This window comes from Physella acuta, unplaced genomic scaffold (assembly GCF_028476545.2).
Source record: "Physella acuta isolate Inbredline_101_S28 unplaced genomic scaffold, ASM2847654v3 ptg000062l, whole genome shotgun sequence".
NCBI lineage: Eukaryota > Metazoa > Mollusca > Gastropoda > Physidae > Physella > Physella acuta.
The window spans coordinates 131,452-249,879 of record NW_026731582.1 but is presented as its reverse complement, the minus strand read 5'-3'; the positions used below and the strand labels follow the sequence as shown (position 1 = coordinate 249,879).

General features: G+C 36.0%; 4 protein-coding genes, 4 long non-coding RNA genes and 3 pseudogenes across 8 annotated transcripts; 3 read left to right on the top strand and 8 right to left on the bottom strand.

Moving 5' to 3' along the window:
* Nucleotides 1-2,320: 2,320 nt before the first annotated feature.
* On the bottom strand, nucleotides 2,321-3,121 carry LOC131949632 (26S proteasome non-ATPase regulatory subunit 8-like; annotated as a pseudogene).
* A 5,625-nt stretch (nucleotides 3,122-8,746) lies between these two features.
* LOC131949703 (uncharacterized) lies at nucleotides 8,747-17,847 on the bottom strand. The gene is made up of 6 exons (XM_059311567.1): nucleotides 17,773-17,847; nucleotides 17,522-17,616; nucleotides 17,304-17,352; nucleotides 9,968-10,077; nucleotides 9,752-9,845; nucleotides 8,747-8,901 (listed from the first exon to the last, which is right to left on the bottom strand). Exons 3-6 carry the CDS (start codon nucleotides 17,318-17,320, stop codon nucleotides 8,793-8,795), a joined length of 330 nt encoding a protein of 109 aa, XP_059167550.1. The 5' UTR covers nucleotides 17,321-17,352; nucleotides 17,522-17,616; nucleotides 17,773-17,847; the 3' UTR covers nucleotides 8,747-8,792.
* Nucleotides 17,848-32,819: 14,972 nt separating this feature from the next.
* On the bottom strand, nucleotides 32,820-36,819 carry LOC131949594 (uncharacterized). The gene is made up of 3 exons (XR_009388179.1): nucleotides 36,716-36,819; nucleotides 33,694-33,787; nucleotides 32,820-32,944 (listed from the first exon to the last, which is right to left on the bottom strand). It is a non-coding gene; the product is annotated as an uncharacterized LOC131949594 (long non-coding RNA).
* Nucleotides 36,820-38,158: 1,339 nt separating this feature from the next.
* On the top strand, nucleotides 38,159-40,095 carry LOC131949679 (uncharacterized). The gene is made up of 3 exons (XR_009388188.1): nucleotides 38,159-38,240; nucleotides 38,340-38,564; nucleotides 38,656-40,095. It is a non-coding gene; the product is annotated as an uncharacterized LOC131949679 (long non-coding RNA).
* Nucleotides 40,096-41,589: 1,494 nt separating this feature from the next.
* LOC131949521 (uncharacterized) lies at nucleotides 41,590-44,449 on the bottom strand. The gene is made up of 3 exons (XR_009388174.1): nucleotides 44,336-44,449; nucleotides 42,174-42,264; nucleotides 41,590-41,753 (listed from the first exon to the last, which is right to left on the bottom strand). It is a non-coding gene; the product is annotated as an uncharacterized LOC131949521 (long non-coding RNA).
* A 1,537-nt stretch (nucleotides 44,450-45,986) lies between these two features.
* LOC131949580 (uncharacterized) lies at nucleotides 45,987-48,130 on the bottom strand. The gene is made up of 3 exons (XR_009388176.1): nucleotides 48,022-48,130; nucleotides 46,515-46,608; nucleotides 45,987-46,124 (listed from the first exon to the last, which is right to left on the bottom strand). It is a non-coding gene; the product is annotated as an uncharacterized LOC131949580 (long non-coding RNA).
* A 2,625-nt stretch (nucleotides 48,131-50,755) lies between these two features.
* LOC131949626 (ATP-dependent DNA helicase PIF1-like) lies at nucleotides 50,756-52,397 on the bottom strand. Its single transcript, XM_059311477.1, has 3 exons — nucleotides 52,039-52,397; nucleotides 51,277-51,860; nucleotides 50,756-51,204 (listed from the first exon to the last, which is right to left on the bottom strand). Exons 1-3 carry the CDS (start codon nucleotides 52,395-52,397, stop codon nucleotides 50,756-50,758), a joined length of 1,392 nt encoding a protein of 463 aa, XP_059167460.1.
* A 9,020-nt stretch (nucleotides 52,398-61,417) lies between these two features.
* On the bottom strand, nucleotides 61,418-66,160 carry LOC131949618 (uncharacterized). Its single transcript, XM_059311465.1, has 3 exons — nucleotides 65,871-66,160; nucleotides 62,673-62,835; nucleotides 61,418-61,801 (listed from the first exon to the last, which is right to left on the bottom strand). The coding sequence occupies exons 1-3, from the start codon at nucleotides 66,158-66,160 to the stop codon at nucleotides 61,418-61,420; spliced, it is 837 nt and encodes a 278-aa protein (XP_059167448.1).
* Nucleotides 66,161-77,784: 11,624 nt separating this feature from the next.
* Nucleotides 77,785-95,440, bottom strand: LOC131949608 (uncharacterized). Its single transcript, XM_059311456.1, has 3 exons — nucleotides 95,430-95,440; nucleotides 79,024-79,186; nucleotides 77,785-78,173 (listed from the first exon to the last, which is right to left on the bottom strand). The coding sequence occupies exons 1-3, from the start codon at nucleotides 95,438-95,440 to the stop codon at nucleotides 77,790-77,792; spliced, it is 558 nt and encodes a 185-aa protein (XP_059167439.1). The 3' UTR covers nucleotides 77,785-77,789.
* Nucleotides 95,441-95,993: 553 nt separating this feature from the next.
* Nucleotides 95,994-98,085, top strand: LOC131949600 (methionine aminopeptidase 2-like; annotated as a pseudogene).
* Nucleotides 98,086-103,904: 5,819 nt separating this feature from the next.
* LOC131949711 (uncharacterized) lies at nucleotides 103,905-104,031 on the top strand (annotated as a pseudogene).
* Nucleotides 104,032-118,428: the final 14,397 nt, after the last annotated feature.

Genomic DNA, 118,428 nt, shown 5'->3' with positions numbered 1-118,428 from the left:
CTTGATGACTCTCACTGTACAGCACAAGATACTCATATGTGTGGGTCTCATGTTCCCTGTGCAATGGCATGCGGCTGCTATCTGACTGCTCATCTGCAATTTCCATTTCAACAAGTGTTTCCATGTTTTGTTTACAAGGATCAGATGCTGAGTATTTAGTCAGTCTTTCTAAAGGAACATTTGTTTGGAGATTTGATATATCATATGATCCAGAAGCGTGTAGTGCCTATACATTTTTTCAAAAGCTTATAAAATAAAAGAATAAATGTTAGCGTTAAGTTTGTTAGTTTATTTTTCTCAAAAACAGTTAGGTTCTATTCTAATTTAATACGACAAAATTGGATCAAAATTTTAGTAGACCTCGTATGTCTTAATTATATAAATTATAGCATTATCTTGATTATTATAATTTATAGTTAACCAAAAGGTAAGTATTGAAAATTATCAAAAAGATAATTACCTAGAGAGTAGCGCAACTTGTATTAAATAAATGACACTGATCTCCCTTTATACCCTATTCACAGTCATAAATCGCCTTCGTTTTATTTTTTTACTTTCTCGTATATACGAAGTATAGAGAAAGTACTGTAATCGTGCAAAAAAATAATATGCAATTTTGACCGTTTTCACCGTTTTACTTCTCAGTCCTTCATCACATCCGGAGTATGTTTTGAAAATTGTAAACATATTGAGGAAAATGAATGAAAATATCAAAAGATTTGTTTTGTAAAGTGTAATCGTTTTATAAAGAATGAATGAGAATTATATGAGATTTGGCTTGAGAATCTCATATAGAAGTTTGTTTTGTGAGTGTATCGTGATTTAAATGTATTGTGAGTTCAATGTGTGTAGTTTGGTCGAGTTAAAATGTGCTTTCCCTGATTGTAAAACCGAGTACATTGTTGAGAAGTTTATAGGAAGTTCAGTGAGGTCTTGACGGGATATCCTACCTAAGATTTCTCCAAGGTATGCGTTTTCTATCTGAAAGATCGAGCGTCAGCTTTACGTGTAAAGGAGAACACCAAGGAAAAAATACCTGGTGAATCTTATCAAGAGTCTAGGGAGTCGATGCATTCATGGCCTCAGTCCCATGACAATCGTATTTTATGGTTGCATTTCTGTTGGGGGCACTCTAGGGTTTCACAGCTGGAGTGGATATAATGGGATTTCCAGGCAATCAACATTACAATCAACATTACAATCAATATTACAATCAATATTACAATTTTTCGCCTCAGACAAGATGCGTGGAACTTGGTATTTAATTTTAGCCAAATAAAGCTTTACGAAATTGTTAGTAAAAATGCACATAATAACAACTTAACGTCTGTTTGCCAATATTTATATTAACAGTTCTTTAATAATTCAACGCTTTTAATTCCTCTTCTGTGAACATCAGAGGCAATTTTTAATTAAATCAAAATTTGTCATGTATAAAAGTTGTTTAATTAAAAAAAAAAACTCAGCATATCCTAAGAAAAATGATCTACTCTATCTAAATCTGTTTTTATTCCTTCAGATGAAACAAATTAATCAAAGTCAAAATAATATTTTCTTTTCTTCTTATTTAGCTCATGTTACTGTAAAGACCTTGCCTTGTCTTTGGTAGAAGATGTGGGATATGTTTCTGTTTTAATAGAATGGAGGGCTCAGGAGATGGAAATGTCTTGGATTCACGCGACAAATGGTTCGGATTTGTTGGATTCACATGACAAATGGTTCTGATTTATTTTATTCACATGACAAATGGTTCTGATTTTTTGGATTCACATGACAAATGGTTCTGATTTGTTGGATTCACATGACAAATGGTTCTGATTTATTTTATTCACATGACAAATGGTTCTGATTTGCTGGTGCATTTACTCTTTTTTTTCAATATGATAAACTTTTGTAGGCCTACAGTCGAACAGCTATAAAAAGTAAACTTATAACAATCTCAGATTTTTATCCACAAGACGCGCTCCTTTTTTTTTTCTGTTAAACATTTTTTTATTGTTTGAAGTTTAATAAAATTGAGTTCAAAATCCGCACGTTGTACAAAATTTCACTCACACAAAAACCACTAAACAACTTTTTTTTTCAGACTGACCAACCAAACTAATTTTCTTTTAAAAATGTTTATGTCCCTATTTTTGTTTCTAATGCTATTCAGATATACTTTTTAAAAATAATTCATTGTTTGAAATTTAACACAATCCGTCACATTTTAGAATCCCCAGCTTTTAAAATTTTTTTTATTAAAATGTAAGTTCCTTTCAAATCAAATATGTCAAATTGTGTTAAATAAAACAGATGAAAAAGGCTTTAACATCAAAGTTTATACTATCATTTCAAGTTCTCTGGCATATTAAATGGTTTGTGTAGCTAATATTTTGGCAGGGATAGTGTGATCAGCATCCTTAGCTTCATGGATAAAGTGAAAAAAGTTTTTCTCTGATCGTCATTTTCTCTGTGTAGCATATTCCTTCATTGGTTTTTGAGCTTCAAAGAAAAGCATTCTGGCAGCTTCATTAAGACCAATACGGTTGTATGCTTTTTCTATACAGCCTGCTATTTCATCTCTGATTGTGTTCAGTAAAATATCAATGAAGAAGTTATAGTAGTCTGCTGGAACATTTCCTCTGGCTAGAAAAACCTTATTGTAACTTCCCTCAATTAAATACTGTTCCAAGCTTACTGGATGTTTGATATAAATGTTATTCTGAAACTCCTTTACAGGTAACCGTTCCAGTTCAGTGTGAAATTCTGCCAATCTATTTTGAGAAAGTAGACACAAATGCTTCGGTCCTAAGGGCAGGTATTTGAATGCAGACTCTGGAAGGTCATCCTTGTGATCCATATACAATCATTTTAATTGGGCCATGTATCTTTCAAATGCTGGAATATCCTTTTTGGCAATGGCCCATTGTGCTCCAATTTCAGGTATATCTCGGGCAATTAACAATTCTTGCTCGGTCACTGACGCCTCTGTTGTTGGTAGCAATGCAGCTTGGGCGAGTGACAGCTTGATTCTAGAAAGACGTTCTCCGGACTTTTCTAAATTTTGTGGCTTACTATCCCATACACGTTTTGAATTTTGATACAACGCAACAATTTCTTTCATCGTGGCGTTAATCATTTTATGTTTTTATACATGGCGCGCCCTTTTTTTTACAAGCTTTTATTTAACTCACTTCCTCGTCAGTCTGTCTGTCGTCAGTCGTCAGTCTAGACGGAAACGCAGGAGTGAAAATTCGGACAGTTCTACTTGACCGACACGATTCACAGTTGGCACGTGGGTCAAGACATGAAGACAATGCAATCTGAAACTAAATTTGACTTAATTGGATGCCTAATTGATTTTTTATGAATTAATTAAAATTTGGACCGAATTAGTAGGCATGTCTAGCCAACCACACCACACGCGTCATCACCTTCAATAGCTGCGCCATCACGTAATGGCTGCGTTCAAAAACCAGTAGGCGCGCAATGGTTTTTAGTCATGTAACTCTATTGTAAATAAAACATGTAAAGTACTGAAAAAAAAATTCATAAAAAACGTTTTAATAACAAGCTTTTATGTAATGATGCACTAAAAAGTAGAAAATAAATTATAGACTACTATTTAAATAACTATAAAGAAAAGCGTGGGTATCTTCCTTAACATTAGTAAAGGTATCCAATAGATACTAAAGAGACCCACGCTTTTCTTTATAGTTATTTAAATAGTAGTCTATAATTTATTTTCTACTTTTTAGTGCATCATTACATAAAAGCTTGTTATTAAAACGTTTTTTATGAATTTTTTTTTCTTTTCTCTTTTCTTTTTTTTTTTTGGCCCAATTTTCCTTTTGTTTTTTTTGGCCTTTTTTTTTTTTTCTTTTTTTTTGCCTCAGACACGTAAATTATAGCGTACTTGTGTGTTCGTTTTAGTAGTACAGTTTTCATCATCGGCTTGTGAGGACTGATACAGATTTACAATAGTAATATTTCTTTCTTACTTGTAGCCTGCTTTCATTCATTTAAGATGGTTTACTTATACATAGGTCTAATACAAAACGTCTAAATATAAAGAAAAAATAAAAATTAAAAACCAACCTGAAACTGAAAATGCAAATGTGTAATTAAATGATGATTCAAGGGATTTTTTTTTCTCGTCGTGGTGGGCTGAGGGGAAGAGGGGGGGGGGGGGGGAGAGGGGGAATTTTTTTTTTAAAAGTAGAGCTGAAATGAACTTGGGATTACTGAGAATTAAAATGATACAAATTTTAAGCAATCGGAAAAGCAATGTTATTACAATGAGACACGTAAAAGCAAACACTCTTCCCTTTCAAACATCTATATCTATACAATCCTCAATAAGTTTTTTTTTTCCTTTTTATTTTTTTTTTTAATTTTTTTTTTTAATTCAATTGTTTTAAACATTTAAATCAGTAATAATTATTTATTTGATAGATTTTACACAGCATCAAAGACATGAACATCAATTTTTGGCCCAAAGGTAATAATGTTCTCCCAAATTCGCAAGAATCAAACACTACATCGTGAATTTTCAGAAGCTTATAAAATAAAAGAATAAATGTTAGCGTTAAGTTAGTTAGCTTATTTTTCTCAAAAACATTTATGGTCAATTTTTATTTAATACGAAAAAAATGGATCAAAATTTTAGTAGACCTTGTATGGCTTTATTATATTAATTATAGTGCTTTCTTGTTTATTATAATATATAAGCAAACAAAAGGTATATATTGATAATTATCAAAAAGGTAATTATCTGGAGAATAGCAAAACTTGTATTAAATAAATTACACTGACCTCCCTTTATACCCTATTCACAGTCATAAATCGCCTTCGTTTTTTTTTACTTTCTCGTATATACGAAGTATAGAGAAAGTATTGTAATCGTGCACAAAAATAACATGCAATTTTGACAGTTTTCACCGTATTACTCCTCAGTCCTTCATCACATCCGGAGTATAGAGGACTTATTTTAATCAGGCAAAAATTATAAATACAAATATTTTTCTATGCGTTTTATGCGTTATCGAGTCGTAAAAACTGGACTTTGCAATTCTGTCCGTATGTCTGTGTGTCTGTGTGTAAACACGATAACTTGAGTACCCTTACAGCTAGTTTGATGAAATTTCAAATATAAGTAGTTTATCGAAATCGTAGATCCTGATCAACTTTTGAGCGATTTCCGATACTTTTTCTACTTTGAATTTTTAAAAAGCCTATAACTTGAGTACTATTTCAGATAGATAAATGAAATTTCAAATGTAAGTAAAAAGTCTAATTCTCTACCCTCTGTCATATTTTGAGTATTTTCCGTTGACCGGAAGTAATAATTTACGCTATTTCCGATTTCTCAAAAAACGCACGTAAATTTTTAAAGTACTAATATTATCTCGCGCTCAGAGGCGTAGCAAGGGGGGGGGGGACATATGCCCCGGTGCGTTGACCTTAGGGGGGGGGAGGGCGACAAATTGAAAGTTTGAGGGGGGGGGGGTGCGAATGAAAAGTTCGAGGGTGAGTGCAAATCGATGTATTGAGGGGGGGGGGGGTGCAAATGAAAAGTTCGAGGGGGGGAGGGTGCAAATTGAGGGTGCATATGTCCCTTGGCGCCGATCTTAAGGGGTGCAAAAGTGGGTTGGAAAAACAGTTTGAGGGGGGGGGGGGGTGCAAATCGAAAGTCTGTCCCCGGGCGCCGGGAAGGGTCGCTACGCCTCTGCCCGCACTATTATGCACATTTTATTAGGCGTTCACTTGGTGTGCAATTCTTTTTTTTTACGAGATTCTATTCTATTATAAAAAGTTTGAGTAATTAAAAATGGATTACAAATATTGTCTATGTCTTGAGTTGCCATCCCTCGTAGTTTTATATTAGAATATTCGAGAAAGTTTAGGGGAGATCACTCCCGGTTTATTTGTACAATAAGACAACATAATTTTCATATGTAGAAAGAAACAATTAATTACACAATAAACATAATACATGCATTTACATCGATTGTTAAGTATATAAAGAGAATATAAAATACGTTGTAATACAATCCTTTATTATTTTTAATGACATGTAACAACCAAACACAGTCTAAAAAAAAAAACTGAAGTCCGTTCTGTGTATCTAAAATGTTCTGTTTTTATTTATTGTTCACTAATTACGTGTAGAGATCGATGGTTTTAGTATCTCAGTTTTAAATTAAAAATAGTTTCAACCTGTTATGTATAATATAGGTCTACTTTGTTGATAAACACATTTCTATCCAATTCACAAATTTTGATGTGGCCATTGTAGGCTTCAACATACACAGTGTACTGTGGATATTTTGTATGTAAACATGTTCCGGCATAAGCCTATTGAAATATGTGGTTTATATCATTGTTAACAAGACTTGTACTCTCATATATATATATATATATATATATATATATAAGCGACAGAGGCGTATCCAGGTTTTCGTTGTAGGTGGAGTGAAAAGAGCAAACAAAAGGCGCCGAATTTTTAACACGTTCTATATACGTGTATTATATATATATATATATATATATATATATATATATATATATATATATATATATATATATATATATATATATATATATATATATATATATATATATATATATATATATATATATAATTACTAGCTGTATGTCATTACTTCGCTATGATGTAAAATAAATTGAAAGTAGCACTCTGAAGAAATAAGAAAAAACACACAATGTAGGCCGACAAAACAAAAATTGTATCAATCTAAACAAAAAAATGTACACACACTACAACTAAAAACAATGAACGTAACACAATCTGTTTTGTAATTCTTGTAAAAAAAATTTCTTACATAATAATTCCTGGGAAATTATTTAAGACAAGCGAAATAGGGGAAATAATCACTCTCTTAAAATAAAAATATGTATATATTCGATATAATCGAAAAACATTCAGAATAACAGCCTACAATTAACTAAATATCGGTCTTTTAGATCAGATCATATATTTTTAATTAACTACTGCTTCTTTGTGCTCTTTAAAGATCATTTTTTTAAATAGTGATAGGTATGGGTTAGATCAATGTATTGATCACACACCTTTTTACTGGGAATTGCAAAAACAATATTCACAGAGTTTTACGTTTAAAAAGCTAATTTTCTGGCGGCATGGTACTTTGGTACATTATTGAAAACTCACTTCTAGCATATAGTTGTTTAAATACACCATGTTCCGTTCTAGCTTGTAGAAAGCGCCCTCGACACTCATGACAATTGCAATGACGCTTCGGGGATCACCGCGACTTCTGTCAACATTTGGAATACGGATGTGACCAGTATCTCCCACTTCAGCATGTTTATATATATATATATATATATATATATATATATATATATATATATATATATATATATATATATATATATATATATATATATATATATATATATATATATATATATATATATATATATATATATATATAGTGACGACAGCCTAGCATTTGATATGTGTAACCTGTGTAGGGATGGTGGCATAGATGAGATGTGTAATGTTGACTGGCACGTACCCAATGTGTTTATGCGGCGAGGCAGTCGACCGAAGTCCTAGTCCAGCTTGCAACAGGGTGGGGTTAATGACATGGCCAGTCGCGCGTGAGTTGCGCGTGAGTCCCGCGTGGACATGGAACCTAGGCATGGTCAAGGTTACCAAAGAGAGTGAATGATCTGCCCAGTCGCGCGTTATTGCATATTATAATATATATACATAAATAAATACTTACATACCTACATATATACATACGTACATACGTAATACTTACATACGTACATACGTACAAACGTACATACGTTCATACATACATACGTACATACATACATACGTACATACATACATACGTACATACGTACATACATACATCCGTACATACGTACATACGTACGTGCGTACATAAGCTTTGTTGTTGAATAACTATTGATTATAATTTCAAACGAAGTATTTGTATTTACATTATAAACTTAATAAACCCGGTTAAGTAGTATTGTGTTGCTTCTACATATCATAGATAGCAGAATAAAATAAAAGAGAATCCAAAAATCTATGTAAATATCTGTATAATATAAACCTTTATATATATATATATATATATATATATATATATATATATATATATATATATATATATATATATATATATATATATATATATATATATTTAGATGTAGATGTATATATATAAATATAACGCCGGTTGTAGTGTGTCTCCAAAGATTTACCGACTCCCGCGCGCAGCGCAGTGAGCTGATGGAATAATCGCCGCAATGCGGTGACCCTCATCCACGCGCAGCGCAGTAAACTGTGAGGATACCTACACCCGCGCGCAGGGCTGTTCGCTGAAGTAATATTCGCCCCAAAGTGGGGACCCGCACCCACAAGGGTATAAGCGTTTGTGTTTAGTTTAGTTCTGTTCCACAATTGGTACGGTTATGCAGCTTTTGGTTTTTTTATTTTCTAGTGTTTGCATTATTTTAAAAATTTGGTTCCTTTTTATTGTTTAATAAATTTGTATAACTCGTTAGTTTTTGTTTTGTTTTATTTTTGTTTACTTCAGACTAAGGTTAGGGTTTTACCAATCTGGAACATACCAGACCTGCACTGACCCTATAGTATAATATAAGCCTAGGGATTAGAATAGACACCTCCTGTCAGGGTTTACATTAAAAATACGGTTATATAAAAGTAATAAGAACAATTGTATCAGTTCTTCCAATTTTATTTTATCGTACTTTCTACAAGACATGAATTTTTATCATTTGATTCAAGACATTGCACTATAAGGACAGTCAACTAAAGCCTTACAGCAGATTGGGTAGTTTCCCTTTTCATACATGACATTACAGACTGCTGGATAAGGCCTGTAGTTGCACCTGTAAAATAAAGGGTGTGTTTTAAATAAGTAATAGTTATATCTACGTACTTGACAAAACCTTTCAATTTACATTTATTGTTAATTTTTTTTACGAAGAGGTTTTAGAATACATATTTTTATCAAAGCCTAATTACATTGTGCTTGGTGGATATAGATTTAGTGACGACCGCATGACATTCGACCCATGCGTGACCTGGGGTAGATGAGATGGGTAGGGGTGATTGGCCTGGCCCGTTGCCCAACGTGGTAATGAGTCAATGCAGTGGACCCTAGCCCTAGCACAGCTTGCAGCAGAAAGGGGCGAATGACCTAGTCAGTCCGCGTTAGTACCACATGAGAATGGGCATGGATATCGAACATAGACACGGTCAAGGTTACCACAAGAGGGTTGAATGACCCGGCTAGAGGCCCGTGAATGAACAACAGGCCGTTCAGAGTTAGATACGGACCGAACGGGACGCATCTGGTGAGCTGGTGGCGAATACATGATGTCTGTAGACTTATACTAGAATCATGACAGCGACAAGCCGCTGATGAAATAGGACATGTAAGGTGTATCTAGTCTAGAGTTCTGTATTAGAAAGTTAGGATAGGTGTTAGGAATTCTTTCATGTGCATCTTTGTGGCGATTTATATCAGAGATTGTAACGTTGTTGTGAAATTAAAATTTCAACATACCAACATTTGTTCGGGAATATTCGTAACTCTCTCTCTCTCTCTCTCTCTCTCTCTCTCTCTCTCTCTCTCTATATATATATATATATATATATATATATATATATATATATATATAAGAGATAAGAGGCCACATCTGTTTTGTAGAGATTCTAGCCTAGTTTACAACTTACGTGTAGCAGTTGTAGCCTCCCTGTACACATTCACATTTCTCACAGGGTGCTTTGTACCACACAGCCCCAACTTTGGCTCCGTTAGGACACGTTCCTGTAACATATCAGCACAAAGTCAAAACATCTGACTCAAATATCTACAAAAATAAAACAGCCCAATACGGTAGCATGGAATTAATGATGCTAAAAGTAAAATCTATCAATTTTTTTGCGCACCTTTGGTAAATATGACCCCGGCAGTTGTGAAACTGACACAAGCTAAAGAGACCAAAATGACGAGTTGGATTCCGTTCATCTTGATGTAAAAGTTTTGACAGCGTCTAGACCTTTAAAATGATGTACAGATTAGGCCTGGGTGGGTTGTGGTTATATAACTTTATATAACTACCAACGCGGCTGGAGATTTCAGAAGAGTGTTTTGTTTTTCTGAATTTTTGACTCATAATTATTCAACAATCGCTGAAGGATGCTTGGTCAAAGTTATTCATTAGAAACAGTGTCTTTTGTTAACTTAGTTGGCGTAGAAGAATGCGGGCTGGATGATTGTATAATTTCAAACACCAAATGTTAATTGTGGCTCTAAAGGTGGTATGTATACATATGTATGTTCCGCCTACCTATCATGTGTGCTATACATTAGACAGACAAAAGCCTAGATCATTTGAGCTAAACATCAGTCAAACAGAAGTCTGGATATTTGAGCTCGGCGTGGTCGAGTCGGTAAAGCTCATGGTTGCTAAACCGAAAAGCCTCGAGTTCGAACCCTCGGGCAGATGAGGCTCGTTAGCTGGGGACAGCCACTCTTCTAGTAGAGACAACTCCAAAATTAAACAACTGCTGCCTTGTAGTTTGTTCTTGGTTGGACAAAGGCTATGGAAGCAAATCCAAAAAGAAAAGCAGGCTGAAATCGGAGTCAATGGCCTCCATGGCGCAAAACCAGTTGACACGTAACGCTTAATTGTGTTGGAGGCGTGGTCGAGTCGGCAAAAAGCTCATGGTTGATAAATTCCCACAAAGTCTCGAGTTGAAACGCACTGGCAGATAAATCTCGATCCAACACTAATAATTAAGAACGAAGAAGAAGAAGAAGACTACACCTTTATACCGATCGCAAAGAAACTTTGGGAAATTGTTGAGAACACTTCTGAGGAGGTTTCTGCGGAAAATAATTAAAATTCGCAGGAGTGGCTTCCGACAGGGCGCAGTTCGGTTTTTCTTTACATACGTATATAAAAATTGAAGTCGATTGAGGCTTGGCACGGTTCATCCGATCGCCATGAATCTTTGGGGAGTTGATGAGAACACTCCAGGTGAGGTTTCTGCAAAAACAATCTCTTCTAATTTCGCAAGGGCATCGCCCCAGGAGGGTGCGATTTGTCCCTATATACGGTATATATATATATATATATATATATATATATATATATATATATATATATATATATATATATATATATATATATATATATATATATATATATTTGAGTGTGATGTGTGTGTGTGTGTGTCTTTTATGCATTACTACACCTCTCATCACATCGCCATGAAACTGTGGGAAGTTGTTGAGAATATTCCTGGGGAGGTTTCTGCGAAAAAAAAAAATTTCAAATTCGCAGGGGTGGCGCCCCGGCAGGGCGCGATTTGTTTTTTTCTATATACGGTATATAAAAAAAAAAGTCAATTTTGGGTTGGCATCGTTCATACGATAGCCATGAGACTTTGGGGAGTTCATTATACCACTCTAGGGAAGGGTTCTGTAAAAAAAAATAATTTTTAATTTCGCAAGGGCGGCGCCACGGGAGGGTCCGATTTTTCTCTATATACAGTATATAAAAATAATAAAAGTGAATTGCAGTGACACCGTTCATCCGATAGGCATGAAACTTTGGGGAGTTCATTATACCACTCTAGGGAAAGGTTCTGTAAAAAAATAATTTTTAATTTCGCAAGGGCGGCGCCACGGGGGGGGGGGGTCCGATTTTCCTCTATATACGGTATATAAAATATAAAATAATAAAAGTGAATTGCAGTGACACCGTTCATCCGATAGGCATGAAACTTTGGGGAGTTCATCATAAAACTCTAGGGAAGGATTCTGTAAAAAATCATTTTTTAATTTCGCAAGGGCGGCGCCACGGGAGGGTGCGATTTTTCTCTATACGGTATATTTTAAAAATAGTCGATTTTGGTGTGACACCGTTATCCGAAAGCCATGAGACTTTGGGGAGTTGATAAGGACAATTCAGGGAAGGGTTCTGTAAAAAAAATCCTTTTTTAAATTTGCAAGGGCGGCACCACGGGAGGCTCCATTTTTTCTCTATATACGGTTTATAAAAATAAAAGTCTTTTTCGGTTTCACATCGTTCATCCGTGTACCATGAAACCTTGGGGAGATGATTAAATCATTCAATGGTAGGGTTCTGCAACAAAATATTGTTTAATATTGCAAGGGCGGCGCCCCCAGGGGGGAGCGATTTTTTTTCTCTATACACGGTATATAACAAATAAAACTCGGATGCGGTTCATCCGAGTGCCATGAAACTTTAGGAAGTAGATGAGAATACTCCCGAGAATATTTCTGCGAAAAAGAAAACTAAAGTTTCTTATGGGCGGCGCCACATAGGGTACAACTTTCGTCAATACACGGTTTAGCGCCCAGAGTTTTAGAGCGACTATGTTGGCACTTGGCACCCGTTAATCGAGCGTCCTGCATAGCGAGTAAAGGGTACTACTATATTCAGCGGTAAAACTACAACAGTCTTCTAAAAATAACTTTGTAACGCGAGGAAATCCTTCTGTACAGTGTCGTCACCTTGCCAAAGATGAAAAAATAACTTTTTGAATATGAGGAGCCTACTGTAGAGTTTCGTCACTTTGCGAATGATGCAACAAGCATCTAGTATTAGACAATCCAGTCAGAAATTGAGATCGAGCATCTAATAATAGACCATTAGTAACGCTAGCATATTGCATCAGTCACACTGATGTTTAAAACATGTCAAATAATTTTTTACGTGTTAAAGAAAAAAAGCCTGTTCATTTGTGGCACTGCAGCGAATGATGAAATCTGCATCATTATTAACAGGATGCTATTTGGCACGATGGCGCCTATCACTTTTAAGGAGCCAGGGGTCGTACGCCGCGCCTATGCGGTAGTGTAATCGGGGGGGGGGGGGGGCTGAGAACGCCCCTGTACGTCTCTGACACATGGGCGGCCACTGAAGTGTGTTCTAACATATTATTTCGGTGAGTGATTAATGTACATTCAATGTTTTCATGCGGTAGTGTAGGTAAACCCGTGTCCCGATATTTATGATCCAAGCGCAGGCATTGTTTACATTTAAATAACTCACTTTTAGAAAAGACGGTCACGCGTCTTAGAACATATGATTGGTAACGCGTTGCTGAAATCCTTCTAATACATTTCGTCAAACTTACTTCTATCCCCGCGGCAACGCGCGGGGGACGGTTACGCTATACGGTATATAAAAATAATAAAAGTGAATTGCGGTGACACCGTTCACACGATCGCCATGAAACTTTGGGAAGATGTTGAGAATACTCCTGGGGAGGTTTCTGCGCTAAAAATATGTTCAAATTCGCAGGGGTGGCGCACCGGCAGTGCGCGATTTGCTTTTTCTCTATATTCGGTTTATAAAAATAAAAGTCTATTTCGGTTTCACACTGTTCATCCGTGTATTATGAAACTTTGGGGAGAAGATTAGATCACTCAATGGTAGGGTTTCTGCAAAATAATTTTTTTAATATTACAAGGGCGGTGCCCCCGGGGGAGCGATTTTTTTCTCTATACAAGGTATATAAAAAAAAAACTCGGATGCGGTTCATCGGAGTGCCTTAAAACTTCAAGGAGTTGATGAGAATACTCCCGAGAATATTTCTGCGAAAAAGAAAACTAAAGTTTCTTATGGGCGGCGCCATGTAGGGTACAATTTTCGTCAATACACGGTTTGGCGCCCAGAGTTTTAGAGCGACTATGTTGGCACTTGGCATCCGTTAATCGAGCGTCCTGCATAGCGAGTAAGGGGTACTACTATATTCAGCGGTAAAACTACAACAGTCTTCTAAAAATAACTTTGTAACGCAAGGAAATCCTTCTGTACAGTGTCGTCACCTTGCCAAAGATGAAAAAATAACTTTTTGAATATGAGGAGCCTACTGTAGAGTTTCGTCACTTTGCGAATGATGCAATAAGCATCTAGTATTAGACAATCCAGTCAGAAATTGAGATCGAGCATCTAATAATAGACCATTAGTAACGCTAGCATATTGCATCAGTCACACTGATGTTTAAAACATGTCAAATAATTTTTTACGTGTTAAAGAAAAAAAGCCTGTTCATTTGTGGCACTGTAGCGAATGATGAAATCTGCATCATTATTAACAGGATGCTATTTGGCACGATGGCGCCTATCACTTTTAAGGAGCCAGGGGTCGTACGCCGCGCCTATGCGGTAGTGTAATCGGGGGGGGGGGGGGGCTGAGAACGCCCCTGTACGTCTCTGACACATGGGCGGCCACTGAAGTGTGTTCTAACATATTATTTCGGTGAGTGATTAATGTACATTCAATGTTTTCATGCGGTAGTGTAGGTAAACCCGTGTCCCGATATTTATGATCCAAGCGCAGGCATTGTTTACATTTAAATAACTCACTTTTAGAAAAGACGGTCACGCGTCTTAGAACATATGATTGGTAACGCGTTGCTGAAATCCTTCTAATACATTTCGTCAAACTTACTTCTATCCCCGCGGCAACGCGCGGGGGACGGTTACGCTATACGGTATATAAAAATAATAAAAGTGAATTGCGGTGACACCGTTCACACGATCGCCATGAAACTTTGGGAAGATGTTGAGAATACTCCTGGGGAGGTTTCTGCGCTAAAAATATTTTCAAATTCGCAGGGGTGGCGCACCGGCAGTGCGCGATTTGCTTTTTCTCTATATACGGTTTATAAAAATAAAAGTCTATTTCGGTTTCACACTGTTCATCCGTGTATTATGAAACTTTGGGGAGAAGATTAGATCACTCAATGGTAGGGTTTCTGCAAAATAATTTTTTTTAATATTACAAGGGCGGTGCCCCCGGGGGAGCGATTTTTTTCTCTATACAAGGTATATAAAAAAAAAACTCGGATGCGGTTCATCGGAGTGCCTTAAAACTTCAAGGAGTTGATGAGAATACTCCCGAGAATATTTCTGCGAAAAAGAAAACTAAAGTTTCTTATGGGCGGCGCCATGTAGGGTACAATTTTCGTCAATACACGGTTTGGCGCACAGAGTTTTAGAGCGACTATGTTGGCACTTGGCATCCGTTAATCGAGCGTCCTGCATAGCGAGTAAGGGGTACTACTATATTCAGCGGTAAAACTACAACAGGCTTCTGAAAAATAACTTTGTAACGCGAGGAAATCCTGTAAAGTTTCGTCATCTTGCGAAAGATGAAAAAATAACATTTTGAATATGATGAGCCTACTGTAGAGTTTCGTCACCTTGCGATGATGCAATAAGCATCTATTATTAGACGATCCAGTAAGAAATTGAGATCGAGCATCTAATAATAGACCATTAGTAACGCTAGCATATTGCATCAGTCACACTGATGTTTAAAACACGTCTAATAATTTTTTACGTGTTAAAGAAAAAAATTCTGGTCATTTGGGTCACTTTGGCGAATGACGAAAACTGCATCATTATTAACAGGATGCTATTGGCACGCTGGGTTATCCTATGAGCACGATGGCGCCTGTTAGTTTTAAGGAGCTAGGAGCCGTACGCTGCGCCTATGCGGTAGTGTAATCGGGGGGTGGGGGGCTCCTGAGAGCGCCCCTCTACGTCCCTGACACATGGGTGGTCACCGAAGTGTGTTCTACCTCATTATTTCGGTGAGTGATTAATGTACACTCAAGGTTTTCATGCGGTAGTGTAGGAAAACCCCTGTCCCGATAATTATTATCCAAGCGCCAGCATTGTTTACATTTAAATAACACAGTTTTAGAAAAGAAGGACACGCGTTTAAGAACATATGATTGGTAATTCATTGGTGATATCCTTCTAATATATTTCGTCAGACTTTCTTCTATCCCCGCGGCAACGCGCGGGGGTCGGGTACGCTAGTATATATATATATATATATATATATATATATATATATATATATATATATATATATATATATATATATATATATATATATATATATATATATATATATTAAAGTCGGATGCGCTTCGAAACCGTTCAAAACTTTGGGGAGTAGTTAACAATACTCCTGAGAGAGCTTCTGCGAAAATAAATTAAAATTTCTCATGAGCGGCGCCCGGGAGGGTTTGGCGCTCAGAGTTCCAAAGCGGCTATCTTAGCACTTGATATTAATTAATCGGGCGTCCTGCATAGCGGGTAAAGGGTACTAATATATTGAGTTAAAACTTCAACAGTCGCAGCCGCCTGTTTTTTTACAGTGCGATAGACTATGCATAAGATGGGATTTTAGAATCGTTCACTAAACATAATTATTCCCGTCTATCGGCATACCGACAGGCGCGATTTGGCGACCTGTGCTATCCGGTGAGCACTATGGCGTCTCCGTTAGTGATAAGGAGCACCCTACAATATTGGCACGGTGGCACACGACATTCGACGATTAAACCAGGGGCCGTAAGAGGTGCCGCAACGGTAGTGTAATCGGGGGCTCACAAGAGAGCTTGAGTGGGGGATAATCGTCCTTCACGAGCTACTGATAGTGTTTTAAAGCAAATATTTTCAGCCGAAGCATTAGTAGTGTCGAATTCACAAATTATGAATTACTGGATTGTTGAAAATAAAAAACTACTAAATAGCGGCGTAAGCTACGTCGCGGGTCGGCTCGTATGTGAAATTTCGTTTATCTCTCTGAAACAGTACTCAAGTTATAGGCTTTTGAAAAACTAAAAGTAGAATAAGTTCCACTTCCGGCTATCGGAAATCGCTGAAAAGTTGATACAGAACTACACAATTGATATAATACTTACATATTAAATGTGATCTTACCTATCTGTAACTGTACTCAAGTTATCGATACACACACAGACATACGGGCGAAATTGCAAAGCCCGGTTTTTCCGACTTGATTACGCATAAAAAGCCGAAATTTCGATAAAACTGGATTGTAATGTTTATCGAATTACAGTAAGTCCCCAAAACTCCGCATATTATAAGGTACTGAGGTGTAAAACGGTGAAAACTTTCAGAATTTCATGTGATTTTTTTTGCAAGATTACAATACTCCCTGTATACAGTGTATACGAGAAATTAACGCAAAAGTTTTGGGAAGCTCACTCCCTCTTTATTTGCTAGCCATATCGAAAACTTTGCACACATATTCCATCCTATATAATAAATTTGAATAAAAATATAAAAGTAATAAAAACAATAGTAAGAGTTCTTCCAATTTGCTATATTTTCCTTTCTACAAGACAAGCATCTTAATTGATTTAAGGCTTTGCACTCATGGGACAGTCGACTAAAGCCTTACAACAGCTTGGGTAGCTTACCTTTTCATACTCGACATTACAAGCAGCTGGATATTTCCTGTAGGTGCAGCTGTAAAATATTGAACAGATTATAGTCGCTTTATTGTTTTCTTGGAAACTGTATATATATATATATATATATATATATATATATATATATATATATATATATATCAAATAGGTACAAAGGATATATAAATATAGAGGCTTTGCGAACAGTTACCAAGTTTGCAACTTACGTGGAGCAGTTGTATCCTCCCTGGACACATTCACATTTCTCACAGTTCGGACGGTTCCAGGTAAAGCCCACTTTGGCCCCCACTAGGACACGCCCCTGTCATTATATCACAAAGTTATAGCATCGGGGTCAATATCTACACTTAAAATACTTTTTTAAATGTACAATTATTATCCTTCGACTGCTATGCAGTTACTGGTATTAATGAGGCTAAAACCATAGTTGATAAATGTGATCAAACGTTTAGCGTACCTTAAGTAAATATGACGCCGGCAGCTGTGAAACTGACACAAGCTAAAGAGACGAGAACGACGAGTTGGATCGTGTTCATGTTGATGTAAGTTTAGGAAAGCAACTTGTTGGCATACGGTAAGTTATAGCCCCGGGATATAAAAATAACTTTTTCTTTTGTTCAATTTTTGACCCATCGATAAAATGAACATGGTAAAATTTATTCATTAGAACCAGTATGTCTTTTGTTAACTTAATTTCTGTGGACATGTGCGGGCTAGACGATTGTGTAATTTCAAACACCAAGTGTTAATTGAGGTGCTAAATATGTTGCATATACACATGTATGTTCCGCCTACATAATATTTGTGATAAACATTATTCAGACACAATCCTAGATCATGTGAGCTATACATTAGTCAAACAAGAGGCTAGGACATGAGAGCTATACATTAAACAGACTACAGACAAGATAATTTTGGTTTTACATTAGTTAGACAAAAGCTTAGAACGTTTGAGCAATAAATAAGATATATATATATATATATATATATATATATATATATATATATATATATATATATATATATATATATATATATATATATATATATGTACACAGTTTAAGTTAAGCGTATGGACATATAAAAATAAAAACATATGCTCACACATCTCTCACACCTGGTAATACAAAATCGATTCTGCTACCAAACAAAGGTAAAAGAAAGATATTAATTACAAATGGTTATTCATTAGGACCACTATGTCGTTGGTAGATAATAATCTTCTCACACTGTTGTGGCGGTTGACTGAGTAATACATTTTTTAAACTTATAGTTGCTTTTTTTGGACTTACATATGCCAGACTGGTAGAAATATATGGCAATTCCTCCCTCACCATTACTAAGTTATTTACAAAGCTAGAAACACGTTATAATATACATCACAGAGTTTTCAGAGAGCCCATGGGCTGTACATTTATATTTTGGGACCTGGTTGCGATGGTTATATAGTTTTAGTATATCTTTGGCGGAGGGGTTGACACCATGGGTTACAGCACAGTGATTGTCCGAGCTAGTGACGCAACAAAGTTGTGTGCTAGACCATTTCACAAGTTCGACTCGTCCAATCCACGTTAGCCATACTAAGCTTAGTTACCCCCCCTTTCCGTGCGGGAGTATACGATGAAGAACAAAACAAGTAGATTAGTGGAGACTTGTGTTAGGATTGTACATTTCGTGCTATAGGATAATAGGTTGTTCGAACCAAGTGAGAGAAAGAGATGGATAGATAAATAGATAGTGACAGAGAGAGAAATTAAGGGAAAAATGTAAACAATTATTTATCCTTACCAAAGATTTATAGAAGAATACGAGTGACAAGGTGTATTCAGTGTAAAAGTCGTCGCAAGGCAAATGCCACACATTCAATATTTAACACTAAGCTTAACTCCACTGTAACAACGCCACTGTTTCGCTATGAGTTCTCTACAATTGTCATCTTTCCATATTTAATAAAAAAAAAAAAAAACAACAACAAATCTCTGCCTGAGCTGTTCAACACCAGTATACACACATGTGGGTAAATTAAAATATAATAAACAGATGATCGGATTAACCAACCGATTTTAAGCAACTCGATCATACAGGTTGATAAAAAAAACCATACGGGCTTTTGTTTTGTTTCAACGATTTTGTTAAAGACTAAAATATATTGTTTTTTTTTATACATATTTTTTTTACCTATTTTGTTTATAGCTTAACTTAACCGATAGACCGATAAGTCATTATCAACAATGGGACTAGTGATATAAACAGAACTCACAGCGTGAAACTGACGTGTAAAACAGATAGAAAAAAAGGAATAAATATTCAAGCGATTATTAAACAGTACTGCACAATTTATCAGTACAGCTTGCGACATAATTGTTTAATGTTTACCTACACTGTCTATTTCAAACACTAATTGATGCGTGTAGTTAAAGTTTATTTTTTTGGTGATAAATACCAGTACGATAAAAACATGACTAAAATAGCTACAATTTAAAATTAAATAATCAAATCGATAGTGATTTTACAAGCGAATGAAATTTAAATGAGATATAACAATTGAAAATGAACAATATGAATAAAACATGTGATTTGTGTACAAATTTATTTTTTTGTGCTACAAGCCATATAGATTTAAATATTTATGCTTTTCTAGGACAGTCGACTACTGTCATACTGCAGGTTGGGTAGTTTCCCTTTTGGTAGTTGACTGTAAAGTTTCTTGGAAATTTGCTGTAGTTGCAGCTGTAAATATACACAAGGGTAAAATTAGTTTCTTAAATAATTTTTTAAAATCTTCGGGTTAACGTAATATGCACACACCAAAATACATACATTTTAATAAATAAAACCTCACGATAAGAAATCAAAGAATTAAGCAGTATAAACCATTGCTTTTATGTCTGTAATAAAAAAAAATGTTGGGTAGGTTTTTCATCTCTTTAAAAATAATGTTGACAGGGTATATTATACAGTGGACTACCATGCCGCCAGGGCAACTCGTTTAAAGAGCCTAACATACGAAAACAAGGTAATTAAAAAGTCTAGTGACAATTTTAGCGCAATGTCCTTATGTTATCTAAAAATAGCTCTGTCGTAGCGTAAATCAAGAGCAGGGTTAGTAAAACCATTGGTTAGTTATTAAAACGTTTTTTCTTAATTTTTTTTTTCAGTATTTTACATGTTTTATTTACAATAGAGTTACATGACTAAAAACCATTGCGCGCCTGGCTACCGAACTTGATGTCGCTGCCATTGAACGTGATGGCGCAGCTATTGAACGTGATGACGCGTGTGATGTGGTTGGATAAAAATGCCTACTAATTCGGTCCAAATTTTAATTAATTAAAAAAAAATTTGTGACCGAACGAAAGAATATTTTTGAAAATTTTCTTCGGCAATATTGTTCTAAATTATAGCAGGAATCGATTGGTACATGTTTCAAGTCGCTAAGTGGTCTGGTTGCCGAGATATGGGCCAAAAACTGCATTTTTCGAGTTTTTGGCTTTTCCGGGAAATCCGTGAAAGAAACTCGGAATTTTTTTGGCCTATGTTCATCCTCGTAACTTGCTTAACATAATTGCTTTTGGAACTAGTCATCGATATTGCTTCGTTGAGGAGGTGATACGACTTAAAATGCGGACACACATCCATTCATTCATACATTCAGAAATGACGGGTTAATAAACGCAATTCTCCAGAATAGAAATTGCGCTAAAAAAAGATTATTTTCTTGCATCGTGATGGACAAGTGCTCTTGTAAAAACTGTAACTAACTCACTGTTGCGAAAAAAAGCAAGTAGAAACTAAATGAGTTGTATTGTAAAGATAGGCAGTAGCGTAGCGAGGGGGGGGGGGGGGCGGGGACATTTGGGGCGCCAAAATGGGTTGGAAAAACAAATTGAAAGTTTAAGGGGGAGGGGTTCAAATCGAAAATTTGAGGGGGGTGGGGTGCAAATCGAAAGCTTGAGGGGGGATGCAAATCGAAATCTTGAGGGGGGGGGGTGCAAATCGAAAAGTTTGTCCCCGGGCGCCGGGAAGGGTCGCTACGCCTCTGAAGATAGGTAAACATTCAAACCATTTCTGTTACTTATTGCACTTCTTTAAAACAAGTAATTAAAAAAAGTCTAGTGACAATTATAGCGCAATTTCCTTATGTTATCTAAAAATAGCTCTGTCGTAGCGTAAATCAAGAGCAGGGTTAGTAAAACCATTGGTTAGTTATTAAAACGTTTTTTATTAAAAGAAAATTTCAGTATTTTACATGTTTTATTTACAATAGAGTTACATGACTAAAAACCATTGCGCGCCTAGCTACTGAACGTGATGACGAAGCCATAGAACGTGATGGTGCAGCTATTGAACGTGATGACGCGTGTGGTGTGGTTGGAAAAAATGCCTACTAATTCGGTCCAAATTTTAATTAATTCAAAAAAAATTTTGTGACCGAATGAAAGGATATTTTTGAAAACTTTCTTCGACAATATTGTTCTAAATTATAGACGGAATCGATTGGTACATGTTTCAAGTCGCTAAGTGGTCTGGTTGCCGAGATATGGGCCAAAAACTGCTTTTTTTCGAGGTTTTTTGGCTTTTCCAGGAAATCCATGAAAGAAACCCGGAATTTTTATAGCCTATGTTCATCCTCGTAACTTGCTTAACATAATTGCTTTTGGAACTAGTCATCGGTATTGCTTCGTTGAGGAGGAGATACGACTTAAAGCTGCGGACACACATCCATCCATCCATCCATCCATTCATACATTCATACATTCATACATCCAGAAATGACGGGTTAATAAACGCAATTCACCAGAATGGAAATTGCGCTAAAAATTATAAAGGAATAAATCTATCTATCTATCTATCTATCTATCTATATATATAAAAAGCAATGTATGTCTGTGTGTCTGTCTGTGTGTGTGTTTGTCCTTTATGCATTACTACACCTCTCATCACATCGCCGTGAAACTTTGGGAAGTTGTTGAGAATATTCCTGGGGAGGTTTCTGCGAAAAAAAAATTTTCAAATTCGCAGGGGTGGCGCCCCGGTAGGGCGCGATTTCTTTTTCTCTATATACGGTATATAAAATAAAAAGTTGATTTTGGTTTGACATCATTCATCTGCTAGCCATGAGACTTTGGGGAGTTCATAATAACACTCTAAGGAAGGGTTCTGTAAAAAAAATAATTTTTAATTTCGCAAGGGCGGCGCCACGGGAGGGTGCGATTTTCCTCTATATATGGTATATAAAAATAATAAAAGTTAATTGCAGTGACACCGTTCATCCGATAGGCATGAAACTTTGGGAAGTTGTTGAGAATATTCCTGAGGAGGTTTCTGCGAAAAGAAAATTTCAAATTCGCCAGGGTGGCGCCCCGGCAGGGTGCAATTTGTTTTTTCTCTATATACGGTATATAAAAATAAAAGTTGATTTTGGTTTGACATCGTTCATCCAATAGTCATGAGACTTTGGGGAGTTCATTATAAAACTCTAGGGAAGGGTTCTGTAAAAAAAACATTTTTAATTTCGCAAGGGCGGCGCCACGGGAGGGTGCGATTTTTCTTTATATACGGTATATAAAAATAAAAGTCGATTTTGAATGAGACACCGTTATCCGATAGCCATGAGACTTTGGGGGAGTTGATTAGAACAATTCAGGGAAGGGTTCTGTAAAAAAAACCTTTATTAATTTCGCAAGGGCGGCGCCACGGGCGGCTGCGATTTTTCTCTATATACGGTTTATAAAATTTAGTTTTCACACCGTTCATCCGTGTACCATGAAACTTTGGGGAGATGATTAGATCACTCAATGGTAGGGCTCTGCAAAAAATACTGTTTAATATTGCAAGGGCGGCGCACCACCGGGGGGGGGGGCAATTTTTTCTCTATACATGGTATATAAAAAATAAAACTCGGATGCGGTTCATCCGAGTGCCATGAAACTTTAGGGAGTAGATGAGAATACTCCCGAGAATATTTCTGCGAAAAAAACTGTTTGAATATGAGGAACCTACTGTAGAGTTTCGTCACTTTGCGAATGATGCAATAAGCATCTATTATTAGACGATCCAGGCCGAAAATGAGACAGAGCATCTAATAATAGACCATTAGTAACGCTAGCATATTGCATCAGTCACACTGAAGTTGAAAACACGTCAAATAATTTGTGTATGTATTAAAGAAAAAAATCCTGTTCATTTGTGTCACTATAGCGAATGACGAAATCTGCATCATTGTTTACACACTGGGTTATCCTATGAGCACAATGGCGCATGTTAGTTTTAAGGAGCCAGGGGCCTTACGCTGCGCCTCTGCGGTAGTGTAATCGGGGTGGGGGGGGGGGGGTGGGGGGGCTCCTGAGAGCGCCCATCTACGTCCCTGACATATGGGTGGTCACCGAAGTGTGTTCTAACTAATTATTTCGGTGAGTGATTAATATACACTCAAGGTTTTCATGCGGTAGTGTAGGAAAACCCGTGTCCCGATAATTATTATCCAAGCGCAGACATTGTTAACATTTAAATAACACAGTTTTAGAAAACAAGGTGACGCGTCTAAGAACATATGATTGGTAATGCATTGGTGATATCCTTCTAATATATTTCGTCAGACTTTCTTCTATCCCCGCGGCAACGCGCGGGGGTCGGGTACGCTAGTATATATATAAAAAGCAATGTATGTGTGTGTGTTTGTTTGTCCTTTATGCATTACTACACCTCTCATCACATCGCCGTGAAACTTTGGAAAGTTGTTGAGAATATTCCTGGGGAGGTTTCTGCGAAAAAAAATATTTCAAATTCGCAAGGGCGGCGCCACGGGAGGGTGCGATTTTTCTCTATATACGGTATATAAAAATAGTAAACGTGAATTGCAGTGACACCATTCATCCAATAGGCATGAAACTTTGGGAAGTTGTTGAGAATATTCCTGGGTAGGTTTCTGCAAAAAAACAAATATTTCAAATTCGCAGGGGTGGCGCCCCGAAAGAGCGCGATTTGTTTTTTCTATATACAGTATATAAAAATAAAAGTCGATTTTGGTTTGGCATCGTTCATCCGATAGCCATGAGACTTTGGGGAGCTCATTATAAAACTCTAGGGAATGGTTCTGTAAAAAAAACATTTTTAATTTCGCAAGGGCGGCGCCACGGGAGGGTGCGAATTTTCTCAATATACGGTTTCTAAAAATAAGTCGATTTTGGTGTGACACCGTTATCCGATAGTCATGAGACTTTGAGGGAGTTGATTAGAACAATTCAGGGAAGGGTTCCATAAAAAAAATCTTTTTTTTTTAATTTCGCAAGGGCGGCGCCACGGGCGGCTGCGATTTTTCACTATATACGGTTTATAAAAAAATATTGTTTAATATTGCAAAGGCGGCGCCCCCCGGTGGGGGGGGGGAGAGCGATTTTTTTTCTCTATACACGGAATATAAAAAATAAAACTCGGATGCGGTTCATCCGAGTGCCATGAATTTTTAGGGAGTAGATGAGAATACTCCCGAGGGTACAACTTTCGTCAATACACGGTTTGGCGCCCAGAGTTTTAGAGCGACTAAGTTGGCACTTGGCATACGTTAATCGAGCTTCCTGCATAGCGAGTAAGGGGTACTATATTCAGCGGTAAAACTACAACAGGCTTCTAAAAATAACTTTTTAACGCGAGGAAATCCTTCTGTACAGTTTCGTCACCTTGCGAAAGATGAAAAAATAACTTTTTGAATCTGAGGAGCCTATTGTAGAGTTTCGTCACTTTGCGAATGATGCAATAAGCATCTATTATTAGACACTCCAGTCAGAAATTGAGATCGAGCATCTTATAATAGACCATTAGTAACGCTAGCATATTGCATCAGTCACACTGATATTTAAAAACACGTCAAATAATTTTTTTACGTGTAAAAGAAAAAAAAATCTGCATCATTATTAACAGGATGCTATTTGGCCGATGGCGCCTGTTAGTTTTAAGGAGCCAGGGGTCGTATGCCGCGCCTATGCGGTAGTGTAATCGGGGGGTGGGGCCCTGAGAGCGCCCCTCTACGTCTCTGACACAGAGGCGGTCACCGAAGTGTGTTCTACCATATATTTCGGTGAGTGATTAATGTACACTCAAGATCTTCATGCGGTAGTGTAGGTAAACCCGTGTCCTGATATTTATGATCCAAGAACAGGCATTGTTTACATTTAAAAAACTCATTTTTTTAGAAAAGAAGGTCACGCGTCTAAGAACATATAATTATAATTGATCACGCGTTGGTGAAATCCTAATATATTTCGTCAAACTTTCATCTATCCCCGCGGCAACGCGCGGGGGTCGGGTACGCTAGTAAATAAATAAAAAAGAAGCTTTTATGTAATAATGGACAAAAAAGTAGAAAATAAATTATAGACTACTATTTAAATAACTATAAAGAAAAGCGTGGGTCTCTTCCTAAACATTAGTAAAGGTATCCAATAGATACTAAAGTGACCCAAACTTTTCTTTATAGTTATAAATAGTAGTCTATAATTTATTTTCTTCTTTTTAGTGCATTATTACATAAACGCTTGTTATTATAACGTTTTTATGAATTTTTTTTCAGTACTTTACATGTTTTATTTACAATAGAGTTACTTGAGTAAAACCATTGCGCGCATATTGAACGTGATGGCGTAGCTATTGAACGTGATGACGCGTGTGGTGTGGTTGGATAGATATGCCTTTTAATTCGGTCCAAATTTTAATTAATTCATAAAAAAATTAATTAGGCATCCAATTAAGTCAAATTTAATTTCAGATTGCATTGTCTTCATGTCTTGACCCACATGTCAAATGTGAATCGTATCGGTCAAGTAGAAGTGTCCGAATTTTCACTCCCCCGTTTCGATCTAGACAGACTGTCGACTGACGACAAGGGAAGTGACTTAAATGAAAGCTTGTAAAAAAAAAAAGATCTGTATGATAATAGCCGTTACGGTCAGGCCCTGCATTGTCCTCTCTGAAAAACCTATCTGTAAGGGACCGTGACTTGTGTGTTTATTAAACAGTATATATCCTCTATTACCCGGGTTTAGGAAATATGTTACTTTTCCAAGTAATTGTCCATATGCAAATATGGACACATAATAATAAACCGAATTCTAATTCTAAACTTAACCCTAACCACAACCAACCACAGCCAAAACTATAACAAAAACGCAAACGTAACGCAAAATAAACGCAAACGCAATTATAACATTAACGCAAATGCAATCGCAAATACAAACGCAAAAACAAACGCGAAAATTCAGTGCAAATAAAAAAAAAACTAAAAAAAATTAGTTTTTTTCCCTGCTGTATTATTTTTGTAACTAGTATATCGAGAGAAGAACTTGTACAAAGGGACGTAAATTGTATACTTTTTCAAACAAAATTGGAATTTTTGTATAGAATAATACATCAATTTTAGTTTTGTTCTTTGCACATTATGTTAATCAAAAGTATACGTTATAAAATGACTATTTTGTTTAGAAAGGATCAATATTGAGTTTTTTAATCATCAGTTTTGCTTTTATTACAAAAATGAACAATTAGGAAATATTACAAAATGGTGATCTACTCGAGTTTTTCTTTTTACTTTAACCATGTCATCCATAAACATACAGTGACACAGAGTCCATTTGAACTCTCTCTCTCTCTCTCCCTCTCTCTCTCTCTCTCTCTTTATATATATATATATATATATATATATATATATATATATATATATATATATATTGTCCATATATGTGTTATATATATATATATATAAATTATATATAAATTATCTTTAAATTACATAAAAAATTAAATAAAACGTGGATGTCATTAGACACAAAATATAAAACACATTATCTCATACAGTTACTTTAAACATTCCTACATTGCTTGGCACTTACGCGAAGCACTTGTATCCGCCATGGATTAGGATATAGTAGAATTCTGTTCATCTTGGTGCGTTTTTTGTTAGTTCTTCTCGCTCAGAACCCTGAAAGTTTGATAAAGACAAGTCATTTAGGAGTTTTTATACATTCACGGCTTATATTATACCACATCTGGTGTTAATTAAATCATGAATAATTAAGTTTCGTTATTTTTGGAAATGACCAACGATGTGTGTACTGAAATAACCTACGGAAATCGAACGGAGGATAAGAATGCGAGTAACTGGTGGGGCCTTAAGCAAGGCAAGATGGCAGGATAACCATTTTACCACCACGGTGCTCTGTTTTTATTGTGCACAAAAGAAGGCCTTAGGCCTACAAGAAAATATTTGTTATGTGTATGAAGTATGTACGTGTGCTAGCCTTTTTCACTAACTCGTCCCTATTGATGCTAGCATAAGGATAATGAAGGCGAACTGTGTAGAGGCAACTCTTTTTACAAGCTTTTATTTAACTCACTTCCTCTTTTTTACAAGCTTTTATTTAACTCACTTCCTCGTCAGTCTGTCGTCAGTCTGTCGTCAGTCTGTCTAGACGGAAACGCAGGAGTGAAAATTCGGACAGTTCTACTTGACCGACACGATTCACAGTTGGCACGTGGGTCAAGACATGAAGACAATGCAATCTGAAACTAAATTTGACTTAATTGGATGCCTAATTGATTTTTTATGAATTAATTAAAATTTGGACCGAATTAGTAGGCATGTCTAGCCAACCACACCACACGCGTCATCAATAGCTGCGCCATCACCACCACGTAATGGCTGCGTTCAAAAACCATTGCGCGCCTACTGAACGTGATATTCAGTAGGCGCGCAATGGTTTTTAGTCATGTAACTCTATTGTAGATAAAACATGTAAAGTACTGAAAAAAAAATCATAAAAAACTTTTAATAACAAGCTTTTATGTAATGATGCACTAAAAAGTAGAAAATAAATTATAGACTACTATTTAAATAACTATAAAGAAAAGCGTGGGTGTCTTCCTTAACATTAGTAAAGGTATCCAATAGATACTAAAGTGACCCACGCTTTTCTTTATAGTTATTTAAATAGTAGTCTATAATTTATTTTCTACTTTTTAGTGCATCATTACATAAAAGCTTGTTATTAAAACGTTTTTTATGAATTTTTTTTAAAGGTTTTAATTTGACTTCCTTTGTATGTGAGTGTGTATACATGTGGCTCCGCAAATCTTGGAATATTAATTTAAATCATTTTACGTTGTTAGATTGTACTGAAATTTGGCGCAGTGCTAGACCTAGGGAGACATTTTGTTGTGTTTGATAGGTTTTTTTTAAATGAGAAAAGTGTATTTCTTCATGACAAATGATAATGCAATGAAATAAAGTGTGTTTATAATGTATAATTACCTCGAGAATAAGCCAACTAATTTTGCGGAAGATGCCGGAGAAGGTATAGGCCCAGTGTAGGTTGGAGGAGATAGGCTAGAAGCTTTACCTCGATCAATTACCCACTGTTAACGCTAAAGATAGACTAGAAGCTTTACCTCGATCAATTACCCACTGTTAACGCTAAAGATAGACTAGAAGCTTTACATCGATCAATTACCCACTGTTAACGCTAAAACTAGGCTAGAAGCTTTACCTCGATCAATTACCCACTGTTAACGCTAAAACTAGGCTAGAAGCTTTACCTCGATCAATTACCCACTTTTAACGCTAAAACTAGGCTAGAAGCTTTACCTCGATCACTTACCCACTGTTAACGCTAAGCTCTTTGGACACTTACTCATTATCCCTAAACTTAATGGAACTTCAAGAACATAATTGAACCTAAATGTTACTGTACATACTTTGTTACATTCGTTTAATTTTCGTCACTGCTTTTCTCTTCACTGGTCCTTTCAATTTTTTTGCCAAGTTTTTAAAATTTTTCCACGTAGGTCATTAAAATAAACCTTTCCAAGGTTTGTTTTTCCCACTCTTTAAGAATGTTGAGGAAATGAGTTAAGTAAGTGTCATTAAATAACTTTCATGCACAATCAGTTGAAACCTTTTCAAAATATTTTTTTTCCCACGAACCGTTAAACCCGCTAATTCGGTTACTCGTATCTCAAATTTTGTACATGTGTCGAAACCAATTTTAGCTTGCTTGACAGCTCTTAAAAACAAAAAATTTCGCATGTCGAGGCATTCGTATCTTAAAACTTTTTATAAGCATTGAAGCATATAAGTCAGGGGTCTCCAAACTACGGCCCGCGATGTCCTCTCATCCGGCCCGCGGAGATCTTTTTGTTCAAAGAAAAAAATGTTGGTTAGAGTTGGCTGAGGAACTTTGCCCAGATAATTCAAAACAATATGAAAATGTAGCTTTGGGTGCAAATACCATTGCCCGCCGTGTTGCAGACATTGATGAAAACATTGTGATTCAAATAGTGAAAACTGCTAACAAGTTTCGCAATTTTTCAATAGCAATAGATGAGTCGCTGGACAGCTGTTCCATATTTTCGGCACAAGTACAGGGCAACAACTTGACGCACTTTCAGCAGTGCAAGGTCTTTATGGCTGAAGCAACAGCTTCAGTAGCGTTTTCTGACTAGGATTCAAAGGCCGAAGAAGTGAGCCCCCACTTTGGCTCCGTTAGGACTCATTCCTGTAATATTTCTTCAGAACTTAATGACACAATTATTGTCTCCAATAAAAAATTATCAATAATTTTACATCTTATACCATTAATATCAATGATTGCTATGATTTATGAGGTGTTAATAAAGTTAACTTCTTATGTGTTGAAATTGAATAAACGGTTTGCGACTTTGGTAAATAGGAACCCGGCATTTGCGATACTGACACAAGCTACAGAGACGAACAATGCAAGTAGAAGTTTGTTCATCTTGAGACAAGGTTTTGTTTTGACTGCGTCTAGATCAGATTACATGAAGTGATTCGCAGGTAAGAACAGGTGGAAGGCAGGTTTTATATCTTCAATGTTACACCACCTTTTCTGCACGCAGTGAGTAGCAGTTGTTTAAAGAATATTTTAAAAATTTTCCTGCAATTTTTATTCATAAGAAGCATGATTAACTTGTTAAAAACTTACCAGGATGCCTTTTGTTCAAATTGATTTGCATAAATTATGCAGATGTGTGTTGGCCGATTAAATAAAACGTAGAACAACAACAGTCTATACCTACATCTGTGATTCATCAACAAACACCGTGACTTACTTTAAATTTCTTAACCGCTGAGTTAAAACAGCTACACAATGCTCAGATGTGACCTGCATAATTTGCAACATGTGTCACTTTGTCACGTTGTCGCGTTGTCACGTTGTCACGTTGTCACACTAAACACAGCAACAGCAACAAGTGTTGACAAAATATCAGAATAATTTAAACGTCGCTGAATCAGCCAGATTCACTTGACCGAAAACGTGTAAGCTAGCCCGCTTCACAATCTTAGTTATTAATGTAGGCCTCCCTTCTTACGATGGCATATTAACTAGGGACAAACGTGTTCTACTGGTAAACAACGCATTTGCTAACCACCAGTCACGAGTTCGAAACCCGGGTTTAAGAGAGTCAAGAACTGCCCCCTTATGTCCTATCCCAGGCCCCAGGTAATGCGATACACTGGGGGGGGGGAGCAAAACTCTGAAGGGAAGACACGTATCCAGCGACTGGTAGCATGGGTGAGAGAAATTCTCAATCTCTAGCCCTGTTCCAATCTGCCTGGCTAGATAGTAATATCTTGAGATGGTAAAGATTCTAAAGGATTGTGTGTGTGTGAGAGAGAGTATGTGTGTGAGAGAGAGAGAGAGACAGAGAGAGAGTGAAAGAGTGAGAGAGTGAGAGGAAGAGACAGAAAGAGAGGCAGAGAGAGAGAGACCGAGAGATAAAGAGAGTGAAAGAGTGAGAGAAAGTGAGAGGAAGAGACAGAAAGAGAGGCAGAGAGAGAGAGAGAGAGAGACCGAGAGATAAAGAGAGTCAGAGAGAGAGAGAGAGAGAGATAAAAATTGAGACAGAGAGAGCGAGAAAGAGAGAGAAAGAGCAAATTAGTTTTCATTTCACCCAGGTTCTTTCAATGCATTTAAGTGTAAATAGTACATTTCGTGGTCGAATGGTAGAGTGTTTGACTGCTCACCCGAACGTCTCGAGTTGGGATCCTATGCTCGAGTCCGTAGGAATTCCTTAAGTCCACCCAGCTCTGACGGATACTTAACCCCCGTTAGGTTAGGGAAAGGAAAGACGGCTGGGCATGGTGCTGACAGGGAGCCGGACGTTTTCCCGAAAGACACTTGCCCGAATGCGACAAATGCCCGAATGGACACTTGCCCGAATGCGACAAATGCCCGAATGGACACTTGCCCGAATGCGACAAATGCCCGAATGGACACTTGCCCGAATGCGACAAATGCCCGAATGGACACTTGCCCGAATGCGACAAATGCCCGAATGGACACTTGCCCGAATGCGACAAATGCCCGAATGGACACTTGCCCGAATGCGACAAATGCCCGAATGGACACTTGCCCGAATGCGACAAATGCCCGAATGGACACTTGCCCGAATGCGACAAATGCCCGAATGGACACTTGCCCGAATGCGACAAATGCCCGAATGGACACTTGCCCGAATGCAGACAAATGCCCGAATGGACACTTGCCCGAATGCGACAAATGCCCGAATGGACACTTGCCCGAATGCGACAAATGCCCGAATGGACACTTGCCCGAATGCGACAAATGCCCGAATGGACACTTGCCCGAATGCGACAAATGCCCGAATGGACACTTGCCCGAATGCGACAAATGCCCGAATGGACACTTGCCCGAATGCGACAAATGCCCGAATGGACACTTGCCCGAATGCGACAAATGCCCGAATGGACACTTGCCCGAATGCGACAAATGCCCGAATGGACACTTGCCCGAATCCGACAAATGCCCGAATGGACACTTGCCCGAATGCGACAAACGCCTGAATGGACACTTGCCCGAAAGCGACAAATGCCCGAATGGATGTTAAGGAAAAGTCAATGCGGCTCTTTATACAAATGACCACATTACCTATTTATAATTCATCGTCACAAAAAAATGTTGACTATTCCTCATCTTCCCCAATGACTATCAGTTCAAATTGAAAAGTTTTATGTTTTTTTTTATAAAATCACTATTAATGCAAAATACGGCATTATTAAAATGGCTTTTTGCACGATCAACTGTCTCATACTAATTCGCTTCTAAATATTTTTTTATTCATTTATTAAAACAAATTATTACCTCTTTTTGAAAAATAAGTTTGGGATACATATTTCGAAATACATTAAGATTGTTACAAAGAAGTGAAGTTTTATTTTTAATCATCTTCTTTTTCAGGGTGAGATTAATAAGTTGTACATAAATATTATATACCGATCTACTAGCGGGACGCATTCAGGAAAGTGTCCATTTGTTCCACTCGGGCCAGTGTCCATTCGGGTGTTTGTCCCATCCGGGCAAGTGTCTTTCGGGAATTAGCAATAGACCCTTGTCACAGTTATGTACAATCTGTTTCCATCACTAAAAACTCATAAACGAAACAAAAGCTAATCAGGTTTCAATGCTTTATTTTGTTTTGGTCACACCCCAGGTCACGTTCATCAAGTTGCGGAACATTTTACACAGCAGTCAGGGTACAGTCCAGGATTTTGTATTACTATTTTACATGTTGAACTGTATATGTTCACTTTGGGACACCTTTTAGGGGAGACATTTGATTTATATATATATATATATATATATATATATATATATATATATATATATATATATATATATATATATATATATATATATATATATATATATATATATATATATATATATATTTGTACAAAGACACACACACACACACACACACACACACACATATATATATATATATATATATATATATATATATATATATATATATATATATATATATATATATATATATCTGTTTATATGTATATATACATGCATATATTTACAGTCACATTCCCTTGTATGTATATACATATTCTCCGCAACGGAGTAGAATACGAAAGATATAATTTTTTTAAAGGGTACAGAATAGCATGCAAGGTTATCGATTCGTTCTTATCCTTTCTACTCTTGTATAAGGAATTGGATGAAATTTGGTACTGAAGTTTTCAGCTTTTGAGAAATCTGATGTACAGTAAGTACCACTACCGGTTACCGGAAATTGCTCAAAAGTTGTTCCAGAACAAGACATTTGATAGAAAAGTTACATATAAAATTTTTGTCAACCTAACTGGAACGGTATTCATGTAAAAAAAAACACACACACAGACATAAATAAGAGCTTTTTGACTCAGGGAGGTAAAAAACGTTGAGATTTTGCAGGATCACAATACTTTCTCTATATTTCCTATACGAGACATTAAAAAATAAAAGATATTCTGTCATTTTTCGTCTATATACTGGAGCCTGGTGTAACTTACATAAAGCAGGTGTAGAAGCCATCATAACATAGGCACAGTTGGCAGTCGGGCCGGAAGTAATGTTCTCCTACCAGGTATGGCGTTGGACACGGCCCTGTTATAAAAAAACATAACACAATCTAACTTTAATATCACACGCCCCTGTTATAGAACGCCATAACACAATCTAACTTTAATATCACACGCCCCTGTTATAAAACGACATAACACAATCTAACTTTAATATCACACGCCCCTGTTATAAAACGACATAACACAATCTAACTTTAATATCACACGCCCCTGTTATAAAACGACATAACACAACCTAACTTTAATAACACACGCCCCTGTTATAAAACGACATAACACAATCTAACTTTAATATCACACGCCCCTGTTATAAAACGACATAACACAATCTAACTTTAATATCACACGCCCCTGTTATAAAACGACATAACACAATCTAACTTTAATAACACACGCCCCTGTTATAAAACGACATAACACAATCTAACTTTAATATCACACGCCCCTGTTATAAAACGACATAACACAATCTAACTTTAATATCACACGCCCCTGTTATAAAACGACATAACACAATCTAACTTTAATATCACACGCCCTTGTTATAAAACGACATAACACAATCTAACTTTAATAACACACGCCCCTGTTATAAAACGACATAACACAATCTAACTTTAATAACACACGCCCCTGTTATAAAACGCCATAACACAATCTAACTTTAATATCACACGCCCCTGTTATAAAACGACATAACACAATCTAACTTTAATATCACACGCCCCTGTTATAAAACGACATAACACAATCTAACTTTAATATCATACACCTATCTCATAGAACAATAGAACACACCCCTGTTATAGAACAATAGAACACACCCCTGTTATAGAACAATAGAACACACCCCTGTTATAAAACAATAGAACACACCCCTGTTATAGAACAATAGAACACACCCCTGTTATAAAACAATAGAACACACTCCTGTTATAGAACAATAGAACACACCCCTCCTATATAACAATAGAACACACCCCTCCTATATAACAATAGAACACACCCCTGTTATAGAACAATAGAACACACCCCTGTTATAGAAAAACAGAATACACCCCTGTTATAGAACAATAGAACACACCCCTGTTATAGAACAACAGATTACACCCCTGTTATAGAACAATAGAATACACCCCTGTTATAGAACAACATAATACACCCCTGTTATAGAACAATAGAACCACCCCTGTTATAGAACAACAGAATACACCCCTGTTATAGAACAACAGAATACACCCCTGTTATAGAACAATAGAACACACCCCTGTTATAGAACAATAGAACACACCCCTCCTATATAACAATAGAACACACCCCTGTTATAGAACAATAGAACACACCCCTGTTATAGAACAAAAGAATACACCCCTCCTATAGAACAATAGAACACAATCTAACTTTACTATCAGCCAACTTGGGAATCGAAGCAGAATAAACAAGTTAATTAAAAAGTCTAGTGACAATTTTAGCGCAATTTACTTATGTTATCTAAAAATAGCTCTGTCGTAGCGTAAATCAAGAGCAAGGTTAAAATACATGTTTTATTTACAATAGAGTTACATGACTAAAAACTATTGCGCGCGCCTAGCTACCGAACGTGATGTCGCAGCCATTGAACTTGATGACGCGTGTGGTGTGGTTGGATAAACATGCCTACTAATTCGGTCTAAATTTTAATTAATTCAAATTTTTTTTTTGTGACCGAACGAAAGGATATTTTTGAAAACTTTCTTCGGCAATATTGTTCTACATTATGGCAGGAATCGATTGGTACGTGTTTCAAGTCGCTTAGTGGTCTGGTTGCCGAGATAAGGGCCAAAAACTGCATTTTTCGAGGTTTTTTGGCTTTTCCGGGATATCCATGAAAGAAACCCGGAATGTTTTTGGCCCACTATCATCCTGGTAACTTGCTTAACATTATTGCTTTTGGAACTAGTCCTCGATATTGCTTCGTTAGGAGGAGATACGACTTAAACCTGCGGAAACACATTCATACATTCATACATTCATACATCCAGAAATGACGGGTTAATAAACGCAATTCTCCAGAATGGAAATTGCGCTAAAAATTTCTGGAGATTTTTCGGGGAATCACGAAATTTAACTTTTTCGGCCGAGTCTGAACAGGAGGGTAAAGATTAACTGCGAGTGAACGGACTAAGTAAGTTTTACGTCTGGTGACTAAAACAAAGCTACGGTACAGGACATTAGACCCAAAGGTCTAACCTTTTTTAACCAAGATTTTAAGACGACAGCATTTTTGTCAGTAACTTCATTCAATGACTCATGAAATCCGGTTTGATTTAATTTAAGTTGTCAGCTTGTATGCCACGTATATGTAGATATATCAGTTCTATAACGTATGATATCAGATATGATTCTCTTATCTTTTTGCATCCAACATCACTAAAGAGTTTTTTTTTTATATTTTTGTATTAATAAAAAAAAAGGCCTGTCCACCTTTAATATAATTACTTTTCCCCTTTAAAATATGCAAAAATGTTTGAGTTTACTGTAGACAAAAAAAAAACTGTAATGAAATGCCAGTTATAAAAATATTTTGCAAGATATGTTTTTTTTGTAGGAACAATTAATATAAGACTTAACTGTAGACATTAAGTCTGCCATTACAATGTAATAAAATGTCAGTCTCCTAAGTAGACCAAAAATCTGTCTCTAATTTAGAACAAGTCTGTTCTCAAGAATTGTCAATTTATAAGAAAACGGCATTCTTTTTAAAAATTCTTTTTAAGAATTTTAAAAAAGTCCTCTGCAGAACGCCGCCAAAACTGTAAAGGCAAAAAAAAAAAAAACCAACAAGTAATATTGAAAGCAAACAAGCAGCTACATTGGGTAGCAAAACAGTAACAAATAAAAAACAAAAAAAAAAAAAAAAACGTATTTTGAAAACAGACTAGTCGCTACATTGGGCAGCACCAAAACGTACCCGTCGTATTGTAATGACTAGTGGTGTCCTCGAAAGTTAGCGTGAAGCAGGTCCTGATCAGCAGGCTGACGAGAACGGGTGCTTTCATGTTGGTTAAATGCCAGTAGCAGGCAGCTGATACAAGCTAAACTGTCAGATCGCCGGGTTTAAATACCCACAGTGACAGTCCGCAGTAGATCTAGATTAGGGGTCTCCAAACTACGGCCCGCGGGCCGGATGCGGCCCGCGAGGTCCTCTCATCCGGCCCGCGGAGATCTTTTTGTCCAAGGAAAAAACGTTTGTGGGTGATAGCCGAGGAATTTTGCCCAGAAAAATCAAAGACATGCCTGGAAGAAACTGGCCCCCGAACTGAAATTTGATAGTTAATGCGGCCCTCGGACTGAAAAGTTTGGAGACCCCTGATCTAGATGAAGCTCCATGCGGGCGAGTGGGATTTAAAAAAAATGTAAACAGTAAATTATAAATATGTGTTCATTATACGTGGTGACAGCCTGCATACATAGTAACTGTGGAAGGGACATTGAGACAATCGGTGCTATAGATGTGTGTGTATGTGGGGGTGGGGTGGGGCTTGGGTGTGGGAAGCAATGACAATGTGATGATACTAACACCACCATAGCTTTAGGGGAGAGGGTGTGGGGGGTGAGGGGGAAAGTTGGGAAGAGATGACAATGTGACAATACTAACAGCACCTTAGCTTTACGTGAGAGGGTGTGGGCGGTGGGGGTGGGAAGAGATGACAATGTGACAATACTAACACCACCATAGCTTTAGGGGAGAGGGTGTGGGGGGTGAGGGGGAAAGTTGGGAAGAGATGACAATGTGACAATACTAACAGCACCATAGCTTTACGGGAGAGGGGGAGAAGAGATGACAATGTGACAATACTAACAGCACCTTAGCTTTACGTGAGAGGGTGTGGGGGTGGGGGTGGGAAGAGATGACAATGTGACAGTACTAACAGCACCATAGCTTTATAGGAGGGGGTATGGGGGCGGGGGGGAGGGTTGGGAAGAGATGACAATGTGACAATACTAACAGCACCTTAGCTTTACGGGGCTACAACACCGTACTCAGCTTGATTTTTTATTTTATTTTTATTTTTTTTTCGATTTTTTTTTATTTTTTATTTCTATACATTAACATCTTATTTACCTAATGCCGTTATCGTTTTAACTGTAAATTGACATTTTCATACATATTTGTGCATTTGAAGAAGGTGTGTGTGCCTGGAAAAATATAAATTTACGAAAAAATGGCCTCCATAAACATGCCTGTCGATTAAGATTTGATTTAATTACTATTTTACTGAAATTATTTTCTAAAATATAGTTATTAATTGTATTTTCATCAATAAACTTGGACTATTATTCCTTATCGATAATGAGTCGTTCTAGATCTAGATCTCGAATCTAGATCTATTCTAGATCTAGATTTAGATCTAGATCTACATTGGAGATTCTAAATCTAAAACCTAGATCAAGATCTAGAAGTAGAATTTAGATTCTAGTCCAGATCTATATAGGTAAATATGAGTCTATAAATACAAACAATAGTTTATAATAGAATAATAGATAGATCTAGAAATAACAATATGCCTTATTATTTTTAAATATTTTTACAGTCAATGCCTGAAGTCTCAAAGCTAGTGCTGCCAAGCTTGCTAGGGTTGATGCACATCACTTGGGACTGCACAGATGCACTAGATGCACCTACAGTACCTGCATCTCAGTGCACATGCATCGGTTGCAGCTACACTACTTCCACCAACCATCGCAAAGAAAATTTAGTGCTTCTGCAGTCTAATCGCCGTAATGCACTGAGTGGATAGATTGGAAGTCTTACGCAGGTATTAGGATTTGTCAAACTTGTTTGAATTCTTGAAATCACTCTGATAGCTAGAATGTATAGATCAGTATATTGTCTCAATCTCATTTCAGCAGCTGAAAAAATCTCCAGACCTACTTCAAGAAGGCAGTTTCAAGTAAGACTGGCAGTACAGGGAACTGAGGTGGAAAGTTGGAGCTCCTTCTAATCATGTCCCTTTGACAGATGAAAGGACACACACCAGGATTGACAGACAGGGAAAACCTCCTGGTGCTTCTGGCAAATGTGTCATGGTACATAATTCAACACCGCTATCTCACAAAGGTTCATCATTCATCTTAGAACATGTTGCCAAAGCTGTCCAAAATGTTTATTAGCAACTGACGACAAATGCCATATTGAGCAGTTGCATGATAGATTCAACCCAAATGAAAGTCTTTCTGCATGCATCTAGGCATATGGCCCCAATCATGGGATTACATGACAGTTAGTAATACTGAAAGATGGCTGTTATTTCACCCATAGCCCAACAGAAACTAGTTCAGGCTGAAGGCAGATCATCATATTTTTCTTCGGCTTTCTAAATAGAGAATGATTAGGCCTACTGTAACTATTTTGTTTTTGTAATGTTAGTAATATGCAAATGTTTTCAGAGTTGTATACTGTACCTCTATGTAGCTATTTTGTAAGCTAATTCAATTTTTTTGTAAATTTTACTTGACCTGTTTTGAAGTTTTTTGTTCAGGGGTACATTTATAAAACCTGATTTACAAGAATAATTACTCCTTAATTTCAGAAACCAAATGATAATAGTAACTTCTGTACATACTAAAACTATTTAATAAGCTTTTACTAGGATATTATTTGATTTAAAAGCTTTTATTAATTTTTAAAATATTTTTGATAACTCTTATTTACAATTTATTTTTAGGGGGTGCACCTCATTAAACCTAATTACCAAGACTAATTATTGCTTGATTTGATTGAAACTTTGATTATAGTATCTTGTATACATTGCTTAAACTATATGATAAGCTTTTGATAAGATATAAAGAGTGTTTAACAGTTTTTTTTCATTTTCAAACACGTTTTCCCCTTTTTCTCACAATTTTGTTTTTTTACCAGTTTTAAAACTTCAAAATTATGATCTCAAATACTGTCTATTAGATTTCAATGAAATTTGTACAGTAGAAACACAACATAATTACTGTTAGAGTAATAGAGACTTTTTTAGGTTATCTTGAGTAGTTTTGTTTTTAGAGAATTTCAAAGTTGATTTCATGGTTAATATTTTAATCTAAAAACAAAAAATTTGTAACTTCAACATTTTGTCATATATTCAAAAAGTCTCTCTATTCTCCTGTTAGGAATCCTCTCCTTTATTTAAATTAGAAGTTTTAAGTCAATACATTAAATGGTTATTGAGTTAAACAGATTGAAGCATGATATGTCTAAATCATTTATTTCTGTATTTTTTAATCGGCTAACGCTGAAGACACATTCACATTGGTCTAAAAGTATATAAAATATCTTTATAATTGCAATACATGTGTTTGTTTTCTTAAAAAAAAATTATTTTGTAAATTTTTGTATGTACGGTGTAGTGCCCCCTTACGTGCGTGAGAGGGTGTGGGGGTGGGGGTGGGAAGAGATGACAATGTGACAATACTAACACCACCATGGGTTGGAGGCAGGGGCGGAACTACAGTGCCGCCAGACCCTGCAAATGCGGGGGGGGGGGGGGGGGCTCACGCCATTTAGGGGCCCACAGCCGACCATAATCATTTTTTTAATAGTAAAAAAAAATAATTTTCTTGCATTTTTTACTTGATGTTTGTTTTGTAAAAAAAGATTACCATAGCTGCGGCTATGGTTTATCTTTATTCTATAGACACCACCCCACCCTCTTGTATATTCTTTTTCCTTTGATTTTAAAAAACTGTGAAAGCCGAGTCCTCTTTCTCCTATAATCAAACTTATTGAAGATAAGCAAACGTTCAAACCACTTCCCTTTTTTAAATAGTCAGATAGGGGTGCCCATAAGCTCCTTTTAATAGATTTCTACAAAACAAATTAAAAAGCAATTACTTCTCTTAACTATTATTTTTGTATAAAGTACTTACTAAAGAATGACACTGTATAAAAAGGAAATATATTTAAAATTAATAATATAAATACAAAATAACATAAAAATAAACATACCACGAGACACCATTACTTATACAAAGCTTTCAGGTTTTATATTCTTTTAACCGATTAGATTTTAAGTGACCTTATAGCAGAGATAAAATAAGACTGATTTTCACAAAACAGACTAATGCACTACACACATGACATGATGTTGTTACTGTTTTAATTGAAATTTTTTTCTTTCAAAACCCGAACAGGCCAGAAATGTGTATCCCATGTTCGTATTTTGAGTTTGAATATATGTATATGTATATATATATATATATATATATATATATATATATATATATATATATATATATATATATATAAATAAATATATATATATATATATATATATATATATATATATATATATATATATAGGGGGGGGGGCTTAAAATTTTTTTTGCGGGGTGGCCATTTTTTTTTCTAGTTCCGCCACTGGTTGGAGGGGTGGGAAAAGATAACAATGTGACACTACCAACAGCACTATAGCTTTATAGGGGGGGGGTTGAGACCTTAAAACTTTAGCTTTGGAGGGGGGGGGGGAGTTGGAACTGAGACAGTATGAAGCTGTAAGGTAAGGAGGGGATGGGGGCGAGTGGGCGACGAGACAACAGTATGGCGGTGGGTGGAGGGGGGTGAGTTTGCATTAAAAGCTTTGCGTATGTGTGTGTGGGGGAGGGTCTGAAAAACAGCTTTAAGCCGACTGTGCGGGTTTCAGTGAGGGGGGGGGGGGGGGGCTGAGGTGGGGTGAGACAGAAAGCTACTTTTATTCTTTAAAAATGAACCTATTTTTCGCGACTCCAATAATGTGGTGTCTAAAGTTTCTCAAGAGACTAATTTACAATGGAAGTAAGTAAAAACAAATCATGTACTGTTTGCAGTATATCTTTATTTCAGATGAGTCCGTGTTCTACATTACACTGTTTATTTCTTCTCGTCATTACAGACTACCCTTGGTGTACAACAATCGGGATAGTCTCCCTCTGTGTCGTAGAAGACCTCACAGTTATCTTCCACGGCCATCGTAGGGCAGCTAAGGTATAATCAAGGAATATATATATATATCTATATATATCTATATCTATATCTATATATATATATATATATATATATATATATATATATATATATATATATATATATATATATATATATATATATATATATATATATATATGCATATATATATATATATATATATATATATATATATATATATATATATATATATATATATATATATATATATATATATAAATATATATATATATATATATATATATATATATATATATACATATATATATATATATATATAATATGCACATGTTGATGAATAAAGATAATGTACAATTATTGATATATCAATTTATACAATATAAATGCATAATAGCATCTCTTAATGTTGTATGTTGTAATTCTAGCAGTTAACATATTTCCGAGATTTCCTTACTTGACGCATCCCGACCAATCTTCGTAACAGTCGCACTTGATACAACCCTCTTCAAACCAGGACTCACCAGGGTTGACGCCGGCCGGACAACCTGGTGGGTTGCAATAAAACAAGGGAACTTAAGGCAAAAAGGTTTCTATGTGTATAGCAATAAACTATGGGAACTTAAGGCAAATGGGTTTAAAACAAAGGAACTTAAGGCAAATGGGTTTTATGTGGGTAGCAATAAAACAGGTGAACTTAACGCAATATGGTTTTTACGTTGGTTGCAATAAAACTGGAGAACTTAAGGCAAATGGGTTTTATGTGGGTAGCAATAAAACAGGTGAACTTAACGCAATATGGTTTTTACGTGGGTTGCAATAAAACTTGAGAACTTAAGGCAAATGGGCCACTACGACAAGAAAAATGGTTCAGGTGAAATATTAATAAACTGGCTCTTATTCTGAATTATAACAAAACCGAGTTTTATACGCTGACTACTTCAAATTAGCCCCCCCCCTCCTTACGAACATCTACACTACACAATGTAGGCCTACCTCTTCCCCCAGTTACGTTTAATTCTTAAAACTCAGTTCCAAATGTCAGAGCTCTTTCGTTTAATGTATGACGTTATATATCGACTACTTTTAAAAGTTACGTAAAAAAAATAAACAATATAAAAACGTCACTTGTTTGTAAAAATGTCTGCAAGACATACAGTGATATTGTATAAACAAATAATACATTATCAAAGCTCTAACATTCCTAGCTTCATTAAAGTGGTTAGCTTTCCATAGCTGCATTAAGTGGTTAGCTATTCCTAGCTTCATTAAGTGGTTATCTATTCCTAGCTTCATTAAGTGGTTAGCTATTCCTAGCTTCATTATGTGATTAGCTATTCCTAGCTTCATTAAGTCGTTAGCTTTCCCATAGCTTCATTAGGTGTTTCAGATAGATAAAAGAAATTTCACACATAAGTAAAAAATCTAATTTCCTGTCTTCTGTCAAAGTTTGAGTAATTTGCGGAATATAGACATGAATTTTAATCTATTTTAAATACTTAAACTTTTAAAAATAGAATAAAATCTCCTAGAAAAAAGAATTGCACACCATTAAACGCCAAATAAAATGTGCATAATAGTGCGGAATATTATTAGTACTTATTAGTACTTAATAAATTTACATTAGTTTTTTAAGAAATCGAAATTGTGTAAATTAGTACTTCCGGTAAACGAAAATTACTCAAAATTTGACTTTTACTTACACGTAAAATTTCATTTATCTATCTGAAATAGTACTCAAGTTATAGGCTTTTGAAAAATTCAAAGTAAAAAGTACCACTTCCGGTTATCGGAAATCGCTCAAAAGTTGATACGGATCTACAATTTTGATAAAATACTTATATATGAAATTTCATCAACCTAGCTGTAACGGTACTCAAGTTATCGTGTTTACAGATACACAGACACACAGACACACACATACACAGACATACGAACAAGATTGCAAAATTATGTTTTTCCGTATCAGTGAGGTGTAAAACGTTAGATTTGTAAAAATCTCGATTTTTTTTTGCACGATTACAAGACTTTCTCTATAATTCGTATATACGAGAAAGTAAAAAAATTAAGTAATTAAAAATAGATTTAAATCATGTCTATTTCCCGAGTTGCCATCCCCCGTAGTGTTATATAAGAATATTCGAGAGATTTTATGGGAGATCACTCCCGCTTTGTTATTGCAGTTCAATTTATTTTGTTTGATCAAAGCAAAGCACGCGTATAATAAAATGGTAGGTGAAGAGCTTCACAAGATAAAAACACAGTCTACCGTCCCCCCCCCCCCCCCTAACGAAATGGAATTCATATAGAAAATATATACATTTAATTAACAGTGTCACCCCCCCCCCCCGAAGAAAGTCAACCGCTTCCGACCCCCCCCCCCCCTCCCGAAAATTTCAAGTGCCCCCCCCCCCCCCCCCCGAGAAAAAAGTCTGGAAGAAACACTGCTTGACAGTAATAGAACCAGTATCACGAGCTTAAACGGTTTTCATAGCTTATCACTTAACAAAAATAATATCACTACAGGTTAAATTAATCTAACCCAAACACTACAAACCGACAAATTTAAACACATAAACATCATTACACATCTTAATTTTGAATTAAACATTTCCGTACCATTATCCTCTGCGCTACACTGCACAATCGTCAGTGTGAAGCAAACGACGAAAAAGATTTCTATGCAGTTCATTTTCCCAGAAAAACGATGAGGGATGTTTCATTAGTTGATGAAGTGCCTGACCAATGTTGGTCTCCAGTTATATAACGTTAGGACAATCAATCAGTCGTTAAAACATAGTTAAGTCAAATTCTTTTTTCAAACACCCGGCCTGTTCCGTGTTTGTGTTTCAATTAAGCAGTTTTTTTTAGGGTTTCAATTACATTTTAACACATGATTATTTTAAATTAACTCTTTTTTGTCGAAATTTCATTACTCTCTTTAGATGTTTAGATGTTTTGGATTTTGAGGCGCTTAGGATGTTGACAAGGACGAATATTTTTATAATTACTTATACCATTAACCATCCACAAACACTTCCTCATCTTCGTCTTCACCCTCATCCTCTTCATGCTCATCCAGATCCACATTTCCATCCACATCCAAATTCACATCCACAATTACATACAAATCCACTTCCACATAATACATCCATATCCACATCCACAATTACATTCACATCTACATCCAAAATTACATCCACAATTACATCCACAATTACATCCTCATCCTCATCCTCATCCACATCCAGGTCCACATCCGCATTCACATTCACATTCACATTCACATTCACATTCACATTCACATTCACATTCACATTCGCATTCGCATTCGCATTCGCATTCGCATTCGCATTCACATTCACATTTACATTCACATTCACATTCACATTCACATTCACATTCACATTCGCATTCGCATCTGCATCCGCATCCGCATCCGCATCCGCATCCGCATCCGCATTCACATTCACATTCACATTCACATTCGCATTCGCATTCACATCACATTCACATTCCTATTCCATTCCCATTCCCATTCACATTCAAATTCACATTCACATTCACATTCACATTCACATTCACATTCACATTCACATTCACATTCACATTCACATTCACATTCACATCCACATCCTTATCCACATACTTATCTACATCCACATCTGTAACCACATCCACATCTTCGTATGCAAATAGCCTACACCTGCAACTACATCACTGAAGCCATCAGTAACAATGGCCAAGTGACATGTCCAATCAGTAATTGACATTTAATTAGTTAACTTACCCCTCACAAAGACTCACGTAGAACTACGCCCTTACGTAAATTATGCAGATGTAACCAGTATAGGCTGTGCACGGTAACACGTGTGGTGTTGTTGACTCAATAGTCGTTACCCAGCATGTAGACACAACACCGCCTTTGTGTGAGTTTTATTGTTGCTGAAACTCTCTAGCCCACGCCCTTGTAATTTATTGACTAATGTGTGTATAGGTGAACATGTGTGCGTTTGTGTCGGTGAGTGTGTGTGTGTGTGTTTATGGTAGAGCGTGTGTGTGTGTTTGTATTTTGGATGGGTGAGTGTGTGCATGTTTTTTTTTTAAATGTATGCCTGCTTGTGCGCTGGTTTTGTTTCTTTCCGTATTTTCTCAGTTGCACGCAAAGGTATTTTACTAAACCGTTCTATCTATAACAGTCATCTGCTACATGCAGACAGAACATATGACAAATAAAGGAAACAAAAACTCATATCAACTGGACTTCTTTATTTTCTCCGTGATAACTTTTCCGTTTTCTCAACCTTTGTAACTTGTGCAGTTAAAGGTTGGCTTGCAGCAGTCAGGGTTGTTGCCCTTGTTCTCGAATGTGACAATACAATTTGCAGGAAAGGCCATATTCGGACAACTGTAAGGATATATATATATATATATATATATATATATATATATATATATATATATATATATATATATATATATATATATATATATATATATATTCACTGTATTATTTTTAATGTAATTATTACCGTAATTATATTGTAAATATACCGTAACATACATACACACACACACACACACACACATATATATATATATATATATATATATATATATATATATATATATATATATATATATATATATATATATATATATATATAATTTATTTGTGTGTGTATATACATAAATACATATTTTTATATATGTAAAAGTAAACTATACCTAACTGAGTAACAAAACAGCCCATTGACTACGTTAGAATGTACATCGACTAGACAATGACGTAACTTACCCTGCACATGAGTACGCGTCTTTGAGACACTGGCATTTCTTGCAGCCTGCCTCATACCACACGCCTCCCACTTTCACCCCATTAGGACACGGCCCTGTCATGGAGAAACAACAGACGGAATTCAGTTTTCTTTTAAGCGATATGGGGAATGCCAAAAAAATGAAATATTAAAGGAGCCATTGATTTCGGTGTGCTAAATATTTTTTTAGAAATGACACATTTGGGGAGTAAAGATAAATCTTATGTCTTTTTCCACCGCGGTATGAAAGAGGAGAGTATTTGGATCACGGGCTAGAGAACGTTGAACGTCCTGAATCCACTCATGTCTGATGGGTACCTGACTCTTACGAAAACTAAAGTGGGCTTGGCATAGTGCTGACCACCCTATCCCACTGTTTGACAACGTCACTGAACAGGTAACATTACATTACCTGCTCTACATGTCTTGGGTAGAAACGGAATTAGGCAATACTTTGTGTAGTGACTTTTATTTTCAAATTTGTAAACGAAACTCGCGTCGATACCAGATCTAACAATAACACTACCGTTTTTTTGTTTAGAAAAAAATGTAGGACTACATAACTTACTAAGTGTGTGAAACGCTGGACATGTAGAATCTAGTTCGTTTATAAATCAATTCAATCAACATTTGGATACCATTAGATTCTTAAGAAGTTAAACACTTAAATCCAAAAATACTAAAACATTCGTTTTTTTTCGCAATTCTCTTTTAGAATTAAATGTAACTGTCTCTAGAGTATGAAACACATTTTGTTTTAAAAATTGTGTCGAATGTAAACTAAAAGTACCATCTTTTAAATTTAATGTAAACCAAAAGCACCATTTTTTAATTTTAACAATATGTCCACCGTTAAATCTTCTTTCTTCTTCTTCTTTCTTAATTATTAGTGTTGAAGGGGATCGTGATTTATCTGCCAGTGCGTTTGAACTCGAGACTTTGTTCGAATTTATCAACCATGAGCTTTTTGCCGACTCGACCACGCCTCCAACACAATTAAGCGTTACGTGTCAACTGGTTATGCGCCATTGAGGCCATTGACTCCGATTTCAGCCTGCTTTTCTTTTTGGATTTGCTTCCATAGCCTTTTGGAGTTGTCTCTCCTAGAAGAGTGGCTGTCCCCAGCTAACGAGCCTCATCTGCCCGGGGGTTCGAACTCGAGACTTTTCGGTTTAGCAACCATGAGCTTTACCGACTCGACCACGCCGACCCCTCACCGTAAAATAAGTTTTTCTACAAAGTGTCATAAAATTCAGGTATTTAATTTATAACAAAATATCTGTCTAAATAATATTGAATAGTATTCGTCTATTATTTAAAAGCAAACATCTATTACTTTAAGAAACGAAACAATGTCGGTGGTGAATATTTATATTATGTATTAAAGTCTGTAATTTTCAACATTAGAACTATGACCGTAAAAGAGACATAAAATATTCAAGATTGAAAGCAAGTTAGAAACCCCATTTGATAAGAAGAAAAACGTACCCTTGACTATCGTAATTTGGGCCACGGTCAGTGTGACGCCGACAACGGACAGAAGACCGACAAGAACAAGAGTTTTCATGTTGATACAACACTTGAATCTGGTAGCTGGCACAAAATAAAGTGTCCAGTCCAAGTAAACACCAGTTATATACTTAAAACAGCGTTCTGCAACATCTGGTAGTATCGAGTTTCGTTATTCAAATTATGAGGTATGTTATCGTTTCAAGTGAAAAACAACATGTGCAAAAATAATTTCCAGACAAAAAGAAAATTTAAATATTTTTTTTCTTTTAAAACTGCATATAGACTTGGGTAATTTGAATACAACTGTAATTTATAGACGTCATCTCATTGTTGATGTTACAAAGAACGGGTCTCCTTGAAGTGTCTATCTGCTGTTATCGAGTTTTTGATTGGGTGTTTCTCTATCTGCCATGTAGTGTGGAGGGGGGAATAGAGAAGGGTCGGTTGTGGGGGACAGTTAACAAAGTAGCTGTAGGACGGGTCAGTATCAATATTGTAGCTGTGAGGGGAAAGTCGGCACAGCTATACAGGCAGCACTATAGCTATTTTAGAGACAATACCATTGCTATTTTAGAGACAGCAATATAATCGTGATAAAGACAGAAATATATCCGTGATAGAGACAGCAATATATCCGTGATAGAGACAGCAATATAGCTGTGATAGAGACAGCAATATAGGTGTGATAGAGACAGCAATATAGCTGTGATAGAGACAGCAATATAGGTGTGATAGAGACAGCAATATAGCTGTGAAAAAGACAACACTATAGCTGTGTAAGGAACAGCCAGCAATATAGCTAGAAAGACAGTAAGACAGTCTGCAACATAATTAAATGAAGGACAATAAGACAGTCAGAATTATAGCTAGAAGAAGGACAGTAAGACAGTCAAAACTATAGCTAGAAGAAGGACAATAAGGCAGTCAGAACTATAGCTAGAAAGGGACAGTAAAACTGTCAGAACTATAGTAAAAAGAAGGACAGTCAGACAAACAGCAATATAGCTAGAGAAAGGACAGTAAGACAGTAATATAGCTAGAGGAAGGACGGTAAGACAGTCAGCAATATAGCTAGAGGAAGGACAGTAAGACAGTCAGAATTATAGCTAGAAGAAGGACAGTAAGACAGTCAAAACTATAGCTAGAAGAAGGACAGTAAGACAGTCAAAACTATAGCTAGAAGAAGGACAGTAAGAGAGTCAGAACTATAGCTAGAAGAAGGACAGTAAGAGAGTCAGAACTATAGCTAGAAGAAGGACAGTAAGACAGTCAGAACTATAGCTAGACAGGGACAGTAAAACTGTCAAAATTATAGCTAGAAGAAGGACAGTAAGAGAGTCAGAACTATAGCTAGAAGAAGGACAGTAAGACAGTCAGAACTATACCTAGAAAGGGACAGTAAAACTGTCAGAACTATAGTAAGAAGAAGTACAGTAAGACAGACAGCACTATATCTAGAGAAAGGACAGTAAGACAGTAATATAGCTAGAGGAAGGACAGTAAGACAGTCAGCAATATAGCTAGAGGAAGGAAAGTAAGACAGTCAGCAATATAGCTAGAGGAAGGACAGTAAGACAGTCAGCAATATAGCTAGAGGAAGGACAGTAAGACAGTCAGCAATATAGCTAGAGGAAGGACAGTAAGACAGTCAACAATATAGCTAGAGGAAGGACAGTAAGACTGTAAGCAATATAGCTGTCAGCTGAGACTGAGCCACGAGTCACCATAACCTTGGAGAAACATTCATAAATTATTTTGTATATTTATTTATTTAAGATTGAGCTTTTTAAAATAAGATCTGCCTACATTTCAAATTTTACTTTCAAATTATCATCGACATTGTTCTATATGCAACAGGTTTCCTTATTATTAGACATATTAGCTCATTAAAATATTCACCCTATAATTAGGTATCAACATCAAAGTATTTTAATACTTGATTATTGTGAGTCAGACTCTCAAAACTGTAGGAGGCTCAATGTTAAAACAATCACCCGTCTCAATAGGCTTGAAAAGCTGGTTCCAAATGTTTCCAAATTTTTTCTTGCCAGAAAAATTATTTTTCAACAAAAACTGAATATTTTATAGCATTTCTGTGATAAGTATAAAATTAGTGCCTGGTTCATAAAGCTAAAAATAATCCAAAAAATAATTACTAGTAATCTATATATGTAATTCCCTTTTCTTATTCTTACTAGCCATCGGTACCCGTTACACGGGCAATTCTGGTGAATTTTAGCTCTATTCTCTTCACATACATATATGCTACTCAGTTTTTCTTTTACATACTTATCTCCGGGTAGCAGCTCTTAAAACTTTCCGTGGAAGGGTGGGGGGGGGGGGGGGGGGGGGGGGTAGCGGATAATGATTTTTCTATATTTTTTATGAAATACTTTTTTTTTTTCAATTTTGTTCCGAGGTGAAAAGAGAAGAAACAGTAGAGATGCCTGAAAAAGCTGCATATATCTACAGAAAGTGATTAATGAAATGAATTGTAATTCAGCTTTTTAAAAAAAAGTCATTATCGGAAAATTAGAAAAAGAAACATTTTATTGATCTGGAGAATTGAAGTGAAACATTGTTAAGATTATGAAAACACCAAAAAGAAAGGGTTTTTGTTTTATATGTTGTCTTGTTTGGCTTATACCTCTGATTGTATGGGCAAAGTCTCAAAATCGGGAACATCTGTAGTGTACCTAGTTTGGCGAATTTATACAACATTTCTGGTGAAAACTTTCTCACTTCCAGTAACTAACTTCCCTTGTTCATCCGAGTCCTTGACAAAAACCTTTACATCTGCACTCCTCCGGGCTCTTGAGAATGCAACGTAAAGTTGACCATGGCCAAAAACTGGGGTCGACAAATATAGCCCGACCTTGTCAAGGGTTTGGCCTTGCGACTTGTTGATAGTCATTGCGAAGGCTAGCTTCAGTGGAAATGGTCGTCTCTTCAGTTCAAAAGGCAGTCCAGAGTCAGTCTTTAGATCACTTCTTGGAATAAGAACAATGTTACCTTTCACTTTGCCAGTGATAACCTTGGCTTCCACGACATTTCTCATCATCTTAGTTACGACCAATCTAGAGCCATTGCACAATCCTTGGTTCGTGTTCAAATTTCTTAAAAGCATAATAATTGCTCCGACTTTTAGCTTCAATTCATGAGGTGCTGTACCTGATGGGTTTAAAGTGTTCAACAGTTCTGTTGGATAGTCGCTAGTGTCTTCATTGTCTTCAGATACTAATGAGTCAAAACTCAAATAAGCCTTCTCCTCCCCTTCCAGAAGGTCCAAGACCTTTTGATTTATTGAGTCAACGTCTTCATTTTTGGGACATAGAATTCCAATGCCATAAAACAGTTCCATGTGTTCATGCTTCAAGCATGTCCCGTAAATTGTCTTGACGATGTCCTCTGACTCAATCATTTGTTCCGGGATCTCTATAATGTCTCTTCCTAGATCAAAGTCATTGCCCAATTCACCATTCCCCAGTTTCAAAAGCCAATTGTTGTACTCGGGGTCAACTGATCTAACATTGAGATCTAATTTTAAAATTTTAAACTCGTCCCAGAGTTTCGAATGCTTTAAACTTGCTAGAACAACTTCAGCTGGTTCTGCACCAGGAACTACAGGTAAACATTGGCGAAAATCTCCCCCTGCCAAGAAAACTTTTCCTCCAAAAGCAATATTTGATATCGTAATGTCTTCATAAAGCTTATTGATGCATTCAGCAGCAAGTGATGGACACATTGATGCTTCATTCATAAGAGTTCCGACGGCTTTTCGAATTTTTCCAGCTTCTGTAGAAGTCGCTGTAAATCTAGAGACAGAAGTTTCATTTAGTTTTAAAAGTAACCCAAACTGAGAATGGTAGGTTTTACCATTGTTCAAAAGATTGGCGGCAATGCATTGATTGAACTTTACCTCTGATTGTATGAAGCAAAGTATCATACAGATAAGTCTTTCCGGTACCACCTGGACCATCAAGAAAAAAGCACTTGCTTCTTATAGTGTGATCGTTCACGGCTTCCATGACCGCATCAAAGGCAGCTCGTTGCTTTTCATTAAGGTTTGCCTCCATCTCCTGCCCTAACATGCTCTCTTGTTCTCTGTCAATGTATTCATTCATTTGCCCAACATGGTTAGGGTTCGGTGTCGGTAGATGGTAATTTTTACATCTTTTTTCTTGACCTATCAAAATCTCTTCAATTTTGTTCAAACCAAAAGAATCACACATGTCGCAGTCAGCTTCAGCAGGGTGACCGTGTCTCAATACAAAATCTTTTAATCTGGCTCTGTGCTGGTTCCATAAGTTGGAGGCATCCGTATTTTCACAATTTTCACAGTACAAACACATGTACGCAAAAAGTGCTCGAGCTTCTTATGGCATAGCAACAATGCATGCCTCTGCCAATGTCTCATTCCAAACATTTTCATCAATGACTAAACCTCTCTCCTTAGCAGCTTTATAGTAGCTATCATAGCTAATTCCATCAACTTTTCTCAAATATTCAAAGGAACATTGAGAAGTTATAGTCTCATAAAGTACCTTTCGGTGTCATTAATATTAACGGGGAGGATTCTTCCAATAACTCTTCCCTGCAATCTCTTTCGAAGAGTCCAAACTCCTTCCTTTTCATGAAACACATAATGTTCAGGTATCTCGTGGTACTTGAATCGTTTTGCATTTCCATCTCTTCTGTTCAACTTGAACCACGCAGTCAGCCTTGTTTCCTTTCCCGGGACCGATTCAACCACCTGGCGAATATTGTCGGGGTCAAATGTCACATATGGATCTCCTTCCAAATGGAAGGGTAACCGAATTATTGCATGAGTCTGGTCATGCATCTTAAAACGGAATATCCGCCACATGGCTTCTGGGGGGCTTACATATCGTGAGTCTAGATGAGTCTTGATCTCATCAGCTGTTACCTGAACATTAGCGCTATCAGTGCCTTTGTAAGCATACTTGAACAGATACTTTATGCTTGAAAAAGATTCGCAAATTTCCACAAAAAATTGGCATTCATATTTTAAACTTAGATAAGCATTGTAAGGCACTATCCAAGAGTTATCTATTGAATGCTTCCCAATCGTAACTGGTTCGTTTTTTCTTCTCATGTATATAGGATATCCATCCTGTACTATCTTTGTTTCCTCTAAGAACTTCTTAGGAAACTTTTTTGAGCATTTTCCATTAGCCATGCAGGTAGATTGGGAGTTTAAGACGCCACACGGACCATGTATCATATATGAGCTAATAACATGAAAAAGTCTTGGAAACTTTTCCTTATCAGGTAGTTCTGCAACAACAGCTTTGTTAACAATGGTCGACGTTCTGGGCTTAAATTCACCTTCCACAGTTATTACTATGTGGCAGGCAACGCTTCTGGAACTCAATCACGTGAACTAATGCGACGACTCGACCAAAGATTTTTTTCTCTGAAATGTCTTTCAACAACTGTTGCAATTTGAGCTTAAAAACTCGATCTACAATGTCTGGCCTGTTCTCGGGCCTCTGTCCTGGTAAAAGGCTTTCTTCAATCTCTGGCCACTTAGGGTTGCATGTCATTGTAACAAAAAAATCTGGTTTCCCAAACTTTCTAACAATGGCCACTTAGGGTTGCATGTCATTGTAACAAAAAAATCTGGTTTCCCAAACTTTCTAACAATGGCCACTTAGGGTTGCATGTCATTGTAACAAAAAAATCTGGTTTCCCAAACTTTCTAACAATGGCCACTTAGGGTTACATGTCATTGTAACAAAAAAATCTGGTTTCCCAAACTTTCTAACAATGGCCACTTAGGGTTGCATGTCATTGTAACAAAAAAAATCTGGTTTCCCAAACTTTCTAACAATGGCCACTTAGGGTTGCATGTCATTGTAACAAAAAAATCTGGTTTCCCAAACTTTCTAACAATGGCCACTTAGGGTTGCATGTCATTGTAACAAAAAAATCTGGTTTCCCAAACTTTCTAACAATGGCCACTTAGGGTTGCATGTCATTGTAACAAAAAAATCTGGTTTCCCAAACTTTCTAACAATGGCCATTGCATCTTGGTACAACTGTTGCATGTTTCGCGGACTTCCACTGAATGTGGATGGAAGTATCACTCTACGACCAGGTACTGCCGAGTCAATATCATCGTTTTGAATATAAGGAATAAGATTTCTGTAGGTATTACATCTCAACTGTTTTTGATGTGTTCGAATAAAGTTCAAGTCATTTGACTCGGCTTTAACGTAAGCATCGACAAATGTATTGTTGTGTAAGTCTCCCAGCGCTTAACAGAGGGTTAAAATAATCTCGAACTTGCAAGTAGTATGAATAATACATCTTTAAGCTGACTCTAGTCCTCGTATTCTCACTATTCCTGCGCGACCCTGTTAGTCGTAATTCCTCCCCCCATCTTTGTTCGCCTTTAGGAAACAAAAGCGGATAGCATAATGCATCCAAATTCCTATGCAAAATAGAAACTTGTTGCATTCTCTGAAAATTTTCTCCGTCTGCTCTCAAATATACCATTAGGTCTCTCTGCAGTGGTGGTTCTCCGTCTGAGCTTTTAAAAACTACGGCAACCTCATTACAATGCTGCGCGTTGTATCGTCGTTGGTCCTGGTCTCGATCCTGAATTAAACGCATGGTTATTTTAGGAATCTCTTCACCGTTTGCAATAGCTCTCTCGGTTTCTTCACGCTCAACTTCATACATCATCCGGTATGCCAAGGAGAATGGGTTTTCCTTCATCACCTCATACAATTTTTCCATTATATTCCTTCGGCAATTCGCATTAGCAGCGTTATCCAGTCTTTCCGATATAGCTACTTGCTTATCCAAAACATAGAGTTGAGCGAAAACTGGCTTCACTCCTTCTGTGGGGTGTAATGTCCCGCTTCTGTGATAAACCTGCCCGTGAATTCTAAACGTGAATGGTCCACGACCTCTAGGAAAATCAATTTTTGCTTCTACCGAAACGAACGCAAAAGCACTGTTGTAAAATCGTATATGTTCCATAAAAATTTTGGAATCTCTGTCATGTCCAAGCATAAGGTTCTTTAAATACTCATGACTTTCAAATTGTGGTAACTCTATTGTTCCCTTATTACAACAAACTATAAACATTTTGTCAGTAGGTCGCTCTTTTGGGAAAAATCTTGTTCTGCATTTTTCACAGACCTGGTCCATGTGTCCACAATTATGTATTTGAACGTCACTTTCATCGAAATCATCGAAATCAGTCCAAGAACGGAATATCAGTCATTCTATTTCTATTTTGTCTCATTCTATTTTTATTTTGTGCTCTTTGTTCTTGTGTGACATTTGCACGTCTTTCTCTAAAGCGGGAAGCATCTAGGATTTGTCTAGTTTGGCGTTCTTCTAATGTTTCTCTAGCAATTGCTTGTTTATGTCTTTCATTGTCTTGTTGTTTGCGTCGAAAAGTTTCATCCGAAGACTCATTTTCAACAGCGATTGCATGTCGCTCAGCATCCCTTTGCCTTCTGACTTGTGTTTCTTTAACTTTTTCATTAGCTACAGAAATAGCATGACGCTTAGCGTCTGTTTGCCTTCTGGCTTCTGTTTCTTTAGCTGTTTCATTAGCTACAGAAATAGCATGACGCTTAGCATCTGTTTGCCTTCTGGCTTCTGTTTCTTTAGCTGTTTCATTAGCTATAGAAATAGCATGACGCTTAGCATCTGTTTGCCTTCTGGCTTCTGTTTCTTTAGCTGTTTCATTAGCTATAGAAATAGCATGACGCTTAGCATCTGTTTGCCTTCTTGCTTCTGTTTCGTCCTTGGTTTCATTTTTACGTTTTTGCCTTTTTATAGCAGCGTCCCTTTCCCTCCGTCTCTGTGCATACTCCTCTGCTTTAGTCGCCCTTGAACTACGCTTTGCTTGATGAAATCTTTCTTCATCCGTTTCATTATTGAGTTTCTTTTGTTTTCCTTCTCCCCTGTCAGTTTAAAGGCGAGCTGTTATATTTTCATGGCTTTCGTTCTCTGTTCTGATCCTCGCTCCCTTCGCCTTATCTAATGGCCTACTCCAACCTGCACCCCGCTTTCTTTTAACTCCCAGCATAATTATCTTTTTCCAAAACTTTTTTCCCAAATAGAGTCGGAAAAATGTTTATTTTAGATTCATTTATTATATTTTGATTACTTCATCAGATGTTAATCAAACAATCAACTATTTGTTAGTTTTCCCATGCATACGCTGTAACAATAACACGATCTTCTTCTATAAATAGGGATACCATCATCATAATGATATCTCACTGAAAAACTTTAGTTAATTTTGTCAATCAACTTTTCTAGCTTTTACATCCGAATAATATTATGAACATAATCTTACATGTTTTATAGATTGAAATACCAACAAAATCTGGAATGTAAAAAACAATTTGTTGTCAATTTGTCGTCTTCGATTGTACACAATAAAAGCTTAGTCGCAACTACAAATGATGTGCTTACGTCATAATTTCTCGTTGCAAGAGCGTCTTCACTACTCTCTCTAAAAATGTGCTATTACGTCATCAGTATCTGCGTGGCATTTGTTATTGTTTTTTATTGCGTCATTAACACTCGTGTATAATTTTAACTAACTTCTAATGGTGCTATACATTACATATGTAGACGGACCTTTTCTAAGGTATCTTAACAGTAGGGCAGTAGCAAAACTACATTATATTTTACAATTCTTTGTGGCTAAGAAAACAATTTTATCATATTAATTTAAATGCCAAAACTGATTAAGTGACTTTAAAAACCCGGCTTTTCAATGGTATTCTTTTTGTTTTAAAACTGATATTTTTATTATGTTTCTATAATAAAGACCTATATACCTATAAATATTTTAAATATTTTAAATTTCATACTTGTTTGAGAAATACATTTCATACCGATAATATTGTATATATTTCATAGCGTATGTCTTTATGAGTAGATCTATAGTTCTACATCTAAATCAAATTTTAATAAAGTAGTTCCTTTCTTTAAAGTCTAAAATAAGAAGCTTCACATATTAAAAAAAAAAATTAGGTATGACTTGGTGTGTCTCGATCCAGCACCACCTATATGGTATCAAGTACACCATCATCTCAGCTAATTAGGTACCTTATAAAATCTGGAGAATAAAAAAAGTGTTTAAAAAATGTCTTTTTTTTTTCAAATTAATTTTTTTACCCAAAATTAGCCAGTTTCATTGCTAAACAAACAAAGATTTCTATAAAATATTTAAGTCCTGAAAAAGTTTATTATAGAAATTTATTTTTGGAATAGATTCTACAGTAGATAGAGTCTAAATCTAGATCTAGAATAGATCTTAGCGACGTAGCGTAGATTTCGATCTAGTCTAGATCTAGAATCTCTGAGCGAGGTGTTTTACTTTGTTTACCGTTATAATTTCATGAGCATATTAAAGTCACCTGCTAAAAATATCGTCTTGTTTTTGTATTCGGTATTTATAAGTTCATTAAGCGTGTGATAGAAATGTTTTTGTTCTTGTCTTTGTGTTGGGGTGTATACATTGATGATTGTTATTTCTGTATTATCAATATTCAATGCGATACAAGCTATCCTGCCTTGTTTATCCGTGTATGTACTTTTAATTTTGTGTTTGTCTGATGTACAAAGTATACTGGTTCCTCTGCAGTTGAAACCAGTACTGTGCAGTGAGTTTTTGATGCCGATGTATGCATCTAGTTTAATTGCTTCTTCTGTAGCTCCAATGTTAGTTTCCTGTAAAAGTAGGATGTCAATATTGTGTTTATTTATTATGTTGTTTATATAATGTGTTTTGTCCCTAGCCCCCTGATGTTCAATGTTGCCAGAGTTAACATGAATTATTTGGGGTTTTCTTTCGAACATCTGTTTCTGGAGGGCTGGATGGTGGTGGTCTTTAACGCCAAACTTTCCAACCGCTGGTTTGTTATCCCGTTGGGCCCTGGTCACGGCCCTTTGAGGTGGCTTTACTGTAGGTAAATGATTTTTACTTGAACTGATTGCTTGACTATATGACAGTTGACCTGATACCTTTGTTGCTGATATACTTTGTGAGCTTTTAATTTTCTTTAGCGGTTTCGTTATGTTTTCTGACCATTAAAGTAAATCAGTTTAAGGGTATAAAAAGGAAAATGCACCATCTATAAAATATTTCAAAAGCATATAAAGTAAAAGAATAAATGTTAGCATTAAGTTTGTAAATTTATTTTTCTCAAAAACAATTAGGTTCTATTCTAATTTAATACGAAAAAATTGGATCAAAATTTTAGTAGACCTCGTATGGTTTTGTTATATTAATTATAGCTTTATCTTGATTATTATCATTTATAATTAAACAAAAGGTAAGTATTGATAATTATCTAAAGGATAATTATCTGGAGAGTAGCGCAACTTGTATTAAATAAATGACACTGATCTCCCTTTATACCCTATTCACAGTCATAAATCGCCTTCTTTTTTTGGTATTAAAACAATAAGACAACATAATTTTCACATGTAGAAACAATTAATTACACAATAAACATTATACATGCATTTACATCGATTGTTAAGTATATAAAGACAATACAAAATACTTTGTAATACAATCCTTTATTATTTTTAATGACATGTTACAACCAAACACAGACTAAAAAAAAACTTAATAGCGTTCTGTGTATCAAAAATGTTCTGTTTTTATTTATTGTTCACTAATTACGTGTAAAAATTGACGGTTTTGAGATCTCAATTTTGAATTAAAAATAAATTTCAACCTGTTATGTAGGCCTATAATATAGGTCTACTTTGTTGATAAACACATTTCTATCCAATTCCAATATTTTGTTGTGGATATTGTAGGCTTCAACATACACAGTGTACTGTTGATATTTTGTATGTAAAAATGTTGCGGCATAAGCCTATTGAATTATGTGGTTTATATCATTGTAAACAAGACTTGTAATCTCATATATATATATATATATATATATATATATATATATATATATATATATATATATATATATGCATATATATATATATATATATATATATATATATATATATATATATATATATATATATATATATATATATATATATATATATATATATATATATATATATATATATATATATATATATATATATATATATATATGCAAGAGAGACAGAGGAACTGTATGTTTGGTTGGTAGAGCATACGAATGCTAACTCGTAAGACATTAGTTCAAGGCGCACGTCAAGTCCATAGAACGTCCCTGAGTCTAGCGAGGTGTGATGGGTACCTGACTCACGTTAGGTAACCTAGAGACGCCTAAACATAGTGCTGACTAGGCTATCCCTTCATATCCCGAGGTCGTTGAAACAGGTGAACTCCACTTTCACCACGACCGTCATATTTGAATGGGTACTTTACTTATACATGAACTAATTTAATGGAAGAAATGTAATATATATATATATATATATATATATATATATATATATATATATATATATATATATATATATACATATATATAAGTGTTGATTGGTGTTTTGGCTGTAAGTATAATGTTCTAAGAACAGTATCAGGACACAGAATACCCGCTTCTGTTGCTTACGTTTTCCAACATAATTATGTTATGTATCCAACACCTGTCATTCGTAACACATGCATCTGACATATGTAATCCATCCGAATGTCAACTACATGCGTCATTCATTCAATGCTCAGTAAATATTAGCCTTCCATCACCAATTCAACTACTTCTATTACACAACACACCTTCGTAAAGTACTGTTCTATCAAAGTAAAGTTGAATATAAAACAGTTTTACATCATAAAATCACACTTAAACATTAAAATATGGATGAATGGACTAAAATACACACAAAAAGTGACTTAGATATAATTTAGTTACATTATAAAAATAAACAGCACCAAAGTTCAAAACCATATTAAATCGGTTAGTTATTAGCTATAAATCAGAATATATTCCTGCAATTAAATTTAGCAAAAAAAAAAAAAAAAAAACAATTTTTCATCATATTCGTACGAACTGAAAATATTTCTACACAAGGACATTCTTTTAATAGAATCGCTGCTAAGAATTCAGTTTGCTCCTGTGATAAGGTATGTTTCAAATGTGATATTACCAGAATCAGTGTTTCTTCCAGTTTTTTTTTCCGGGAAAGGGGGGGGGGGCACTGGTAAAAGTATATATTTCCTACATAAATTATATTTTGTTCAAGGCGTTTTTTTCGGCTGGCCCATTCCCCCCCCCCCCCCCCCCCCCCCCCTCCCCCGAGATGCCTGGAAGAAACTCTGGATATTACATAGTACATATTGTTAATTCCAGAAATCGTTTTTCAAACAATGCTGTCTTTGTATATAGATCTATAACGTCTACACCAAAAATTAAACAATTCAGCAGTATAGTGGGGTACATACTACATCAGAAAATAACGTAGTGTGAACTTTGGCCTCCAATTCTTTATGTAAAGTTTGTCTATTTTTAGTCGAGGATAGTAGTGAAGCGCCGGAGTTGACTTGATAAATATGTAGATCATGTACAATCGAATACGTAGGCCAGTAGCGTCACATGACACTAGGGGTGGAAGGGGTGGGGTGGTCAACGCACCAGGTGACATCATTTAACCATCCCAGAGTGCTACACATTACCATGGTTGTGGGGGCACACCTAAGCAAATAACTGCTAAATTTAAGAAGAATGTACTTAATATAGTTGATTGTATACATTTTGAAAGTTATGTAGATCGTTGGGCACAGCCCGACATTATTTGGAACGTGGAATCACACTAAGTTTCTCGAGATTTAGTACGTGATACATGTAGTCTTTAGATAGGGGTGCGTCATGCCCCATTCTGTTTTAACTCTCGACATAGCGACGCCGTAGACGAGATCACGTATCATCAATTTACACCTCATTCTAAGCATTCATCATGTCTGTTAGTTGAGGGGTGTCCGCCTCAGTCTGCCTTACATGAAATCTTTAGTTGAGGGTGTATCACGCCCCAGGCTGCTTCATCGAATATCTCCCGACCTAGCGACGCCGTAGTCGAAATCACGTATTACCAATTTACACCTCATTCTAAGCATTCAGCGTTTCTGTTAGTTGAGGGGTGTCTACCTCAGTCTGCCCTAAATGAAGTCTTTTAACAGAGGGGTGCGTCACGCCCCAGTCTGCTTTATCACCCGAATTAGCGACGCCATTGACGAGATCATGTATCATCAATTTACACCTCATTCTAAGCATTCAGCGTTTCTGTTAGTTGAGGGGTGTCTACCTCAGTCTGCCCTACAAGATGTCTTTTAATAGAGAGGTGCGTCACGCCTCACTCTGTTTTATCACCCGACCCAGCGACGCCACTGTCTAGATCACGTGACCACCACCTACGCCTCACAATCCGCATTCAGCGTATCAGCCAGCTCATCAGGGGGACGCAACTCTATCTGGAAGTTATGCGGCTTCCCGTCCACTCTCAGCTGCTTGGAGTACAAGTTAAACGCCGCACCCAGGGACAGCGCCATCTTGCGGCCGTTGTGGGAGGAGTCACAGAGGAAGGCGTGGCAGGTGGCAGAGCGTGACCGTGACGACAGCTCGCGGACGACGATGCAGGTGAAGACACGCCAGTACTTGATGTCCTGCACGCCGTAGGAGATGAAGTCGATCGGCATCAGCCCCAGGGGAGCTGCGCCCTGGACCTTGTTGCTCTTGTGCTCGCGAAGGTCAAGGCCTTTGGGGCTGACCACGACGTAGAGAAGCGGGAGCTCCACCTGAAAGGTATTGGTTTTGTATTATATTCACCATTAAATGAATTCGTGGCTTATTCAACTGTGATAAATTTGAAGAAAAAGAAAAACTGTTGTTGTCTCCCTTTTTTATGGTAAGTTTTATTAAAACGTGATTTAAGCATAGATAATGTGCGTTAAGTAAGTAAAGTTTTATTCTGAACCTTATGGTCCATGAAGTAGATTGCAACTGTTTCATTGACTTCGGCATATGGAGGGATGGTGTATTCATCACTATGTCAAGAAAACTTTACTCTCCATATCGTGAGTCAGGTACCTATCAAAACTGAGAAGACAGTAATGTCATACGGATTCGAGCCAAGAATCTGAACTCGAGACTTTCAGTTTAGCAGTCGAACACTCTACCATTCGACCACACCGTCTCTTGCAATTTTTTAAATGTTTTATTTACAAGTGGTCTACTGTTATACCTTTTGAACTAACCAACTAAATAAGCTACATGACCGCTGAATCTAATCCTTATATCATATTTTGTGTTTGTGTTCTTCTAACGTCTATGTTGAAACACCGAACCACCAGTTTCTTCCAGATATCACTTCGGGGGGGGGGGAGGTGGCGTGCGGGGCGGAGCTCTGTCCGAAATATGTCTACCCCCCCCTCCCCTCAACGAAAAACAATTTCTATAGAGAATATATACTTATACCAGTGTCCACCCACTACCCAAAATTTTTAGTTCCCACCAACCCAAAAAATATTTCAAGTGCCTCCCCCCCCCCCCCCGGAGCAAAAAGCCTGGAAGAAACACTGATAACCACTTATGTCCACAGTGCCCCCCCCCCACCCCGGAAGAAACTCTGCCAACCCTTTCAGTCCAGTCCACTCAACATGATCTCACCTTGGCCTTGTCGTCAACCTTTGACCTCACCGCCGCCACCATCTCGTCCACCGGTTTCCTCACGTGGTGCAGGCCACACACACCAGTCACCACACGGTGACCCAGGTACTTGACCACAAACACCTGAGGTAGCTTGTCCACCACGACGGCAGAGAACTCGGACCTAAACGACAGCAACCACAGATTCAGGGATATGTTAAACTTGGACCTAAACGACAACAACCACAGATTCAGGGATATGTTAAACTCGAACCTAAACGACAACAACCACAGATTCAGGGATATGTTAAACTTGGACCTAAACGACAACAACCACAGATTCAGGGATATGTTACACTCGGACCAAGACGCCAACAACCACAGATTCAGGGATATCTTACACTCGGACCTAAACAACACCCACAGATTCAGGGATATGTTAAAATCGAACCTAAACGACAACAACCACAGATTCAGGGATATGTTACACTTGGACCTAAACGACAACAACCAAAGATTCAGGGATATGTTAAACTCGAACCTAAACGACAACAACCACAGATTCAGGGATATGTTACACTTGAACCTAAACGACAACAACCACAGATTCAGGGATATCTTATACTCGGACCTAAACGACAACAACCACAGATTCAGGGATATGCTACACTTGGACCTAAACGACAACAACCAAAGATTCAGGATATGTTACGTTTGGACCTAAACGATAACAACCACAGATTCAGGGATATGTTGCACCCGGACCTAAACGACAACAACCACAGTGGTATGTTACACTCGGACCTAAACGACAACAACCACAGATTCAGGGATATCTTACACTCGAACCTAAACGACAACAACCACAGATTCAGGGATATCTTACACTCGGACCTAAACAACAACCACAGATTCAGTGATATGTTACACTTGAACCTAAACGACAACAACCACAGATTCAGGGATATGTTACTCTTGGACCTAAACGACAACAACCAAAGATTCAGGGATATGCTAAACTCGAACCTAAACGACAACAACCACAGATTCAGGGATATGTTACACTCGGACCTAAACGACAACAACCACAGATTCAGAGTTATGCTACACTTGGACCTAAACGACAACAACCAAAGATTCAGGATATGTTACGCTTGGACCTAAACGACAACAACCACAGATTCAGGGATATGTTACACCCGGACCTAAACGACAACAACCACAGTGATATGTTACGCTTGGACCTAAACGACAACAACCACAGATTCAAGGATATGTTACACTTGGACCTACACGACAACAACCACAGATTCAGGGATATGCTAAACTCGAACCTAAACGACAACAACCACAGATTCAGGGATATCTTACACTCGAACCTAAACGACAACAACCACAGATTCAGGGATATGTTACACTTGGACCTAAACGACAACAACCAAAGATTCAGGATATGTTACGCTTGGACCTAAACGACAACAACCACAGATTCAGGGATATGTTACACTTGGACCTAAACAACAACAACCACGGATTCAGTGCTATGTTACACTTGGACCTAAACGACAACAACCACAGATTCAGGGATATGTTAAACTCGAACCTAAACGACAACAACCACAGATTCAGGGATATGTTACACTCGAACCTAAACGACAACAACCACTGATTCAGGGATATGTTACATTTGGACCTAAACGACAACAACCACAGATTCAGGGATATGTTACACTCGGACCTAAACGACAACAACCACAGATTCAGGGATATGTTACACTTGGACCTAAACGACAATAACCAAAGATGTAGGGATATGTTAAACAGTACTGTAGCATTTCTTGTTTCAAGTTATAAACTGGTTCTATTTTACACATATCGTAAGAAAATTATATAACAATATCAAACTTTATTTCTAGAAGCGAGTTATAAAACTGATACATTTAAACACTACACACTACACGCAATCGTAAGAAAATTATATAACAATATAAAACTTCATTTTTTGCTTCGAGTTATGAAAATATATAACTTAAACACCAAACATATTGTAAGAATACTAAATGAGAAAATAAAACTTAATTATTAGCTACGAGTTTTAAAAATGTTTAATTAAAACACTACTCATATCGTAATGAAATTATATAACTACATAAAACTGTATTTCTAGAAGCGAGTTATGAAAATGTTTAACATAAAGACTACACATATTGTAAAAATATTAGATAACAAAAAAAAAACTTTTATTTCTTGCTACGAGTTATGAAAATGTTTAGCTTCAACTCTACAAGTATTGTAAGGACTAATGGCTATTTAATTTTCTCAAATTAACTTTAAAACATTCTGCTTTAACAACATATTTTAAGGATCCATGGCTATTTAATCTTTTTGGATTAAACTTCAATTAAAGTGATATGTTTTTACTATATATTAATATTATTCAAGACTATGTGTATCAATGGCTTTCAAATATGTTTTCGATGAAACTGAAAGCAAATCATTTAGCTAAATAGTTAGAAAAGGTTAGGAAACAATGTTATAATAATATTTCACAGTATAAATTAGGCGAAATATGAGTTAATTCATCAAATGTAAAATTCCCTCAATCCCCATCTCTTTGGCCACCTGCCTACATAGACCCCGCCAGTTCTAATGACGCAACATTTGACACTTACTCTCTACACAAAACTCTAACAATCGACACAGATAAATACAGAGCTAAAGGTTAAAATCCGAGCTTGAAAGATCGAAACAGTGAGTAGAAAATAATGTAAAGTAACCTTCAGCAGGTGAAGTAGAGTTCACCTATTTCAGTGACCTTGGCATATTAATGGATGGTATGGTCCGCACTATGCCCAGCTACCTTTACTTTCCCTAACGTGAGTCAGTATCTATTAGAGCTGGGTGGACTCAGGGACGACATACGGACGTGCCCGGGATCCGAACGCGAGACTTTCAGGTAAGCAGAAGTAAGCTCTAGCATCCGACCAGGCAGTTCCAGTAACCGCGAATGGTTATGTTTTCATGTTCTTCCATGTACAATTATTATAGTATTATAGCTATTACTTTATTTAGAACTACACCAAATCTAATTAAACGATGCCAATTATACAACCCCCCCCCCTACAAACCTGACTAGTAACAGCACAGATAATGCTGTAAATGTATCATATGTTATCAGTATCTTAGCAACCAGCAATAATTTATTTTACACCAACCTACCTGTAGTCTGGTTTTTGTTTCGGTTTATCAAACTTGGTCAACTTTTTCAACAGCTGCAGCGGATTTTTCCGTACGGATTTTTTACTCTTCAAGCTCTCCTTATCCGTTGTCTTCGCGCTTTTACCGTCTTTAACACTTCCGTTAGAAGAGACCGGATGTGACGTGTCACTTTTAAAACTCCCGTTCGAGTCCCTGATCGAACCATTGGGTATCGATTTCTTAAATTTAGGGCTGTGGTTGGGACTAGCGTCGTCAAGGTAAACACACCTTGGGTTGGACACATTACACATTACACAACACGGATTCCTTTTGTTTGAACCTCATTTCCTCCTGTTTAACATGCGTGCTGTGAATGATGTCAACATGTATGCTACATCTGTTGCGTGTAGCCTAATCTGGTGATATTTACTTATATAGTCGAATCGGGGGGGGGGGGCGAAGGAGTTTAGAGAAAAAAGATGCACAAGCTATTTTCATTTTTAGTAAAATCTGATAAAAACAATCGTAAATGACGAGATTGTGACTACTATTTAACAATTCATATTTTTATAATGGTCTAGTACAGGGGTCTCCAAACTACGGCCCGCGGGCCAGATGCGGCCCGCGAAGTCCTCTCATCCGGCCCGCGGAGATCTTTTTGTCAAAGGAAAAATCGTTTGTTGGTGATGGCTGAGGAACTTTGCCCAGAAAAATCAAAGACATGCCTGGAAGAAACTGGCCCCCGAACTGAAATTTGATAGTTAATGCGGCCCTCGGACTGAAAAGTTTGGAGACCCCTGGTCTAGTATGAAAGCAAGTGTTAAATGTCAACGTTACAGTGAATTATATTGCCATTAACAAAACACCTTATATCACTTAAACAGTTTTAAAAATCGCACATGAGTAACAGATAAAATTAAAATAAAAATTAAGTCTCGGTTTAATATTCTCTTAAAGTTAAAGGAAAACATAACGAAGCATATAATTTATCGTGTGTCTCTTGTTACATGACCTCTGTATCGTTTGACCTTTTAAATTGTAATGACTGCATATTGATCGGGTTAGGCGGGTCAATGAATAAAGTGCATCTACGACAAGTACAGAAGTTGGCTGAGGATCAAGAGAGAAAAGACACTTAATTAGATGAGTAATTTGCGACTGCTACGATTTTAGACGCATTTGTTGCACTATCTCATAATGTATGTATATTAACATTAAGTATTGCTTTCTACAACAGCTACTGATGTTTTTGTTTTTCAACTTGATAATGCTAAAAAAAAAACATACCAAACTATTTTGTTTAGAACTTCTGCTCTATATAATTTTTACAATAGCAAATAATAACTTGTAAACGGTCAACCTAGGTGTAGGAATTTGAATTGAATGTAAAGTTAAGCAATGAATTATCTCCCATTTGGAAATCCAAAACCAAAATTTTATTCAAGGGAACTAACTTTCACAAGAATAGCTAAATTAACCAAGTGTAACTAATACATGCTTGAAAAACATCATAAAACGCTCTAAATTTCATGAGGTAATAATTATAAGAGATCTTTTATATGAACTATGACACTGTGTCAAAAGAACATATTTTACTATTTGAATACTTAACCGTAGGTTTTGTTTGAAAGTCTAAATACGGTAGCTTTATTTGAACACACTTCTAACCAAATTTGATGACATTCCATCAAACGTTGTTGTGTCTCTTATTTAATAATGAAAATTTTTTTGTCACCTAGATAAAGGGAAGACTATCGAAAAAAATCAAATACGGGTAGCTGTCTAAGACATTGCTATAATTATTGATTAAGTATAACAAATTATAATTTGGAAAAAAAACTTTACGGTTAGTTATAAATTCCCGCCTATATAATATTATATATTAATACTTTAAAGAGTGGTAATATAGATTCCTGAAAAACACAACATTTTTCAGTTAGAGACCGTCTACCTTTCTTTGTAGTGTGTTCCGTCCTGAATTGAAATCATCCAACTTACGATAAACTCGACTATTAGATATACTCTACTACATTCACAAGACATCAAACTTCGATACCTTAGCATAACTAGACTCGAAGCTTCAGAAGTACGACACGAACTCACTAATCTTCACCAAGCTCTACAAACGATACTCCCAATCAACAACGATTTAACAGTCAACACAATTCAATACCTTATTACCACAATATTCGATACTCTCGAACTCCAGAACTACGATACCTCATCACCTACATTCTCATTTCTCTACTACCAATCAGATTCCACTAGACCAGGGGTCGGCAACCTTTTGAAGCGGAAGAGCCAAAAGTTACAATTTTCAAAATTTCCCTGTTTTTAAAGAGCCACTAACATGTTTTTTATTTTAAATATTTTATTTTTTTATTAAGATTATTAGTATTTGTTCAAAGAGCTGGAGAGCCGCATCTTGATATCAAAAGAGCCGCATGCGGCTCGCGAGCCGCAGGTTGCCGACCCCTGCACTAGACCTTTAACTACGCAACAGTCGTTACTCCCAAATCTAAACGATTCAACAAAACTTACCAAACAAGTACAATACTTTGAATACCCCGTCATTACAAAACTCAATACACCAGAGCAGATTTTTAATGCAAAGTCAGAGAAAACGAGACTTACAAGCCCTATTAAAAACCAAAATTGCACGTGTTTTGGAACGTCCTGTCATGCGCTGGAGCGATCACTAAATCAACATTAAAATTAGATAACTGTTTGAAATGTTCGAAATTTAAATTACGAACTTATTTAATCGTTTTCTACATCAATTATGTGAAACCAAAATAAAAAGGCAAAGTGACTGGTAAAATGCGCCTCGAAGCTTTCCAAATTAGGGAGGTGGGATTGTATTTTCACGATCGCGAATAAATATACGCCTATATAGGTCTAATTTTGGGGCGGAAGTGCAAAATTGATAGTTCGTCCTGGGCGCCAAAATAGACCACTATTCTTTTGTATATTACCATCTATAGTTTATAAAAGATAATCAAAGTTTTTAATTATTAGGTGTTTTTGATGATAGCGATTTAACATTTTGCGCCCCAGTAGGGATGGCATCCTAGGCGACCGCCTAGTTCGCCTTATAGGTAGCGCTGACCCTGCCTCCAACACAGTAAGTATTACGTGTCAGCATGTTATGCGCTATGTAGGCCGTCGACTCCAATTTCAGTGGAGAGGGGGGGGGGGTTTGACACCATGATGTAAACCTGCTAATGATAAAGAAAAGATGCAACATCCAGATGAATTTTTACCGCAAATAGACACAAATCGTTAGTATTATCTGAGCACAGTTTAAAGCAATCTCCGTGGGGGTGACCAGGGGGGTTGAGAGTTACATCAACTCAACGTTGTAATGTATATGTCTGAGGATAACTGTTTGGTTAAGAATCGTAATAAGCTATATGTTAATCCATGTATAGGGTGCTGGGGGGGGAGGGGTAAAAAAAAATTAAATACATAGGCGTATACACATGCGTCAAACATACTTACAAGTGTATATAGAATATATATATATATATATATATATATATATATATATATATATATATATATATATATATACATATATATAATTTTTTTTTCTTACGGGATGGGGGTGACACCATTAGGTTCCGCACCGGGTGACACCCAACCTCGATTCTAATGGGTGGAGTGTTGAGAATTTTGTCTTAAGTAACCGTGGCGATGTTCATGTTTTGGTAAAGTATTAACATTTAGGGGAGAAAGAATGAGAATATCAAAAGATTTGTTTTGTAATGTGTAAACGTTTTAGGGAGAATGGATGATAATTTCATGAGAATTAGGTGTATTTTGAGTTCAGTGTGTGTAGTGTGGTCAAGTTAAAATGTGCTTTACCTTGATCGTAAAACCGAGTACAGTGTTGAGGCGTTTATAGGAAGTTCAGTGAGGTCCTGACGGGATATCCTACCTAAGATTTCTCCAAGGTATGCGTTGTCTGTCTGAAAAATCGAGCTTCAGCTCATCGTGTTAAGGAAACCACCAAGTAACAAGTACCTGGTGACTATTCTCAAGAGTCTCGGGAGTCGATATATTCATGGACAGCCCCATAACAATCGTATTTTATGGTTGCATTTCTGATGGGGGCAATCACGGATTTCACAGCTAGAGTGGATTTAATGGGATTTTAGGGCAATCAACATTAAAATCAACATTACAATCATCATTACAATCATCATTACAATCAACATTACAATCATCATTACAATCAACATTACAATCAACATTACAATCAACATTACAATCAACATTACAATCAATATTATGCCAAACATTTGAAACAACACTAACCATAGGACAGGGAAAGGGGGGTGGGGTGTGAAGATTTTTTCACCTCACAGACAAGTCGAGTGGAACTTTGTATTTAACAATAAAGCTTTATCAAATTGTTAGTAAAAATGCACATTATGCCCATTGCTTCTTAACGTTCTTTAATAATTCAACGCTTTTAATTTCTCTTCTGTGAATATCTGAGCAAAAAGATGCGAATGTTTTTTTTTTAAATTATCCACTTCTTCAAGTAAGGCATAGGCTTGGTTATGAACCATGAAGTTGATTGTTTCAATTCGGGATGGACAATGTAATAGTACATTGAAATAGGGAGTAACTAAAAATTCTAATTCAATAGATAGTGTATATCTTTAATTACCGACTGTTATAGAAAACGTTTTCATGAGTATATAAAAATAAAAGTAATTAAAATAAAAATATTTATCAATAGTGGTGCATGGAGTTGAAGAGCCGTATCTTTACTTTAAAGGCCGCATGCTGCTCGCGAGCCACAGGTTGACGACCCCTTACTTATGACTATCTCAAATTTTATCCACATGACGGGGCCTTTAAGGTAAAAATGTGCAAGCATAAATGCAGCCGTAACAGCAACTACTATTAGCAATATATCCTATTTCAAAAGCTTATAAGATAAAAGAATAAATGTTAGCGTTAAGTTGGTTGGTTTATTTTTCTCAAAAATATTTAGGTTCTATTTAAATTTAATACGAAAAAATTGGATCAAAATTTTAGTAGACCTCGTATGTTTTTATTATATTAATTATAGCATTATCTTGATTACTATTATTTATAATTAACCAAAAGGTAAGTATAGATAATTATCAAAAAGATAATTATCTAGAGAGTAGCGCAATGTGTATTAAATAAATGACACTGATCTCCCTTTATACCCTATTCACAGTCATAAATCGCCTTCGTTTTTTTTGTGTGTATTAAAACAATAAGACAACATAATTTTCACATGTAGAAACAATTAATTATACAATAAACATTATATATGCGTGTTATAACTGAGTCCACCCCCCCTCGTCCCACCGCTAGTGGGTATCTACCCCACCCCCCTCCTGCCCTACACCTGAACTGTGACAGCGTGTACTGCCCCTCCGCAGCTTCCCTCCCACCCCCTGAACTGGGACACAATGCATCAGTCCCACCTAGCATTTGCTGGCGCCCGTCCCTCCCCCTCGCTGGAATGCTGGGGTCATGCTGGGGTTAAGGAACCAAAAGGGTCAAGCTTGAGCCAGAAAGAGAGGACAGTGGAACTTTAGCTTTGTTAGGATGTAGTCGTGTTTTTGTGTGTTGCAGTGTTCAGGGCTGGCCCTAAGGCTGGCCACTATCTATGTTCAAGATTATGATGTTATCCAAGACTAAAGTATCAATCATTAAAATTAAGAAGCTGAAATAGTAGAAATTGTGTTTGCGTTTTTTTAACCTCTCACTGCAGTCATCACCACCATCAATACTAACCATACTGATGACTTCGTTTCATAACAATGCGTTTACATCAATTGTTACATCGATTTTTCCGTTCGGATTTTTTACCTTTCAAACTCTCTTCCTGCAAGGCCCGGGCGATGACCTCCTCTGTGGAGGAATTCGTGTCGTCACCTAGTGACGCCATTTTTTCAACAACGTATCTGTGTCATGTTACTGTGAAGACCTTGCCTTGTCTTTGGTAGAGGATGTGGGATATGTTTCTGTTTTAATAGAATGGAGGGCTCAGGTTATGGAGATGCTTTGGATTCACATAAAAAATGGTTCTGATTTGTTTTATTCACATGACAAATGGTTCTGATTTGTTTTATTCACATGACAAATGGTTCTGATTTGTTTTATTCACATGACAAATGGTTCTGATTTGTTTTATTCACATGACAAATGGTTCTGATTTGTTGGTGCATTTACTCTTTGTTTTCAATATGATAAACTTTTGTACACTCGAACAGTTTAAAAATATACTTATAACAGGGAAGGTAGAGCCAAAAGTTACAATTTACAAAATTTCCCCTTCTTTAAAAGATATATATATATATATATATATATATATATATATATATATATATATATATATATATATATATATATATATATATATATGTATTTATATATATACATATATATATATATATATATATATATATATATAATTTAAAATAAATAGCTTTTAAATATGAAATAATATTTATTCATATAAAAACATACACATGTTTCACAGAAAACATACCAAAGTATTTTAGCTAACCCTACTAGAATAATAAAATTAGTAATCAAGTTATATAACTATAATTATTGAATACTATTTACAATAGTTTGGCCTTGCATGCCTTTTGAAGGTTTGGTTAAATCTGGATCATATCTTGTTGTTTTCAATTTAAAGCAAGCCTCTGTTTGTTAGTTGGTTTCTTACTGTACTTTTCATTATATTCATGCAAGTGAACGCTCGCACGAATATGTTGACCCGAAGATCTTCAGCACTCGAAATGCCAACTTCTTCACCTCACTGTAGCATTCTAGAAGACTATTCAATGCGTCCCATAATAGTGCCTCATTTGTGTAGCGTAACGTGCATGTTTTACTGAACCACTAACTCTTTTACCTTGCTCTAGAGTTCTGTGAACTTATTCCATAAGTGTGTTGCTTTTAAATCCAGATATTGCATTTGAAGCGAACTAACATCAATTTAAAATGGCTCAATGTTGATCTCATTTGTTTTTGTGTTGAGAGGATCTACTATGAAAGAATACGTGTATTTGTTTAAATATATCAGTGAATTTATTTTTCATTTTGTTCATTTTGTTTATAGTAATTCTTAAGTGATTCGTATTAATAGTAGCATTGGTTTTATCACGATATTTTTTCAGATCTTTCGAAATAAAGTAATTTATTGCTCTCCATATCTTCAACAAAAAGATGCGAATATTTTTTTTCGAAAATATCCACTTCTTCAAGCAAGGAATAGGCTTGGTTATCAACTATGAAGTTGATTGTTTCAATTCAGGATGGACAATGTAATGGTACATTGATATAGTAACTTAAAGTTCTACTTAAATAGCCAGTGTATATCGTAAATTACCGACAGTTATATAAAGCATTTTCATGAGTTCATAAAAAATAAAAATGATTATCAATAGATGTGCATAGAGCTGAAGAGCCGCATCTTGACTTTAAAATAGCCGCATGCGACTCGCGAGCCACAGGTTGACGACCCCTGACTTACGACAATCTCAGATTTTATCCACATGACGTGGCCCTAAAGGTAAAATTGTTTATGGATGAATTACAATGGACAACAAAGCCTCGTTAATAGTTTTCAAAAGCTTATAAAATAAAAGAATAAATGTTAGCGTTAAGTTGGTTGGTTTATTTTTCTCAAAAATATTTAGGTTCTATTTTAATTTAATACGAGAAAACTGGATACAAATTTTTAGTAGAGCTTGTATAGCTTTATTATATTAATTATAGAATTTTCTTGTTTATTATAATTTATAAGCAAAAAAAAAGGTAAGTATTGATAATTGTCAAAAAGATAACTATCAAAAGAGTAGCAAAACTTGTATTAAATAAATAACACTGACCTCCCTTTATGCCCTGTTCACAGTCATATTTCTTATTTTTTTGTATTAAAACAATAAAATAACATAATTTTCACATGAAGCAACAATTAATTACACAATAACCATTATACATTTACATCGATTGTTAAGAATATAAAGACAATATAAAATACGTTGTAATACAATCCTTTATTATTTTTAATGACATGTTACAACCAAACACAGACTAACAAAAACATAGGAACGTTCTGTGTATCTAACATGTTCTGTTTTTATTTATTGTTCACTAATCACGTGTAAAGATCGATGGTTTCAAGATCTCAGTTTTAAATAAAAAATAGTTTCAACCTGTTATGTATAATATAGGTCTAATTTGTTGATAAACACATTTCTATCCAATTCACATATTTTGTTGTGGGCATTGTAGGCCTCAACATACACAGTGTACTGTTGATATTTTGTTTGTAAAAATGTTCCGGCATAAGCCTATTGAAATAAGTGGTTTATATCATTGTAAACAAGACTTGTACTCTCATACACACACATATATATATATATATATATATATATATATATATATATATATATATATATATATATATATGGTGACAGGACAAATGATCTCAGGACAAATGATCTCAGACAAAATATCTCAGACAAAATATCTCACGGACAAATGATCTCTGAGATCATTTGTCCTGATATCATTTGTCATGGAACCATATATATATATATGTATATATATATATATATATATATATATGTATATGTATATATATATATATATATATATATATATATATATATATATATATATATATATATATGAGAGAGAAACAGAGGAACTGCATGTTTAGTTGGTAGAGCATACGAATGCTAACTCGTAAGACTTAAGTTCAAGGCGCACGTTCAAGTCCATAGAACGTCACTGAGTCTAGCCAGGTCTGATGGGTACCTGACTCACGTTAGGGAACCTAGAGACACCTGGGCATAGTGCTGACTAGGCTATCCCTTCATATCCCGAGGTTGCTGTAACAGGTAAACTCTACGTCACTTGCACCACGACCGTCATATTCAAATGGGTACTTAACTTATACATGAACTAGTTTAAAGGAAGAAATGTAATATATATATATATATATATATATATTATCATTATATATAATTATATATATATATATATATATATATATATATATATATATATATATATATATATATATATATATATATATATATATATATATATATGTATATATATACATATATATATAATATAGTGTTGTGTGGTGTTTTGGCTGTAAGTATAATGTTATAAGAACAGTATCAGAACACAGAATACCCGCTTCTGTTGCTTACGTTGTACAACATCATTATGTTATATATCCAACATCTGCCATTCGTAACACATGCAACTGACATATGTCATCCATCCGAATGTCAACTACATGCGTCATTCATTCAATGCTCAGTAAACATTAGCCTTCGATCATCAATTCAACTACTTCTATTACACAACACACCTTCGTAAAGTACTGTTCTATCAAAGTAAAGTTGAATATAAAACAATTTTACATCATAAATTCCCACTTTACCATTAAAATATGGATGAATGGACTAAAATACACACACAAAGTGACTTAGATATAATTTAGTTACATTATAAAAATAAACAGCACCAAAGTTCAAAACCAAATTATATTGGTTAGTTATTAGCTATAAATTAGAATATATTCCTCCAATTAAATTTTGCAAAAAAAAAAAGAAAAAAAACAACAACAATTTTTCAACATATTCGTACGAACTGAAAATATTCCTATGCAAAGACATTCTTTTAATAGAATCGTTGCTAAGAATTCAGTTTGCTACTGTGATAAGTTATGTTTCAAATGTGATATTACCAGAATCAGTGTTTCTTCCAGTTTTTTTTTATCTTGGGGGGGGGGGTGGTACTGGTAAAAGTATATATTCTCTACATAAAGCCCCCCCCCCCACCCCACCCCCAAGAGATGCCCGGAAGAAACTCTGGATATTACATATTGTTAATTCTAGAAATCGTTTTTGAAGCAAAGCTCTCTTTTTACTTTCTCGTATATAGGGCCTACGTAGTATAGAGAAAGTATTGTAATCGTGCAAAAAAAAAAAATCGAGATTTTTACAAATCTCGACGTTTTACACCTCACTGATACGGAAAAACATAATTTTGCAATCTTGTCCGTATGTCTGTGTGTGTGTGTCTGTGTGTGTGTCTGTCCGTGTGTAAACACGATAACTTGAGTACCGTTACAGCTAGGTTGATGAAATTTTATATATAAGTATTTTATCAAAATCGTAGATCCGTATCAACTTTTGAGCGATTTCCGATAACCGGAAGTGGTACTTTTCTTACTTTGAATTTTTTAAAAGCCTATAACTTGAGTACTATTTCAGATAGATAAATGAAATTTCACATGTAAGTAAAAGATCTAATTCTCTACCTTCTGTAAAATTTTGAGTAATTTCCGTTGACTGGAAGTAGTAATTTACGCTACTTCCGATTTCTCAAAAAACTAATGTAAATTTTAAAAGTACTAATAATATTGCGCACTATTATGCGCTTTTTTTATTTGCGTTCACTTGGTGTGCAATTAATTTGTCTACGAGAGTTTATTCTATTTTTAAAACTTTAAGTATTTAAAATGGATTAAAAATCATGTCTATAGCCCGAGTTTCCATCCCCTGTTATTTTATTTAAGAATATTCGAGAAAGTTTAGGGGAGATCACTCCCGGTTTATTATAAATAATGTCTAAACCTTAAATTAACATTTCAGCAGTATAGTGGGGTACATACTACATTAGAAAAAAATGTAGTTTGAACTTTGGCCTCCAATTTTTTATTTAACGTCTGTCTATTTATAGTCGACGGTAGTAGTGAAGCGCTGAAGTTGACTTGATAAATATGTAGATCATGTACACTCGAATACGTAGGTCAGTAGCGTCACATGACATTAGGGGTGGGAGGGGTGGGGTGGTCAACGCACCAGGTGACACAATTTAACCATCCCAGAGTGCTACACATTACCATGGTTGTGGGGGCACACCTAAGCAAATAACTGCTACATTTAAGAAGAATGTACTATATATAGTTGATTGTATACATTTTGAAAGTTATGTAGATCGTTGGGCATAGCCCGACATTATTTGGAACGTGGGATCACACCAAGTTTCTCGAGATTTAGATAGGGGTGCGTCATACCCCAGTCTGTTTTATCACCCGACCTAGCGACGCCATAGACGAGATGAGGTATCATCAATTTACACTTCATTCCAAGCATTAGATGGGGGGTGTCCACCTCAGTCTGCCTAACATGAAATCTTTAGTTGAGGGTGTATCACGCCCCAGGCTGCTTCATCGAATATCACCCGACCTAGCGACGCCATTGACGAAATCACGTATCACCAATTTATACCTCATTCTAAGCATTCAGCGTGTCTGTTAGTTGAAGGGTGTCCACCTCAGTCTGCCTTACATGAAGTCTGATCATAGGGGGCTGCGTCACGCCCCAGTCTGCTCTATCACCCGACCTAGCGACGCCATTGACGAAATCACGTATCACGAATTTACACCTAATTCTAAGTATGTTAGTTGTTGGGAGGGGGGGGGGTGTCCACCTTACATAAAATCTTTTAATAGAGGGGTGCGTCACGCCCCAGTCTGTTTTATCACCCGACCAAGCGACGCCATTGTCTAGATCACGTGACCACCACCTACGCCTAATTCTAAGCATTCAGCGTATCTGTTCGTTGGGGGGGGTGTCCACCCCAGTCTGCCCTACATGAAGTCTTTAGTAGAGGGGTGCGTCAAGCCCCAGCCTGCTCTATCACCCGACCTAGCAACGCCATAGACGAGATAACGTATCACCAATTTACACCTCATTCTAAGCATTCAGCCTGTATGTTAGGTTTTGGGGGGGGGGGGGAGGTGTCCACCTTACATGAAGTCTTTTAATAGAGGGGTGCGTCACGCCCCAGCCTGCTTTATCATCCGACCTAGCGACGCCATTGTCGAGATCACGTGACCACCACCTACGCCTCACACTCCGCATTCAGCGTATCAGCCAGCTCATCAGGGGGACGCAACTCTATCTGGAAGTTATGCGGCTTCCCGTCCACCCTCAGCTGCTTGGAGTACATGTTAAACGCCGCACCCAGGGACAGCGCCATCTTGCGGCCGTTGTGGGAGGAGTCACAGAGGAAGGCGTGGCAGGTGGCCGAGCGTGACCGTGACGACAGCTCGCGCACGACGATGCAGGTGAAGACACGCCAGTACTTGATGTCCTGCACGCCGTAGGAGATGAAGTCGATCGGCATCAGCCCCAGGGGAGCCGAGCCCTGGACCTTGTTGCTCTTGTGCTCGCGAAGGTCAAGGCCTTTAGGGCTGACCACGACGTAGAGTAGCGGGAGCTCCGCCTGAAAGGTATAGGTTTTGTATTATATTCATCATTAAACGAATTCGTGGCTTATTCAACTGTTAATATCTTAAATAAAAAAAAAATGGTTGTCTCCCTTTATTTAGGGTAAGTTCGTGTTTTATTAAAACGTAATTTAATCATAAATAATTTGCGTTAAGTAAGTAAAGTATTCTTTTGAACCTTTTGGTTCATAAAACAGATTGCAACTGTTTCAGACTTTGGCATTTGGAGGGATTGTATAGTCAGCAATATGCCAAGACAACTTTACTCTCCATATCGTGAGTCAGGATTCAACTATATCTCGGTGGACTCGCTGACGTCTTACTGATTGGAGCACAGAATCCAAACTCGAGACATTCAGTTTAGCAGTCGAATACTCTACGTTTGGACCATATCGTCCCTTGCAAATTTTATCATGTTTTTTTAAAGGAGGTCTATTGTTATACATTTTGAACTCACAAACTACACGAGCCACATGACCGCTAAATCTCATCCTTAAATCATGTTTGGTGTTTGTATTCCTCTAACGCCAATGTTGGAACACCGAACCACCAGAGTTTCTTCCAGGCGTCTCTTCGGAGGGGGGGGGGGGGGGGGGGGGGAGGGGGGGGGGGCGGAGCTCCTCCCGAAAAATGTCTATCGCCCCCCCCCCCCCCCCCCCAGCCCCAAACAATGTAAAATTTCTATAGAAAATATATACTTTTACCAGTGTCCATTCCGTCACCCTAGGAAATTATGGTCCGCCCCACCCACGAAAATTTCAGGTTCCCTCACCCCTTCCTAGGAGAAAAAACTCTGGAAGAAACTCTGTCAACCCTTTCACTCCAGTCCATACAACATGATCTCACCTTCGCCTTGTCGTCAACCTTTGACCTAACCGCCGCCACCATCTCGTCCACCGGTTTCCTCACGTGGTGCAGGCCACACACACCAGACACCACACGGTGACCCAGGTACTTGACCACAAACACCTGAGGTAGCTTGTCCACAACGACGGCAGAGAACTCGGACCTAAACAACCACAGATTCAGGGATATGTTACACTTAGATCTAAACGACAACAACCACAGATTCAGGGATATGTTACACTCGAACCGAAACGACAACAACCACAGATTCAGGGATATGTTACACTCGGACCTAAACGACAACAACCACAGATTCAGGGATATGTTACACTCGAACCTAAACGACAACAACCACAGATTCAGGGATATGTTACACTTGGACCTAAACGACAACAACCACAGATTCAGGGATATGTTACACTTGGACCTAAACGACAACAACCACAGATTCAGGGATATGTTACACTTGGACCTAAACGACAACAACCACAGATTCAGGGATATGTTACACTTGGACCTAAACGACAATAAGCACAGATTCAGGGATATGTTACACTCGGACCTAAACGACAACAACCACAGATTCAGGGATATGTTACACTTGGACCTAAACAAAAACAACCACAGATTCAGGGATATGTTACACTTGGACCTAAACTACAACAACCACAGATTCAGGGATATGTTACACTTGGACCTAAACGACAACAACCACAGATTCAGGGATACATTACACTCGAACCTAAACGACAACAATCACAGATTCAGCGATATGTTACACTTACACCTAAACGACAACAACCACAGATTCAGGGATATGTTAAACAGCACTGTAGCATTTCTTGTTTCAAGTTATAAACAGTTTCATTTTTACACATATCGTAAGAAAATTATATAACAATATAAAACTTCATTTTTTTGCTACGAGTAATGAAAATGTTTAACTTAAACATCACATATATTGTAAGAATATTAGATGAGAAAATAAAACTTGATTTCTAGCTGCGAGTTATGAAATTGTTTAACTAAAACACGGATATTTAATCTTTTTTTTAAAAATAAAACTTAAAGCACAATGTTTTAACCACATTAACGATCTATGGCTATTTAATCTTTTTGGATTAAACTTAAAGCAATATGTTTTACCATATATTAATATTATTCATGGCTATATAATCTTTTTAAAATTTAAATTAAAGTAATATGTCTTAACCACAAACATCAAGCATTAATGGCTTTCAATTAAGTTTTCAATAAACTGAAAGCAAATTATTTAGCTAAAACATTAAACATGGTAAAGCAACAATGTTATAATATTACTTCACAGCATATAATATGGCCTGATATGAGTAAATTCAGCAAATTTAATAATGTAATATCCCCCAGACATTGGGATATAAGCCCGAACAAAGCTAGCGAAACTTTTGTTTTTGTTGATTGATAGGCACATTAGAGTTTGAACTTTGTTTTAGATATTTTATGTACAGACTTGATTTTCTATACATTATAATATTAATTATAGATTAATACCTTTATTAGACTTCGTTCTTAAACTTACTTAAAAAGTAGATTGTAGATTAATGATATGAATAAATAAAAATTACTGCATTCTAAAATACACTCAAACGCAATGAGTAGGATTTAAAATTTTAAAATATCGAAAAACGTGCATTAAAAATATCGGCTGTTGTGTAGTTTAAAGAAGATCTTCTTTAGGCTTAAATAAACACATCGACCTCTCTGATCCTTATCTTTTCAACTCCACGGTTACAACATGTGCCCAATAGACCAATTATTCTTACACAATTTAGCCCTCATCCTTTTTTAACTAGCACTTTTGGTTTATTACTAACTTCAAAATATTTGAATTAATAATATTTAGTGTGAAAAGCTCTAGGAAAGTAGAACTATATTATACATAACAGGTTGAAGCTATTTTTAATTTAAAACTGAGATCCTAAAACCATCGATCTTTTCACGTGATTAGTGAACAATAAATAAAAACAGAACATTTTAAATACACAGAACGCTCTTAAGTTTTTTTTATTCTGTGTTTGGTTGTAACTAGAGTTTCTTTCAGGCGTCTCTTCCGAAAAAATGTTACCGCCCCACCCCCCCCCCCCCCCCCCCCCCGATCGAAATAAAATTTATGTAATTTATATAGAAAATATAAACTTTTAACAGTGTGCGCCCCCCCCCCCCCCTGAAGAAAGTCTACCGCCCGCCCCCCAGAAAATTTCAAGTGCCCCCCCCCCCCGGAGAAAAAAGTCTGGAAGAAACACTGGTTGTAACATGTCATTAAAAATAATAAAGGATTGTATTACAACGTATTTTGTAATGTCTTTATATACTTAACAATCGATGTAAATGCATGTATAATGTTTATTGTGTAATTAATTGTTTCTACATGTGAAAATGTCTTATTGTTTTAATAAAAAAACGAAGGCGATTTATGACTGTGAATAGGGTATAAAGGGAGATTAGTGTCATTTATTTAATACAAGTTGCGCTACTCTTCAGATAATTATTTTTTTGCTAATGAACAATACGTACCTTTTGTTTAATTATAAATGATAATAATCAAGATAATGCTATAATTAATATAATAAAATGATACGAGGTCTACTAAAATTTCGATCCAATGTTTTCGTATTAAATTAAAATAGAACCTAATTGTTTTTTAGAAAAATAAACTAACAAACTTAACGCTGATATTTATTCTTTTATTTTATAAACTTTTGAAATTTGTGTTAATGTACTTTCTTTTCCTAGACGCCCCTGAACATATTTACCTTATTGGCCATGATAGATCAGTACGTGATTACAGAGACCCTTCTCCCACAGTCGTTTCTATTTCTGTCCATGGGTGGCTACAGTGTGAACTTTTGACTCCGCAGCACACTAAACTAAGCAGTGAAGAGAAACCTAGTTTGCACACCATATTTTAATCTAGTTCTTATGCCATTTTTTTTTCCCTTTGATTATTATATATGCAATTGATGTTCGTTGATCATGTCTTTGATGCTATGTAAAATCTATCAAATATATTTCTATTACTGATTTAAATGTTTAAAACAATTGAATTAATAAAAACAAAAAAAAATCTACCCCTCCTCTCTCCCCCTCTATCCACTTTACCCCCAGACATGATAACCCCACAATCCCTTTAACTGTTCCAACGACCCCACCACCCACCGCAACATCAATATCCAGAACTTATTTAAAGTTCTAAATCTTGTCTCTTTCCCCTCATCTTTCACACTGCAACCTTTTGAAAACTCAATGCGACCACTACAACACCCTTTCAACTAGTCAACTTTAGTTGTTTCCCTACATAGAAAATGCTTCACTGTCCCATTGACCCTCTCTGAAAAATTTCCTTTCCTCTCCCCACCCAGACTTCTGACACTTTCATTTGACCTTCACCCCTTTTACTGTCATCCTTTGCAATTTTTTTTTATAATCAAATACATTACATCATGTAAATATTCATTATGTACATTTGCAAAACCTTTCGTTTTCATTTGGTATTCAAAATGATGTTTAAAAATTTGATGTTGATGTACTTGTTTTAATTGCAAATAAAAGTATTTAAAAAAAATGGCCGCTTTCATGTGTAACAATTCACGTTTCTCAGTAAGGGGGCTTATAATATTCAAACACTGTTAGTTAAACTGAACCAATAGCATTTGCTTTTTTTCACTTGACATATTGCAATGTTCGCAGGTGGTTTTGTAGTCAAATTAAACCAAATTTTAACCCACTTCTGATATTGAAAGACATTAAACTTTCAATCTTGTTAGTCCAGAATTAAACTACCTAGTCAAAATCATGACTTGGACGAACCATGTTCTTATGACTTGATGTCAGTTTTGCAAGAAAATGATTAAGCTTTAGATCATGTTATTCATGTATGGTGTTAACTTATTAAAAAATGCAAAAAAAAAAATAAAAAAATGGCCGCGTCATGTGGATAAAATGTAAGATTGTTGTAACATTTAGCGTGAACAACAGCGCCACCCCTGCGAATTTGAGTTTTTACTCAAGGCCTTCATACAACAAGCCCCATGGCGTGCTGGGCGGTAGTGTAGGCCATGGGTCGGCAACCTGCGGCTCTTTTGATGCCAAGATGCGGCTCTTCAGCTCCATTCGCACATATTAATAATTATTCTAGTTTCGAAATTCTTAAAAATATTGTCCTGCAACATTCAGTGATGAACGATATAATGATAATATATAAACAATAAACACTCGCTATTCTATTAGAATATTTATTTACTCCATAATTCAATGTACTTTCTATTAAATTGGCCATCCCGAATCGAAACATTCAACTTCATATTAGATACTAAATACTGGATGTTACAAAGAAACTAAAAGAGCTAAATGTAAAACTGCAAGGAAAAGAAAACCAAGCCTATGCCTTGCTTGAAAAAGTTGATTGTTTCGAAAAAAAAAATTTTTGTTGTTGAGGACACAGAGAGTGATAAATTACTTAATGCTAATTTTAACATGAATTACTTCAGCATTACAATAAATAAAATGAAGGATGGGTTCACTGAGAGATTTGAGCAATTCAAAAGAAATGCGAGTACACTTTGACGTTCATAGTAGACCCTTTTAACACAAAAACAAATGAGATCAACATTGAACCATTTGGAATTGATACTGGTTCGTTTCATATGAAATGGCTGGATTTGAAAAATTCACGGAACTCAGGAAAAAGTTAGGAGATTTTGTGGTCTAGAAAAACATGCACGTTTCGCTGAACAACTGGACAGCTCTAAAATAAATGCACCGAGTTGAGGCACTATTATGTGACGCATGGACTATTCTCCCAGGATACTACAATGAAGTAAATAAGTTAGCATTTTGATTGCTGACGATCTTCGGGTCAACATATTCATACGAGCAAGCGTTTTCTTGCAAGAATATAATAAAACGTAAAGAAGCCAACCAGTGTTTCTTCCGGGCATTTCTTGAGAGGGGCTGCCCCCCCCCCCCCCCCACCAAAGAGAGCCTACCCCCTCCCCCGGGACGAAGTGGAATTTATAAGGAAAATATATACTTTTAACAGTTTCCGCCCCCTCGGAAATTTTAGTCCGTCCCCCGCAAAAATTTCAAGTGCCCCCCCAGGAGAAAAAAAATCTGAAAGAAACACTGAAGATAACTAACAAATAAAAAATCTTGAGGCGAGAAGTTATGAGCCAGGTTTAAACAAACTTTCGAAAGGCTTGCAAGGTCAAACTATTGTAAATATTTTCAATAATTATTGTTATATAATTTGATTACTGATTTTATTATTCTTGCAGAGCTGGTTAAAATACCATAATATGTTTGATAAATTTTGTACACTCGAACAGCTTTAAAAATAAACTTATAACAGGAGTCGACAACCTTTTGAGATGGTAGAGCCAAATGTTACAATTTACAAAATTTCCCCTTCTTTAAAAGAGACACTAACTTTGTTATTTCAATATTATGGTATTTTATTAGGATTAGGTATATATATATATATATATATATATATATATATATATATATATATATATATATATATATATATATATGTAACTAGGGTAGTTACCATACTATGGTTAACAACGTATTACAGTCTGATGCAATAGTGCAGATGGTAGACTGATAACGAACACAAAGCCAAGGCGTATTTTGGGAAGCGATACGATAGAGCTGCGCAGTTCAACAGGCTGATGTAACGTGTGGAAACTATTACATGTACGTGGGAGATATATAAGACGACGTATTGGAGTTGAGGACAGTTGAGAACCCAGTTGGTTATTGAACGGTGTAGACGTGTGTGTTATGTGAGGATAGGAATTATGGACACGTGCATTCTGTTATGTGAGGACTAGTGAGGACAGTGGGGGTCAGTTGGTTCATTGTATTCTTGTGGAACATTGATGCATTGTTATGTGGAGCATTTCTATTGATTCATGTAATAAAGAGATCAATGTAAACCTGCATTTCCGAGTATCTATATTGTGATCGATGTTGTGTGCTGGTCAAAGGTAGCACGAGTAAATACACTCGGTAACATTTGGCGCTGTCAGCAGTGAAATCGGTAACATTTGGCACTACAAGCAAATAGACTCGGTAACATATATATATATATATATATATATATATATATATATATATATATATATATATATATATATATATATATATACATATATATATATATATAATTTACAATAAATAGCTTTTAAATATGAAATAATATTTATTCATATAAAAACATAAACATGTTTCACAGAAAATATGCTAAAGTATTTTAGAATAATAACCCTACTAGAATAATAAAATTAATAATCAAATTATATAACTATAATTATTGAATACTATTTACAATAGTTTGGCCTTGCATGCCTTTTGAAGCTTTGGTTAAATCTGGATCGTGTCTTGTTGTTTTCAATTTCAAGCACGCCTTTGTTTGTTAGTTGGTTTCTTACTGTACTTTTCATTATATTCATGCAAGTGAACGCTCGCACGTATATGTTGACCCGAAGATCTTCAGCACTTCAAATGTCAACTTCTTCACCTCACTGTAGCATTCTGGAAGACTATTCCATTCGTCCCATAATAGTGCCTCATTTGTGGAGCGTAACGTGCATGTTTACTGAACCTTTAAATCTTTTAATTTTCTCTCGAGTTCTGTGAACTTATCATTCCATAAGTGTTTTGTTTTTAAATCCAGCAATTGCATTTAAAGCGAATTAACATCAATTCCAAATGGATCAATGTGGATCTCATTTGTTTTTGTTTAGAGAGGATCTACTATGAACTTCAGAATACTTGTATTTGTTTACATCTCTCAGTGACTTTATTTTTAATTTTGTTCATTTTGTTTATAGTAATGCTGAAGTGATTCGTATTAATAGTAGCATTAGTTTTATCACGATATTTTTTTCAGATCTTTCGAAATAAAGTAATTTATTGCTCTCCATATCTTCAACAAAAAGATGCGAATGTTTTTTTTCGAAACTATCCACTTCTTCAAGCAAGGCATAGGCTTGGTTATCAACTATGAAGTTAATTGTTTCAATTCGGGATGGACAATGTAATAGTACATTGAAATGGGGAGTAACTGAAAATTCTAATTGAATAGCCAGTGTATATCGTTCATTACCGACAGTTATAGAAAACATTTTCATGAGTGTAAGTTAATCACTCACCGTAATATCACCGTTAATCACTACCGACGGCAAGTGGCGCTCTCGTGAACCCGATAACACTATCGACGGGGCGCCGCGTACGGCCCCTAGCTCGGTTTAATTATCGAATGTCGAAATGTCGTTTTGTAGTGTGCTCCTTAAAACTAAGGTAGGCGCTTAGTGCTCACGGGATAGCCCTGGGCGCCAAGTCGCACAGTGCAGTGACTCAATTTAGTGAGCGACTATAGCAATCCATTGTATCTATAGCCTATCGCGTTGTTTGAAATGAACGTATTGTTGCTCATCGTGTCTATAGTGTACAGACTAAAAAAAAAAAAACGAATGTAGGCGCTATAGTGCTCGCAGGTGAGCCCGGGGCTCTTCGGGTCGCACAATGGACAAGGTGCCGGCGGTTGCGTCTGTTGCAGTTTTGCTGCTGAATATAGTAGTACCCCTTACGACTTGGCAATACAACACCCGATTAACGGATGCCAAGTACTAACATAGCCGCTCTGGAACTCTGGGCGCCAAAACGTGTATTGACAAAAAAAATGCACTAACTCGGGCGCCGCCCATAAGAAATTTTAATTTTTTTTTCCGCAGAAGTTCCTCTCGGGAGTATTTTCATTAATTTGTTTTTGCATATATATATATATATATATATATATATATATATATATATATATATATATATATATATATATATATATATGACAATGTTGGCGGCTCTTTAACAACTTGTAAATTTTGTAAATTGTCACTTTTGGCTCTTCTGTCTCAAAAGGCTGCCGACCCCTGACTTAAAACAATCTCAGATTTTATCCACATGACGCGGCCCTAAAGGCAATGTGTTCAGGTTAGGACAGGGGTCGGCAACCTGCGGCTCGCGAGCCGCATGCGGTTCTTTTGATATCAAGATGCGGCTCTCCAGCTCCTTGAACAAGTACTAATAATCTTAATAAAAAAATAAAATATTTGAAATAAAAAATATGTTAGTGGCTCTTTAAAACCAGGGAAATTTTGAAAACTGTAACTTTTGGCTCTTCCGCTTCAAAAGGTTGCCGACCCCTGGGTTAAGAGCAAAGGGTGTATTCAACTTCAAAAGTTTTAACAGCTTATAAAATAAAAGAATAAATGTTAGCGTTAAGTTGGTTAGTTTATTTTTCTCAAAAATATTTAGGTATTATTTTAATTTAATACGAGAAAATTGGATCAAAATTTTAGTAGACCTTGTATAACTTTATTATATTAATTATAGAATTTTCTTGTTTATTATAATTTATAAGCAAACAAAAGGTAATTATTGATAATTGTCAAAAAGGTAACTATCAAAAGAGTAGCGCAACTTGTATTAAATAAATAAAACTGACCTCCCTTTATACCCTATTCACAGTCATATTTCTTTTTTTTATTAACCCATAATTTTTATAATTTTTTGATATGGTTTAGCTTTTGGGCACTGAATGAAGGAATTACTACGGATTTTTTTTTTAAATCAATACTCTTTTAAATATCGATTTTTTAAAAAACGTCCCATAAATGGGACGCTAGCAACGAACGGCCCCATGTACATTTATTGAAAAATAAAATAATTTATCACGAAATATGGCTAATCTCGCGAAAATTAAACTGTATACTGATTTTATATTGTTAGACCAATGATTACATTGTTTAGGACAGCTAAAAATAAAGATAATGATCAATTGGGTTAGCCATACCATGGTCTAATATGCAGAAATTTTGCTCAAAAGTCTAGTTTTCTTTCAATGTAGCATTCATCAAAGTGAACAACACTTGGAAATAAGTAAGCTCTGACTAGTACATCTAATTATACACACATGATCACAAATATTGCTATTATTCATCGAAATGGTAATATAATTGAATATTAATAATTGATATTTTGGGGGGCGTACTTGAAATTTTCAGGGGGGGGGGGGGGGACTTAAATTTCAGGGGAAGGGTGGACATTGGTAAAAGTATGTTTTGCATATAAATTCCATTTTTTCTGGGGGCAGAGCCCCCCTCCCCCCCCCCCCTCTCCGAAATGATGCCTGAAAGAAAATCTGCCCTGAGTGAATTTGCAAAAGACGATCCGGTCCAGTCCCAGATGTCATCCAGCCATCTTCTCTTTTGTTACCCTCGCTATTCCCCCCCCCCTCACAGGCGTACATTAGGGCATCAGACATTTTATTTCTAGGGCACAGATCTGTCTCTGGGGGCTTGTATTGAGTGTTCATGGCTCTCATCCATGTTTGCACTTCACTATGCGAACATCTCCCAATCTAACACCAGGAATCTCCTTAAAAAGTTAACACAGTAAAACTGGTATCGGGAACCTTTGGCGGGGAATATTATTGGGGCATGACAACTGTACACAGCTAATTCACAATTCTGCTATATGTAGCTTGAGCTCTCTCATATGAAGAGAGTTAACCAACCCCCATGACTGAATCACTTCACCTCAATCGTGACCATTGTTATTATTCTGGTTTGTTATACTTTTAATATCACGCGCTAGTAAATTTACAGCAATACTAAATTAGTTTGTATTCAATCGTATTAAATACTTCAGTAAGTGTAATTCTGAATACTTAAAAATAAAATGTAAGTTTTTCAATGTTTGCAATTTTTTAATACATTAATATATAAGAAAATATAGCTCAAGGTCATAATTAAATATCTATAAATACTACTTAACACCCTAAAGTCAACAGTTAACAAAGTCAACAATTGTTTCACCATAATTAACCATTTAACATAAACATTTGCAACTGTGTTTATTGCTAGTGTCAAATAAATGTGACGTTTGTGTAACAATCTACATGGGGCCATTCGTTGCTAGCGTCCCACTTATGGGACGCTTGTTGTACACTTGATATAATGAAGTAATAAAAAAAAATTGTTATTCTTAAATTTTTATCAGATAGAAATATGGTACTGCTACAAGTTTCAAATGTATTTTGCACTTAAAATGTTAATATTTTAGAAGATATACATTCTCCTGTGCGCATGTGTTTTTTTCCCGCCATTTTGACAAGTCCTGCAAATCCGGCACTATAACATTTTTCTAAATTAATTTTTTTCACAAAACATACACAAATTCAATAGTCTAACCATTTTCAAATACAATGAAACATAATTTGTGTTTTAACTAGTTTTTAATAAATTTTAGCAATTTTTTTTACAAGCGTCCCATAAGTGGGACGCTAGCAGAATATGGGTTAAAACAATAAGACAACATAATTTTCACATGTAGAAACAATTAATTACGCAATAAACATTATGCATGCGTTTACATCGATTATTAAGTATATAAAGACATACAAAATACGTTGTAATACAATCCTTTATTATTATGAACGACATGGGGGGGGGGTGTGGGGTAGGGTTTGGGTGAAGGGAAGGTGGGAGGGGGTTATCGTCCTTAACGAGCTACTGATAGGCGTTTTAAAGCAATTATTTTCAGTGGCAGCATTGGTACTGTCAAATTCACAAATTATGAATTACTGAAAAGTAGAAAATAAAACAACTAAATAGCGGCATATGAAACGCCGCGGGTCGGCTCGTTAATAATATTTGTGCATGGAGCTGTAGAGCCGCGCCTTGGCATCACAAGAGCCGCATGCGGCTCGCGAGCCGCAGGTTGCCGACCCCTGTATTACAACAATCCAGGGGCCGGCAACCTTTTGAAGTGGAAGAGCCAAAAGTTACAATTTTCAAAATTTCCCTGGTTTTAAAGAGCCACTAACATTTGATGACAAAAAACGTGGGTACGTTCACCATCAAATTTCCAAAATTCGTGTGTTGTGTGCTTTTCGCTTTAAAAATCGCTTTAAATCTGCCCGACCCACGTTTTTTGTCATCCAATGTATGAACAGTCATCACAAGAACCTGCACAGCTCGAGGAAGCACAAAATCTACCAGCAGTCATTGGAAGATCCCCTAGGGTCGGAAGAAAAAATTATTTTCCACTTTTTAGTCCACAAGAAAAACGTGGTTTTTTTTAAAAGTTTTTTTTAAGTATTTTATTTTCTCCTTTTTAGTCCGTTGCTACACATGAAAAACGTGGTTTTTAAAAAGTGTTTTTAAAGTATTTTATTCAGAAGTCTACTATTGCATATTGGTATAACCAATCCTCATGACACAACGATTTGTTCAGTTCAACGCAGTCAACACGAATGGAATGGACACCCACAGGTGTGTAGCTACCGTAGCTGGCGTGGAGATCTACTCACGAATCACGTGATGGTCTGGGGTTGTCAACAAACACACGAACTAAAAATCTTGAGCGACCGATACGCTTTAAACAGAGAAGGGGCGTAATTTAATTAAGCTAATTTAGGTATCTAATTGCTAGTTTTTATGATTGCATCTGAAATTGTTAGGCAAAAATAGCCTGCATGCCGTATTTCAGATCTCTAGAGCAATCAGAAGTGGGCTAATTTTCGTTGTCAATTTTAACAACAAACAAATCCATAAACAAACGCGAAGCTGAGTTACGAAAAACGTGGTAAAAAAAAACGTGGTAATAAAAAAAAGAATTGCACACCAAGTGAAAAGTTTCTCTTTCAAACCTGACGGTCTATGGTGCAAGTGAAGTAGAGTTCACTTGTTTCTGTGACCTCGGCATATGAAGAGATAGTGTGGTCAGCACTATGCCCAGCCGCCTTTACTTTCCCTAACAGGAGTTAGGTACCCATCAGAGTTGGGTGGACTCAAGGACGGTCTACTGACTTGAACTCGGATTCGAACTCGAGACTAACGGGTTAGCAGTCCATCTCTCTACCGCTAGACCACTCCGTCCCACACCAAGTGAACGCCTAATAAAATGTGTATAAAAGTGCGGGATATTATTAGTAATTTATAAATTTACATGCGTTTTTGAGAAATCATGTCCTCAATTTTAGGGTCCTAGGGGCGTAATTTAATTTAGCTAATTTAGGTCTCTAATTGCTAGTTTTTATGATTGCATCTGAAATTGGTAGGCGAAAATAGCCTGCATGCCGAATTTCAGATCTCTAGAGCAATCAGAAGTGGGCTAATTTTCGTTGTCAATTTTAACAACAAACAAACAAATCCACAAACAAACGCGAAGCTGAGTTAAGAAAAACGTGGTAATAAAATAAAATAATAAAAACCCAACCTTCCTTCTTTGAACTAGTCTCTAAGGATGTCATTTACTTGCGATTTAGTGACCTCCAGCTGCAGTTCATCTGGGCAACTGGCCACATTTGCTTCAAATGTTTTGAAACAGTCTCACTTCTTATGCCTTTGAATGCAAGTCAGAAAACCGCTACTGAAAATAAACCTGGAGGTCTTTGATGATCTTGCATGCAAATGACCTGGGGCACAGTTGTTGCTTCAACTATGAAGACTTTGCACTGCTAAAAGTGCGTCCAGTTGTTGGCCTGTACTCGTTCCAAAAACATGGCAAGTTTGGTTCTTAAGGCTTTTAGGTGGGTGTATAGATCAGAAACTAGATTTCCCTCTCTTGTAGTTTTAGGTTCAGAAAAGTTAAATGACGTTATGTTTACAGCAGAGGCCAATTTCCATACTTTTCATCAGGCATTAATAGCAGCGGCTTGCTTTATTTTCCAGAGAGTCACCTATTTCCTAGGGGTCGGCGTGGTCGAGTCGGTAAAGCTCATGGTTGCTAAACCGAAAAGTCTCGAGTTCGAACCCTCGGGCAGATGAGGCTCGTTAGCTGGGGACAGCCACTCTTCTAGGAGAGACAACTCCAAAATTAAACAACTGCTTTGTAGTTTGTTCTTGGTTGGACAAAGGCTATGGAAGCAAATCCAAAAAGAAAAGCAGGCTGAAATCGGAGTCAATGGCCTCAATGGCGCATAAACAGTTGACACGTAACGCTTAATTGTGTTGGAGGCGTGGTCGAGTCGGCAAAAAGCTCATGGTTGAAAAATTCGAACAAAGACTCGAGTTCAAACCCAATGGCAGATAAATCTCGATCCCCTTCAACACTAATAATTAAGAACGAAGAAGAAGAAGAAAGACCTATTTCCTTTCTTAACTAAATATCCTGCTCAGAACTTTCTCACAACTTAGTCATCTTACTGGTAAATCTTGCGATTCTGTGTTTGTATCTTTCAACATGTCTCCGAACTATATATAGTTGAGCCCATGTGACAATGTGACCTTATTAATTCACCATCTTCAACACAAGATTCACTACACTGCGTATGTCCATATATTAAGCACACAAAGCTTGCTGGTGAAAAATACAGTGCAGGGACATTGGTTGTACAATGTTGTTCTCATTACACATCTGCTCGGTTGTCCAATCAAGCCTTTCTTTATGCCACTTTCCTCCATCAACAGTCAGGTAACTGAGGTTAGTCCAGTCCAAGTTATAATCAGCAAATGTTTTTTTACCTCATTGAATATATCCTCTCCGGTAACAGTGCCATACATATTATGTAGGGAAGCCAGCTCTTGTGTTAAACCGTGGTAAAAAAATAAAAATAAACTTATAACAGGGGTCGGCAACCTTTTGAGATGGTAGAGCCAAAAGTTACAATTTACAAAATTTCCCCTTCTTTAAAAGATATATATATATATATATATATATATATATATATATATATATATATATATATATATATATATATATAGGCACCCCGTCAAAAGAGCACACGACAAAAGAGCGCAAAAATTAATTTTTTTTTTTTAAATTAGGTGGAGGTCGAGTTATCTTTCTTCTACAGTTACAAAAAACACGATAGTCGGCAAACGTCTTTGAAAAAAAAAATGTACAGACTATAGCTCGAGAGACCGCCAGACATATAGACAACTTCAAAGACGCAGGGGCGGAACTACAGTGCCGCCAGACACCGCAATGCGTGGGAGGGGGGCAGACCGATTGGGGGCCCAAAAATCCTGGCTAAATTATTTTTAAAAAAAATGTAAAAAAAAAAATTAAAACAAAAAAAAAATTAAATTTTTTTTTTTTTAAATTAGGTGGAGTTCGAGTTATCTTTCTTCTACAGTTACAAAAAAACACGATAGTCGGCAAACGTCTTTGAAAAAAATGTACAGAATATAGCTCGAGAGACCGCCAGACATATAGACAACTTCAAAGACGCAGGGGCGGAACAACAGTGCCGCCAGACACCGCAATGCGGGGGGGGGGGGGCAGACCGATTGGGGGCCCAAAAATCCTGGCTAAATTATTTAAAAAAAAAAATGTAAATTTTTTTTTTTTTTTTTAAATTAATTTTTTTTTTTTAAAATTAGGTGGAGGTTGAGTTATCTTTCTTCTACAGTTACAAAAAAACACGATAGTCGGCAAACGTCTTTGAGAAAAATGCACAGACTATAGCTCGAGAGACCGCCAGACATATAGACAACTTCAAAGACGTAGCCTACCTTTTTACTTTTAGTGGCGTCGATTAGGAGAACAAAAAAGAATTGTTATATTGTTTACATTATTAAATATATATATATATATATATATATATATATATATATATATATATATATATATATATATATATATATATATGATTGTGTGTTTAAACTACTGGCCTGGACTCTACAAAAAATATAATTAGTTATTTCGATGTCATACATTTATAATTGCGTTCATTTTTACTTTAACAACTGTATCAATAAACTTGTGAAAGTTTAAGTTATCTCCCTTTAGCGAAGCATCTGAAGTTTTTGCCGGCACGCTTTGAAATCGGGCTGGGGAAATGTTGCGGCGACTATTCTGGTCTTCTAGACGACCGGAAAAAGTCGGCACTATTGATGTAGATGTTTATCGGCACTTTCTAGTCCCCTTCCCTTGAACCTTCCCAACTCTCACCCCTCCCCCCTCACCCCCCTCTCACCCCTACCCCTCACCTCTACCCCTCACCACACCCTTACTCTTACAATAAGATGTAATGCATAGATTAACGAACCGTCTATGAACTACTGAACTGTAAACTGACCACTTCTGCACATTTTGTTAAAGACACTAGTCAGTAGTTGTTCATTTACCTGATGAAGTATTTTGTTGACGAGTCTAATTCACACAACAAGGAAGGTAAGGCTCGTCCTTATATTATTAATTGTTTTATAATTAGTACACGTATTAATTGAACATTAGTTATTAACACTAAATACATTAAAGTTAATCAAATTTAGGATACAATGATCTAGCTTTTAAGCCTTAAAACAACCAAAAGATCTATATCACCTTTGAATGTATTAATGTTTAATTTCATGTTTAGCCCGTAACGGGGAGAGGTTATATTCGGTTATAATATGGGTGGGTCTTTGGCAGTGTTTCTTCCAGACTTTTTTCTTCGGGGGGGGGGGGGCACTTGAAATTTTCGGAGGGGGGGGGCGGGCACTGTTAAAAGTATATATTTTCTATATAAATTATATAAATTTAATTTCTTTCGGGGGGGGGGGGGGGGGGGCGGGGGGTGCGGACCGCACCGGGTGACACCATTTAGGGGGGTGACACCAAGGCAAAAAATAGCAAAATATATAGAGAAAAACTCGAGGGGGGGGGGGTGCAAATCGAAAGTTTGAGGGGGGGTGCAAATCGAAAACTTGAGGGGGGGGGGGGTACAAATCGAAAACTTGAGGGGGGGGTGCAAATCGAAAATTTGTCCCTGGGAAGGGTCTCTATGCCTCTGGGGGGGTGACACCATTAAGTGCCGCACCGGGTGACACCCGACCTCGCTACGCCACTGCACCCGATATATATATATATATATATATATATATATATATATATATATATATATATATATATATATATATATATATATATATATATATATATATATATATATACATATAGATATATATATATATATATAGGGGCCTAAAAAAATTTTTTTGCGGGGGGGCCATTTTTTTCTAGTTCCGCCACTGGCGCAGTCAATTAAAAAAACACATGTTGTATGCTAACGAATATGACATGTTTAACACTTGTTTTAATTAAACAATCGCCGAGAGAACAACGTCTTTATTTATATATTATGGTTAATATGTTATGAATGCAGTTTGAAAATAGTTCTAACCCAAGTAACATAGAGAAGATCGAATCACAGAAAGGGAATGTTGTCATACCCTAATCCACAGAACGTTGCAGGGATAACAATTCCTGATAGAATATATATTCTATATATATTATCGATAAAAATTCCAGAACCTCTTCAAACGTCAACAAGAGGACAAAATTTCGTCTTGTAGGATTGTGGGACTGACACTTACAGAATGATCATGTTCGGAACAACGAATAATATCAATCGTCAATACCAGTTTTTTTAGTTTAAGAAACTGAACAATTAGTTTTTTTAATGAAACAATAAAGAGTTAACATCAAACAATGCCTTCTGATCTGAGTTAATTTTCTTGTTCCTATTTATTAGATGTGGTTTTTCGATTTTTAGTTTGCGCTCTTATGTCGGCGCTCTTTTGTCGGGAAATTAGTGCGCTCTTATGTCGGCGCTCTTATGTCGGCGCTCTTTTGTCTGCGCTCTTATGTCGGCGCTCTTTTGTCGTGCGCTCTTTTGACGGGTCACCATATATATATATATATATATATATATATATATATATATATATATATATATATATATATATATATATATATATATATATATATATATATATATATTAAATTTAAAATAAATAGCTTTTAAATATGAAATTAATATTTCTTCATATAAAAACATACACGTGTTTCACAGAAAATATACTAAAGTATTTTAGCTAACCCAACTAGAATAATAAAATTAGTAATCAAATTATATAACTATAATTATTGAATACTATTTGAAAACTGATCCTATCGAAGAGACAAAAACCGAAGAATTTCCTTCTAATGGAGAACCCCTAGAATTGATAGCTGATCAGCAAGAAACCGTTGATTCAAAAAAGAAAAAGAAACGCAAAAAGAAGAAAAACAATGTTTGTAATGGAAATAATGAAAATTCGGAAGAGAACGTTTCTGCAGCTCAAATTGAACTTATTGTCAAGGATTTAAATTCAGTCAAAATTTATGCAGAAGAAGCGCAAGAGGAAGATGCAGATGATGGAGATGGAAAGAAAAAGAAAAAAAAAGAAATAAAAAGAGGAAGGCCAATGTAGGGGGAGGAGCAAACAAACAACAGACTGTGCCTCCATCAATACCAATAGTAGAGCTTTTTAGCCCAGGAAACTATCCTGTTGGGGAGATCATGGAATACCCAACAGAGCAGGATAATCGTACTGCTAAAAACAGAATGACAGATGAAGAGAAAAAGATGTTGGATAAATCTCACAGCCATTTGTATGAAGATATGAGATTAGCAGCAGAGGCCCACAGACAGACCCGAAAATATATGAAGTCAATTATTAAACCAGGAATGACCATGTTTGATATTTGTGAAGAGCTAGAAAGCACAGCCAGAAAGTTAATCAAAGAGAATGGATTGGAAGCTGGTCTAGCTTTTCCCACTGGCTGCTCCCTGAACCATTGTGCTGCCCACTACACACCTAATGCTGGTGATACAACTGTCCTTGGTTATGATGATGTTTGTAAAATTGACTTTAGAACCCACATAAATGGTCATCTTGTGGATTGTGCCTTTACTTTGATATTCAACCCAAAATATGATCAGCTACTATTGGCCGTGAAAGATGCAACCAACACAGGTGTGCGTGCTGCAGGTATTGATGTGAGGCTGTGTGATGTTGGTGAGCAGATACAGGAAGTCATGGAATCATATGAGGTGGAGCTTGATGGTAAAACTTATCAAGTTAAGCCAATTAGAAACTTGAATGGTCACTCTATTAGTCAGTACAGAATACATGGTGGAAATACTGTGCCAATCGTCAAAGGGGGTGAAGCAACCAGAATGGAGGAAGGTGAAGTCTATGCTATTGAAACCTTTGGCAGTACTGGCAAAGGCCATGTACATGATGATATGGAAGTCTCTCATTACATGAAAAACTTTGAAGTTGGTCATGTTCCGCTCAGGCTTGCCAAGTCTAAACAGTTGTTGAATGTCATCAACCAGAACTTTGGGACCCTGGCTTTCTGTCGACAGTTGTTGAATGTCATCAACCAGAACTTTGGGACCCTGGCTTTCTGTCGACAGTTGTTGAATGTCATCAACCAGAACTTTGGGACCCTGGCTTTCTGTCGACAGTTGTTGAATGTCATCAACCAGAACTTTGGGACCCTGGCTTTCTGTCGACAGTTGTTGAATGTCATCAACCAGAACTTTGGGACCCTGGCTTTCTGTCGACAGTTGTTGAATGTCATCAACCAGAACTTTGGGACCCTGGCTTTCTGTCGTCAGTTGTTGAATGCCATCAACCAGAACTTTGGGACCCTGGCTTTCTGTCGTCAGTTGTTGAATGCCATCAACCAGAACTTTGGGACCCTGGCTTTCTGTCGACAGTTGTTGAATGTCATCAACCAGAACTTTGGGACCCTGACTTTCTGTCGACAGTTGTTGAATGTCATCAACCAGAACTTTGGGACCCTGACTTTCTGTCGACAGTTGTTGAATGTCATCAACCAGAACTTTGGGACCCTGACTTTCTGTCGACAGTTGTTGAATGTCATCAACCAGAACTTTGGGACCCTGGCTTTCTGTCGTCGCTGGCTGGATAGGCTGGGCCAAAGCAAATACTTAATGGCGCTGAAAAACTTGTGTGATGCTGGAATTGTGGATCCTTACCCTCCTCTCTGTGATCAAAAAGGCTCATATACCGCTCAGTTTGAGCACACTATCATTTTGAGACCCACCTGCAAGGAGGTGGTATCAAGAGGCGAAGACTATTAAAAAGCTGTACTGGAAAACTACAGAAAGAATTGTCAGTTTTACATTGTCCTTTCTTTATAGAACTTAGTCAAATAGATATTGAAGGGTGTAAAATAGTTAAGTAAAACGGTGAAGAATTTAAGTTTTCATATTTTTTCATTATCATTTTAAAAGTTGCTTTATTTAAGTTAAACATCCAATAATTTTGATAACATAGTCTTTGCAGAATGAGAAAGAAATGTTGAGTTAAAGCCTATCAGATTTTTTAAATCTGGAAAAAAAAACTGATGTTTTATTCAAATAATTTCCAGGCTTTGATTACAAATAAATTGTTTTTTACCTAATTTATACTAAATGTTTAAAAGGCAATTTTACAATAGAAAGCCAATTGAATTTCTAAATTTCTTTAGTAAACTTAATTTTTTTTTTTTTGGAATGGATGTTAAATGATGATATTTTAGGAGTAGTGGAGGCAAATACTCATGGTAGTTAAAATTGTCAATGTGAGCATTCAGTTGCTTATTACAAAGTCAAATAAAGGGCTTAGGTTTTTTTTATTCTCTACCTGGTGTCAGTGTACAGAAATGTAAATTATTTTGAAATTTCAAAACTGCAGTGCACTGTATTTATTTGAAAAACTAAATAAATCTTCAAACAACTAAAAAAAAAAACCCATAAAAAATTGTTTGGTCTTGCAAGCCTTTTGAAGGTTTGGTTAAATCTGGATAATATCTTGTTGTTTTTAATTTCAAGCACGCTTCTGTTTGTTAGTTGGATTCTTACTGTACTTTACGTTATATTCATGCAAGTGAACGCTCGCACGAATATGTTGACCCGAAGATCTTCAGCACTCCAAATGCCAACTTCCTCACCTCACTGTAGCATTCTAGAAGACTATTCCATGCGTCTGCGTCCTATAAAAGTGCCTCATTTGTGGAGCGTAACGTGCATGTTTTACTGAATCTCTAACTCTTTTAACTTGCTATAGTGTTTTGTGAACTTATCATTCCTTAAGTGTTTTGTTTCCAGCTATTGCATTTAAAGCGAACTGACATCAATTCCAAATGGCTCAATGTTGATCTCATTTGTTTTTGTGTTGAGAGGATCTACTATGAACTTCAAAATACGTGTATTTGTTTAAATCTCTCAGTGAATTTTGTTCATTTTTTGTTTATAGTAATGCTGAAGTGATTCGTATTAATAGTAGTATTGGTTTTATCACGATATTTTTCAGATCTTTCCGAAATAAAGTAATTTATTGCTCTCCATATCTTCAACAAAAAGATGCGAATATTTGTTTTCGAAAATATCCATTTCTTCAAGCAAGGCATAGGCTTGGTTATCAACTATGAAGTTGATTGTTTCAATTCAGGATGGACAATGTAATGGTACATTGATATAGTAACTAGAAGTTCTACTTAAATAGCCAGTGTATATCGTTAATTACCGACAGTTATATAAAGCATTTTCATGAGTTTATAAATCATAAAAATGATTATCAATAGTTGTGCATGGAGCTGAAGAGCCGCATCTTGACTTTGAAATAGCCGCATGCAACTCGCGAGCCACTGGTTGACGACCCTCGACAATCTCAGATTTTATCCACATGACCTGGCCTTAAAGGTAAAATTGTGTATGGACGATTGGTGTTAGACAAGGGAACATCGTTTATAGTTTTCAAAAGCTAATAAAATAAAAGAATAAATGTTAGCGTTAAGTTGGTTGGTTTATTTTTCTCAAAAATATTTAGGTTCTATTTTAATTTAATACGAGAAAATTGGATAAAAATTTTAGTAGACCTTGTATAGCTTTATTATATTAATTATAGAATTTTCTTGTTTATTATAATTTATAAGCAAACAAAAGGTAAGTATTGATAATTGTCAAAAAGGTAACTATCAAAAGAGTAGCAAAACTTGTATTAAATAAATAACACTGACCTCCCTTTATACCCTATTCACAGTCATATTTCTTATTTCTTGTATTAAAACAATAAGACAACATAATTTTCATATGTAGGAACAATTAATTACACAATAAACATTATACATTTACATCGATTGTTAAGAATATAAAGACAATATAAAATACGTTGTAATACAATCCTTTATTATTTTTAATGACATGTAACAACCAAACACAGACTAAAAAAAAAACTTAAGAGCGTTCTGTGTATCTAAAATGTTCTGTTTTTATTTATTGTTCACTAATTACGTGTAAAGATCAATGGTTTTAGGATCTCAGTTTTAAATTAAAAATAGTTTCAACCTGTTATGTATAACATAGGTCTACTTTGTTGATAAACACATTTCTATCCAATTCACATATTTTGTTGTGGGCATTGTAGGCCTCAACATACAAAGTGTATTTCTGATATTTGTATGCAAAAATGTTACGATATAAGTCTATTGAATTATGTAAATCATTTCATTGTGAACAAGATTTGTACTCTCATGTATATATATATATATATATATATATATATATATATATATATATATATATATATATATATAGGCCTATATATATATATATATATATATATATATATATCCTAATATTTAAAAACCCATGTGCGCGCTTCTTTCTCTCTCTCTCTCTCTCTCTCTCTCTCTCTCTCTCTCTCTCTCGGTCTGCAAAATATTTTCGCAGCATATCACATCAGAATCTTCAGCGATATACGGATAACTTGATACGGACTTTTGTTGAAAATAATATGGTAGATGTTTTAAATGTATAAACAAAATTTTATTTAAAGTGGAAAAATAAAAAGATAAAGGCATATTCGAATGTAGAAAAACAGTTTTAATTATGCAACAGGTAAAGTGTTTATATTTGTGAAAAGATGACGTCACATGTCATATGTTTGAACTTCCGAAAGTACACAAAACCAATGGCGTCGTCTTCCAATTTTAGAATACGAAGAAATAAACCATTTCATTAAAATTTGATTTAGATCTATAGATTTACTTATTGAGTCGTAATTTATGAAATTTATACAATTTTCTCGGCCAAAACTAATACAAATTACTTTAAAAAACAACACAAATACCATTGAACAGCCGGGTTTTTAACGTAATCATTTAAGTCTTTTAACCAATGTGTGCATTTAATATGGTGTTGTGTTGACTAATTATGTATATAATTTGGTTTTATTTTTTCTAATAGGTATTAGTAGCCTATGTTATTTTAAAATGTGTCGGACTTTTAGCTATTTAGGTCAGGGGTCGGCAACCTTTTGAAGCGGAAGAGCCAAAAGTTACAATTTTCAAAATTTCCCTGGTTTTAAAGAGCCACTAACATTTTTTATTTCAAATATTTTACTTTTTTATTAAGATTATTAGTATTTGTGCAAGGAGCTGGAGAGCCGCATCTTGATATCAAAAGAGCCGCATGCGGCTCGCGAGCCGCAGGTTGCCGACCCCTGATTTAGGTATTTCTTTTCTTTGTCGCTATTATCGTTAAATCTCTGTAGTAAAGCACATTGCGTTTTGACCATAAATATTATATAAAATATTCTTCTAAAAATGTATAACATTAAAAATATATAGACCTATAATTCACGTGTAGCGGGTACCGACGGCTAGTATTTTATAAAAGATAATCAAAGTTCGCCTCTTATAGGTAGCGCCGGCCCTGCCTCCAACACAATTAAGTAATACGTGTTATCATGTTATGTGCTATGTAGGCCGTTGACTCCAATTTCAGCCTGATTTTCTGTTTAGATTTGCCTCCATAGACTTTGTCCAATCAAGAACGGACTACAAGACAAAGGAAAAGTTGTGATTTTGTCTATTCTAAAGGCTGCAGTGTTGAGAATTCTGTCTTATGTAACCGTGGGGATGTTCATGTTTATGTAAAGTGTAAACATATTGGAGAGAGAGAGAATGAGAATATCAAAAGATTTGTTTTTTTTAAGTGTAAACATTTTGGGGAAAATAAATGAAAGTGTCAAAAGATTTGTTTTTTTTTAACATTTTGGGGAAGGTGAATGATAGAATACAAAATATTTGTTTTGATAAATATAAACATTTTGGGGAGAGAGAATGAGAATATCAAAAGATTTGTTTTTTTAAGTGTAAACATTTTGGGGAAAATAAATAAAAATGTCAAAAAATTTGTTTTGTAAAGTGTAATCGTTTTGGGGAGAGTGAATGATAATTTCACAAGATTTGGCTTAAGAATCTCAAGTAGACGTTTGTTTTTATGAGTTTATCGTGATTTAAGTGTGTTATGAGTTTAATATGTTTGTAGTTTGGTCGAGTTAAAACTTACTTTGCCTTGATCGTAAAATCGAGTACATTGTTGAGGAGTTTATAGGAAGTTCAGTGTTACCCTGATGGGATATCCTACCTAAGATTTCTCCAAGGTAAGCGTTGTCTGTCTAAAGGTCCAGCGTCAGCTCTTCGTGTAAAGGAGACCACCAAGTAACAAATACCTGGTGAATCTTATCAAGAGTCTAGGGAGTCGATGCATTCATGGATTCAGCCCCATGACAATCGTATTTTATGGTTGCATTTCTGTTGGGGGCAGTCAAGGATTTCACAGCTGGAGTGGATTTAATGGGATTTACGGGCAATCAACATTACAATCATCATTACAATCATCATTAGAATTCACATTAGAATTAACATTACAATCAAAATTACAATCAACATTACAATCAACATTATAATCAACATTACAATCAATATTATAATCAATATTACAATCAATATTTCAATTGACGTTACAATCAACATTACAATCAACATTACAATCAACATTACAATCAACATTACAATCAACATTACAATCAACATTACAATCAACATTGCTAACAATTGGAAACATCACTAACCATAGGACAAGGGGTAAATATTTTTTTTTTCGCCTCAGACAAGGTGCGTGGAACTTGGTATTTAATTTTAATGCCAACTGCATCTTAACATCTGTTTGCCAATATTTATAGTAATAGTTCTTTAATACTTCAACGCTTTTAACTCCTCTTCTGTGAACAGCAAATGCCATTTTTAATTAAATTAAAGGATTAGGTATACATATTCATATATATATATATATATATATATATATATATATATATATATATATATATATATATATATGAGAGTACAAGTCTTGTTTATAATGATATAAAGACATAATTCAAAAGGCTTATGCCGGAACATTTTTCTATACAAAATATCAACAGTACACTGTGTATGTTGAAGCCTACAATTTCCAACAAAATATTTGAATTGGACAGAAACGTGTTTATCAACAAAGTAGACCTATATTATACGTAACAGGTTGAAACTATTTTTAATTTAAAACTGAGATCATAAAACCATTGATCTTTACACGTAATTAGTGAACAATAAATAAAAACAGAACATTTTAGATACACAGAACGCTCTAAAAAAAATTTTTAGTTTCGTGTTTGGTTGTAACATGTCATTAAAAAAAATAAAGGATTGTATTACAACGTATTTTGTATTTTCTTTATATACTTAACAATCGATGTAAACGCATGTATAATGTTTATTGCGTAATTAATTGTTTCTACACGTGAAAATTACGTTGCCTTTTTATTGTAAAAAAAAAAATATGACTGTGAATAGAGTATAAAGGGAGGTCAGTGTTATTTATTTAATACAAGTTGCGCTACTCTTTTGATATATACCTTTTTGACAATTATCAATAATTACCTTTTGTTTACTTATAAATTATAATAAACAAGAAAATACTATAATTAATGTAATAAAGCTATACAAGTTCTACTAAAATTTTGATCCAATTTTTCGGATTAAATTAAAATAGAACCTAAATACTTTTGAGAAAAATAAACTAACCAACTTAACGCTAACATATATTCTTTAAGTTTTTAAGCTTTTAAAATTTTGTGACGTTGTTGACACATTTTTTTGTTCGCTCTTACTTGATAATATTACCTATCGCTTCTCGGCCTTTTGGCTAAGATCAAAGTGTAGTATCTGTTATGGATCTACACGGATCTTAGCCATTTGGTTGGTCAGCCCTTTTAAGGGCTGGCTACCGGGGTCGAGAGGCGGTCAAACCTACTACTCTAACTCACGCAAATCTCGCCAACGACCGCTGTGGGGTTGCTCCCACACATCCCTCGAACGCACACGCTCTCGAGATGAGTCACACAGTACTTGTACTGGGTGGCTTCAATATACGAGCGGCTAATTTTCAACCTTCTTTTTTTTCAGACTGACGACACCCATCTAGTAGAAATCTTAGGTGGGAGGTCTGTCAAATCGCCAACAAATCGAACTCGCTTCCAACAAACTCACTACCACTCTGACGACACCCACCCAGGAGAAATCTTAGGTGGGAGGCTTACGTCAAACGCCAACAAATCGAACTCAGCTACTACGTCAAACGCAACTACCTCGCTCAACAAATCGAACTCATCTACTACGCCACACGCAACTACCTCGCTCAACAAATTGAACTCACCTAATACGTCAAACGCATCTACCTCGCTTCCAACACACTCACTACCACTCTGACGACACCCACCTAGGAAAATCTTAGGTGGGAGGCTTACGTCAAACACTAGCAAATCAACTAACTGCCCCTCAAAGACCAACTACTCAACCTACCTAAAATAAACACTCGACACATCGCTACTCTCTCCAAGCTCCACTCCATCGAACAATACTACCATCAAGACAACACACGAAACTCGTCGCCTCACCAACGCATCGATCAACGCCTCAACCACGGAACATCCCTCACTAACACTCCCAAAGTACAACTACCAACCAAGAAGAAACCACTAACCAACCAAGATTGTATCACGTGCAAGAACAAAGGACGATAAGCGATCATGTTTGGTTTGTCATGTACTTTATGTTATTTCAAAGGAAACCAAGAAAATCGGAAGTGAAAACAATTAAATCAAGGAAACAGGAAAATATAGAAAGAAACCAGAAGTGAATCAAGAAACACAAGGAAAATAACACAAGCAAGAATTAAATTCTTTTAAATATGTATAATATTTCATGTATGTATATAACAGGGGTCGGCAACATTTTGAAGCGGAAGAGCCAAAAGTTACAATTTTCAAAATTTCCTTGGTTTCAAAGACCCCTGACCTATAGGGCTGCGTCATGTGAATAACATCTGAGATTGTTATTAGTCAGGGGTCGTCAACTTTCGGCCAGCGAGCCGCATGCGGCTATTTTAAAGTCAAGATGCGGCTCTTCAAGTATTTATCATTATTTTTATTTTATTACTAATTTTATTATTCTAGTAGCGTTAGTTAAAATACTTTAGTATGTTTTCTGTGAAACTTGTGTATGTTTTTATATGAATAACTATTATTTCATATTTAAAAGCTATTTATTTTAAAGTTTATATATATATATATATGTATATATATATATATATATATATATATATATATATATATATATATATATATATATATATATATATATATATATATATATTAGTGTTGTGTGGTGTTTTGTATATACATATACATACATACATATACATTATATATACATACACTCACATATATATATATGTATATATATATATATATATATATATATATATATATATATATATATATATATATATATATATATATATATATATATATATATATATATATATATATATATGTATATACATTTAATATATATGTGTATGTATATATATATATATATATATATATATAGATATATATATATATATATATATATATATATATATGTATGTATAATATATCAGTAAAAATTAGCCTTCCATCTCCAATTTAACCTATTCTATTACACAACACACCTTCGTAAAGTACTGTTTTATCAAAGTAAAGTTGAATATAAAACAATTTTAAATCATTAATTCACACTTTACCGTTAAAATATGGATGAATGGACTAAAATACACACAAAAAGTGACTTAGATATAATTTAGTTACATTATAAAAATAAACAGCACCAAAGTTCAAAACCAACTTATATTGGTTAGTTATCAGCTATAAATCAGAATATATTCCTACAATTAAATTTAGCAAAAAGAAAGGACATTTTAAAAATATTCGTACAAGCTGAAAATATCTATACACAATGACATTGTTTCAATAGAATCGCTGCTAAGAATTGAGTTTTCTCCTGTGATAAATGTGTGTTTTCACATGTGATAGTACCAATGTTCCTTCCAGTTTCTTTTCTCGGAGGGGCAGGGAGGGGTAAATTTAGTAGGAGATGGGGAGGGTGGTGTTAGACAAGGTAAGAACGCACCTGCTTCCCCCGCACCTCCCCCCCCCCCCAAATTAAAATAATAAAAATAAATACATAAAAACAATTTTTAATTATGGCACACAAGATGATAGAGCAAGTCGTTAGTACGTTTATAATAAATGAACAAATCTTCTTCGTTCTTAATTTTTGGAAGGTATTTCCTCCAACCAGTGCCGGCGCCAGATTATTTAGCGTCCTAGGCAAAACTAATTAAATCGCAAACGCCTCCTTTCAGACAAATTAATTGCCAAAACATATGTATAAGAAAACAATTTATTAAAAGTGAAATATTTATTTATTATCAATTGCATACACGTTATTAGTACACATCAAAACCATATTCAATTCCAGTTTGCAAGCGTAATCAGATTCTATTGAAAATGTTTCTACGTACACGAGTGTACTTTATAGTTTACGACATAGCCCCCCACCTTAGAAAATTTCACGTGCTTACCCCCCCCCCTCTCTCCTGGGAGAAAAAAGTCTGGGAATAAAACACTGAAGTTCTTGCAGAGGCGTAGCTAGGGGAGGGCGGGGAGGGCGGCCGCCCCGGGCGCCGACCCTAGGGGGGCGCCAAAAGGGGTAGAAAAAAAAATAAAAGCTCATTTTAAGCTGCAGTTTTTAATAATAAACAGTCAAAGTAAAGAAATTTAATGGCTGAGAGCCTTTGCATACTGATTTAACTGTTTTTCACATTGATTGTGTAACTGTAAAACATATATCCTTAAGAAACAGTGACCGGAAAAACCGCTTTCCAGCTTTCCTAGATAGGGGTTGGGGCGTTTTTTCGAAGACTAAAATCGGAAAAATTCACTCAGGATTAGGGAATAAATAACCGATATTACTCAGAAAAGAAACACATTGAACTAAAGCGTATTTTACGATTGTGTTACATAAAAAAAATTGACAAAATCCGATCGTGAATTAAATGAGTAGGCTGTGTGTCTTGACCTACGCAAAGCCCTGAGACTGAATTACCGAACCTCTTTTTCTCTTCCACTTTCCCCATGGACTTCACACAAGCACCTGCATAGTGCTGTTATTTTTTGTCTTCCTAATATTGTGTCCTAACCACCACCTTTTCATTCTCCGCTGTCTTTAACCTAGCTCCGAGCCATACAGTAAAAGATACATCATATTCAGCTATAGATCCTTATTAAATATTTTTGACAATGCATTTGAATTCCACGACTTGGAATGACAATACGCATTTTATTGCTGCTGATTCTAATCTGAACGTCATGTACGTCAGCTATTATCATTAAACCGGTTATTATTGCTGCTTCATCCAGTACAATTAGTTCAGAATTTGTTGTTGGCTGTGTGTGAGAAGGCAGCGCGCATCTGATAAATCCAAGACTTCGAGCTGATGTGTCCGTTGGATTCCAGTTTGTTTCCTCTTGCTTGTTTCATTATACAATCAACCAGTCAATGAAATACCCAAATCGTATTCCAATGTGAACAATACTTTTTCTATTGTATGTTAATTGTATGACCTTAATCTAACAAACTTATATTCCAAATATGTACTATATCATAACAAAGACTGTTCCAAAGATAAAACATAAAAAGACTGTCCTAAACAAATTAGCTTCGCTACAATTTTTTTTCTGACTTTACTATTCATCATTTGTAAAGGATAATGTATCTTAAGGGGAATTTAATTGGCGTCGAGTACAGTTTTAGGGAACGAAAATCATACAGCGTAATTATTTTTTCCAGACTGCCGCACATACACATATATTTATATATATATATATATATATATATATATATATATATATATATATATATATATATATATATATATATATATATATATAGGGCTTATGTGGGGAGGGCGCCAAACTGAAAGTTCGCCCCGGGCGCCGGGAGGGGTAGCTACGCCTCTGAGTTCTTGCAGTGTTGGGCTCTCTGCTAACCTCCCAAGGTTTGTTCCAGAACGGAAATTACCTGTCTTTAGTTATAATTGTAAAATGGCTATATTGTGTCATGATGTATAGATTTTGTTTTTGTTTTTAAAAAAATAAAAGGTTATAAATGTTATAGATTCCAGCCTACAATTGTTATATATGAATCCTTTTGGAGAAGGTGAAAATATGAAAAATACACTTTATTAATTAGATGATTTATTTGAGACTACGATGATTTTAGACGTATTTATTGCACTATCTCATAATGTATGTCTATTAACATTAAATATTGCAATCTACAACGGCTACTGATGTATTTGTTTTTCAACTTGATAATGCTAAAAAAAACCTACCAAACTATTTTGTTTAGAACTTCTGCTCTATATAATTTTTAAAATAGCAAATAATAACTTGTAATAAGTTGTTTTTATATTTAAGCGGTCAACCTAAGGTGCAGGAATTTAAAATGAATGTAAAGTTAAACAACGAATTATCTCCCATTTGGAAACCCAAATACCAAAATTGTATTCAAGGGAGATAACCTTTCACAAGAATATCTAAATTAACCAATTGTTACTAAGACATGCTTGAAAAACATCATAGAGCGGTCTAATCAGGTACTAATTGTAAGAAATCTTTTATCTATGTAACTGAGTCAAAAGAATATATTTTACTTTACGATTACTTAACTAAAAGATTTGTTTGAAAGTCTATAGGGTAAAGGAGGGCGTTAAGAGCCGTGTGGTATTAAGCCCCAATCAACACCCCACCCCCACAAAACCCCCAATAACACTGCTAATCTACTTCTGAGGTAACAACCACTGCTGTTCTTCGATAACAGAGAAGTAGAGGATTCATTTTATGTAATTTATGACCCACTTGGTCCAATAGGGAGAGGATGAGACAGGATTTAATCCCACTGCTCTTTCCCTAAAATTTCTCATCTCCATAAAACCATTTTGTGAACTTTTTTTTCCAAATAGACATAACTTGGGAAACTTAACTTTGTAATAAACCAAATGAGTTTTTCAAGCCCATTCTTTGTTCCTGTATTAGAGCATTGGTTGTTGTACATTTTAACACTATTTTTATAGCTATGGCTAGAATAGTTTTATTTTGGTGAATTTTTTTTGCACAGTGATTATTGGTGCCAAAACAAAATGGCCGACATTTGTCCCATTTTACCATGCTATAAAGTTTTTATCATTATCAGAGTAAAACTTGACTGATCATTACCATAATGGTTTTATTTGTTAGATAATAACTAAATCTACATGAATACATTAATTTTGTCCACTAGCTTGCCTGTTTAGAAAAGTTATAACAGATACTGTTATGTGGCTCTTGAAACCCTAAGTGCAAGTTTCTCATTTATTAGACCACTGAATATGACACTGGTATAGGAATAGTTAAGACAAAATGTATTAATTGTTAAACAGACTTGTGTCTAAATGATAGAAATACAATTCTAACCTACTAAAAAGTAAAAATTCAGCCATCTGATGTTAGCAACGTAATTTTTAAAATGGTACACGTACTTATTACCCCTAAGGGGCAATACAGCCGACTCAGCCCCCACCTGTTTCTAACCAACCATAAAACTTCTAATTTCTTTGTAGGTAACAGGAATAAATGCTCTTAGGTCTCAGCCAATCTGGGGAGGTATGTTATGTAATTTATGACCCTCATGGTCCAGCAGGGAAGTAAACAGACACATTAATACCACTGCTCCCCCCCTTACAATTTCTTACCCCCATGATACCCAGCCCCCACCAGTTTCTGGCCCACTATAAAACTTCATCTCTTTGTAGGTAACATGGATTACAGTTACAGATCTCAGACAATTTGGGGTGGCATGTTATGTAATATATGACCTTCATGGTCTAGCAGGGTGGAGACCAAAGAGGAATGAGTACCACTGCTCTCCCCTCACAATTTCTCACCTCCATGCTAGCCAGACCCCACCTGTATCTAACTCACAATAAAACTTCATCTCTTTGTAGGTAACATGGACTAAGTTCTTAGATCTCAGCCAACCAGAGATAGCATCTCCTTATGTAATTTATGGCCCTCAGGGTCCAGCAAGGAGAACAAAGGGGAAACCAGTACCACTGCTCTCCCCTCACAATTTCTCACCCCCATGATACCCAGCCCCCACCTGTATCTAACCCACCATAAAACTTATCTCTTTGTAGGTAGCATGGACTTAGTTCTTAGATCTCAGCCAACCAGAGATAGCATCTCCTTATGTAATTTATGGCCCTCAGGGTCCAGCAGGGAGAACAAAGGGGAAACCAGTACAACTGCTCTCCCCTCACAATTTCTCACCCCCATGATACCCAGCCCCCACCTGTATCTAACCCACCATAAAACTTATCTCTTTGTAGGTAGCATGGACTTAGTTCTTAGATCTCAGCCAACCAGAGATAGCATCTCCTTATGTAATTTATGGCCCTCAGGGTCCAGCAGGGAGAACAAAGGGGAAACCAGTACAACTGCTCTCCCCTCAACATTTCTCACCTCTATGTCATGTTATGTAATGTATAGCACACATGGCTTATCAGGGGAAAGCATTAAGGCAGATTAGTTAGTATCACCCCTTTTTACATACAAGAATGTTAACTCTGGACAGCTACACACTAGTATACTAGCTACACACTAGGCATACTAATGTGCCTACTGTAAACTACTAGACTTTAGGGCTTAGGCCCTATGTACACCTGCAATTGTATCAATTGTAGACTGGGCCCATTGGGGCCTAGTGATAGCTAGTATCAGTTAAAGTGTGTGTACACAGCATTAACTATTTTGGGGTTAGAAATTAATTATTTTTATTGCGGAGTTAGTCTAAACTAGGAGATAATACTTATTGCCCCATTGCCCGGCTCCTTTCACCCCAAATGCTGATTTTGGGGGTATGACAATAAATGTTCAATTAAACCCATTTAAAGTATATTTAATACACTTTGTTATTATTTTTATATTGTGTAAGATATGTTAGAATAATTTTGCCATATTTTCAATACTAAAAAATTCTTAGATTAGTAGAAATCTTTAAAAATGTACAGGTGCTAAAAAGTGTGGCTCTTAACGCCCTCCTTTACCCTATACGGCAGCTTTATTATAGCACACTTCTAATACATTTTGATGACATTCGTTTAATTGCATTGCCGCTATAAGTTAATATCCTTTTGCAATTTCATTATATATGGAAAAAAAAGAAAAAAAAGAAAAACAATTATTTCTTTCCTCGTATTGTAAGGGGTATTCTACTGTGGCAAAGAGAAGAACGAACAATTAAACAACCAGTTTTTGGACCTCAGCGTTACTACTTGGCTGATATTGTAGATTTCCTCATTAATGTAGTCAGACGTGAGGATGTGTATGTGAGATCTATATGTTTGTGCCTAGATTGAGAGCTAAGCTATACCACAGTCTTCCTATGGGGAGGTGGTACAACACAGAGAAGTTAGAGATGGAAGCATTGACAGACTGGACAGTTCCAGGAAACCTTACTCTGGAGGATTTAGGTGTAACTCTAACTCAGTTTGATGACATGGCTAGGTTCTTCTTGAAGAGCGAACGCAGATTTGCATACTACCAGGAAGAATTTGGAGAATTCGATGAACCCCCTTCCCCAAAATTCTGCAGAATTCTACCAAGACAAATCACTTCAAACAAGTTAATTAAACTGCAGGAGAATTATGGAAATATAAATACTGGCTACAAATACATTGAGAATTTTTTCGAAACTCACTTTTAACACAAGTATCATAACTGTTACAGCTAAACAATACTAGGTATTCAGCTCTAATTGCTTGTACATTACATTTTATATTAAACACAGCTTATTGAGAGCTCATTTCAAATTATGCTGAGCATTACTTGCAAATGTAACGTGTAGATAAATATGGTCAATTCTGGTTGTCTATGATAAAGAATTAGGTTTACCGTTGACGATTAATATCTGTATTTAAAATAATATTTGACATGTTTTTAAATAGAATATTAAAGTTGTATAAATTTAAAAAAATTATTTGTTTTATATAAATAGTTTTAAAAAGAATATGAAAATCTAGTTTCTTTTCTATTATAGAAATAATTAAAGTCCCCAAAAGGCCCCTAGTCATTCCTTACTTTACAAGTAGTGAGATTCAGTTTGTGTGTGGGGGGGGGGGGGGGGGAAAGGGGGGGGGGTCAAACAGGGCCCATCCGTAATAATATCACTTCAGGCGTTGTCGCATTGTCGTGCAAGCCATTGCCAAACTTAGCTTTTACTGACTCTTTTGTGAGATCGTCATCCAACATCCGTAAAATTACGTGCATTGCTACAAACCTCAACTAACTGGGAAATTCCCTACCCCAAACCAGAGACCTGAACCTCTCTCCCAACTGTCTGCCCTCCACGAAATTCTATCTTACTAAACATCCATGCTAACAATTGAGCCATTTAAAAAAAAATTACCATGGATAGTGTTTTCACAACCAGCTGAGTCCAACATTTGTCAATGTTTTTCTTTACCTTAATGACATTTTATTTGTTGATTTAATTAATCTTTAATCAATATGGCGCTACTAAAACTATAAGTTTTTGGTTTGCCTGAAAGAAACTCCGACTAGTGGGAAGGTTTCTGCCATTAATTTTTTATATCATTTCAGTAAGGCGGTGCAGTTTGCCATCCATAGTTCCCCAGCGGCTATTTTTGCACATGGAGTCCGTTGATTGGGTGTCCGGTACCCGTCGGTTGTGTAACCCTGTGCGTTCCGGGCTTCCCCATGAGAACTACGGCGCCTATTTTAATGAGCGCCATACATTAGGGATATGTAGATATACTAAAATTGATTACTTAATCGAATGAAGGGGTGTCCTCCAGCACATCAGCAGTAGTAACGGATGGGTGTCCTGAGTTCCCCAGCGAATACCTGTGTACACGAGATCCGTAGATTGGGCATTCTGCAAGTTACTACATGATTCAATCGTCAAACTGCAACAGGGGCAGCTTTTGACGCCCTCGGCGTACGGATGACAATTTTGACACCACTTACACGAATTTTCTACATTAGAGACACATGTGGGCCTCTACGTTTGATGAATAAAACTAACCAAAGGTTGTACCTGGTTACCTACGGTAGTGTAACCAGTCACTCCCGCGACGCCCCTGACACCCAGGCGGTCATACATCACACACAAGTGCATCTGAGCAGTAGAGTGGACCATCCCGCGCCCCAGTAACAAAGCTCCGAAACAAACAGCAGTGGCGTTGGTTACATTTTAACTATCTGAGTTTTAGAAAATAGGTTCACACGTCTAAAAATACGCACTGGGTAACACGTTGATGAAACCCTTACACATAGTTTTGTTACCATGGTATGTGGGACTAGATCGTAGCAACACGGACGGGTACGCTAGTTAGTTTAAACATTCTGTGTTGTCATCAAATGCGGACCGCACCTCTGCCCCCGGTCTTAAATCACGCTACTATATTTGATTACTTGAAAAACAAATTAACTTTAAGCCCGTAACATTTGTAAAAAATACATAATAATATAGTATAAATATAAAAAAAAATATTATTTAAAATTCTTTTACCATGAGTAGCAGTTGATTTCTTCGTTTAACTCCATTGTACCCTAACGGCTGACGAAGGGCCCCACTGATAATTTTTGCCTAGGGGCCCAAAAATCCTAGCTACGCCATTTCTTACAAGCCCTATTAAAATCCAAAATTGCACGTGTTTTGGAACGTCCATTCGTGTCCTGGAGCGATAACCGTTTGAAATGTTCGAAATTTAAAATACGAACTTATTTAATAGTTTTCTACGTCAATTATGTGACAACAAAATAAATAAACCGGGAGTGATCTCCCCTAAACTTTCTCGAATATTCTTATATAAAATAACAGGGGATGGGAACTCGGGCTATAGACATGATTTTTAATCCATTTTAAATACTTAAAGTTTTAAAAATAGAATAAAATCTCGTAGACAAATTAATTGCACACCAAGTGAACGCGAAATAAAAAAGCGCATAATAGTGCGCAATATTATTATTACTTTTAAAATTTACATTAGTTTTTTGAGAAATCGGAAGTAGCGTAAAGTACTACTTCCAGTCAACGGAAATGACTCAAAATTTAATAGAAGGTAGAGAATTAGATCTTTTACTTACGTATGAAATTTCATTTATCTATCTGAAATAGTACTCAAGTTATAGGCTTTTGAAAAATTCAAAGTAGAAAAAGTACCACTTCCGGTTGTCGGAAATCGCTCAAAAGTTGATACGGATCTACGATTTTGATAAAATACTTATATATGAAATTTCATCAACCTAGCTGTAACGGTACTCAAGTTATCGTGTTTACACACGGACACACACACACACACACACACACACACACACAGACACACAGACATACGGACAAGATTGCAAAATTATGTTTTTCCGTATCAGTGAGATGCAAAACGTCGAGATTTGCAAAAATCTCGATTTTTTTTTGCACGATTACAAGACTTTCTCTATACTTCGTATATACGAGAAAGTAAAAAGGCAATGACTGGTAAAAAGCGCCCCGACCTTTCCAAAGTAGGGAGGTGGGGTTGTATTTTCACCATCGCGAATAAATATAGGCCTATATAGACCTCATTTTGGGGTAGGAGAGCAAAATTTATAGTTCGTATTGGGCGCCGAAATAGATCGCTTCTCTATTACCATCTATATTTTTTATAAAAGCGATTAAACCTCTTTGCGCCCCCCTCCCCTAGGGATGGCGCCCTAGTTCGCGTTATAGGTAGCGCCGGCCCTGCATCCAACACAACTAAGTATCACGTGTCATCATGTTATGCGCCATGTAGGCCGTTGACTCCGATTTCAGCCTGATTTTCTGTTTAGATTTGCTTCCATTGTCCGATCAAGAACGGACTACAAGACAACATTTAAGTTTTGATGTTGTCTATTCTAATGGCTGGAGTGTTGAGCATTTTGTCTTATGTAACCGTGGGGATGTTAATGTTTTTGTAAAGTGTAAACATATTGGAGAGAGTGAAGGAGAATAATATTAAAAGATTTGTTTTGTTAAATTTAAACATATTGGGGATAGTTTATGAGAATGTAACGAGATTTGATTTGTTAAGTGTAAATATTTTTGGGAGGATGAATGAGAATTTTATGTTATTTGGCTCGGGGATCTCATGTAGACGTTTGTTTTGTTAGTGTTTCGTGATTTGGGTGTATTGTGAGTTCAGTGTGTGTAGTTTGGTCGAGTTAAATCTTGCTTTGCCTTGATCGTAAAACCGAGTGCATTGTTGACGTGATTATAGGAAGTTCAGTGAGGTCCTGACGATCTATCCAACCTAAGATTTCTTCAAGGTAAGCGTTGTCTGTCTAAAGGTCGAGCGTCAGCTCTTTGTGTTAAAGAGACCACCTAGGAACAAATACCTGGTGACTCTTCTCAAGATTCTGGGGAGTGGACTCAGCCCATTAACAATCGCATTTCATGTGTGCATTTCTAATGGGGGTACTCAAGGGTTTCTCAGCTGGGGTGGATGTAATTAGATTTCAGGGAAATCAACATTTTTTTTTTTTTTTTTTTTTTTTTTATTACTTTTTTTTTTTTTTTTTTTTTTTTTTTCTTGGCGTTTAATATTGTTCCTTCCACAAGTGGATAGGTTGCATGTTAAAAAATTACAATGTGATACATAGTATAACATTAAAAAGATTTACAATGTCTTAATATTCCTTCTGATTTCTTTGTTCCATGTTTCTTTGTTTCGATTTCTTGGTTCCATTTGTTTCTTTCTTGATTTTGTTTCCGGTTTGCTATGACATAAAGTACAGGACAGTACAAACATGATCGCTTCTGTTTTTTGGCCTTTCTTCTTTTGCTTGATACGCTCTTGGTTTGATAGTGGTTTATTCTTTGTTGGTAGTTGTACTTGGTGAGAGTGAGTTTGGTGTCTTGTCGTTGATGGTGAATTTGGTCAAATGGTGGAGAACTTTCGTTGAGGTGAGGCATGATGCGCATGGTGGTAGAGTTGTTCGATGAATTGAAGCTTGGGGAGATGAGTTGGGTGGGTTCTTGTGTTGAGAGATCTTTCGAGGTGGGTTGTTTTGAAGTATTGTTCATTGTGGATTGAGGAGGAGTAACGTTGTGACGTAGTCGAGTAATTGAGTTGGGCGAGGTGATGTTGAAGAGTGAAGTTTGCTGATGTTGCTGAGTCGATGGTTTTGAGCTTGGTGGAGTGATGATGAGGGAAATCAACATTACTTTTTTTTTTTTTTTGTGTTTAATAGATTTCCTTACTTACTGCCAGCCTTTTCAGGGAGGCAGCAAGAGAAGGTTGCATACATGAAATATTAAAATACATACAATACATAGCATTGCATTCATAAAATTTTACAATGTATTTCCTTCTGTCTTGGTTTTCTTGATTTTCATTTTTCCATCTTCTTCTGTTTCCTTGTTTCTATATCCGGTTCTTTTACAAATAATACACAGTACATGACAAAACATGATCGCTTCTCGTTCTTTAGCCTTTCTTCTTGCACGTGATACAATCTTGGTTGGTTAGTGGTTGATACTTCGTTGGTAGATGTTCCGTTGAGGCGTTGATGGCAGAGATGAATCGGTGAGGTATGATGCGTTGGTGAAGCGATGAGTTTCGTGTGTTGTCTTTGATAGTAGTATTGTTGATGGAGTGGAGCTTTGAGAGAGTAGCGGAGTTGTGTCTTAGTTGATTGAAGGGAGGTAATTGAAAGTTAAGGGATGATGAGATGCCTTGGTGCTGGATGTCGTTGATGGGTGGTAGCGTTGATCGGATGACGTAGAGGAATGATGTCGTTACGTTGAGGGTTGTCGGTGTGGAGGGCTTGAGCTTGTTCTAGTAGTTGAGGTGAGTAGAGTGAGTGTTTTGACGATTGTTTGTTTGGGTGAGTTGAGTTGGTAGTTGAGTGATCGTTAGTTTGTTTTGCTGGTCAGTGACGGAGCCTCCCACCTAAGACTTATCCTAGGTGGGTGTCGTCAAAGTAGTAGCAAAGTAGTTAGTAGCGATGCGTTTGCGTGGTTGATAGTTTGGCGTTCGTGACGGACCTCCCACCTAAGATTTCTCCTAGATGGGTGTCGTCGGGCTGAAAAAATAGAAAAATAGAAGATTAGCCACTCGTATATTGAAGCCACCCAATACAAGTACTGGGTGACTCGTCTCGAGAGCATGTGCGTTCGAGGGATGTGTGGGAGCAACCCCACAGCGGTCGTTGGCGAGATTTGCGTGAGTTAGAGTAGTAGAGAGGGAAATCAACATTACAAACATTTTTACATTATCAAAAGGTAAATATATTCAGGGGTAAATAGGAGATGGGCACAACATCTTTTTAAAGATTTCAAAAGCATATAAAATAAAATAGTAAATGTTAGCGTTAAGTTTGTTAGTTTATTTTTTTCAAAAACAAAATTTAATACGAAATTTTAGTAGACCTCGTATGCTTTTATTTTATTTATTATAGTAATATCTTGATTATTATCATTTATAATTAAACAAAAGGTAAGCATTGATAAATATTAAAAAGATAATTATCTGAAGAGTAGCGCAACTTGTACTAAATAAACGACACTGATCTCCCTTTATATCCTATTCACAGTCATAAATCGCCTTCGTTTTTTTTTTGTATTAAAACAATAAGACAGCATAATTTTCACATGTAGAAACAATTAATTACACAATAAACATTAAACATGCATTTACATCGATTGTTAAGTACATAAAGACAATATAAAATATGGTGTAATACAATCCTTTATTATTTTTAATGACATGTTATAACCAAACACAGACTAAAAAAAAACTTAAGAGCGTTCTGTGTATCTAAAATGTTCTGTTTTTATTTATTGTTTACTAAGTACGTGTAAAGATCGATTGTTTTAGTATCTCAGATTTAAATTAAAAATAGTTTCAACCTGTTATGTATAATATAGGTCTACTTTGTTGATAAACACATTTCTATCCAATTCACATATTTTGTTGTGGATATTGTAGGCTTCAACATACACATTGTACTGTTGATATTTTGTATGTAAAAATGTTCCGGCATAAGCCTTTTGAATTATGTGGTTTATATCATTATAAACAAGACTTGTACTCTCATATGTATATATATATATATATATATATATATATATATATATATATGTATATATGTATATATATATATATATATATATATATATATTTATATATATATATATATATATATATATATATATATATATATATATATATATATATGTATGTAT

Bases quoted from the DNA above. Each gene is read 5' to 3' on its own strand.
- LOC131949626 (XM_059311477.1), bottom strand. From the start codon at position 52,397: ATGTGTTTGTACTGTGAAAATTGTGAAAATACGGATGCCTCCAACTTA. The intron at 51,861-52,038 runs GTGCTTTTTTCT...TTCTGTCTCTAG, and splicing joins GATCACACTATAAGAAGCAA to ATTTACAGCGACTTCTACAG. The intron at 51,205-51,276 runs AAGACAATGAAG...GTACAGCACCTC, and splicing joins TTTTGACTCATTAGTATCTG to ATGAATTGAAGCTAAAAGTC.
- LOC131949703 (XM_059311567.1), bottom strand. The intron at 9,846-9,967 runs GTGCGCAAAAAA...GATATGTTACAG, and splicing joins CGGGGTCATATTTACCAAAG to GAACGTGTCCTAACGGAGCC. The intron at 8,902-9,751 runs GTAAGTTGTAAA...TTTATTTTACAG, and splicing joins GGAGGCTACAACTGCTACAC to GTGCAACTACAGGCCTTATC.
- LOC131949618 (XM_059311465.1), bottom strand. From the start codon at position 66,160: ATGTGTAATGTGTCCAACCCAAGGTGTGTTTACCTTGACGACGCTAGT. The intron at 62,836-65,870 runs GTAGGTTGGTGT...GCTGTCGTTTAG, and splicing joins AAACAAAAACCAGACTACAG to GTCCGAGTTCTCTGCCGTCG. The intron at 61,802-62,672 runs GTGAGATCATGT...AATACCTTTCAG, and splicing joins AGGTTGACGACAAGGCCAAG to GTGGAGCTCCCGCTTCTCTA.
- LOC131949608 (XM_059311456.1), bottom strand. The intron at 78,174-79,023 runs GTGAGATCATGT...TATACCTTTCAG, and splicing joins AGGTTGACGACAAGGCGAAG to GCGGAGCTCCCGCTACTCTA.